The 137,295-nt window shown below is 35.9% G+C and overlaps 2 long non-coding RNA genes across 2 annotated transcripts; both read left to right on the forward strand.

Moving 5' to 3' along the window:
• The first annotated feature begins 5,271 nt into the window (after positions 1-5,271).
• LOC116623169 lies at positions 5,272-6,458 on the forward strand. The gene is made up of 3 exons (XR_004297683.1): positions 5,272-5,503; positions 5,593-5,703; positions 6,374-6,458. It is a non-coding gene; the product is annotated as an uncharacterized LOC116623169 (long non-coding RNA).
• Positions 6,459-40,845: 34,387 nt separating this feature from the next.
• Positions 40,846-113,734, forward strand: LOC116623170. Its single transcript, XR_004297684.1, has 3 exons — positions 40,846-41,025; positions 43,811-43,918; positions 113,685-113,734. It is a non-coding gene; the product is annotated as an uncharacterized LOC116623170 (long non-coding RNA).
• Positions 113,735-137,295: the final 23,561 nt, after the last annotated feature.

Below are 137,295 nucleotides of genomic sequence, written 5' to 3' on the forward strand. Positions count from 1 at the left end.
TTTTTTTTTTTTTCAGTTTGTTTTTTTTTTTTCTCTCTTGTGTTTCTGATTATTCTTTTTTTTTTTTAAATTTTTTTTATTGTTATGTTAATCCCCATACATTACATCATTAGTTTTAGATATAGTGTTCCATGATTCATTGTTTGTGCATAACACCCAGTGCTCCATGCAGAACGTGCCCCATTGAGGTTTTGATTTGTATTTCTCTGACACCAAGTGATGTTGAACACTTTTTCATGTGTCTGTTGGCCATTTGGATGTCTTTGCAGAAATGTCTGTTCATGTCTTCTGCCCATTTCTTGATTGGATAATTTGTTCTCTGGGTGTTGAGTTTGATGAGTTCTTTATGGATTTTGGATACTAGCTAGCCCTTTATCTGATATGTCATTTGCAAATATCTTCTCCCATTCTGTCGGTTGTCTCTTGGTTTTGTTGACTGTTTGCTTCACTGTGCAAAAGCTTTTTCTCTTGGTGAAGTCCCAATAGTTCATTTTTGCCCTTTCTTCCCTTGCCTTTGGCAATGTGTATAGGAAGAAGTTGCTGCGACTGAGGTCAAAGAGGTTGCTGCCTGTGTTCTCCTCAAGGATTTTGATGGAGGGTGTTCTCCATTTTTTGAATCATTTTTCTTTTATTGTCTATGGCAGAAGATATTTCATTTTGTTCTATTTCAGGAGAAACTTTCCCAATTCATCTTTGGCATTCTAAATTTCTGCCCTGGTTCCCAGTTTGTTGGTTGCGTCATAAAGGTTTTCCAAAGTTGGATCAGGCTGACAGTGGAATGTAATCACATAGATGTAGGTGAATATTCTCCACCCAAAATTCAAGTGCCCTTGAAATCAGCCTCTGAGGGTTTTAACTTTGTTACCATTACAATATTTTGGATATTTATTTAATTTTAAAAAAATTATTTATTTATTTGAGAGAGAGAGAGAGAGTGCGAGAGAGCACAGCTGGGTTGGGAGAGGGGCAGAGGGAGAAGGAGAAACAGGCTCCTGGCTAAGCAGGAAGGCTGACTGACCTGGGGCTGGATCCCAGGACCCCCCAGCTCATGATCTAAGCCCAGGCAGATGCTTAACTGACTGAGCCACCCAGGCACTCCAATATTTATTTAAATTTTTAAAGCAAATATCTTAGTGATCATAACATCAACAATCACTTTTTTCTCTGGGGATGTATATGCTATCGGAAGAAAATTTGTTGAGGAACACCAATATTCTTAGTATAGATGCCTCAATTTACTTATGGAAAAATAAATGCTTGGGGTTCCCACAGCTCTACTGATTCCCAATGTAACATTGTGGTTATTTTTGAAAACTTTCTTTGAGTTTACATAGTTACATTCTTTGAAAGCAAGAGAATGAATCTAAATATGTTCAAAATCAGCAGTAGCCTCAATAGACCCCCACCTTGTTTTTCTAACAAGAGTGTTTGTATAAGAGTCTCCTAGCTCTTGTGTCAATTATCCACAGGTTTTGGAGTTTTAAGAAGGCAATCCAGAATTTTAACAGTGCCAGTATCAAAATAATTCCCATTCCACCTGCAGAAACAAAAACTTATGAAGATTATCACATATACATTTGGCGAGATGAGATTTTGTTGTCTCTTCCTAAAAACAAAATAGGAAGAAAACCCACCAACTTTCACTCTGAGTTTGGTACTTAATCAACTAAATATTGTACATTTTTTGAAAAATCATATTTGATCTATACTTGCCACAATTTGAATCATTTTTATAGCACTTGACATTGTTTGTTATCAATATCAAAATTTCTTAAAAGTTTTCCCACAGTTTTTATAAGATATGTTAGTGTTATTGAACCAACATCAGTGATTCCTGAGTCTTGATCAGTGCCATTCTAAACTAAAAATATACAGCATCTGTAACATCACTAACAGACTTTGTAAATAATCTCTTGATACTGTCCATAACAATTCAATGTTAAGTTATAAGTGTAACTTCAAGAGCACTTCTCCCATCTATAGTTTACTCTTTGAGTTATACAATATACATTTATAAAGTGATAATAAATTGGAGATATTTGCTGTGTTTGTTATTATACCTTTGACACACACAAAAAAGGGTGGGATACAGCTGGGCCAAAATTATAGTAGTAACTACTTATTGGATGCCTATTGTATGACAGGTGCTTTTCTAATAAAAATTCATTTAATCCTCACAATGGCATGTAAAAAATATTATTATACTTGTTTTAAAGGTAATGAAATTGAGGTTTTTAGAGGTTGTGTAATTTTTCCAAGTTCTCATGGCTAATATACAGTAGAGCCAGAATTTAAACTCAGGTATATCTGGTTCCAAAGTCTGTTCTTTTTCATTAGATAAAATTTCTTCCTTAGATTACTTTAAATGAGAAAAGTCCTGAAGAACTCAAGACATGTGTCCTTCATATGTCTGCTTATTTTCTTTGAGAAAGCTAGCTGCTTTGGCCCTTGAAAACTGAACTTTCACTTATAATCAAAGTTAAAAGTACTGTTTATTTTTCATAAACTGGAAATTTTTTTCTGTGCCTCTTCCATTTTTGTGGCCCCTTGATTGTGAAATTGGGGGAAAGGAGAAGACTGTGGTATCACTTCTAGGAATTTTATCATATGTCATTAAGTTCATTTGAATGAAAAATTGTGTCTTTTTTGTTTCTATTTAAATTCTAGTTAATTAACATACAGTGTAATATTAGTTTCAGGTGTACAATACTGATTCAACACTTTCATACATCACCCAGTGCTCATCACAACAGGAGCACTCATTAATCCCTGTCACTTATTTCACCTATCTCCCCACCCACCTCCCTTCTGAGGTAACCCTCAGTTTGTTCTCTATAGTTAATAGTCTGTTTCTTGGTTTGCCTCTCTCTCACTCTCTCTCTCTTTTTCACTATGCTTGTTTGTTTGTTTTGTTTCTTAAATTCCACATATGAGTGAAATCATATGGTATTTGTCTTTCTCTGGCTTAAGTTGCTTAGTATAGTACTCTCTAGCTCCATCCATATTGTTGCAAATGCCTATATTTCATTTTTTTATGGCTGAATAATACTCCATTATATCACATTTTCTTTATCCATTCATCTATTGGTGGACACTTGGGCTGTTTCCATAGTTTGGCTACTGTAAATAATGCTTCAATAAACAGGGTGCATATATCTCTTCAAATTAGTGTTTCTGTATTCTTTGGGTAAATACCCAGTAGTGTGATTACTGGATCATAGGATAATTCTTTTTTTTTTAATTTTCTAAGGAACCTCCATACTGTCTTGCACAGCGGTTTCACCAGTTTGCGTTCCCACTAACAATACACAAGGGTTCCTTTTTCTCCACATCCTCATCAACAGTTGTTGCTTCTTGTGTTTTTTATTTTAGCCATTCTGACAGGTGTGAGGTAATATCTCACTGTGGTTTTGATTTGTATTTCCCTGACGTTGAGTGATGTTGAGTGACTTCATGTGTCTGTTGGCCATCTGTATGTCTTCTTTGGAGAAATGTCTGTTCATGTCTTCTGCCAATTTTTTAATTGGATTGTTTGTTTTTTTGGTGTTGAGTTGTATAAGTTCTTTATATAATTTGGGATACTAACACTTTATTGGATTTGTCATCTGCAGGCAGGAAAGCGTCATTCATTCTATGAGGTCAGCATTACCCTGATACCAAAACCAGTTAAAGACACCACAAAAAAGAGAACTACAGGCCAATATCTCTGATGAAAATAGATGCAAAAATCCTCAACAAAGTATTGGCAAACTGAATCCAACAACACATTTAAAAATCATTCACCATGACCAAGTGAAATTTATTCCCAGGATGCAAGGTAGTTCAATATTTACAAATCAATCAACATGATTCATCACATCAATACAAGAAAGGATAACAATCATATGATTATTACAGTAGATGCAGAAAAAGCATTTGATGAAGTACAAATTAATTCAAGATAAAAACCCTCAACAAAGTAGGCTTAGAGGGAATATACCTCAACATAACAAAGGCCATATATGAAAAACCCACAGCTAACATCATCCTAAATGGGGAAAAACTGAGAGTTTTTCTCCTAAGATCAGGAACAAGACAAGGATGTCCACTCTCACCACTTTTATTCAACATAGACCCATGCCATTTTCATTTGATTGTGAAATAGATAAAATTTCAGTCTTGTAAATTTATTGCATCTTAGTACTCTACTGAGAAAGGCAAACGAGTACCTATAGCCATGTTGTCCTTGCTTAAATTATTTATTTCAGATACATCATTACCTGTTAAATACAGTATTGTGCTTGCCAAAGTGAAGATTCATCTTGTGAGAGATTATGTAAGAATTGGTGATTTTTTCATGCATAATTTGCTTTCGTCCATCACCAAGCAAAATTTTGTTTCTTGTTCCTTATAGATGTTTTGCCAAACATGAAAAAACAAACAAACAAACAAACAAACAAGTAAATCATTTCATGTTTTGAAGGCCAACTCCTTCCTCTCTTGGGTCTTTCCATCTAACTCAACCCTGGTTCTCAGTTTAGCCAGAAGCATGGTGCCTCACTGTCCTGTCTCTACTTCCTTACCATTTCTTACTGTGGGCAGTACTCACTAAAGGAAACTGCATGCCAGATGTGTTTTATAAGGATTAAAAACTCCTCTGCCTAAGTCACTCCCTTTGTCAAGATTTGATGATTATTTTTTTCTTTAGCAATTCTTTTGGGTTGAACGTTAAGAAGTTTTTCAAATGCAAATGTTATATGGGAAGGATAAGTTATTACAAGACATTAACTTTCTTCTTTTATCAATTAATGCAATGTTAGAACACCTACTATATGATAAAGTACATGGCTTATTGCTGAGAGGGTGAAAGACACATTAACAAAAAAGATAAGATAGAGTGTCAATCCTCAAGGAACTTAATTGAGAAATTAAGAAAACTCCAGACATCTGACTATAATCCTGAGCAATAGCATGGACAAGACTGGATGGACTGCTTTGGAGAAGGCTGAGGGTAGGCAATGGAGGGACAGTATGATGGTATTGGGTAACTGTGTGTATATGTGTGTGTGTGTTACATCCTAAGGAGGAGAGAATGAAGCCCCCAACACAATCTCACAATTTCTAAGCACTTGTTCTTGTTGTAAGTGCTGTTGCGCATAATCACATACTCCATGTTAATTCTTCCATTCCAGGGAGTGGAATGACTTCTGCCTTACTAGTAAACTTTATAGAAGACCAGGTGGTCATTGGAGTGAAAAATATGATGTATGTACTGATGTTAATGAGAAAGAAGCAAGGAAATAACATTTTCAATATGATTTGCCTTGTCTTTGATTTTTTCCCAACTATTCTACATGCCTGGGACATTCTGCTAACCTCTAACGAACTCTAGACTTCTACTTGAAAACAGGACTTAAAAACATGTTTCCCGTGGAAATGTAAAATGGTGTACCATCTGCAAAAACAACATGGTGGCTCCTCAAAAAATTCGGACTACCAAAAGATCCAGCAATTCTACTTCTGGGTATGTACATGAATAAAAAATCAGAGACTTGAACAGATATTTATATACCAATGTTCATAATGGCATCATTTACAATTTATAATTTACAGATGGTGATCAACAGATGAATGGATAAAGGAAATTTGGTGTATATAGGCACATCTTGGAGATACTGCAGGCTCAATTCCACACCACCATAATAAAGCAAATATCATAATAAAGTGAGTCAAATAAACTTTTTGGTTTACCAGTGCAAATAAAATTATGTTCACACTATACTGTAGTCTATGAAGTGTGCAATAATATTATGTCTAAAAAAACCCCAACATATATATCTTAATTAAAGAATACTTTAGTACTAAAAATGCTAACCATCATCTAAGCTTTCATCTACTTTAAGTTTTGCTGATTAAGGGTCTTGCCTTGATACTGATGATTGCTGACTGACCAGGGTGGTGGTTGCTGAAGGTTGAGGTGGCTGTGACAATTTCTTGAAATAAGACAATGGTGAAGTTTGCTGCATCAGTTGACTCTTCCTTTCATGAACAATTTCTCTATAGCATGCAGTGCTGTTTGATAGCATTTTACCCACACTAGAATTTCTTTCAAAATTAGAGTCAATCCTCTCAAACCCTGCCACCACTTTATCAAATAAGTTTATGTCATTTTCTACATCCTTTGCTGTTATTTCAACAATTTTTATAGCATCTTCACCAGGAGTAGATTTTATCACAAGAAGCCACTTTCTTTGCTCATCCATAAGAAACAAGTCTTCATCTGTTAAAGTTTTATCATGAGATTGTAGCAATTTAGTCACATCTTCTGGCTACACCTCTAATTCTCATTCTCTTGCTGTTTCCACTACATCTGCATTTACTTCTTCCACTGAAGTCTTGAAACCCTCAAAAGTCATCCATGAGGACTGGAATCAACTTCTTCCAAACTCCTGTTAATGCTGATATTTTGATCTCTTTCCATGAATCATGAATGTTCTTAATGGCATCTAGAATGGTAAGTCCTTTCCAGGAAGTTTTCAATTTACTTTGCCCAGATCTATCAGAGGAATCGTGATCTATTATGATACTATAGAATTACAAAATGTATTTCTTAAATAATAAGACTTGAAAGTTGAAATGACTCCTTGATCCATGGGCTGCAGAATGGATGTTGTGTTAGCGGGCATGAAAACAATGTTAATCTCATTGTATATCTCCATCAGAGTTCTTGGGTGACCAGGTGCATTGTCACTTTTTGCAATCATGTTTTGAAAGGAATTTTTATTCTGAGCAGTAGGTCTCAACAGTGGGCCTCAAATATTCAGTAAACCATGTTATAAACAGATGTGCTATCATCCAGGTGTTGTTCCAATGATAGAGCACAGACAGAGCAGATTTAGCATAATTTTGAGGGCCCTAGGATTTTAAAAATAGTAAATGAACATTGGCTTCAACTTAAAGTTACCGGCTGTACTCGTTCCTAACAAGAGAGTCAGCCCGAGCTTTGAAGCTTTGAAGCCAGGCATTGATTTCTCCTTTCTAGCTATGAAAGTCCTAGATGGCATCTTCTTCCAATAGAAGGCTGTTTCACCTACATTAAAAATCTGTTGTTTGTGTAGCCACTTTTATTAATTACCTTACCTAGATCTTCTGGGTAACTTGCTATAGCTTCTACATCAGCACTTGTTGCTTTACCTTGTACTTTTATGTTATGGAGATGGCTTTTTTCCTTAAACCTCATGAATCAACCTCAGCTATCTTCAAGCTTTTCTTTTGCAGCTTCCTCACCTCTCTCAGTCTTCATAGAATTGAATAAAGTTAGGGCCTTGCTCTGAATTAGGCTTTGGCTTAAGGGAATATTGTGATAGTTTTGATCTGTCTAGACCATTAAAATTTTCTCTATTTCAGAGATAAAGCTGTTTCATCTTCTTATCATGCATACATTCACTGGAGTAGCACTTTTTATTTTATTTATTTTATTATTTTTTAAAGATTTTACTTATTTGAGGGGGGAGGGGCAGAGGGAGAGGGAGAAGCAGACTTCCCGCTGAGCAGGGAGCCTGACATGGGGCTCAATCCCAGGGTCCTGGGATCATGACCTGAGCCAAAGGCAGACACCTAACCAACTGAGCCACCCAGGCACCCCTGAAGTAGCACTTTAAAAGAAAATATTTATTTATTTATTTTAAAAAGAGAGAGGAGAGAACGCATGTGAGTGCAGTGGGAAGGGATAGAGGGAGAGAGAGAATCTCAAGCAGACTCCCCACTGAGCACAGAGCCCAATTCAGGGCTTGATCCCAGGACCCTGAGATCATAACCTGAGCTGAAATCAAGAGTTGGATGCTTAAACAACTGAGCCACCCAGGAACCCTTGGAGTAGTACTTTTAGTTACCTTCAAGAGCTTTTTCTTTGCATTGACAACTTGGATAACTGTTGGTGCAAGAGGCCTAGCTGTTAGCCTGTCTTGGCTTTTGACATGCCTTTCTCACTAAGCTTAATCATTTCTAGCTTTTGATTTAGAGTGAGAGGCATTTGACTCTTCCTTTATCTTGAAGCCTTAGAGGCCATTCTAGGGTTATTAATTGGCCTAATTTCAATATTATTGTGTCTCAGGGAATATGCAGGACTGAGCAGATGGAGAGAGATGAGGAAACAGCCAGTTGGTGGAGCAGTCAGAATACATACAACATTTATTGATTAGGTATACTATCTTATATGGGCACAGTTCGTGGTGCCCCCATACAATTACAATAGTAATATCAAATATTATGGATCACAGTTCACCATAAAAAATACAGCAATAATGAAAAAAGTTTGTAATACTGTGAGGATTACCAAAATATGTCACAGAGACACAAAGTGAACAAATGGTATTGGGAAAATGGTTCCAATAGACTTGCTCAAAGCACGGTTGCCACAAACCTTCAATTTGTAAAAAATTCAATGTCTGAAGTACAATAAAACAAAGTGCAATAAATTGGGATATCACTGTACATACAATCGAATATTATTCAGCATTAAAAATATAAAATTTTACACATGCTACTATATGGGTCAATCTTGAAGACATGTTAAGTAAAATAAGCTAAACAAGAGGACACATGTTGTATGGTTCTGCTTATATGACGTATGCAGAGCAGTCAAACTCATAAATGCAGTAAGTATAATGGCATTTACCAATGGTTAGGGAAAGGAAGAATGTGGAGTTATTATTTAATGACCATGAAGTTTCAGTTTGAATTGATGAAACAGTTCTAAAGATGGATGGTGGTGATGGTTTCACAATAATGTGAATGTACTTAATGCCACAGAACTGTGCACTCAAAAATGGTTAAAATGTCAAAGTTTATGTTATATATTTTTTACCACAATAAGAATTTTTGTAATTTAAAAAATGTTTCTCCAAGCCTTCTCTAAGTAAACAGAAAATTCCACAGCACATTGGCATTATAAATTTTATATAGAAACCAAAATTGGTATATTAGAAATCATTTCCTTGAAAGCAAAGCTTATGTCATTTTCTTCACAATTACATTTCAAATTTCTCTTTGATGCTATGGAAGTATACAGAAGGTATATAGTTCTTGCCTACAGAGAACTCATAAATTTGTTGGGTAGACAACAATAACACAGAGAATGAAGAAAGAAAACTTAGGATCATGTGTGCCAAACATCACATATTACAATGTTAAATCCTATAGGCCATAACTACTGTGTAGTTCAAAGGAAACTGAGATTAGTGAAAGTTGAATTACAGGTGATAATTTTATGGAAGAAATGATGGTTGAGTTGGACTTAAAGAATCAATAATATTTAGAGAGCTGGAAGTATGACATTTTGAGACATAGAAGATAACAAAAGTAAAAGCACATAGGTAGGAATGAATTTAGCTTACCTGTAGGACAGTGAGAATAAATATCTGACTAGAAAGCAGAGGAAATACCAGCAAATAAAGTTAGGCCAGTTGGTGGCAGATTATGAAGTAGTTTAAAATATAGACCATTTATTATTATTAAATTGTATCTGACTAATTTTACCAGATATAGCCTCTCCCAACTTTCCAATAAAATCTTTTGACACACAGAAACAAACAAAACTTCACAGCACCACTGAAACCTGGCACCAATAATTAATCAGTTGCCAAAAATATGGGAAAATATCCACTAATATACTGTTGGAATTGAATCTATAAGCATAAATGTTGGCCAATATATGCTAAGTTGCACAAATTTGCTAGTCTGCAAGAAAATGGAAGAACGATTTTTTTTTTTTGCCTTTTCTCCATCTATTCTTTTGTTCAGAATTTCAAATTCTGTATTAACCATAAAATTGGGTGCAAATCTTTCTATTGCATGGGTACTGATTTTTTATTCTTCTCCCCACCATATTCATTCAGTCTCTATTAGTACCTCATTTCTAAATCCTGTTAGAAACTGCAATCCTCATGATCATTCAATCATGATGTGGTGAGAGTGTTATAGCAATATATTAATTCTGGAGTATGTAGTTCCCTGAAATAAAACAGTATTGGCCAGCATGGCAGACAACTAGCTGTCTTCTGAAAACCCATGCTCTTTTTATAGTATAGAGTTGTATTTGGAAGCAACTGTCCATCTAGAAATTATATTCCTGTCTTCCTCATATCTGGATATAGCCTTGTTCCTTGCCGAAAGAAGGTGAATGAAAGTAATATGTATTACTTTCAAGCAGAAGTGGTTAAGAAGTAGGCATCCTATCCTCTCCACTGTGATTTTTTTCTATCTTCTACCTGAAGCTGAAGGATTCTAAGGCCCTAGGGAATGACAGAGCCATCAGATGAGAGGAGACTGAGTTTCTAAATCTCCACATGGAAGTTAAGCCACTGAATATCCATTGAACAGTTGTTCCAGCAAGACATAAACTAGGATGAGCCACTGAAATTTTAGTTTATTTGTTATAAAAGCTAGCATTACCATAAGCAACATAGCATGGGTGGACAGAGCAGAATTTTTTTTAACAATGTATATTGGTCTAAAAAACATATTTCATATAATAAGAATCTTAGAGTATGAAGTTGTGGGGACAATAGAAGATCTCCTCTCAGTCTAGTAGAACAGAAATTTTAAAAAATTGGACTCTTGGAATTGGGCTAGGAATTATGCACAGCAAACTATGTTCACTCTATAATAGTATATGCATCTCATGTATCCTGCTATATATGTCACCTCACTTTATCTTCATACTCCTATAGGTTAAGTAATAGCATCCTAGTTTGACAGATGAGGAAATTGAAATGACTTCCCAAGGAAGTGGTGGAGCCAGGGTATGAACCCCAGTGTTTCTTATTTCAAAGTCACTTTTAACTACTGCTTTCTAACACTTCCTGTAAAGGAGTTGAGTAGATATTTCTCCAACTGACAAATGGATAGAGAACAAAGTCAAGGAAATCCACATACACCATCTGTTACAAGTTTTTAGATCTAGATAGATTTCTTTTTATTCGGGAATGAGTAACATGCAAAATAGTCAACTTGGAGATAATTACCATGTAACTGATGCATATATCATACGCAACTTGGGTATAATCAGAAAGCAGCTTTATTTTAATTTCCTATGACCTCTTCAAATTTATTCTGTGAAATGAATTCTTCTCTTGCCCCTGAATACAAATCAAGGAGATTTCTATAACTTTTCCAGTTACTTTTAAGTAATAATAGTCTAATTTCAGTAATGAATATATCTTCAGCAGTGTAATAATAAAACTGTAAACTTTATTTAAAGCCTCACTCATTTCCAAACTCAGGCTTGCTGCCAGGGTCACCAACTTGAACAGGAAAGGGGACATGTTTTCTCTACCATGCATTTTCCTTCTCTTCCTCTATTTTGTAAACTTTTTGACTTCTTGGTAAGAGAAAAAAGAATTAGAAGATAAAAAGGCCAGGAAAGGAGTTAATTTTCTATACTGCCATGAGAAGGAACACATTCCCTGGGTTTGATAGATGTTTAAGCTTGATCTTTTCTTTCATGGAATACTTTATTACCTTCTTCAGAGACCACCTCATCACTGGAAATAACTCACAGTTCTTCTGATGCTTGTGAATGTATCTCCTCTGGGTTTTTCTTTATGGTTCCTTATTCATTATGTAAGAATCTGACAATTCACCTCATATTTAAACATCTTTCACATGGCTTTTCTTGGCCAGGCTCTAAGGAACCCCACACTGGTTCTTTCTTGTGTGTGGCCTACATATGCTTTATAGGATACACTCATGTATCCTTTGTCACAACAAATTCTGGGAGTGCAGGCATCACTCAAATGCAACAACTTCTTTTTTGTTCTGCTCTAGGAGCAACTAGCCAACAAGTCTTGCCCTTTAGATTGTATAGGTATTATAAGCCATACATCAATACACTACAGGAAACATATTTTAAACTCTCCATATGATTCTGATGAGGACTCTTTTCTTCAGCTTATGATGAGGGGTGAGCATTTCTCATTATTCACACTTTGAGAAGGTAGTACTCATAGTACACCAACAATTCTTCCCAAAAATCTCCTCCTAAACTCCTAATCTTTTATCAAACTCTCCAACCTCTTTTATAAGCTGAAAATAGAGAGGAGTTAAGATGGCAGAGGATTAGGGGGACCCTAAAATTATCTTGTCCCTCAAACACAACTAGATAGTTATCAAATCTTTTCAAACATCCAAGAAATCAATCAGAGGTTTGAGAGAACAAAAACTGCAAGTCTACAAGTAGAAAAGTGACCACCTTTTGGAAGATAGGAGGTGCAGAGAGTTGATTTGGGGGTGATATAGCTGTGGATACCATGGCAAGTATAGAGTCTGCTTACAGAGGCTACCACAAACTATTATAAGCAGTGGAACACAAAATATGAACCTTTATAAGTCTGCCACTGAGGGGGACAGGCCTGGCTTTAAGAAGGTCAGGTGGCGAAGTGAGGCAGAATCCCAGGAGTCACAGCGTGGTCTGAGGATCCCCTGGGTCACAAGAGGAATGGGTGGTTCCAACCTGCTGTGCTGTTCCCAGGCATAGTACTGGGGAAGCTGGCTGAGAGCAGTGGGTCTTGGTGCTGGCTATTTGCTCTGTTTTGCCATAACTGCAAACCACTGTGCAATTGTGTGACTGCTATCCTGGGACTGGCTGGCAAATGGCAAAAACATGGTGGGACCCTCCCCCAGAGGAACAGCACAGGTCCATGCTGCAGGAGTCCTTAAAATTAGTTTTGAAACTCAGGCATGTTCCTGAGATAATAAAGCTCAGACATAGACAAGGTGAATGTAGGGTTCAGATGGAAATTGGGGACACAAGTGGGGTGATTGATTGTTCTTCTGTGAGGGCTCACTGAAGAGTGGGGGTCACGAACTTTCAGCTCCAGGGCTAGAGAGCTGGGCACCGCCATATTCATCCCACCCATCAGTGCTGAAAGCCTTCAGGGAACAAAACAATGCCACCTTGTGGAGGCTGGAGCTGCTTACACCAGGTCCTGCCCCCTGCGACCTGGAGGCACATTTCTACTGAAACAAGTCCAACTGAGAATCAATGCCGCAGGTCCTTTCCCCAGAAAACCAGCACAAACAACTCCCTCACACCAAGTCTACTGATCATATAGTGCTGCAAATCTTCAGCTCTGAAGGAAATAGGACATAGCTTCCTTTTTACTTTTATTCTTTCTTTATTATTATTATTTTTTTAAATTTATTTTCTTATTTTTTCAAACCCTTTTATTTTTTATAGTTAATTTTTAAGTTTATATATATATATATAATATTTTTATTTTCTGATTTTTTCTGTTCTTTTTTTTTTAAATTTTGGGATCTAGATTCTTTTAACAAGCAGACCAAAACACACTCAAGATGTAGTTTTTCTTGTTTTTGTTTGTTTGTTTGTTTTCTTTTTTTTTTTCCTTTCTTCATTTCTTTCCTGGACAAAATGATGAGATGGAGAAATTCACCCCAATAGAAAGAACAGGAAGCAGAACTCATGGCCAGGGATTTAATCAAAACAGATTAAGTAAGATGTCTGAACTAGAATTTAAAACAACAATTATAAGCATACTAGCTGGGCTTGAAAAAAGCAGAGAAAACACTCAAAAATCCCTTATTGCAGAGAAAAAAGAATTAAAATCTAGTCAGGCCAAAATTAAAAATGCTATAACTAAGATGAAAACCCAAATGGAGGCCAAAAACAAGGATGGATGAACCCAGGAGTGAATCAGTGATATAGAAGATAAAATAATGGAAAATAATGAAGCTGAAAAAAGAGGGAAAGAAAGGTAATGGACCATGAAGGTAGACTTAGGGAACTCAGCAACTTATTAAAATGTAATAACATTTGTATCATAGGAGTCCCAGAAGATGAAGAGAGAGAAAAAGAGGCAGAAGGTTTATTCAAACAAATTATAGCTGGAAACTTCCCTAACCTGGAAAAGGACACAGACATCAAAATCCAAGAAACACAGAGAACTGCCATTAAATTAAACAAAGGCCTACTATTGTCAAGGTATATCATAGTCAAATTCACAAAACATACAGACAAGGAAAGAATCCTGAAAGCAGCAAGGGAAAAAAGTGCTTAACCTACAAGTAAGACAGATCAGGTTCACTGACAGATCTGTCCAAAGCAACATGGCAGGCCAGAAAGAAGTGGCAGGAAATAGTCAACGTGCTGAATCAGAAAAATATGCAGCCAAGAATTCTTTATCCAGCAAGACTGTCATTCAGAATAGGAGAGATGAAGAGTTTCCCAGACAAACAAAAACTAAAGTAGTCCCGCAAGATATTTTAAGGGGGGCTCTTTGAATGGGGGTAAAATGACCAAAAGCAACAAAGACTAGAAAGGACCAGAGAACATCACCAGAAACACCAACTCAACAGGTAAAGCAATGGCACTAAATTCATATCTTTCAATAATCACTCTGAATGCAAATGGAATAAATGCTCCAATCAAAAGACATAGGGATTCAGAATGGATAAAAAACAAGACCCATCTGTATGTTGCCTCCAAGAGACTCATTTTAGACCTAAAGACACCTGCAGATTGAAAGTGAGGGGATGAAGAACCATCTAATGGATGGTTCAAATCATACTAGACTCATGTTAATGGATGTCAAAAGAAAGCTGGAGTAACCATACTTATATCAGACAAACTACATTTTAAAACAAAGACTATAACAAGAGATGAAGAAGGAAATTACATCATAATTAAGGAGTCTATCGATCAGGAAGACCTAACAATTGCCAATATTTATGCCCCCAACTTGGGAACACTCTAATAAACATAAAGAAACTCATTGATAATAATGCAATAATAGTAGGGGAATTTAACACCCCACTTACAGCAATGAACAGAACATCTAAGCAGAAAATCAACAAGGAACCAATGGCTTTGAATGAGACACTGGGCCAGATGGACTTCACAGATATATTCAGAACATTTCATCCTAAAGCAGCAGAATACACATTCTTTTTGAGTCCACATGGAACATTCTCCAGAAGAGATCACATTCCGGGTCACAAATCAGCCCTCAACAAGTACAAAACATTCAAGATCATACCATTCATATTTTCAAACCACAATGCTATGAAACTTGAAGTCAACCCCAAGAAAATATTAAGAAAGACCTCAAATACATGGAGGTTAAAGAACATCTTACTAGAGCATGAAAGGGTCAACCAGGAAATTAAGAAGAAATATATATATATATATCCAATAAAGATATATCCAAAAAATATATATGTTATAAAGATATATCTAAAAATATATGTATTATATTATATATAAAGAATATCCAATTATATTTATATATATATATATATATATATATATATGAAAATGAAAACACAATAGTCCAAAACCTGTGGGATGCAGCAAAGGTGGTCCTAAGAGGGAAGTATATAGCAATACAGGCCTACCTCAAGAAGCAAGAAAGGTCTCAATTACACAAACTAACCTTACACCTAAAGGCTCTAGTAAAGGAATGGGAAATAAAGCCTAAAGCCAGCAGAAGAAGGGAAATAATAAAGATTGGAGTAGAAATAAATGATATAGAAACAAACAAAAAAACCCAGAATGAATTAACAAAACTAAGAGCTGGTTCTTTGAAATAATTAATAAAATTGATAAAGCCCTAGCCAGACTTATCAAAAATAGAAGAGAAAGAACCCAAATAGATAAAATCATGAATGAAAGAGGGGAGATCACAAGCCACACTGCAGAAATACAAACAATTACAAGAGAATACTATGAAAAATTGTATGCCAACAAACTGGGCAACCTGGAAGAAATGGACAAATTCCTAGAAACCTGCACACTACTGAAACTGAAACAGGAAGAAATAGAAAATTTGAGCAGACCCATAACCAGCAAAGAAATTGAATCAGTAATCAAAAATCCCCCAACAAACAAAAGTCCTGGGCCAGATAGATTCCCAGGGGAATTCTACCAGACATTTAAAGAAGAGTTAATACTTATTCTTCTCAAACTGTTACAAAAAATGGAAATGGAAGGAAAACTTCCAAACTCATTCTATGAAGCCAACATTACCTTGATTCCAAAACCAGGCAAAGACCCTACTAAAAATGAGAATTACAGGCCAATATCCCTGATGAACATTGATGCAAAAATTCTCAATAAAATAATAGCAAATCAAATTCAACAGTACATTAAAAGAATTATTCACAATGATCAACTGGGATTTATTCCTGAGCTGTAAGGGGGGTTCAATATTTGCAAACAATCAATGTGATAAACATTAATAAAAGAAAGGATAAGAGCCATATGATCTTGTCAATAGATGCAGAAAAATCATTTGACCAAATACTCCATCCTTTCTTTATAAAAACCCTCAACAAAGTAAGGATAGATGGAACATATCTCAACATCATAAAGGCTATATATGAAAGAGCCACAGTTAATATCATCCTAAATCGGGAAAAATTGAGAGCCTTTCCCTTACAATCAGGAATAAGACAAGGATGTCCGTTCTCACTATTTAACATAGTACTAGAATTCTTAACCTCAGCAATCAGACAATAAAATGAAATAAAAAGCATCCAAATTGGCAAGGAAGAAGTCCAATTTCACTATTTACAGATGACATGATACTCTATGTAGAAAATCTGAAAGACTCCACCAGAAAATTGCTAGAACTAATACATGGATTCAGTAAAGTCACAGGATACAAAATCAATGTGCAGAAATCTATTGCATTTCTATACACCAATAATGAAGCAGCAGGAAAAGAAATGAAGGAATCAATCCCATTTGCAATTGTACCAAAAACCATAAGATACATAAGATTAAACCTAACTAAAGAGGTAAAATATCTGTACTCAGAAAACTACAGAACACTTATGAAAGATATTGAAGAGGACACAAAGAAATGGAAAGATATTCCATGCTCATGGATTGGAAAAACAAATATTGTTAAAACATCTAAACTACCCAAAGCAATCTACACATTTAATGCAATCCCTATCAAAATACCAATAGCATTTGTCACAGAGCTAAAACAAACAATCTTAAAATTTGTATGGAACCACGAAAGACCCAAAATAGCCAAAGTAATCTTGAAAGTAAAAAGCAAGGCTGGAGACATAACAATTCTGGACTTGAAGCTATATTACAAAGCTGTAGTGATCAAGACAATGTGATACTGGCACAAAACAGACACACAGATCAATGGAACAGAATAGAAAACCCAGAAATAGATGCACAACTATATGGTCAAGTAATCTTTGACACAGCAGGAAAGAATATCCAATAGAAAAAAGACAGTCTCTTCAACAAATGGTATTGGGAAAACTGGGCAGCAACATGCAGAGGAATGAAACTGGATCACTTTCTTACACCATGCACAAAAATAAATTCAAAATGGATTAAAGATATAAATGTGAGACAGAAAACTATCAAAATCCTAGAGGAGAACACAGGCAGCGACCTCTTTGACCTTGGCTGTAGCAACTTCTTACTAGACACATTGCAGGAAGCAAGAGAAACAAAAGCAAAAATGAACTATTGAAAACCTCTGTACAGCAAAGGAAACAATCAGCAAAACTAAAAGGCAGACTACAGAATGGGAGAAGATATTTGTAAACAACCTATCCGATAAACGGTTAGTACCCAAAAGTTAAAGAACTTATCAAACTCAACACCCAAAAATCAAATAATCCAATTAAGAAATGGGCAGAAGACATGAATAAAAATTTTTCCAAAGAAGACATCCAGATGGCTAACAGACACATGAAAAATGCTCAACATCACTCATCATCAGGGAGATACAAATCAAAACCATGATGAGATACCACCTCAAACCTGTCAGAATGGCTAAAATTAACAACACAAGAAAGAACAGATGTTGGTGAGGATGCAAAGAAAAGGGACCCCTCTTTCACTGTTGGTGAGAATGCAAAATGGTGCAGCCATTCTTTTTTTTTTTTTTAATTTATTTATTTGACAGAGAGATAGCACAAGTAGGCAGAGCGGCAGGCAGAGGGAGAGGGAGAAGTAGGCTCTCCGCTAAGCAGGGAGCCCGATGCGGGGCTCGATCCCAGGAGCCTGGGATCATGACCTGAGCCGAAGGCAGACGCTTAACCGACTGAGCCACCCAGGCGCCCCTGGTGCAGCCATTCTTGAGCCACTTTTGAGAACAGTATGGAGGTTCCTAAGAGAGTTAAAAATAGAAGTACCCCATTATCCAGCAATTGCACTACTAGGTATTTACCCAAAGGACATAAAAGTACAGATTCCAAGGGGTACATGCACCCTGATGTTTATAGCAGTATTATCAATAATAGCCAACCTATGGAGAGAACCCAAATGTCCATTGACTAATGAATGGATACAGCAATGATTATATATATAACTCAAATATATTCAAATGTACATACATATATACATATACATTTGAATATTACTGAGCTATCAAAAAAATGAATTCTCTCCATTTGCAATGATGTGGATAGAGCTAGAGTGTATTATGCTAAGTGAAGTAAGTGAGTCAGAGAAAGACAAATACCATATGATCTCACTCATATTTGGAATTTAAGGAAGAAAACAGATGAACATATGGGAATGGGGAAAAGAAAAAAAAGGAGGGAGGGAAACAAACCATAAGAGTCTCTTAATGATAGAGAACAAACTAAGGGTTGATGGAGGGAGTGGGTGGGGGATGGGCTAGATGGGTGATGGGTATTAAACAGGGCACTTGTTGTGATGAACACTGGGTGTTGTATGTATGTGATGAATCACTGAATTCTACTCCAGATAACAATATTGCACTGTATGTTAACTAACTAAAATTTAGATTTAAAAAAGCTGAAAATAGAGTATTCAGTTAAGATGTTGAAACCAGTATTCAGCCACCTTTGTAAATCCCACCTGGTGGACTTCCACCTATTATATGTGGTACCAAATATTTTAGAGCTTCAGGCCAAATTCAGACTTAAGTATTTCCATTTAACATCATATTAAAAAAGCTAAACTAAACTAAACTAAATAACAAAAACAACAACTGAACAAGGGAAAGAAGATATTGAGTAATATACAGGAAGATCTCAATTCTAAAATAATCTGATTTAAAAAATCAGAAGAAGTATTTTTATAAAACATCATGGCATCATAAAGTAGTTACAAAAAGAGATTGCTTCTGAATGGAGCTCTAATTTTCATTCCAACTTTATCCAACAATGGGATATCAAAAGAGCCAATCAAAGGGAATTGTTTGAATATATATCTCTTGCCTTCTGGGAGAAATGCTGGAACAGATTTTGAGGACTAAAAGTTACATTCCTCAAAACATTAGGATTTACAATTCTGAGAAAATAGGAAGAAAAATACCATCCCCAATATCTATGAGTGCTATTCAGAAACACAGAATCATTTGTGAAGGGCTTATGAATGTAAGGAGAGGCTTTTTTTGCATTTGACAATAAGAGGTCCATTTAAATAATCTTTAATTTAGCTCTATTTAAGAGCACAGAACTCATAAAAATAAGCTACTTTGGGGTGCCCAATTGCACTTACTGGTTGGAAAGACGACTTTTCCTAACTTCAAGGTCTGCTGAAAGAGTGAACAATGAGATTAGTGACACTGAAAATGGAGACCATGTAGCCAGCGATTGGAGCTGTGTCTTTGATGTGATGAAGATTCCATCAACAGTAGTATTGTTCACATTCTGTCAGCTATCTTGGCAATGGCAGACAATGTAGCCTCAGAAAAGGTCACCTAATAGAGAAATAGTGTGGAAAAATAATTATAAGGATGTTGAAAAGCATCAGAAAATCTTTAGCAGTCACTGAAGCAGTATCATGACTGAGTACAGGAAGATGATTTGAAGGATTTAGATAGGATGAGCATATCACTTATTCTTTAAAGTGGGGGTACTTTTTAAGAGTAAAAGGGGCATATTAATAATTATGCCAGTACAACAGACATAAACTAAGACTTCCTGGGCTAAGTGAGGCATATTATAGTCCTGGATTAGAGGACAAATAACTTCTCTGGATTGAGGCACAGAATCAACAAACAATATAATCATTACCCAGGTTTTGGGTGGCTTAAGATGTGTGTGGCTAAGGCATACACAAGTAATGTCACCTTAACTATTTTTAGGATAGCACTTAGGAATCACTAAAGACCAGTCCCTATTCCTACTTCCTCTTATTCAATTGTTTTCCAGGACATCTATTTTTAGCCATGAATTATCTACATGTTCATAGTCCACATAAATTTGGAATAATTTATAATCTAGGTTTTGAATTAAAGCATATGAAGAATTTTGCTTATCTTAACTTGCTGCCTTTGAAAAGCCTTAAGCTTTTCAATGATTTTTAGAGAGTTGATTGAGTTGATTTAGGGAGTATGAAGGGAGAAGTAGGTGACTGAGTAATTGGAAGAATAACAGCAAAGGCTAAGGAGCTTAATTTTCATGTGGAGGATTATGAAAAGCCCTTACAGAGTTTGCAGAACTGCAGCAGCATTCAATTGAATTTACTAATATTTAACACCTATTCTGTGCTACATATTATCTGTCCTTGATGAATTTATAATCTGAAGGGACAAGAAATCTGCACATGAAACAATTAGTGCACAAAACAGATAATCAAATGTCAAAGTATGAATTCCAAATAATGAATACTACAATATGGCATGGGCTAGAAGGTGGTGAGGGGGAAATTTTTTTTGGCCATAATATCCTACCAAACAGACATTTCATCACTTTGTAAACATGGTGAAAGACACTGTGACAGAAATGGCTGACCATTCACCAAAAATCTATGCTCTTCCATTTCCATAGTTTGGAGTTACCACCTAAAGATAGCTGTCCAGCTAAATACAACATCTCCCTACCATGAACTTTGCATTCTTTTGTGACCATGTGACTAGTTTGCACTAATGAAACACTGGGAGAAATATGTAAGTCACTTTGGGAATAGCTTATGTTGATAAAGTTGGTGTGCTTTTGCTGCACTCAGTTCCTCCATCTGCCAGCTGAATACAAAGAATTCCAAGGACCTAGAAAGGTACCTAGGTCCCTGTATCACCATGTGGAAGAAAGCTATACACTTATCAGGAACAACTGCATTTTACTTTTTCATTAATGAAAGATAAACTTTTATTTTGTGAAGCCATTGGAACTTTTACATTTTTTTTTTACTATTATTATAGAAATTAAGATTACCCTAAATAATATGAGCACTAAGTTTTACAAGAGTCTTCACAAACAAACCATCTAACGGTAACCTGGGATTTAATTGTTTACTGATTCCTATACTCCATTATTCAATATAATTAGGAAATGCATTAGTTCCCCCCACTTGTGTTTACCTAATAAGTGAATCTAAAAGAAGAGGAAGAAATAATGATGATCCACCTAACCCTTCAGTCTCCTCACTTATTTTAAATTATTTTGAAGTTGGCTTGGGGCGCCTGGGTGGCTCAGTTGGTTAAGCATCCAATTCTTGATTTCAGCTCAGGTCATGATCTCAGGGTTGTGAGATCAAGCCCCATGTTCAGCTCAGTGCTTAGCGGGGAATCTGCTTCTCTCTCTCTCTCTCTCTCCCTCTCCCTCTGCTCCTACCCCCCCACACAGTCTCTCTCTAAAATAAATAAATAAAATCTTTAAAATAAATAAATAAATAAAGTATTTTGAAGCTGGCCAAATTCAATTGTTGACCTTTTTACTTGCAGGATAAAACTGAAACAGATTAGAGAAAACTCCAAGACTGGAATCTAAAAATATTCTGAATAATTTGGAAGGGTAGTCCTTTTTACCTGAACAAATTTATTTATCTTGTGAGATAAATTGTATATTAAATCAGAATTTAATATATCTATCCCCCCCACCTAGCTCTAAATTCCAAAATTTAAGAATTCTATGCCATTGGGTATATTGACTATCAATAGCATTAGGTTTCTCTCAATTGTGAGATTTTAACTAAGGACTAGAGCATGGGCTAAGGAGTTTTTATCTTATTTGTTTAGCAGTGAGATAATGAGATAGCATCAAAAGTGTTCAAGTAGAAGAATTTCATGTTGGGGACCCTGCTTTCGGCAGATTGATCTGTGAAGGCTGTCATATCAGACTGGAATTGGTAGGAGAGTTACAAGAGATTGTTGCAATAGTCCAGGCAAGAGATAATATGCAAACTTTACTAAAGTACATATAAGCAGATTTTAATAGAGAAAAATCTCATGTTCTTGCCTTGGATGACTGAAAATATAATTCTCTCAAAATTAATCTTTAAATAACACAAACCCAGGAAATTTGCAGTAGAATTTTTTACTTTATATCTTAATAAAATGATTCTGAACTTTATCTTAAAAAAATGCTCTTGCAAGATGGGCATTTAAAATGAGTAATGAAAGGTGGAACTTATACTACTGCATATTAAAATATATAGTTATAATAATTAGAAGTGTGCTACTAGTGCTTGAATAGGCAAGTTAGTCACTGTGAGAAAATCAATCAAATAATAGAAATTGGTCTAATTATATGTTAGTTTACGATAAGGGAATATTTAAAAAACAGCATCAAAATTAATATTTTTGGAGCAAATTTCTATTTAGAAAAATTAAAATAAATTAATTCATATTTGTGAGGTAGAACAGTATTTCTCAAGGTGGGGTTCATGGTCATCACCATCAGTATCACCTGGGAATTTGTTAGCAATGCAAATTCTCAGGCCCTATCCTAAAAACTCAGAATCAGAAATTCTGAGGGTGGTGCCCTGCAATCTGTGTTTTAACAAATTATCAAAGCAATTATGGTGCTTGTTAAAGTTTGGGAACCACTAAGCTATATTTTACTGTAGTCACAAATCAAACCTGAGATTTCAGTGGCTTAAAAAAACTAAGGCTTGAGGTGCCTGGGTGACTCAGTTGGTTAAGTGGCTGACTCTTGATATCAGCTTAGGTCATGATCTCAGGGTTGTGAGACTGAGCCCCACACTGGGCTCTACATGGAGTCTGCTTAAGATTCTCTCTCTCCCTCTCCCTCTGCCCCTCACCCAACTTATGTTCCACTCTGTTCCTCTCTCTCTTTCTCACTCAAACAAACAAATAAACAAATAAATAAATAAAATCTTAAAAAAAAACTAAGGTTTATTTCCTACTTAAAGTACATGTCAATTGGTGATTGACAGTGGGCCTCTGTTGACAGAGGTACCAATATCTTATAGTTGCATTTCCTGGAGCATGTGACCTCCTTAGACATGGAAGAAGGGAAAGAGACAGCTGTAGTGTTATGAGTTGAGTCTTTTATTCTTTTCCACAACCCACCAGAACTAGTCATATGATCCTTCCTAACAGTTTGGAAAATGAGGGAAAATAGCTGAAGTGTTTGGTGATCACTATTATCTCTGCCACAGATCTTTATATCATACTTTATCCAAATATTACAGATGGAAGAAATATTTAAAGGCAAAAATTAAAATCATACTATAGGAAAATATAGGTCAATGTTTGCAAAAAATCTGTCATGGGGAATGACTTTCTATGAATGTTAAAAAAAACAGAATTCATAATGAAAAAGAATGACAGATTTGACTATAGTAATTAAAAATGTGTCAAAATAAAATAAACCAAATTTAAGAAAGAAGTAAGAAGCTACTTTTGCATATATGATAATGATATTAATATGTAAGGAATTCTTAAATCAAAAAGAAAAAGAAAAATATCCCAATAGAAGGATGAAAAAATGGCATATTAAAAATATTTGATCTCAATAATTATCAAGGGAATGAAAATTAAAACAAGATGTCAGACCCCATCTCCAGAAAGTCATAAGAAAAAAAATATAATACACAGTGTTGACAAGAACATGAGAGACTTCCATTAATTACCCCTGGTGGTATAATTGGTACCACAATTCTGAGAGGAATGGTGGTAATATATATCAAAATCCTTAACATTGTGTGCACATTTCAAAATAAAAATTTCATTTCTAGAAATATTATCCCAGGAAAATTCTGATAGGTGTAAAATATGCACATGTGCTATTCAAGAAGACTGAGGTGTGGTTTACAAGTGGCCACAGTTTCCCAAGGTACAACAAAATGGATGTACCTAGAGGGTATTATGCTAAGAGAAATATCAAAGTAAGACAAATACCATATAATTTCACACAGGTGGAGTTTAAGAAATAAAACAAATATGCAAAAGGGAAACAAAAGAGAGAAGCACAAACCAAGAAGCAGACTCTTAACTATAGAGAACAAACTGATGCTTACCAGAGGGGAGATGGGTGGGGGAAAACGGTGAAATAGATGATAGGGATTAAAGAGTACACCTATCATGATGAACAATGAGTAATGCATAGAATTGTTGAACAATATTATACACCTGAAAGTAATATAACACTGTATGTTAACTATACTGAAATTAAAATAAAAATTTTAGATGGGGGAAAACCTATATCTCTATCAGTGGGTGATATAAATAATGTTGATGTACATTTACTGGCATTCACCATATGGTAAATGAAGAAAAACAGGTTACAGTAAAACATACTTAGCTTAAGTCCATCTCCCATGTTCTTTTTCCCCCTCACCTCAAGCTCTTTTGTTGGGAGCCACTTTCACTTTTTTTTCCCCCAAATGGCTCCTTCTGATACTTTAGCTCTCAGTTTAAATTTCACTTCCTCAGATGTGATAACCACATCTGTATAAAGTACCCCCTGTCATTCCTCATCACAGCATGCTATTTATTTTATCTCTTTTAGCACTAATCACAATCTGTAATTATGTTTTGTTGCCTATTTCTTCCTCAAGAAGTAAGTATGATGAAAGTAAATTTGTTATTCATAGGTATATCCCTAGTAATTTTGTGCCTGATACATAATAAAAGTTTCATAAAAAGTTAAGAGGTAGAAGAAAGGAAGGGAAAGAAGGAAAGTAAAAAGAAAGAGAGAAGAACATAAGAGGGAGGAAGGAAAATTTATATGGAAAAAGTCTGGAAGGGTTTACATCAAAATACTTGACAATGGTGATTTCTTAAAAGTGAGATAGCAGACGATTTTAATTTTTTTTCACTAGACTTCTCTGCTTTTTCTGAAAATTTTTTGATGTAATGAGTTTGTGTTACTTTTATAAGCAAAAAAAAGAAGCACAAAATATTTATATTTTGACAGGCTATAAAAATAATGAGAAGCTGAATTAAGGTAGTGACAGTAGGGATGGAAAGGAAATGGTAAATGTTAGAGACATTCTGGAGTTAGAATGAGCAGGAGTTGGAGGAGCATGAGGGGAAAGAGGACTCAATGATGACACTCATACTCTAAGAGTTGTAGTACAATTGGAGAGTGCTTCACAGTTTTCTTTACCCCTAATAGGTTCTTCTCATAACCCTTCTTTTCATCTCATTTTGGAGGGCATGATATAACACATTTTGTGTTAGAAATGCACTTCTGATGTCAATGGTGAAGTTTAAAAACTGTTATCATGGAGAGGGACATGGACGGTCTGGTCTAGATTAGTGACTGAGGAGATAAGAAGGGGAAGGTTTGGAGAGAGGTATGGAAGATAGAATTATCATAGTGAGTCGTGTGTGTGTGTGTGTTTGTGTGTGTTGAATAGGGGCCAGAGGCAGGGAGAAGAATAAATCTTTGAGTACCATCAAGTTTCTTGCTTGTGCTGTTGGGAAAATAGTGGTGATGTTTCCTGGAGCAAAATATGGGCTTAGAAGCAGAAATTTTTCTGATAGCTTTGGTTTAGAGGAGGAGCTTGTATTACCTCATTTTGGGAAATGAGGAGTTAAGGGCAATGATGTCAGGCTTCAGGCTTGAGCAGGGGATGCTTTTGACTTGCAATAAGGAACACGTGATGAGGATCAAAATTGGGAATTTTTGTACCTTCTGAGACATTGAAGTAGAAATGTTTACTATTTAGTTAGATCTATATATCTGCAGCTCAGTGAAAACTTCGGGATGACATCATGGGTCATCAGGTTACAGGTGTTAAATGAAATAGAGATGTTCAGAAACCACAACATTTTAGCCTGACCTGTCTCAAAAAACTTTAAATCTCTCCCTCTCCCACTTAATAATTTAGGGGCCTGCAATTGTCAAACTACTCCACTGTTGAAAGTACCTAGCCTGCAACTGACTGCTGTCTGTGTTCTGTTGAAGTAATTTTTGTGATTCCTGACATTTGTTTCTTGTTTCTTCCTTCTGCTTCGATGATTTCTTTTAATTGTCTAACACATGCAATTGGGAAAGAGCCAGAGTGATGTTGGACAATTATATTTCAATTGTTTTTTGAGTTCTGAAATCATTCTGCAAAATTGAAATAAAATGAATAAGTCATCGGGGTGCCTGGGTGGCTCAGTTGTTAAGCGTCTGCCTTTGGTTCAGTTCATGATCCCAGGGTCCTGGGATCGAGCCCTGCATCGGGCTCCCTGCTCTGCAGGGAAGCCTGCTTCTCCCTCTCCTTCTCCCCCTGCTTATGTTCCCTCTCTCGCTGTCTCTCTCTCTGTTAAATAAATAAATAAAATATTTTAAAAAATGAATAAGTCATCAGAGTAACTTAGAAAATAGTTCCTTGTCCACATGCATGTGGTTAATAATATATGATTTAAGTACACATATAGTAAGAAAGGTTGATTTTTACTTTTTCATTACTGGTAAAAAGTTTGCTTAATGCTTCCAACCATATACTATAGGTTATATCACACACATCCCACCTCCCCAGATTAGGACTCCAATAGTGAAGATAAAAATCTCCAGGAAATAAAATAAATACTAAAGAATTAACAAGGAGTGAGGTTTTAGCAATGAAAAGTCTGGCAAGAAGTACAGATGATGCTTTCCCTTCATGCAGCTTCCTGCTCCTTATCCAACCTAATGTTTATTAGGATAAAATTATTCCATTCATTTCCTGATGAGGAATAATCTAGTTTAATAACATTTTCTCTTATTCATTGATTGTCAGAAATGTATTAGAAGCAAATAGTTTTTACATTTCTTTAGTTCCAGAATATTTGTCTTTTTTATATTAATTGTCTTTGCTCAATTCAAGTACAACCCTAAAGGTCAAAACATTGCATTTAACAAATGCAACCCTTCCCTCCCTACCTCCTCCTATACCTCAGATCCTACCAGAGTGATTGGGAAGAAGCACTTAGTCCCACATGTGAGAGAAGTTACATGGCCCATTCTCTGTGAGGCCTTTGCAAGACTAACAGCTTAGTCTATATTTCCTGAAGACATAATGGTTTGAACCATTATATCGCAATGAGTTGCTTTATATTGAATATATAAATTGGTTAAAAATAACTAGGAATTTCTAAGGTAATATATTTCCTTGCTTAATGTCCCCCTCTTCCAGGATTATTTTTGTTTTTCTCCTCAGAATGTTATTCCTGGATTTAGGAATCTTATTACAGTAAAAATTTGTTATCTGGGAAATTGGATACACCATTGTTAGACAAACATTCCATTGGCTCAAGAGATAATTCATGTTGTACCTCTCTGTTTCCCCTTATAATTCTCCTTGTTCATTTTGCTAGGACTTATTAAGTAAATGAAACAGTGACCACAATTTGTTCTCTCTCCACCTTCAAGTCCCCAACCAGTTGAACCAATTTTGAGTTAGATTAAAATATTTTGAGCCAACTTTTATTTAGATTAAAATCTTTCTAATAGTGAAATGATAGACTCTAAACACTAGTTCATTATTTTATTGTATTTGAAAATTGTCAGGCTTAACAAATTATAGGATAAAGTGCAGTGAGGAAGCTCTCTCTTGCAATTAAGCACATTATATTTAGTTTTTTTAAAAACCTCACTTTCTCTTACTTTTTAAAATTAAAGAAATTATTTAAGCCCCTCTTTCCCAGAATGAAAAAGTTGTGCTATTAAACAGACTTTAGGGATACTTACTTCCCATTTTAGTATAGCTCTTAGATCTTCCATGCTAGACCTTATCATGAGATTTCTGATCAAGTCTGAGCTACATCACAATCAGATAGATACACAGAATCAATATGAACAACATATGTCTTTATTTGGAAGATACTAAATGTCTTAACATGCATAGTAGTGGGTCCTTCATTTAATTGTTAATATTCTTTGTGCTTTCTAAAAAGGTGACCCTTCTCATCAGATCATTATCTGTGACCAGATTATACATCATAGAGTTTATTCTACCTTCTTTAAAAGGTTCAAGCTAAATGTCTTGCTCATTCAAGGGGCTCAGAATAGCTACAACAAATAGATTCATCCCTCTGGTCATTAATGCATATTTAAGTGTTACAACATGAAGTGAAAAATCCAAGAAAAGTGTAATAAAAGTCAGATTCCTATTGTTAACGAAGCGTATTGTCTATTGAAGACACTAATTTCACTATAGGGTGCACTCTTAGAGACTTTTAGTCTAATTAGAATTCATTTCCATATTCTTCATCAATTTCTTCTTCAGCTGAAATCTTCTCAAATGACCTTTTTTTTTTTTCACTTATGACTCACACAAGGCTTTATCTTTCCCCAAACAATCATTCAAATATAAGGACATTTTTTTTTTTTAAAGATTTTATTTATTTATTTGAGACAGAGAGAATGAGAGAGAGAGAGCACATGAGACGGGGGAGGGTCAGAGGGAGAAGCAGGCTCCCCGCCGAGCAGGGAGCCCGATGCGGGACTCGATCCAGGGACTCCAGGATCATGACCTGAGCCGAAGGCAGTCGCTTAACCAACTGAGCCACCCAGGCGCCCCTAAGGACATTTTTCTAGTAAACACAATTTAAGAATAAATGACCTTGCTGGTGAACAACTAATAAATGGGAGGAAGACATTGACTGTACTAAGCTTGCTTTCAGTGTTAACAAACACTTTTTACATATCTCTGGGGTGGGTAATACCAAGTGGGAGGCATGTTTCTGGGGCCTCTGAAGGTAAGAAAATTGAATGTAACTATATGTGCAGTTATCTAGTATATATGTGAATTAGGTTGAAACATTTAATTCCATGTCTGAAAAAGAAATAAAAGGGAAGCCGGGTTGTCATGTGCTGTATATAGAGTTCCAGCAAGGAAAACTGCCTACACTCACGATTTGTTCTTTGAGATCATCAAAGCAATTTAAGTATGCACTGTTCCTGAAGCATAGCTCAGTCTGACTGACACAGTGGTCCGCCTGTTCTTATTCTGGGTCATTCAGATGAATTCCAAAACTGTCTCTGGAAAGCCTTATCAATGTTTAATAGTATATGTTAATTACAGACAAAATTTCTTATTCAATCCTATTCTCTGACCTCAAGTGAGAGGCTGGTTTGTTGTCAACTGTCAGAGGGAATTTTCTGGTGGGTTTACAGGGTCCTGTAGGTAGTCTGGATGAAATAGCAAATAAGGGAACAGATACCTCACCCTCTCCTGGAATGGTTGCAGGGGGAGCATTTGATCCTTTGCACAGTTTGTACAGGGATAATATGTACCCTGTAAAAATGAAAGGAGAGAATCAAGATGACTAATATTTTTAAAAGATTGTATTTATTTGTGCGCGGGCGAGAGAGAGAGCACAAGCAGGGGGAAGGGTAGTGGGAGAAGGAGAAGCAGACTCCCCACTGAGCAGGAAGCCTGACACAGGGCTCCATCCCAGGACCCTGGGATCATGACCCGAGCCGACGGCAGATGCTTAACTGACTGAGCCACCCAGGCACCCCTCAAGATGACTGATATTAAAAAAAGAAAAAAAAAACTGGTACATTGGAAGTTCTCAATCATTTTTCAGTTAGATTATAAAATTTGACAAATCAGAAATTATATGTGAGATGAATCTGAAAGCTTTATGAGTTTCTACTTACCAAATTAGAACCAAACTTATAGTGGGAAGGAAATAAAGAATACAGATAACCTATCTTTCTAAAATTGTGAGGGCTTTTCTTTGTGTATCATTGTGGTTAGAAATGCTATGACATTTACCTTCATGTTGCCAGAAGTGACACATATTGCTCTTTTTCAAGATCCTGTTACTAGTGGTAAAATGTATATAACTCATCTTGAAGTTCTACATAGTGTCTTTTTCTTTTTTTTCTTATTGAGTGGTTTAATGCTTCAACAATTATTGGGGAAATTGCAGTGCAGATTATTACTCTGACATGAATTAATCACTGAGGGGTTGTTGTTCAGTGCTGGCTCCACTTCTCATATCCTAAACAAAGTGATATTTTTGATTTCAGTTTAAAGACATTAAGTAGATGGATTTGATGTTATTTAAACAAAAGTTAGGTGGTTAATTGTGAAAACTGAAATTTGAGTTAAAGATTTGTTCAGACTCAAACATCATCTTTATGAGTTATGATATGCACAAGCTAATAAAAATCTTATTTGACAAAAATTGTATCAATGATTCTCCATAGTGAATGTGATGTCAAAAATGCTATTCCAGAGAAACTGTCAAGAGCTTTAAATTCTTTTTGTAGATGTGCAGTTTGTAATTATAGTTCAGCATCTTTCACAGGTTAAAATTTGTATTTTTGAAACTGTTATTGTTATCCTTTCATTCTAAGTTCCCTTTTCAAATTAATTGACCTAGTTATGAAGCAAAAACTATTTAGTTTTTTTATAATGCTTTTGGGTTGCTATGGACATGTCCTATTACATGCTATAGAGCATGTCCTATTACAAAAAATTCCATGAACACCCACAATTGTTGTGTCCTTGAAATCTGAAGTTTAATATGAGAAATTTAAGTAAGAGAAGTTAAAGGGAAATTGCTCATTTATGACAGAATATGAACTGAAAGAGATCATGTAGAACATCTCAACAATCATCTTCCCTATTGCCGTGTAAACAGTACAGCTTTTGTTATGGAGAATACTTCTGAGATTTGTATAAAAGGAAAAAAGTCTATAGAAGTTTCAAGGAAATCTGTCACAACCAATTCAATTCAACTATCAAACATCCATAATACAAAACTAAATAAGCCACAACTCTTGTTCCTGAGAAACTAAAAACCCAACAGAAGAATTATTAAAAAAAATAATTTCTATGAAAAGTGCAGCCTTACACCAGTATGTTTTAGCTCTTTACCTGGATTTACTTTTTGTAGTATTTATGACAGACATTCTTATATTCCACGTAATTTATTTTAAGATTTTATCCATTTATTTGACAGAGAGAGACACAGCGAGAGAGGGAACACAAGCAGGGGGAGTGGGAGAAGGAGAAGCAGGCTTCCTGCGAAGCAGGGAGCCCGATGTGGGGCTTAATCCCAGGACCCTGGGATCATGACCTGAGCCGAAGGCAGACACTTAACGACTGAGCCACCCAGGCGCCCCTATATTCCACATAATTTACACTTTTTGCCTCTCCACACTAAAATTAAAGCTCCAGGAAGATAGGAAGCTTTTGTCATTTTTGTTTGTGCTTAGTGCTTAGTAGAAAATAAAAACTGTTGAATCAGTGAATGGATGAATGATTACTACAAAGATTGTATTGTGTTACAAACAGAGGTAGAAATAAAGTGATTTTGAAGTATGTAGAAAGATGAGAGATAGGCCAGCTCTGTGACCCTGTTCAAATGTTAGCTAACGTGTGAAGCCATCTCCAGATCAACTAAGCAGGTTTCCTTATGCTGTCTTTGTTCATTCATACTTCTCTTATAACGCTTACTATGTTGTATTTTAATGATCTATTTATCTCTTTTTTATTAGACTATGAAATCTTTCAAAATAAGGACTCATTTTTCCATTTTTTCCCTAATTGTCCATTCTATTGTTCAGTACCTAAGTGGTTATTGAATGAATGGGTGAAAGTTTAGTAAGCCTGGGACTCAGAGGCTAGGGTTGGGATGTGGGGAAGAAGTGTGAACAAGTCAAACAAAGGGCATCATCAAATTTTCTTAATATCTGTAGGGTCAGATGAGTGATAGATAAGATTAGAAATGTAGAATAAGGGATGACTATAGAAGGCTTCACCTATCAGTTTTATGGGCTTGACTTTGTTTTTGTGAATAGCGAGAGGTCACAAAAGTGTTTGGGTAGGGAAATGATACAATTATATCTGTGATTTAGGAGAGTAAAGTGATGGATTAAGTCAGGAAGACACTAGCTAGGAAGTTATAATAAAGAAAACTTGTGAGAATGTGTTTGAGATAAGATAGTGGATAGTAGACACTTTGCTTGGAAAGAGAGTAATATATGACCAAAAAAAAAAAAAAAAAAGATATTGTCACAGGGTATAATGCATGCTTAAATATAAGGGATGACTAGGAATATGGAAGGGTAAATATTGATGCTGATTTTAATTTTAAGTGCCTGGAAAAATAAATGTCCTTAGAAAATACAGAAGGAATGGAAAAGTTGGAAGTCTGATGAGGTGATGTGCTTTATATATGTTATGTTTGAGATGCTTCTGGGTCATTAATAAATGCTAATCAGACAGATATACATTTTGTACTGCACTTCAGAAGAGAATTAAGGTTTGAGCAATGTATTGTTGAAGTTATGGGAGTAGATACAATTAAAAATAGAATTAATAGCATGAAAATACGATTAAGAACAGAACATTGAGGTATACCTTAGTTAAGAAATGCACAGAAGAGGACTCCACAAGAAAGACAGAAGAATATTCAAAGAGAAAATGAGAGAAGAAAAAAGGATGAGAAGAACATCACAAGAATTATTGAAAAATGGAATGTAGGAATGAAGGGGTGTCAAAGATACTGAATTATACAGATAAATCGATTAGGATGAGAATTAGGAAGGTCATGGTAACTGGTGTTTTGTAATGACTTTATAGTATTTATAGCATGCCAGATGTTGAACTCAGAATGAAAGGAGTTGGGAAAAAACAAAGGGCAAATATGCAGCAAATGTAGACTACTTATTGGAGAAATTTTATAATAACTGAAGGTTTACAGGGATTGAGGAGAACAGAAGAGTCTTTATATAGTTGCTGCAGTGGATTCAGTAAAGATAATTATTTAGAAATGGAAAGAAAGAATTGAAATTGGGGGTGCACTTGAAATTTTGTATTATGGATATTTAGTGTATCTAATCATAATATTGATGAATCTTTCTTGAAGCAACATGCTCAAATCAGGAGAGATTTTTTTTTAATTTTTTTATTGTTATGTTAATCCCCATACATTACATCATTAGTTTTAGATATAGTGTTCCATGATTCATTGTTTGTGCATAACACCCAGTGCTCCATGCAGAACGTGCCCTCCTCAATACCCATCACCAGGCTAACCCATCCTCCCACACCCCTCCCTTCTAGAACCCTCAGTTTGTTTTTCAGAGTCCATCGTCTCATCAGGAGAGATTTTTTAAATGGTTTCTTGGATTAATTTAAGATTGGGGTTCAGCATGGTAGATATAATGCAAAGTCAAAGAACTTAGAAAGTTCAGGGAATTGGTGAGAATGTAATTGAAACATTTGGCATAGGATTCTAGATGGGTAGCAAGACCAATAAGACGCTGAGCAAGTTATTAAAATGTGATAATATAGCAATCAGAGAATGAGGAGAAGCACAATTAGGGCAACAAGGAAATTCCATGCAATGACAAGGTTTAAGATGACATGTGAGGTGGAATAGAGATAGAAGTTATTTAGCTAAAAGCATTATTATAATACCATTATAAGGAAGAAGTTTTGTTATATGAAAGCTTTCAAGAAATTAAATTAGTAGAGCATTATGAAGTAGCCTCTAAAATTTATATTTTATTATTTTTAAACAACAAACATTTACTTCTCACAATTCTGGAGACTGGAAAGTCCAAGATCAAGGTATGGATAGTCTAGTGAGAGCAGGCTTCCTGGCTTATAGATGGCCACCTTCTCACTGTGTCTTCACATGGCCAAAAGCATATTTTATTAATTTTGTATCTTATAATATCAAATCTTCTTTGTGATCATGTGATGGTTTCTGAATGAAATTTTAAAGCCTAACTTAAAACTTTCCAAAGGAATGGGTAAAAGTAGTAAGATACATTGAATATACCACTAAAATACTATAAGACTGATTAATCTGAAAATCAGTAACTTGTGTGATTCTCTTTTGATTAAAAATCTTAAGCATCTAGAGGGCTTCTGGGTAAGATGGCAGAGTAGGAGGAGCCTAAACGCACCTCATCTCACAGATACAACTAGATAACACTCACATCAGTGTAAATAACTCAGAAAATGACACAAAGATTAGCAGAACAAACTCCACAACTAAATGTGGAGAAGAGGCCACATTGAAGATGGTAGGGAATGTGGAGACCTGGATGGGAGCCAAACAGACCAACAGGACTGTCCACAAGAGGGAGGGATGCCATGGGCCAGGAGAGGGGAGAGAAACAGACCCTCATACCAGAGATCCCACATGGGAAAGATCCCCATAAACTTTGGCTTTGAAAACAAGAGGGACTGAATTTTGTGGATTTTTACAAGCAGCAGGATTTAAAACCTAGAACTTTAAAAATCAGCAAGCTCAGCTCTAGGAGAGCTGGTGGGATGAAAGGAAACCAAATCCCCCATCCTTAAAGAGATAGCACAATAAACAGCCAGAAGAGATACAGTATAGAAGCAGCAGTTTGAAAAATGCCTGGGGAATATGGGAGGGAGATTTGTGTACTAATCTCAGAGGTGTGCTGGAAGGGCAAAGATCCTTGGGATACTTCTCCAGGAACAAAGAAACTGGCAGGTACTATTTCCACCCCTTGCCCCCTAGCATAAACACATGGCCACCTGTAGGAACCAGCACATGTGGACACTCACTACCTAACTTGCTAACACTGCACATCCTGTACCCCCCCACACACTTCAACAGATACACCTCCTTCACTATGCTCTTGGCCGCAGCCCATCCAAAGTGAGACCACAGGCCTGGCAGTGTGCAAGCAGCCAGAACAGTGGCCAGCACCACTCCAAAGGACTCTTGCCCCCAGGGGAAAGGGAAAGATAACTACACACACCAAGAGACTGAAGTCCCAGCAGTGGGCTGGGGGAAAATAGCTGGTTTGATTGCAGGCCCCACCCATCAATGAAAGCTTCACAGGGAAAGTCCCCTACGGTTTTGTGCTACTGCATCTCTGGCAAATGCTTGGTCTGGCTCAACTTAAGCCCAAGGCAGCCCCAGACTGGCCGAATAACTCCACAGGTACAAAGTACTGCCCACAACAGGCAATGGGAGCCACTGCAGGTGACTGGACTGAAGGAAAAAGTGGCTTAACCCCAACAGCAGAGCACATGCAAAACACAGGAGATACCCCTGAAGCACCAAGTTCTGGTGAACAGGGGGCATTGTACTGCAGGGCACTACAAGACCTCTGCTTCATACGGCCACTAGTTTCAAGAGAGCAGACGACATGGCTGACTTTCCTAACATTCAGTAATGCAAAGAGTAGACAAAATGAGGAGACAGAGGAATATATCCCAAATGAAAGAACAAGACAGAATCACAACAAGAGACCTAAGTGAAACAGAGTTAAGTAATATGCCTGAGAGAGAATTTAAAGTAATAATCACAAAGATACTCACTGGACTTGAGAAAAGAGTGGAGGACATCGGTGAGATCCACAGCAAAGAGATAGACAACATAAAAAAGAACCAAAGATCTGCACTCTGAAAATTATAGAACACTTATGAAAGAAATGAAAGAGGACACAAAGAAATGGAATGACATTTCATGCTCATGGATCGGAAGAATACTGTTAAAATGTCTATACTACCCAAAGCAATCTGCACATTTAATGTAATCCCAATCAAAATATCACCAGCATTTTTCACAGAGCTGGAACAAACAATCCTAAAATTTGTATGGACGTGCAAGAGACCCTGAATACCCAAAGCAACTTTGAAAAAGAATGCAAAGCTGGAGGTATCACAATTCCATACTTCAAGTTATATTACAAAGCTGTAGTGATCAAGACACTATGGTACTGGCACAAAAACAGACACAGACTCCAGAAATAGACCCACAACTATATGGTCAACTAATCTTTGACAAAGCAGGAAAGAATGTCCAATGAAAAAAAGACAGTCTCTTCAACAAATGGTGTTGGGAAAACTGGACAGCAACACACAGAAGAATGAAACTGGACCACTTTCTTACACCATACACAAAAATAAATTCAAAATGGATGAAAGACCTAAATGTGAGACAGGAAACCATCAAAATCCTAGAGTAGAACACAGGCAGTGACCTTTTTGACCTTGGCAGTAACAACTTCTTACTGCACACATAGCTGGAAGCAAGGTAAACAAAAACAGAAGTAAACTATTGGGATCTCATCAAAATAGAAAACTTCTGCATACTGAAGAAAACAATCAACAAAACTAACAGGCAACCTACTGAATGCGAGAGGATATTTGCAAATTATATATCTGATGAAGGGTTAGTATCCAAAATATATAAAGAACTTATCAAACTCAACACCCAAAAAATGAATAATCCAATTAATAATGGGCAAAAGACATGAATAGACATTTCTCCAAAGGAGACAAACAGGTGGTCAATAGACATATGAAAAGGTACTCAACATCACTCGTCATCAGGGAAATGCAAATCAAAACCACAATAAGATATCACTTCACATCTGTCAGAATGGTAAAAACAAAACATAAGGAAAAGCAAATGTTGGGGAGGATGTGGAGAAAAAGGAACCTTCTTGTACTGTTGATGGGAATGCAAACTGGTACAGCCACTGTGGCTAACAGTATGGAGGTTCTTCAAAAAATTAAAGTACAATTACCATATGATCCAGTAATTCCATTACTGTGTATTTACCCAAAGAAAATGAAAACCTTAGTTCAAAAAGATACACACGCCTCTGTTTATTGCAGCATTAGTTATAATAGCCACACTATGGCAGCAGCTCAGTGTCCATTGATAGATGAACTGATAAAGAAGAGGTGGCATATATATACAATGGAATATTATTCAGCTATAATAATGAAATCTTGCCATTTGCAACAACACGATGTATCTAGAGAGTATAATGGTTAGCAAAATAAGTCAGCCAGAAAAAGACAAACACTATATGATTTCACTCATATCTGGAATTTAAGAAACAAATCAAATAAATTAAAAAGAGAGAGAGACCAAAGAACAGACTCTTAACTATAGAGAACAAACATGGTTACCAGAGGGGAGGTGGGGAAGGATGGGTGACCTAGGTGAAGGGGCTTGAGGGTACACTTGTCTTGATGAACACTGAGTAATATATAGAATTGTTGAATCACTGTATTGTACACTTGAAAATAATATAACACTGCATGTTAACTATACTTGTATTAAAAATAAGAAAATGAAAACACCAGAAAGTATAAAATAGTTTTTAACCTAAATAAATAAATAAAGTAATTAAATTAAAACAAACAAACAAGGAAATCTTAAGCATCTATTCTGTTCTAGGTGTTGAGGATACCATGATGAGTATCTTTTCCTCAAGTTACTGGTTCTTATTAAAGCAATGTATCAGCTCCTAAATTAAAAAATATATACATATAAAAAATACATGTTCTTCTTTTGATTTAAAAAGGTAGAAAATGCAAACAAGCATAAACAAGATAATAAAATATTGCTTATAAGACTCTAAGCTGCTATGGCCCTTTGGAGCTCTCTGACCCAGACTTTCCACCATGCTGCTGAGTGACATTACCTAGACGCCTAAGCCCTCCCCTGATCCCTTTCTACCCCAGGGAGTTCCTTCCTTCCCTTCCTCTTCTGAATAAATAACCCTTTGCCTTAGCCTCTGGCTAAGACTGCTTGTGAGGGACTTCTCAGGAAACCCTGTCCAAAGGCCACCCAGTATGCTGTTTTGTGTTACTGTCTCTTGTGGTCATATCTTTTCCTTTATCAGCCTCAAATTTCTCAAACTCCTCACAGAACATAAAAACATGCATTCAAAGACACACAGAGACAATTAAACTTGTAAAACTTGAACTGCAAATTTAATTACATATATTATATATGAAGATGTGTATGAATTAAAAGTATGTGCAAAAAGTGAAGAGTATGACAAAGCTTTATGAATATATATTTGTAGAAATATCTGTGTAATTTGTAATGAAAGATATTATTTTCTCCGTGTTTTGAGGTTTTGAGGTAATGGTTAAAGGCAAAATTTAAAAATATTTTCTGGTCTCCGCAGACCTATCTCTATAGCCATCACTTATTTGGGGAAAAAGGAGAACAAAGTAAAAATAGGCTTTCTCAAAAATGAACTTTTGGGACTTCATCAAGCTAAAAAGCTTCTGCACAGCAAAGGAAATAGTGAACAAAACAAAGAGGCAACCCACAGAATGGGAGAAGATATTTGCAAATGACACTACAGATAAAGGGCTGGTATCCAAAATCTATAAAGAACTTCTCAAACTCAACAGCCAAAAAACAAATAATCAAGTCAAAAAGTGGGCAGAAAAGATGAACAGACACTTCCCTGAAGAAGACATACAAATGGCTACCAGACACATGAAAAATGTTCATCATCATTAGCCATCAGGGAAATTCAAATCAAAACCACATTGAGATACCACCTTAAACCAGTTAGAATGGCAAAAATGGACATGGAAAGAAACAACAAATGTTGGAGAGGTTGTGGAGAAAGGGGAACCCTCTTACACTGTTGGTGGGAATGCAAGTTGGTACAGCCACTTTGGAAAACAGTGTGGAGGTGCCTCAAAAATTTAAAAATAGAGCTACCCTATGACCTAGCAATTGCACTACTGGGTATTTACCCCAGACACAGATGTAGTGAAAAGAAGGGCCATATGCACCCCAATGTTCATAGCAGCAATGTCCGCAATAGCCAAACTGTGGAAAGAGCCAAGATGCCCTTCAACAGATGAATGGATAAAGAAGATGTGGTCCATATATACAATGGAATATTACTCAGCCATCAGAAAGGATGAATACCCAACTTTTACATCAACATGGATGGGACTGGAGGAGATTATGCTAAGTGAAATAAGTCAATCAAAGAAAGTCAATTATATGGTTTCACTTATTTGTGGAACATAAGGAATAGCATGGAGGACATTAGGAGAAGGAAGGGAAAAATGAGGCGGGGAATTGGAGGGAGAGATGAACCATGAGAGACTATGGACTCTGAGAAACAAACAGCATTTTAGAGGGGAGGGGGGAGGGGGAATTGGTTAGCCCCGTGATGGGTATTAAGGAGGGCACGTAGTGCATGGAGCACTGGGTGTTATATGAAAACAATGGATTGTGGATCACCACATCAAAAACTAATGATGTATTGTATGGTGACTAACATAACATAATAAAATTTAAAAAAAAACAGGCTTTCTCCTCTCACATCCAGATTAGCATTGACTAGTTCCATGTTTCACATAATCGGAATAATATTGTGTTTATATTTCCAAAAAAATAACTTAAATAATTTCATAAAATTCTTGCCACCTTGATTTTGAGGAATAAGCATATGATTAGTTTTACTATTCCAAATGTATAGGATAAAAAAGGGAGACAACAAACAGCCAAAGATGTCTCACAGATTTACAATTCTATTTACTGTTCAAGATCAGTAATAAAATGATGATTGGCCAAACAGACACACACAGACAGACACACACACACACAATATTTTCTGTTCTCTTAGTATCTTTGTTTGGCACTCCTTTTATTGCTCTTTTAAAACTTGTTTATCTGTAGGATATAAAAATGAAAAGCATATAAATAAATTTTTGACAGAAGTTTAGTTATGAACAATAACTTTTTATAATTTAAGATAATACTTGTACTTTGTATGCATAGCTTATGATAAATTAAATGTCCAAGTTTGTTGAATAGAGATCCTGAATTTTACTGATCTAAGTAAATGCTTTATTTCTTTTGTAAGATTTATTTATTTATTTGAGAGAGAGAGAGACCTGGGGGAGAGATAATTCTCAAGCAGGAGCCCCGCTGAGTTCAGAGCCTAATGTGGGGCTCCATCTCAGGACCCTGAGATCATGACCTGAGCTGAAATCAAGAGCTGGCCACTTAACTGACCGAGCCACCTAGGCGCCCCTGAAAATGCTTTATTTCTGATGGTAGACATACTTTATGGACTTTTTTCTTTCTTTCATTCACTTATTCATTCAATAACCAGTGTTATGCTGAAGATAACATGTGTTTGGAATTAGACTTGTGCTCAAATTATAGCTCTGCGTTTACTAATTGTGAAAATTTGGACAAGTCAGTTAACATCATTGAACCTCACTTGCCTTAACCTCCCATTGTTTAATTAGTTGATCAGTCTTATGTGCACTTAGATACTCAAACATCTGTTGAGCACTCAATATGTGCATATGTTATTAGCAAAACATAACTTCCTGGTTTAAGCAGCTCCAAAGCCTACCAAATGAGTTGTTTGGAAAGTGCTTATTAACTAGTAACAGAGTAATGAGATAACAATTATTCTGGTTCTTTTGGGGCACAGTATCCCCAATTTATATAGCTCCTGGCATATATTTGGCAGTTGTCTGCTTTGTTGCCTTCTTTCAAAGGGAGAACTATCAAAACACTAATTTAGGCTGTCACAATGCAAAGGTTTGACAGTCACATGAAGAATAGTCATTAAGGAAAAGGATCAAGACAAGTAAGAAAAGGAATTTAAATGACTGGCTAAACATAGTGAACTTTCTGAGGAATGTAAGATAAAGCCATGACAATTATAATTGTAAGAATTTCTGCTTTTTGCTTGTTTCTGCTTTGGCTTACTCACTCTATTATTACTCTCAAGAAAGAAGAAAGAAAATGATTTAATACATATGCTCATTGTCACAAAGTAGTTTTTGCCAAAAAGGAAAGAGTTTTTTTTTTTCTTCTTGCCTCAGAAATAAGCTAAGCTTTTAAACAAGGATTATTTTTTGGTGATATTTGCCTTTGCTATGGAAACATAAGCTATCTTCTCCTTCTACAGGCAGAATGTTGGGCGGTCAAAACTCTGTACCCCAAAACTCTGGGAACAATTTAAAGGCAGGTTCCTGACCATTTTGAAATTATACCATTTGATATATAGCAAATGCCCCTGCTTACTCTACTGATGATTATTCTCAAGGATTCCCTGAAGTGGACCCTGTTAATTCTTCAAGCCAGGAGTCCAAATTTGTAGGTGAGTATATGTGAATTTGCTCTCTGATGGCTCATTGAGTTTATATGAAGTCAGTGTAAGCTCAGTTCATACAGAAGTACACTATTGCAAACTGACCTCACAACTGGTTATAATTGGTCTCTTTGTTTTTTATAAAGACCTTGGGTTGACTAGATGTAGATATGGAGCTATATACTTCCTGTTAAAGTAAAACCTTCAAGGTAAGGGTGGATGATGATCTATTGGATATAAACTATACACTTATGATTTTTCATGATTGGTATTGAGTTGTTTTGGCTTCTCATCATACTTTAAAAAAAGACTCCTATTACTTAAAATAACCTACAAAGCCTTAGATGATCTAACCTCTGCATGCCTCTTCAACCTCATCCCCATTTTACCCTTTGCTTGCTAAGGCTTAGCTAAATGGACCTTTCTGCCCCTCAGACATACCAAACTCATTCTCTCTTAAGGGCCCTTTCATTTTCATTCTTCCTACTTGGAATACTACATCCTCTGATCTTGAATAGTGTGCTTCTTTTCATCTCAGTCACAGCTCAAGTATTGTTGCCATAGAGAGGCCCCTCCTTGACTACCCAATCTAATGGCATGTTTATTTAATCCCACCCACCACTGACAGTCACTCTATTACATATCTCTTCATGTTAGGTATTTCTTCTATCAAGAATTACTTTTTTACTGTCTGTCTCCTTTTACTAAAATATAAGCCCAGTGAAAGTGAAGTTTTGCTGTCTTATTCACAGATGTATCTTTAACACCTAGAACAGTGTCTGTGTTGTAAGAGACACCCATAAATTTATTGAATGGATAAATAAATTTTGAGAATGACTTACACTGCACCCCCTCAATTTATAAGTTCAAAAGAAGATTAATGTATGTTGGGATCAAGGGTTGGGCCCCAAGAACAAGGACCCTTAAGTCTAATATAGAAAAGGGAGCTTCAGACGTATTCCAATCTCAGACTACAAGAATCATAGCAAAGGAAAGGGTATCAAAAACAACTCTTAATGTAGCTTCCATAATTCTAAACTCCATTAAAATCCTCTACTTTCCTTTCCCCCAATAATGGAAAATTCAAATATAATGGTCCTGAACATGGTTGTTAAAAATAGGTCTTCTTTGAGTCTCTACCACATCATTTTCTTTTCCAATCCATCTTCACATTAGACAGAATGATCTTTTTTTAAAAAAAATGTAAATGCTGTAACATTAACAATAAGTTCCCTTCAGCAGATAACATCCAGAATCATTACCTTAGTTTTAGAATCGGCACAATCTGGCTTTCTACCCTCCACCCACTTTGAACTTCTTTCTGTTTCTGGAATGTGCCGTGGCCTTTCTCTTAGTTTAGGGCTTCACATATGCTATTCCATCAGCTTGAAACAGTTTTTCCTCAGCCTCTTCCCCCTTCTTAACTTATCCTTCAAGTCTCAGATAAAATGTCCCTTTCTCAAATAGGCTTCCCTTACCCTTCAGATGAGTTGAAATCTCTAGTATGAACTCTCACAAGCCCCTGTGCACTCCATCATTATGCTTAACACATTTTATTTTGGATTATAGGATGGAAAGCAGGGAATACATGTGTTTTATTTACTGTTGCATAGTGCCTGGCATAGAACAGGTGCTCAATAATTATTTAAATGAAATTATTTAATGATGTATTTAGAGTTTAATCACTCAGCTCTATGTATACAGTTAGGTTTAATTCAATAACAAGAATTAACTTTAGAAAAGTGATACAGACCTTTTTAAATTTCTTGTACTGCATTCCATATTATTTCCTCTTTTCTCTTATGAAAAAAGCCCTTTTTTCCAAAAACAGGCCTTTGATCAAATTATCTCAGATCTTTGAAACTGCTTCCATTTTAAAATTTTCCTAATCATATCACATCTCTCCCTATCATTCAATTACTTTTCCAGAAAGACCATCTTCCCAGAAAACAATTAAATAGCCAAACAATAATATTTGCTGTGATTCTTCCTATTTCTTTTTTAAAAATCAGAATATAAGTTTCATAAGGGCAGGGAACTTCTCTGTTTTATTCTTTTTTTTTTTTTTACAGTGTTAGAACAGTGCCTGGCACATCATCAGTGCTCACCAAATATTTGTTTAGGGGAAATGCTTCTATCTACCATCCTCGGCCTGGAGTAGAGAAAATCCACAGATTCTTGTTAATACTTGGCCTTCTTCTGGATTTTATAGTTTTAGATTTCTAGAGCCAGACTGTAGCACTTCAGAATCAGTGTAAAAGAACACTAAATTTGGAGGACTCAAAATCCTCTGGGCTGATATCAAAGTTGTTTTAGCCTCATGGTCACCATGTGTTACTTTTTTTTTTTTAGATGCAGAAAAAGCATTTGACAAAGTACACCATGTGTTACTTACATCAAACAAGAGTTGTCTCTACTTTGGATTGTGGAATAAATAGTGGAACTAAAGCATCAGTGCTGGTTTAGATCTTTACAATAGCTGAACATATCAGTTCTGTTGCATGTTGGTGTATTTTGTTAATCTTATTTTCATCAAAGATAAGCTCCATTGCAAATTGATCGATGTACCTATTAGAACTTCCCTTATGTGGTGTGCCACAACTTTTATGTATTCAGCTAGTACTTTTTCATCAAGATTAACTCATATTTTATACTGTGAGTACACATTTTTTCAAAAAGGAAATATCAGTGGTCTAAGTTCATAGGATATTTGGTGCTTTAAAATATAGTACATTCATTTATGTGACTTTCAGCAATCTTGTATAATCTAGTGAAACAATATTTGCTTTCACAGTCAATTCTCTCTCATCTGCTGCCCCCGAATGAAAAGATCAACACAGCTAAATCCTGGAAATATTGCTTATCTCTACTATGAAAGGATCTTCCACCATACTGAAAAACAGTGAGCAGATAAATATACATGCTTTATTTTATTTAAATAGGAAGATAGATGGATCTTAGGATGTACCTACATTGTATTGAAATAGTTCCTTGTACATGATATTGTCTAGAGGCTGTGTTGAAACTATTGTAGACCTGACAAGGTTTTAAACTTTTCAGTTGTGTCTAAATGCATTTTTTAAAAAGATTTATTTATTTATTTAAGAGAGAGAGAGATGGGGAGAGAGAGAGGCATGGGGGGAGGGGCAGAGGGAGGGAGAGAGAGAGAATCCAAGCAGACTCCCAGCTGAGCATGGAGTCCAATGTAGGGCTGCATCTCGTAACCCCAAGATCACCACCTGAACCAAACTCAAGAGTTGGACGCTCAACTGAGTCACCCAGGCACCCCTAAAAGTAATTTTTAAAGTAAACTATGATAAACTTGTTTTTTTAAATTAATTTATTATTATTTTATTATTAACATATTTTATTATTAACATATAATGTATTATTTGTTTCAGGGGTACAGGTCTGTGATTCATCAGTCTTACACAATACATAATGCTCACCCAACACATACCCTCCCTAGTGTCCATCACCCAGCCACCCCATCCCCCCACCCCCCTCCCCTCCAGCAACCCTCAATTTGTTTGCTGAGATTAAGAGTCTCTTATGCTTTGTCTCCCTCTCTGGTCTCATCTTGTTTCATTTTTTTCCTCTCTTCCCCTATGATCCTCTGCCTTGTTTCTTAAATTCCACATATCAGTGAGATCATATGATAATTGTCTTTCTCTGATTGACTTATTTCACTTAGCATAATACCCTCTAGTTCCATCCATGTCATTGCAAATGGTAAGATTTCATTTTTTTGATGGCTGTGTAATATTCCATTATATATATATATATATATATATATATATATATATATATATGCCACTCTTCTTTATCCATTCATCTGTTGATGGACATCTAGGCTCTTTCCATAGTTTGCTTATTGTGGACATTACTGCTATAAACATCGGGGTGCACGTGCTCCTTCGGATCACTACATTTGTATCTTTGGGGTAAATACCCAGTAGTGCAATTGCTGGGTCATATAGTAGCTCTATTTTCAACTTTTTTGAGGAACCTCCATATGGTTTTCCAGAGTGGCCGCACCAGCTTACATTCCTACCAACAGTGCAGGATAGTTCTCCTTCCTCCACATCCTCACCAACATCTGTCTTTTCCTGACTTGTTAATTTTAGCCTTCTGACTGGTGTGAAGTGGTATCTCATTGTGGTTTTGATTTGGAGTTCCTTGATGCCGAGTGATGTTGAGCACTTTTTCATGTGTCTGTTGGCCATTTAGATGTCTTCTTTGCAGAAATGTCTGTTCATGTCTTCTGCCCATTTCTTGATTGGATTATTTGTTCTTTGGGTGTTGAGTTTGAGAAGTTCTTTATAGAGTTTGGATACTAGCCCTTTATCTGATATGTCATTTGCAAATATCTTCTCCCATTCTGTAGGTTGCTTTTTAGTTTTGTAGACTGTTTTGTTTGCTGTGCAAAAGGTTTTTATCTTGATGAAGTCCCAATGGTTCATTTTTGCTTTGGTTTCCCTTGCCTTTGACGATGTGTCTACTAAGAAGTTGCTGCAGCTGAAACTTCGTTTTTAATATAAAACTTTTTCAAAACATAGTCTAAAATTTTGTGCATTCATAATATTGTGTGTTATGTTGTTAAGGGATAATTTGATTCAAAATATATAAGTATATGTAAAATATTATCTTAAAGGGCAAGGAGTTAGTATTAGAAAGGGAAAATTACCCTTTTTTTGGATGAAAGGCTGTCACAGCAGCAAACACATTTATTTATAACCTTTCCTTTCCATTTCATTTTTCAATGGTAGAGGAAAATTGTGGGAATTCATAATAATGACTGGGATGCTAGAAAAACAGCATATCTTCTCTTTGATAGGATTTGGAAATACTCTGGTCTCTTGTTAGAAAGCCATAATTTCGAGATTTTTTTTTCCCAGACAGGCCCAAAAGTTTGTAATGATGCAGTGGACTTTATTTTTTTTTCCATCCTAAATTAAAAATTCTCATTCTCAATCCTGAGAGTAAGAACAAAGAGAACATAAGTTAAAAATTAGCCTATTGGTCCAGGATTACTAACAATGAATGGAATCTTAGATAAAATTTTATATTTATTTAAATCTTATTTTATGTGTGTGTCACCATTTTAAAATTTTTTTAAAAAAAGAAGTCACCATTTAAAAAAAAAAGTGCACGTTAGTGGTTAAGCCTATGTATTTTAAGAAGATGTCCATCATTTGCAATAATATTAAAGTTAGAAATTATGCCATCCCTTACATTTTCTGTCTATGAGAACCTTGGCTATGGTAAGCATTGCTCTTTGGCAATGACAGTACAATTAACACATCCAACTAACTGGTGATAATTTATCTAAATTTCCAGCAAAGTGCCTTATTGGTAATAGCCTGTTGAAATCAAGTTTAATAAAGACAGTACTCAAGTATTTTCCCCTCCCAAGAGCAGTAGTTATTAGAATAAATAATTTCCAAGCCATTTTTACTTCATAGGGTTTCCTTCTTCATGTGAATCCAACTTGTGAAAGTACTTGGCTCATTCGTTTCAAATTACCTGGACTACTTTTCCCTACCATTGTCATTCTTTTACATCACTTTCGTCAAAATCGCATTTAATAGTCTAGGAAAAGACTAATAAAACTAGACAAAATTCTTACCCTCTTTCTCGCCTTTTGTCTTTATATACATATACATAGGTATATACCTATATATACATATACATAAACAAATGAGGGTTTATGAGAATTTAAAAAAATATATATGTTAAAATTTGAATTTCTGGATAAAATGGGCAGTTTTCTAGAAGAAAATACAAATTGCTAAAGTGTTTCCAGAATAAAAACACAAAATAGACCAATAACTATAAAGGAAGTTGGGAAAAGAAAAGTTTAAAGGAATTGCCTGAAAGATAACTCAGGTCCAAACGATTTTATGGCTAATTTGTCTTAAACCCTTAAGAAACTGGAAATTCCTGCACTTTTAAAATTTATATTACCAGAAAATAAACTCTTCAAGGCCACAAAGTTCATTTTCACACCTAGCGTAACAGCATAACTCTGATGCATTACTTTGACAAAGATAACTCTTATCACAAACAAATTACAGTCTAATCTCATTTATGAATATACGTGTATGGGCATGTGTGTGTTTATAAACATATGTATGCCTACTAAACAATGAAATAATATAGGTGAGTATTATATAGTCGTGGAGCTCTAGAAGGATATTGTAAACATGACTTCTAAAGAAAAAACTATATAAGAAAAATTAAATAATTGATTGCATACAACTTAAAAACAAATTCAATGAATATCATTAAAAGAAAAAATAACAAACTTGAAAAATAATTGAAAAATAAATAACAGATGAAGGGTTAATATTTTCAATATATGAATATCACATGCATACCAATTAGAAGACATGAAGCATTTTAGGAGAAAACTGAACAAGGGACATAAAGATAAAATTTATAAATACTATCAATCTATGAAAACATGTTTAACCTCCAAATAAATCAAAATCCAAATTAAATAATGAAATCATTTTTTTCTGGCAAGCTAGGAAAAGATTTTTAATATACAGCTAGTTCTGGTGAGAATATTATAAAATTGGCACTCATGTACACTGACAATGAAGTGTAAATCAGTGCAAATTATCTTGAGGGAAACTTGGCAATATGTATGAAGAGTCTTAAACAGCTTTACTCCTATGACCTAGTAAATCCACAGATTGGAAATTAAAGAAATAATCAGACACATGTAGAATGACATATTAAAAGGATGTTTACTACAACATTATTTTAGTAGTAAACATTTGGAATCACCTAAAAAACAGAGCACAGAGGATCATAGGAGAAGGGAGGGAAAACTGGGAAGTAATCAGAGAAGGAGACAAACCACGAGAAACTCTTAACTATAGGAAACAACCTGACGGTTGCTGGAGGGGAGGTGGTTGGGGGGATGGGGTAATTTGGTGATGGGCATTAAGGAGGGCACCTGATGTGATGAGCACTTGGGATTATATGCAACTGGTGAATTATTGAACTCTACATCTGAAACTAATGATGTACTATATGTTGGCTAATTGAATTTAAATAAATAAGAAAAAGACAGGATTCACCCACAAGCAGGCAAAAAAAAAAAAAAAATGAAATCATCTTAAATATCTAAAAATTGGGAATTATTTAAATAAACTATGATGCATCCAAATGATGGAATATCAATGCCATTAAAAAAGCAGGTTTTAAAATCATATTTAGTGACATGGGAAATTTACATGATTTAATTTTATGTGAATAAGGCAGAATACAAAGCAGAAATTGAAAGATTTTATGGCATTTATATATACATCAATATATAGAGAATGCTAAGTATATACAGTTTTTAACAGTGTTTATGTCTATGGTGGGATTTTGAGTAATTTTTATTTTTCTTAGGTTTTCTCTATTGTCTAAATTTTCTACAATGGATATGTTCTACTTTCTATTATTTAAAAAATAATGACTCAGAATGTTTATATTGAATTCTTGAAACTAATTCCTCTATGATAATCTCATTAAAGAAACATTTTATTAATCCATTCATAGCCTACCTTCAACCAGTGAGATACTCAAAATTTGTTAAAACTCAGTAGACATAAGGAGAATAATACTTTAAAAATCTGAAAGCCCTCAAAGCAGCAAAGGGTCAGCTTGAATAAATATTATTTATAATATATTGGTGAAGACCAAGTACAGGTAAGAAAAAGATAAATTCAACAAATAAGCACATTAATTATATCCATCATCATAAAGGAATTAGTGCAGTTTTTTAGATGGCTATTTGAGAGATCACATTTTACTAGTTCCTGGGCCTTTTGTTTTTCATTTAGCTTTCTCCTTTTTTATGATGCATTAAATTTTTTCAACAGATACACTGTTGTAAGGATTTTATCACTTAGCACTGTATTTTCAGGAGTAAGCCCACTAGACCATGCATTCAAGGTAATTTTATTTATATCTGTGAAGTATAATTGAAGAATTGCATTTTCAAAGTTGGAAGATCCTAGCATGAACCTTGGTCAACTGGGATGCAATCCTATTTAATAGTGCCATTGATAGCATTCATTTAAAACTCCAATGCCAAATTCTGGGGGGGAAGAGACCTTGAATGAAATTAGTTTCTAAAGGAACAAGGAAGATAACACGTGGGGATTCTTTCTCTCAGAACTGATGACAAACTTAAAATGTCAGATCTTCCTGCATTTAAATAGCACATCCATTGAAAAAAAAATGAGCTATTCTTGTATAGCATAACACACACACACACACACACACACACACACACACACACACACACGGTGTTAGTCATAGAGCTTCCAGAGGACAAGTACCTATTTTTATCTTTTTTTTATATTACCACAAAATAGGCTGAAATGTACCCTACAAAATGGCTTTTACAACATTGGCACAGAGAGGAAAAATGGCCAAAGTGATTTGATTAAAGTTCCAAAATTATGAGATTATAATATAATTTATTTATCAGTATTTTTTTTTTAAGATTTTATTTATTTATTTGACAGAGAGATAGCGAGAGCAGGAACACAAGCAGGGGGAATGGGAGAGGGAGAAGCAGGCTTCTTGCCGAGCAGGGAGCCCAATGTGGGACTCGATCCCAGGACCCTGGGATCATGACCTGAGCCGAAGGCAGACACTTAACGACTGAGCCACCCAGGCACCCTATTTATCAGTATTTTAACTTTAGCCCTTTAAAATAAAAAGTGCAAAGCTATAGGGCATAATGAAGTCACTTATTCCCATTACAAAGACTGAGTCACACCTATTTACTATACAAATTAATTGGTACAACATAGAATTTAAAAGTATTTACCTGTCCTGAGAAAGATAATTTTTTAAAAGATTTTATTTATTTATTTGAGAGAAAGAGTTTGAGCGCACAAGCAGGGGGAGGGGCAGAGGGAGGGGGAGAAGCAGACTCCCCTCTGAGCAAGGAGTCTGATGCCAGGGCTTGATCCCAGGACCCTGAGATCACTACCCAAGCTGAAGGCAAACGCTCAACTGACTAAGCCACCCAGGCACCCCACAAAGATAATTTTGTAGGTGGCTACAATTTGAAGCATGCATTATGTTTTTCCTTCACAGAACAAGAGCAAAGTGAAAAACATGATTAGCACTGAAGTGAAATGATCAAGAAGCGTATTTTAAGATCAACATAGTTTATCTTTTCTCATTATGCTAATAATAAAAAGCTGGTGTAGACAAATACAGGAGCCACATTATCTTCTTGCATGGACAAATTTTTGTGGAATATGAAAGTGTGTGTGTGTGTGTGTGTGTGTGTGTGTGTGTAGAGGACAGGAAAATAGAGGAGGAGAGGAAGGACATTTGAAAGAGAGAATCAGCAGGGAGCAAGGAATGCAGGGGAGGGTAGAAGGATTAAATGATAAGGATCCACTCAGGCTATTGTTTTCTTAAATCAACTAAACAGCTGTATCTAGAATAATCATCAAATCATCAGGTCAGGCCAAGGATTTGTGTTTTAGTCACTGTAATATATAGTGAAAACTTCATATCTTCCTTGGTTCTTACTGCATCTAATGCTACTAGGTAAAATATCTTTCAATGGCTACCTTAGCCATTGTTGTTTTATAGTTTCCAAAAGTCAATCGGCAAAGTACCATTCCAAGAGCCCACAGGTATGATAGTGTGAAAGTAAGTAGTTTGGAACCTAAAAAGGTAGGTGGATGGATTGAAACTGAGTTTTGAGGACAATGGAAGTGAAGTGTAAATGCCAAATTGATTCTAATATTGATTCAATTTCATCCAATGGATTGGGTACATGCACCACTCTTGACATCTCAGGTGTGTTGAGCGCTTATGTGAGACTCATTTGGATCAGAATTTAGGAAGATGTCCAATTTCTCCCTCTCTCTCTCTCTCTCTCTCTCACACACACACACACACACACACACACACACACATTTTCTTCAACTCAGCTGTGTGAGAGAAGACATGCTTCCAGAATATATTATAGTAGGGAGATAATATGGAGAGAAGGCAAGCAGAACAAATAGAAAAAGTTCTACAAATAGTTTTGGTCAACCTCTTTATGTATCTGAGTTATACATTCTTTCCTTTCAACCTCTCTTCTCCCCATGCTAACCATTCAATGGGATGTGTTCTCTTATCCTTGTGATATAGAGACCAGTAGCAGAAAGTAGGGATAGATTAGAAAAAAAAAAAAGGTCACAGCACTGATAATTTGGAAAAGGGACATTTTTTACTTTGGTATAATCAGAAAGTTCAGTTCAACAAGTATTTTTGTGTGTGTATGTCTATTATATTTCAAGGCAGTGTTGGGAACTAAGGGTGCCAATGTTGCTCATTTATATCTTGATAATCTAGCACATTGTCTTACACATAGTAAATTCTCAATAAATGTTAAATAAATAAACAGAAGTGTATGATAGGCATTATGGGATCAGAGAAGAGGGCAAATCACAGCTGGTGATTTGGGGTGAGCTTTTTGGAAGGGATGATGGCTAAACTGAATCTTATTAACAATTTAGCCCAGTTTAAAAAAAAATGGTAGGCTCTAGTTAAAAAGAATAGCATAATAGTAGGTAAAAATGCATGAAATAAAATGTTGGATATTAAAAAAATATAAGAATTTTGGTAATACCAGATATATTTCAACAACACTGGGGGAAGGAGGAAGATGGCAGTAGAGTAGGAGGACCTTAGGCTCATCTTGTCCCACAAATACAAGATAACTATCAAATCATCCTAAATACCCCAGAAATTGATCTGAACACTGACAGAACAAACTCCACAACTAAAGGGAGAGAAGAGGCCACATTGAAGAAGGTAGGAAATGCAGAGACATGGTTTAGGGAAGACATGGATCATGGGTGCTCCAGAGAGGAGGGAGCCATAGTCACAGAGAAGGGGAGAGAGAGGAGCACACAGGGGGATGCAAAAAGAGATTTCCCCAAAGCCACTGGTTTGGAAAATGAGAGGCGCTGAACTTTGTAAATTCTTGCAACCAGTGGGACTTAAAGCCTGGACTTTTAAAGGACAGGGGGCTTGTCTGAGATAGAATCTGGAGCGCACTGCCCTGCTCCTGGATAGAAGGCAGGCAAACAACCTGGGGGAACACAACATGGAAACTTCACATCACTATGTGCAGAATGCCTGGGGGACAGAGGGGGCTTATACACTTTTCTCCAAGTGGATCCCTAAGAGGCAGTGTTCATGGAGAAAACTCTCTGGAGAAGAAAAGGAGCTGGCTAGTGCTATTTCCCTCCCCTGTCCCTCAGTATAAACACAGAACAACCTGTAGGAGGCAGTGCAGTGCTGACACTGGCTGCCTAACTTGCTTACACCCCCTTCTCTCTAGCAGGACTGCCTTCCTCAGTCAACCTTGCCTTAGTCACTGCACTGCAGGCACCCCTCCCCCTGAGAAGACCAGCCCAAACCCCAGCCCACACCTTGTCTCTCAACCAGAGTTCTGCAGGGCCTTAGTTCTGGTGGAGTTGGTGTCAGGTCTCATTTAATAAGCAGTCCAGAGCATGCCTACTTAAAACTCACCACTTTCAGCCCAGTGACCAAACACTGCCCACAGTATACTGGCTCTCCTTAGAGCCTCTGCAGAAGACTGGCCTGAAGGATAGAGCACCCAGAACACAACAGCAGAGCACAAAAAATACATACCAGAAACACTCCCTGAAGTGCCAGGCCCTGGGCATTACATGACCTCTTCTTCATAAGGTCATTACTTTTAGTAGCAGGTGATATAATTGTTTTTGTTTTTTTTTAACACAGAGAAGAAGGCAGAGACTCAAACAAAATGCCAACATGAAGGAATTTTTCCAAATGGAAGAACAAGATAAGACCACAGCCAGAGATTGAAACCAAAGAGATATAAGTAACATGCCTGATGGAGAATTTAAAGCAATGATCATAAGGGTATTCACTGGGCTTGAGAAAAGAATGGAAGACATCAGTGAGACCTTTACCACAAAGACAAAATAGTTAAAAAAGAATCAATCAGGGGTGCCTGGGTGACTCAGTTGGTTAAGTGTCCAACTCTTGGTATTGGCTCAGGTCATGATCTCAGAGTTGTGGGACTGAGCCCTGTGTTGGGATCTGTGCTCAGTGTGGTGCTTGTTCCTCTCCTTATGCTCCTCCTTCTGCTCTCTTTCTTTCTCTCTCTAAAATAATAAATAAATAAACTCTTATAAAAGAAACAAAGATGAAGAGTGCAATAAGTAAGATTGGAAACAGACTTAATGGAATGAACAACAGGCTGGAAGAAGGACAGGAACAAATAAGTGACCTAGAAGACAAAGTAATGGAAAGAAATGAAACCAAACAAAGGAGAGAAAAAAGGGAATTATGCAACACAAAAACAGACTTAGGGGAACTCAGTGACTCCATCAAACATATTAAAATTTGTATTGTAGCAGTCCCAGAAGAAGAGAGAGGAAAGAGGGCAGAAAATTTATTTGAAGAAATAATAGCTGAAAACTTCCCTAATCTGGAGAAGGAAAGAGACATTCATATCCAGAAGGCACAGAGAACTCCCATCAAAATCAACAAAAGCAGGCCAACAACAAGATATATTGTAATTAAATTTTCAAAATAGAGTGATAAAGAAAAAAATCTAAAAAGCAGCAAGACAAAAGAAGTCCCATAGGGCTAGCTAGAGATTTCTCAATAGAAACACGTCAAGACAGAAGGGAGTAGCATGTTATATTCAAAGTGCTGAATGGGAAAAACCTGCAGCCAAGAATATTCTTCCACCAAGGCTATCATTCAGCATAGAAGGATAGATAAACAGTTTCTGAAACAAAAACTAAAGGAGTTCGTGACCACTAAACCAGCCCTGCAAGAAATATCAAAGTGGGGGCACCTGGGTGGCTTAATCAGTTAAGCAAATGCCCTGGGCTTGGGTCATGATCTCATGGTCCTGGAATTGAGCACCACATTGGGCTCCCTGCTCAGCGGGGAGTCTGCTTCTCCCTCTGCCTCTCTCTCTCCTCCCCCGCTCATGCTCTCTCTCTCTCTCGTGCTCTCTCAAATGAATAAATAACATTTTTAAGAAATGAAATATTAAAGGGGACTCTTTGAGTGCAAGGGAGAGACCAAAAGTGACAAAGACAACAAAGTATCAGAGAAATTCTCCAGAAACAACAACAAAACAAGTCATAAAATGGCAATAAAGACATATCGATCAATAATTCTTCCAATGTAAGTACGCTAAACACACCAAACAAACATAGGGTGTCAGAAGGGATTAAAAAAAAAAGGAAGACCCATCACTATGCTGCCTACAAAAGACCCATTTTAGACCTAAATACACCTGCAGATTGAAAGTGAGGGGATGGAGAAATATTTATCATGTAAATAGTTGTCAAAAGAAAGCTGGAGTAACAATACTTATATCAGACAAAGTGGACTCAAAACTAAGACTCTGACAAGAGACAAAGAAGGACGTTATATAATCATAAAGGGGACAATCCAACAAGAAGACAGAACAATGGTAAATATTTATACCCCCAACATGGAGCACCCAGATATATTAAAAAATTACTAACAAACATAAAGGAACTAATTGATAATAATGTAATAATAGAAGGGGACTTAAACACCCCACTTACATCAGTGGACAGATCATCTAAACAGAAAATCAATAAGAAATGATGGCTTTGAATGACACACCAGACCACATGGACTTAGCAGATATATTCAGAACATTCTATCCTAAATAAAAACAAAACCAAAAGTGAAACAAAACAAAACAAATAACAGAATACATATCCTTTTCAAGTGTACATGGAACACTCTCCATAATAGATCATATATTACATCACAAACACAGACCTCAACAAACACAGAAAGGCTGAGATCATACCTTACATCTTTTCTGACCATTACTCTGTGAAACTAGAAGTCAATCACAAGAAAAAAAATCAGAAAGGGCACAAATACATGGATGTTAAGCAACATGCTACTAAACAATGAATGGGTCCACCAGGAAATCAAAGAAGTTAAAAAAAAAACCATGAAAACACAATGGTCTAAAACCTTGGTGATGCAAGAAGAGTGGTCCTCAGAGAGAAGTATATAACAATACAGGCCTACCTTAAGAACCAAGAAAAATCTCAAATAAACAACTTAACCTTACACCTAAAGGAGCTAGAAAAAGAACAAAACAAAAGGGTAAACACAGCAGAAGGAAGGGAAAAATAAAGATTAAAGCAGAATAAATGATATCGAAATTAAAATAAAAAAAGAACAGACCAATTAACCTAAGACCTGGATGTTTGCAAACATTAATAGAACTTACAAACCCTTAGCCACACTTAATCAAAAAGAAAATGGAAAGGATCCAAATAAATAAAATCACAAATAAGAGAGGAATAATAAGAGCCAACACCACAGAAATACAAACAATTGCAAGAGAATATTTTGAAAACCTATATGCCAAAAATTGGACAACCTGGAAGAGATGAATAAATTCCTACAAACATATAAAATGCTAAAACTGAAACAGGAAGAAAATAGAAAACTTGAACAAATAATCAGCAAAGAAATTAAATCAGTAATAAAAAAAAAAAAAAAAAGTCCAGGGCCATATGGCTTTGTGGGTGAATTCTACCAAACATTTATTTTTTTAAAGATATATTTACTTATTTTTAGAGAGAGAGAACAGAGGGACAGGCAGAGGGAGAGAATCCCAAGCAGGCTCCATGATCAGTGCAGAGCCCTATGCGGGGCTCAGTCTCAGGACCCTGGGATCATGACCTGAGCCAAAATCAAGAGCTGGACACTTAATCGACTGCACCACTCAGGCACCCCTCTACCAAACATTTTAAAAAGACTTGATACCTATTCTTCTTACATTATTCCAAAGAATAGAAACAGAAGGAAACTTCCAAATTCTATGAAGCCAGAATTAACCTGATATCAAAACTAGATAAAGACTCCATTATAAAAGAAAAGTACAGGCCAATATTCCTGGTGAACACAGATGCAAAAATTCTCAATAAAATACTAGCAAACCAAATCCAACAATCCATGAAAAATCATTCACCATGCTCAAAAAGGATTTATTCCTGGATTGCAAGAGTGCTCCAATATTCCCAAATCAATCAATGTGATACATCACATCAATAAGACAAAGGATAACAATCATATGATCATTTCGACAGATACAGAAAAAGCATTTGTAAAAGTATAACATCCACTCATGATAAAAACCCTCAATAGCATAGGTTTAGAGGGAATATACCTCAACATCATAAAGGTCATTTATGAAAAAACCATAGCTAATATCGTCTTAACTGGGGAAAAACTGAGAGCTTTTGCTCTATGGTCAGGAAAAAGACAGGGATGTTCACTCTAACCACTTTTATTCAACATAGTACTGGAAATCCTAACACAGTAATCAGACAAGAAAAAGGAATAAAAAACATCCAATTTGGCAAGGAACAATTCAAACTTTCACTGTTTTTAAAAGATTTTATTTATTTTTTGACAGAGAGAGAGACAGCGAGAGAGGGAACACAAGCAGAGGGAGTGGGAGAGGGAGAAGCAGACTTCCCGCCAAGCAGGGAGCCCGATGCGGGGCTCGATCCCAGGACCCTGGGATCATGACCTGAGCCAAAGGCACACACTTAACGACTGAGCCACCCAGGCGCCCCAGGTGGCTTCATTTGTTTAAATTATACTTTAGTGTTTCTAGTAATAGGCATACTTAATTAGTGTTTAATCTACACTGGAGTGGGGAAGGGGAGAAGTCAATGTTATATGGTGGAAAAAGCACTGAACTAGAATTGGGAAGACCTAGGTTCTAGTTCCAGATATTTGTACAAACTAGCACTGTGAGCTTAGAGTAATTATTTAACCTCCCTAGATCTCACTTTCCAAACTGCAAACCAAGGGATTTGACCTAGACAGTGTCTGTGATGGCTAATTTTATTATCAACTTGACTGGGCCATGAGGTACCCAGATATTAGGTCAAACTTTATTCTGTGATGGTGTTTTTGGATGAGATTAACATTTGAATCAGTAGACTGAGTAAAGCTAATTGCTCTCCCTAATGTAGATGGGCTTCATCCAATTAGTTTAAGGCCTGAATAAAACAAAAATATGGCCCCTCCCACAAGATAGGATTCTTTTTGCCTGTCTTTGAGCTGGAATATCGGGGTTTTTTCCTGACTTTAGACTCAGACTGGAACTAAAGCATCAGCTTCCCTAGGTTTCCTGCTTAACAATCGCATGCAGATCTTCGAGCTTATCAACCTCCATAACCATGTGAGCCAATTCCTTACACTCTTTCTCTCTCCCCCTCCCCCCTTCTTCTTTCTCTCATTATATATATTGAGGTGGAAAAGGGGATAAATACACATGTGCGCACCCATGCATGCACACACACACACATACACACACACACACACACACACACACATCCTATTGGTTCTATTTCTATCAAAAACTGGGACTACTACAGTATCTAAAGACCTTCCCATCATTTAAAAAGTTCTCCCTGTATACATATTCTTAGAGAAATAACCACTGATATCTCTGTTCACTGATATCCTCTTCCCTCTCCATCCAAAGTGAACTTTGAGGGTGCCTGGGTGGCTCAGTTGGTTAAGCGACTGCCTTCGGCTCAGGTGATGATTCTGGAGTCCCTGGATCGAGTCCCGCATCGGGCTCCCTGCTCGGCAGGGAGTCTGCTTCTCCCTCTGACCCTCCCCCCTCTCATGTGCTCTCTCTCTCATTCTCTCTCTCTCAAATAAATAAATACAAAATCTTTAAAAAAAAAAGTGAACTTTGAGATCCAAGAAAAGACATATTTAAAAACCATCTTTCTCAAGAATCAGTGTAGCAAGCAATTCATTTTTTAAAAACTGAGACACTGAGGTCAAAGAGAAAGCTGAGTAAAAATTCTGAATTGAGTCCACACGAGAAGCTCTGCAAGTATAGATAGTAAAATGCTTTTGGTATTTTTGTATGTATCCGTGTCTTCTGCAATTGTTATATATCTTCTTTCCTTTTAAATTGCAAGTTTCTCAATGCCAAGCAGTACATCCTTTATTTCTTAGGTATGCCTTCTCCTTCCTTTAGTGTAACTGCTTAGTTCAAGGCCTTGTCTTCATTGGGTGCTTAGTCAGTGCTGACACAGAAAGGATTCAGAGTCATTATAAGAAGCTAGAATGTATTATGCTAAGTGAAATAAGTCAGTCAGAGGAAGACAAATACCATATGATTTCACTCATATGTGGAACTTAAGAAACAAAACAGATATATATGGGGAAATAAAAAAGAGACAGGCAAACCATAAAACAAACTTAATGATAGAGAACAAACTGAGGGTTGATGGAGGGAGGTGGATGGGGTTGGGGGGTGGGCTAAATGGGTGATGGGCATTGAGGGCACTTGTTATGTGAACACTGGGTGTTATATGTAAGTGATGAATCACTGAATTCTACTCCTGAAACCAATATTACACTATATATTAACTAACTAGAATTTAAATAAAAACTTGAAACAAAAAATAAATAAATAAAAATTAATAAAAAATTTTAAAAAAAGTAAAGGAATGCAACTAATTAGGAAATCCACAGAGTCTAAAGGTAGGAGATTTGAGGTTTGGAATAAGACATAAACCCATTATAGTCAATGAATACCAGAAGAAATATTGATGAAGTGTTTTCTTTCAACACATCTCTGTTGCTGATTCTTTGTCTTTTTAAGCATTCCCCGAATGTGTTGGTAAACAATGTTTGGTTGCAGGTGCCAGGATTCCTACTTGAAAAGGCTTGAGAAAGAAGAATTTATTGGCTCATTTAACTAGGAAATCTAAAAATGTAATTCTCATCTAATACAACTGCATCAGGGACTCAAACAACATTAGGACTCTTTTGAGCTCTACTTTCTGCTTCTTGCTGCATGCCAGAGTAACTGGCCATTTTCACAGACCAGCTCTTCCAAATAGTAGGGGATATGGACAGCAGTAATTCAGGGCTCCCGTACTCACAGTTACAGTCTGAGAGGTAAAGAAGCCATGACACCAGCACAATTGATAAAAATCTCTGGGAAAGACACTGATTGACTCAGTTGGAATAATTTTCATCCCTTGTCTAGTTATTGTGGCCAATAACCAGGAGAATTGGGTACTATTACTGGTGCAGCCTAGGCTATATAAGGAAATGGTCTTGTTTCTCTAGGACTGACTCAGCTTTCTCACTTGTCAAATAAGAGAGTAGAATTTGACAAAGGGAATTCTGCCAGTTGCATCATCATCAAATGAAGGCCACTTTATCTCAGAATGTGGCACACTTGAAAATTTTAGCAACAAAAAAAGTCATACAAAGTAGTTTTATTTTCTAATTATATAATCAACTCCATTGAACCCATTATCTGGCCTGGGATCCAGAACATTGACAATAACTAACATCTGCCTTTGTGCTTCTCTGCTAGCCCATCACCTACCTACTCCCCTCTACCTAAGATAAACACTATCCTGATTTTTACATTATCATTCCCTTACATTTTAAAATCTCATACTTATGTCTGCCAAAGATATATATTGTTTAATTTTAGTTGTATTTGTGCTTTATAAAAGTGCACCATCCTATGTAATCTTCTGGGTTTTGTTCTTTGCACTGAACATGTTATCTATTCTCCTGATGATGGGTTTTTAGTTGTTTCTAGGCTTTTGTTTTTCTTATTGTGACTGTTTTGTTTTACTTTCTTTTTTTGCGCCACTCCCCTTACTATTACAAATAATGCTATTATCAATAATTCTGTGATTGTACAAGAAATATTGGAGGTTATATGCTTGGGAGTGTTACTGCTGAGTCATGGGGTACATGAATATTCAATTTTACAAGATAATACCAAACTGTTTTCCAAAGTGATCATATCAGCTTATACTCTCACCAGCAACGTTATCAAGATCCTATAGGGCCATATCGTCTGGTATTGTAAAAATCCTTAACATTTTTTCCATTCAAATGAGTATAATATCTCTTTGAGGTCATTATATTGTCATTATTATACTTTATCATATATTATTATGTTATTAATGAGGTAAAGCCTTTTGGTATATATTTACCAGCCATATACATTTTTTCTTATCCTTTATGAAATGACTTAATATCTTTTAACCTATTTTCCTGTTTATATTCTTTGTCCTTTCCCTCTTGATTTATAAGATTTTTGGTATCAGCACTTTGACAATTATATGTGTTGCAAATGCCTTCTATCCATTTGTGTGTTGTCTTTTTTTTTTATTAAGATTTTTATTTATTTGACTGAGAGAAACACAGTGAGAGAGGGAACACAAGCAGGAGGAGTGGGAGAGGGAGAAGCAGGAGAAGCAGGCTTCCCGCGGAGCAGGGAGCCTGATGCAGGGCTCGATCCCAGGACCCTGGGATCATGACCTGAACCCCTGTGTGTTGTCTTTTTACTACATTTCCCTATGTTTATTTTAAAGAAAGTAAGTTGTTAATTTAGTCAAAATGATTAATGTTTTATTTTATGGGTAACAGTTATTACATTTTGATTAAGAAAATTTTCACTTCTCTTAAGGTGAGTCCCTTAAAGTTAAAAAAATAGTGCTAAAGATTTCTTTATACATCAAAGCACTTAATTCACCTGGAGTTTTTGTTTTGTATATAATTTGAGGTAGGGATTCAATTTTATTTTTATCTATAGAAAACCATTTTTTCTAGCTCTATTTATTGGATAGTTCATCCTTTCATCACAGATCAACCCTGATATTACTAACAAATATCAAAGTTTCCATTATGCCTGGTATAATGAGTATTTAACCACCTGCCATTAGACAATTTGAAAACATTGTTTCAAACATATAAAACCTGGATTCACTTTCTATAGATTAGTCATTTCCAAAAGAAGGGAACATTTCAGCAGTTCATTTATGTGAAAAAGTAAAGATTCTCTACATAATTTCCACCTTATCATTTATCAGGCAGATAAGGTAACATGTGAAAGAAGTGATTGAGACTGAATTTTTTTTTTTTATGTTTGTGCTAACCATAGACAGTTTATGAGATATTTGGAAGAAGCCAAAGAGGAAAAGATATTTAAGTTTCTTGGATGTTGTTAGATGGCTAGGTCATGAAATTTGCTAAAGAAATTCACGAGCATGGATTTTTTTGGAATGAGAGGCCTCTGAGGGGCTAAGCTTTTTGGACTCCTATGGTTCAGAATATTGTACTTTCTTACTGATATGACAAGTTATCTGACCACAGTGAACTTGAAACTTCAGGAGAAAAGCAAAAGCACTGTTGATACATTCAAAGGTGTGTAGGTATTTAAACTTAAAAATGACTATGACTTTAGCAGATATTATCTGAAGACTGCATGCATTTCATATTGTTGAATGATACTGAACTCATTTTTTTAATGCAGAACTATTTGTGGGTAGAAAGTTGTAATTTCTGAAGAAAGGAGTTTTAATGAGTGCAAATGAATGCTTCAAATTTCTTGCAGCTAAAAAAAAATTAAGAGACAGCAGAAAGGTATATATAGTATGTATTTGCAATACATGATGTATAATGTGTTCTTATTTCAATATACTAAGGTTACCTCTAAATCAACAAGAAAAAGATAAAAACATCAATAGAAACCCGCACAAAGGACATGAAAGGGCAATTTACAAAGAAGAAATACAAATGGTAAACATAATCGTCAAAATATGTTTAATCTAACTAGTAAGAAATTAAAAATTTTGAACATAAAGTGCCATTTTCCTCAATCATAATAGCTAAAATTTAAAAGGCTGACAAAATCTAGTGTGGCTGAAAGTATGGAGAAATATCACTTTTGAATCATTGGTAGGGGTGAAAATTAGTATAAAATTTAAATAAGGCAGTTTGGGAAATATTTACAATGCACATGCACTCTGACTAAATAATCCTTTTGGGAAGCAATTATCCAATCCTTGGGTCTTTTGCATTACTACACATCTTGATAGTGAGACACTGACTGTCATTTATCCTGGACTATCTTTCTAAGAATGTTTATATAGTGGAAAACATAAATAATGTCTCCCTCCAATGCAGAGACAGGTTTTTTTTGTTTGTTTGTTTGTTTTACAATTTTTACAACCAGTTGTGTGTAAAGGTGTTATCAGGCCCCCTTTTGAGTCACTCTGTGAAAACTGGGGCTTGGGGTATTGGCCAGAAAAAAATGTTGATACTCTGGCTACTGTTAATGTTGTGAATATTAAACTGTCCTCTATTTCTAACCCAGGAGTCTCATGTTTTCTACCAACATCCATGAAACTGTAGCATGCTAATATGTTTGCCTTGCAAATATAGTAAAATCTCAGACCCTTCACCCTTATTAATGGGCATTATTTTGAGGATTTTATCCTAGTATGATACTAGCACAAGAACAGAAAGACATTTACACAAATGGGTTCATGGTAGTCATATTTACACAGCTGAAAAAAAAATTAAAACAATCTAAATATTCATGGAAAGAAAACTCATTAAATCATTACATACTATGAGTGGAATGTTATGAAGCCAGAAAAAAAATGAATACATAGCCCTGTATTTAATGAGTGTGAAAGATATCCATAACGTATGTATAAAAGCAGGTTATTGAACACTACTATAGTTCCATTTTTATTATTAAACACTTTTCTCTCTCTGTCTCTTTCATTATCTCTCTTTTACATACACACATATATTTTTTTAATTTTATTATGTTATGTTAATCACCATACATTACATTATTAGTTTTTGTTGTAGTGTTCCATGATTGTTTGCGTATAACACCCAGTGCTCATACATTTTATATAGATATACATCAGTATGTCAGCAATGGTTAACTCTGAATAATGGGATTTGAAATAATTTAAATTTTTCCCACTTATCTATATGTTCTTGCTCTTCTAAAATGATCATGTGTTAACTGGGTATTTAAAAAAATAAATGGGGCGCCTGGGTGGCTCAGTCGTTAAGCATCTGCCTTTGGCTCAGGTCATGATCCCAGGGTCCTGGGATCGAGCCCCGCATCGGGCTCCCTGCTCAGCGGGAAGCCTGCTTTTCCCTCTCCCTCTCCCCTTGCTTGTGTTCCCTCTCTCGCTGTGTCTCTCTCTGTCAAGTAAATAAATAAAATCTTTAAAAAAAATAAAATAAAATAAAAATAAAAAAATAAATGATTCATGTTAAAAAAATTCTGCAGCTGTCTTCAGAATTCATATCTCAGGGAGTATCTAAATTATCATGCATCTGACACATTAATGAAGTTCATTTCAAACAGGATCTGATTGAGCTAAAGCAAACTATACCCACTATATAGACATAATATCTTTCAAACTTTGGAGAGAAAATAGTTGCACAAATAATTCTAAAATTTCTGGCTATGTGGCCGAACTTGGCTATGTTTGGGTCCATCTGGCTCTATGAAAGCATATTCTCTCTTATCTAAGTTCTGATATCACTACTAACACTATTAGAGACTGCATAACTTATAAACTTGTTGAATCACTATGTTGTATAACTGAAATTAATAAAATGCATCTCAACTACACTCAAAAACATTTTAAAAAGACTACCAGAGAAAAATTTTAAAAATTAAAAAAAGACTATCAGAAATGGAAAGCTGGGGTTACTACTAAAAGTAAATTCACCTTTGGTTCCAGAATAAGTCCTCTGTTAATAGCACTATTCTCATTGATTTGTAACTGTGCACTCTGTAGGAACATAGTTTTTTAAAAAAACATAATTTTGAACAGATTTTTTAAAAAATTTTTTATTGTTATCTTAATCACCATACATTACATCATTAGTTTTTGATGTAGTGTTCCATGATTCATTGTTTGTGTATAACACCCAGTGCTCCATGCAGAACGTGCCCTCTTTAATACCCATCACCAGGCTGACCCATCCTCCCACCCCCTCCCCTCTAGAACCCTCAGTTTGTTTTTCAGAATCCATCGTCTCTCATGGTTTGTCTCCCCCTCCGATTTCTCCCCCTTCATTTTCCCCCTCCTGCTATCTTCTTCTTTTTTTTCTTTTAACATATAATGTATTATTTGCTTCAGAGGTACAGATCTGTGATTCAACAGTCTTGCACAATTCACAGCGCTCACCATAGCACATACCCTCCCCAATGTCTATCACCCAGCCACCCCATCCCACCCACCCCCCACCACTCCAGCAACCCTCAGTTTGTTTCCTGAGATTAAGAATTCCTCATATCAGTGAGGTCATATGATACATGTCTTTCTCTGATTGACTTATTTTGCTCAGCATAACACTCTCCAGTTCCATCCACGTCTGAACAGATTTTTTTATCATTTATGCTAAAATTCAGATTTTAAAGTATAGAACTGCTAAAATTTATACTTTAAAATATAGAAGGCTATACTTCACCATGAACAATACATATAGATTAGATGAATGTCTTCCTTTTTTCCTGAATTAAAATTCCTGAACTTAACAAATTAATAGATTATATAAATATGATATTCTGGTATTTCCAAAATTCTTTTTTAAGTTCTTATTTGAATTACAGTGAGTTAACATACAGTATAATATTAGTTTCAGGTGTACAGTATAGTGATTCAACACTTCCATACATCATCCAGTGCTCATCACAAGGGCACTCCTTAATCCCCACCACTTATTTCACCAATTCCCCTACCAGCCGCCTCCCTTCTGGTAACCATCAGTTTGTTCTCTATACTTAAGAGTCTGTTTCTTGGTTTGCTCTCTCTCTCTCTCTGGCCCTTTGCTGGTTTGTTTTGTTTCTTAAATTCCACATGTGAGTGAAATCATATGGCATTTGTTTTTCTCTGACATATATTGCTTAGCATAATACTCTCTAGCTCCATCCACGTCATTGCAAATGGCAAGATTTCATTTTTTAAGGGCTGAGCAATATTCCATTGTATATATGCACCACATCTTCTTTATCCATTCATTCGTTGATAGACACTTGGGGTCCTTCCATAATTTGGCTAATGTAGATAATGGTGTTGGTTGTTATTTTTCCTCTCTCATTTGTGATTTTGTTTATTTGGGTTCTTTTCCTTTCCTTCATAAGTCTAGCTAGAGGTTTATAAATTTTATTAATTTTTTCAAAGCACCAGCTTCTGGTCTCATTGATGTAGTCTATTTTCTTTTTTTTTAGTTTTTTCATTTATTTCTGCTTTAATCTTTATTATTATCCTTCTTTCTGCTGACTTTAGGCTTCATTTATGTTCTTATTCTAGCTCTTTTAGGTATAAGGTTAGGTTGTTTATTTGAGATTTTCCTTTCTTCTTGAGATAGGCCTGTATTGCTATATACTTCCCTTTTAGGACCATATTTACTGCATCCCAAAGGTTTTGGACCATTGTGTTTACATTTTCATTTGTTTACATGTGTTTTTTAATTCCTTCTTTGATTTCCTGGTTGGCCCATTCATTGTTTAGTAGCATGTTGTTTAACCTCTATGTATTTGTGGTCCTTCCAAATTTTTCCTTGTGAATGACTTCTAGTGTCATAGAGTTATGGTCAGAAAAGATGCATGGTATGACCTTAATCTTTTGTATTTGTTGAGGCCTATTTGTGCGACCTAATATGTGATATATTTTGGAGAAGGTTCCATGTGCACTTGAATGTGTATTCTGTTTGTTTTTGTTTTTGTTTAGGATGGAATGCTCTGAATGTATCTGCTAAGTCCATGTGGTCCAGTGTCATTCAAAGCCATCATTTCCTTTTTGATTTTTTGTTTAGATGATCTGTCCACTGAAGTAAGTGGAGTGTTTAAGTCCCCTTCTATTATTGCATTATTATCAATTAGTTCCTTTATGTTTGTTAGTAATATTTTTAATATATCTGGGTGTTCCCATGTTGGGGGCATAAATATTTACCATTGTTATCTCTTCTTGTTGGATTGTCCTCTTTATGATTCTATAACACCCTTCTTTGTCTTTTTTAAATTTAATTTAACTTTATTTATTATGTTATGTTAGTCACCATACAATACATCGTTAGTTTTTGATGTAGTGATCCACAATTCATTGTTTTCGTATAACACCCAGTGCTCCATGAAGTACGTGCCCTCCTTAATACCCATCACTGGGCTAATCCATTCCCCCACCCCCGTCCCCTCTAAAACCTTCATTTTGTTTCTCAGAGTCCATAGTCTCTCATAGTTCGTCTCTCCCTCCGATTTCCCCCCCTTCATTTTTCCCTTCCTTCTCCTAATGTCCACCATGCTATTCCTTATGTTCCATGAATAAGTGAAACCATATGATAATTAACTTTCTCTGCTTGACTTATTTCACTTAGCATAATCTCCTCCAGTCCCATCCATGTTGATGTAAAAGTTGGATATTCATCCTATCTGATGGCTAAGTCATATTCCATTGTATATATGGTCCACATCTTCCAGATCCATTCATCTGTTGAAGGGCATCTCTCAGCTCTTTCCACAGTTTGGCTATTGCAGACATTGCTGCTATGAACATTGGTGTGCATATAGCCCTTCTTTTCACTACATCTGTGTCTTTGGGGTAAATAGCCAGTAGTGCAATTGCTGGGTCATAGGGTAGCTCTATTTTTAATTTTTTGAGGCACCTCCACACTGTTTTCCAAAGTGGCCGTACCAACTTGCATTCCCACCAACAGTGTAATAAGGTTCCCCTTTCTCCACAACCTCCCCAACATTTGTTGTTTTTTGCCTTGTCAATTTTTGCATTCTAACTGGTGTAAGGTGGTATCTCAATGTGGTTTTGATTTGAATTTCCCTGATGGCTAATGATGTTGAACATTTTTTCATGTGTCTGTAAGCCATTTTTATGTCTTCTCTGGAGATGTGTCTGTTCATGTCTTCTGCTCATTTTTTGACTTGATTATTTGTTTTCTGAGTGCTGAATTTGAGAAGTTCTTTACAGAACTTGGAAATCAGTGCTTTGTCTGTAGTGTCATTTGCAAATATCTTCTCCCATTCTGTGGGTTGCCTCTTTGTTAGGTTGACTGTTTCCTTTACTGTGCAGAAGTTTTCTATCTTGATGAAGTCCTAAAAACTCATTTTTGCTTTTGTTTCACTAGCCTTTGGAGATGTATCTTGAAAGAAGTTGCTGTGGAAACTTCATATGTCAAAAAGGTTACTGCCTATGTTCTCCTCTAGGATTTTGATGGATTCCTGTCTCACATTGAGGTCTTTCATGCATTTTGAGTTTATCTTTGTGTATGGTGTTAGAGAATGTTCGAGTTTCCTTCTTCTGTATACAGCTGTCCAATTTCCCAGCACCACTTATTGGAGAGACTGTCTTTTGTCAATTGTATGTTTATCCCTACTTTGTTGAAGATTATTTGACCATAGAGTTGAGGTCCATATCTGGGATCTCTATTCTGTTCCATTGGTCTATATGTCTATATTTGTGCCAGTACCATGCTGTCTTGGTGATCACTGCTTTGTAATATAACTTGAAATCAAGCAACGTGATGCCTGAGCTTTGTTTTTCTTTTTCAACATTTCCTTGGTGATTCGGGGTCTTTCCTGACTCCATAAAAATTTTAGAATTGTTTGTTCCAACACTTTGAAAACTGTCATTGGACTTTTGATCGGGATGGCATTAAAGGTATAGATTGCCCTGGGTAGCATAGACATTTTACCAATGTTTAGTCTTCCGATCCATGAGCATGGAATGTTCTTCCATCTTTTTGTGTCTTCTTCAATTTCTTTCGTGAGTGTTCTGTAGTTCCTAGAGTATAGATATTGTACCTCTTTGGTTAAGTTTATTCTGAGGTATCTTATGGTTTTTGGTACTATTGTTAATGGAATCTTTTCTCTAATTTCTCTTTCTACAGTTGTATTGTTAGTATATAAGAAAGCAACTGATTTCTGTGCATTGATTTTGTATCCTGCCACATTACTGAATTGCTGTATAAGTTCTAGTAATTTGGGGGTGGAATCTTTTGGATTTCCCACATAAAGTATCATGTCATCTGCAAAGATAGAGAGTTTGACTTCTTCTTTGCCAATTTGAATACCTTTTATTTCTTTTTGTTGTCTGATTGCTGTTGCTAGGACTTCTAGTATTATGTTAAACAACAGAGGCAAGAGTGGGCATCCTTGACGTGTTCCTGATCTTAAGGGAAAGGCTCTCAGCTTTTCCCCATTGAGGATGATATTGGTTGTGGGTTTTTCATAGATGTATTTTATGAACTTGAGGAATGTTCCCTCTATCCCTATACTCTGAAGAGTTTTAATCAGGAAAGGATGCTGGATTTTGTCAAATGCTTTTTCTGTATCAATTGAGAGGACCACATGGTTCTTCTCCTCTTATTAATGTGTTCTATCACATTGATTGATTTTCAAATGTTGAACCACCCTTGCATCCTGGGGATAAATCCCACTTGGTCGTGGTGGATGATCCTTTTAATGTATTGTTAGATCCTATTAGCTAGGATTTTGTTGAGGATTTTGGAATCCATATTCATCAGGGATATCGGTCTGAAATTCTCCTTTTTGATGGGGTCTTTGCCTGGTTTGGGGATTAAGGTAATGTTGGCCTCATAGAAACAGTCTGGAAGCTTTCCTTCTGTTTCTCTTTCTTGAAACAGCTTCAGGAGAATAGGTATTATTTCTTCTTTGAATGTTTGATAGAATTCCCCAGGGAATCCATCAGACCCTAGCCTCTTGTTTTTTGGGAGGTTTTTGATCACTCCCTCAATCTCGTTACTGGTTATTGGCCTATTCAAGTTGTCAATATCTTCCTGTTTCAATCTTGGGAGTTTATAGATTTCCAAGAAGGCATCCATTTCTTCCACGTTGTTCAAAAAATTGGCATATATTTGTTGATAATAATTTCTAATAATTGTTTCTATTTCCCTGGTGTTAGTTGTGATCGCTCCCCTTTCATTCATAATTTTATTAATTTGGGTCCTTTCTCTTTTCTTTTGGATAAGTCTGGCCAGTGGTTTATTGATCTTATGAATTCTTTCAAAGAACCAGCTTCTAGTTTCATTGATCTGATCTACTGTGTTTCTGGTTTCTAATTCATTGATTTCTGCTCTAATTTTAATTATTTCTCTACTAATGCGTGGCTTAGGCATTGTTTGTTGCTTTTTCTCTAGTTCTTTAAGGTGTAAAATTTGTTGGTGAATTCAGGATTTTTCTATTTTTTTTTGAGTGAGGCTTGAATGGCTATGTATTTCCCCTTTAGGACCACCTTTGCAGTATCCCATAGGTTTTGGATTGAGGTGTTTTTGCTCTCATTGGTTTCCATGAATTGTTTAAGTTCCTCTTTGATTTCCTGGTTGACCCAAACATTCTTGAGCAGACTGGTCTTTAGCTTCCAAGTGTTTGAATTTCTGCCAAATTTTTTCTTGTGATTGAGTTCCAGTTTCAAAGCATTATGGTCTGAGAATATGCAGGGAATAATCTCAGTCTTTTGGTATCAGTTGAGACCTGATTTGTGACCCAGTATGTGGTCTATTCTGGAGAAAGTTCCATGTGCGCTTGAGAAAAATGAGTGTTCTGTTGTTTTATGGTGGAATGTTCTGTATATATCTATGAGGTCCATGTGGTCCAGTGTGTCATTCAAAGCTCTTGTTTCTTTGTTGATTTTCTGCTTAGATGATCTTTCTATTGCTGAGAGTGGAGTATTGAGGTCTTCTACAATTAACGTATTGTTATCAATATGACTCTTTATTTTGGTTAACAGTTGGCTTATGTAGATGGCTGCTCCCATGTTGGGGGCATAGATATTTACAACTGTTAGATCTTCTTGTTGGATAGACCCTTTAAGAATGATATAGTGTCCTTCTGTGTCTCTTATTACAGACTTTAGTTTAAAATCTAATTTGTCTGATATAAGAATTGCTACCCCAGCTTTCTTTTGAGGTCCGCTGGCATGGAAGATGGATCTCCATCCCTTCACTTTCAGTCTGGATGTATCTTTAGGTTCAAAATGAATCTCTTGTAGACAGCATATGGATGGGTCCTGTCTTTTTATGCAATCTGCAACCCTGTGCCTTTTTATGAAAGCATTTAGGCCGTTCATGTTGAGAGTGATTATTGAAAGATATGAATTTATTGTCATCATGTTGCCTGTGAAGACCTTGTTTTTATAGATTGTCTCTGTAAACTTCTGTTCTATATCACTCCTGGGGTCTTTCTCCTTTTATAGAACCCCCCTTAATATTTCTTGCAGGGCCGGCTTAGTAGTCACATATTCTTCAGTTTCTGCCGGTCTTGGAAGCTCTGCATCTCTCCATCCATTCTAAATGACAGCCTTGCCAGATAAAATATTCTTGGCTGCATTTTCTTCTCATTTAGTACCCTGAATATGTCTTGCCAGGCCTTTCTGGCTTGCCAGGTCTCTGTGGATAGGTCTGACGTTATTCTGATGTTCCTCCCTCTGTACGTAAGGAATCTCTTCCCCCTAACTGCCCTTAAGATGGTTTCCTTGGTTCTAAGATTTGTGAGTTTTACTATTACATGCCAGGGCATTGGCCTGTTTTCTTTGATCTTGGGAGGGGTCTTCTCTTCCTCTAGGACACGAATGTTTGTTTCATTCCCCAGATTAGGGAATTTCTCAGCTACGATTTGCTCAAATATATCTTCTAGTCCTCTCTCTCTCTCCACCCTCTCAGCGATCCCAATAATTCTGACATTGGAACTCTTCGTGGTGTCACTTATGTCTCTGATTCTAATTTTCATGGATTCTGAGTTATTTTTCCCTGGCCTCCTCTTTTCCCTTTTTATCTATTAAATTGTCTTCCAGGTCGCTTATTCATTCTTCTGCCTCACTTATCCTAGCTGTTAGATTATCTAGATTAGATTGGATTTCATTGATAAGATTCTTAAGTTCTTCCAGTTCAGCTTTCATTTCTGTCCTTAAAGACTCTATGTTGCTATTAATCGATTTCTCCATTCTAGCTCTTGTCTTCACAATTGCTACCCTGAATTCCATTTCCAACATCTTGGTTATATCTGTATCCATTTGTAAATCTGTGGCAGAAGTCACAGTCTCGGAGTCTTTCTTATTTTGGGGGTTCCTCCTCCTAGTCATTCTGTTGAGGGGTGGTTGAGGGAATGCACAGAGTCCAAATTATTGACCAGAACCCAAGCAAGATGCACCTGTTTTCTAGGGACCTTAGGGTTGCTGGCCTCTTGTTCTCCCAGCCTGTCTTCTGGGGGAGGGGTGTGCCATATTGCTACTCAAGCAACCCTGTTTGGGCAGAGCTGCCCTGCCCCCTGTGGCGGGGGATGGGCTCAGTGAAAACTGGTTTTGGGGGGCTTTTGTCCTCTGGCAGCTTTCCCTGGTGGCTTTCCACATCTCTTCTGAGAGTCAGAGTAGAAGAGATCATTTCCAACCCTCTGCCTCAGAGCAGAGAGACCGCAGTCTGTTCTTCAGTGAGCTCTCCAGACCACACTATCTCCGTTTCTGTCTGTGCTGCTATAAACTGCAGTGTCCTGGGTTGTGTACCCTTCAGCAGTGCTCCCAGTCTTCACCTCCAGGTCGGGGCATGTCTCTTCCATTTGTACTTCTAAAACCACCAGCTTCGGTTCGCAGACGCGGGCCCACCACTCTGGGTTTCAGTCTGGAGGGCCTGCCCTAAAGTCCTTTCCCCATCGCTACCAGTCTGCGAGTCTCTGCCCTGTCCCCAGCATGGGAGGTTATCGCTCACCAGTGGTGTAGGATTGTCATGGCTCCCTCCCCCTTCTGTTTATCCTCTGATAGCTGCCCACGGAATCACGGCTCCCCCCTTCGTACCTCAAAACCAACCTCCTGGGATATTCTGTTTTTAGAGATCCAGATCTATCTTCTTACATCTCATGCTGATTTCCTGGGTGTTCAGAGTGGTCTGGTAGATATCCAGCTCAATTCTGAGGACCAGTTGGAATAGGGTTCCCTACTCCTCTGCCATCTATTCAGGGCTATCTCCCCCTTCTTTGTCTCTTGTCAGTGTCTTAGTTTTGTTTTGTTTGTTTGTTTGTTTGTTTTTTGTGTTTTTTTTTCCCTTGATCCCAACTGGCAAATTTTATTTATTTTATTTTATTTAAATTCAATTAATTAACATATAGTGTATTCTTAGTTTGAGAGGTAGAGTCAGTGATTCACCATTTGTATATAACACCCAGTGTTCATCATCAGGAACCACCTTAATCATAAAACACCCAGTGTTCATCATCAAGAGACCTCCATAATGCCCATCATCCTGTTAACCTGTCCACCCACCCTTCTCTCGTCCAGCAACCCTCAGTATGTTTCCTATGATTAAGAGTCTCTTATAGTTTGCCTCTATTTATGATTATGGCATGTTTTATTTTTTCCTCCCTTCCTCTATGCTCCTCTGTCTTATTTCTTAAATTCCACATATAAGTGAAATCATGTTAACTGTCTTTCTCTGGTTGTCTTTTTTCACTTAGCATTATACCCTCTAGTTCCATCGATATTGTTGAAAATGGCAAGATTTCATTATTTTTGATGGCTAATATTATATATCACTCTTCTTTATCCATTCATCTGTGGATGGACATCTGGGCTCTTTCCATAGTTTGGCTATTGTGTACATTGCTGCTGTAAACATTGGGGCACAGGTGCCTCTTTGGATCATTACATTTGTATCTTTTTGGTATTTACCTAATAGTGCAATTGCTGGGTCATAGTGTAACTCTATTTTTAACTTTTTGAGGAACCTCCATATGGTTTTCCAGAGTGGCTGAAGCAGCTTGCTTTCCCACCAACACTGTAAGAGGGTTCCTCTTTCTCTGCATCGTCACCAACATTTGTTGTTTCCTGACTTGTTAATTTTAGCCCTTCTGACTCGTGTGAAGCAGCATCTCATTGTGTTTCTGATTTGTATTTCTCTGATGCCAAGTGATGTGGAGCATTTTTTCATGTGTCTTTTGGCCATTTGTATGCCTTCTTTGGAAAAATGTCTGTTCATGTCTTCTGCCCATTTTTTTTTTTTAGACTTTAATTATATACCCTTTATTGCATGTAAATTATATCTCAATATCACTGTTGAAACAGTTTAAATTACAAAAACAAAAACTTTCATACTCTGAAATTCAATAAGTGTTTTTTATATTTTCCAAAAAGTTCAACCATATGTTTTTGCAAGCTTAAAGTAGGCAATGAATTATTTCTTTGGAAATGAAAATCAATTTATCTATCTTTATCTTTCTATATGTAACTCTTGAAGAAAGACAACCTTAAGAGAACATAAAGGGAAGCCACAGTATAGAAGTATGTTTTTCTCCTACAAAGAACTTTTCTCTAGTATTAGATATCATATAGTCTGATAAGATAATCAACACAATAAAATAATTGGTCAAAAGATTTAAATAGAAACTTCACAAAAGAAGATATATGAATGGTTCATTAGCACATGAAAAGATGCACAACTAATTTGTCATGAGGGAAAGAAGTCAGTACTACAATGAGATATCATTGCATATCTATTGGTATGGCTAAAGTCAGAAAGTCTGAAATCTCACATAAAACACCTGGAAGTCTCATATAGCTGTGGGAATGAAAAACCACTTTGAAAAGCTAACTTCCAGTTACTTATAAGATTAAACAAATACAAATCCTATGGATAGTCAATCCATTCCTAGGTATTTTTTTTTATTTTATTTTTTTTATTATTATGTTATGTTAATCACCATACATTACATCATTAGTTTTTGATGTAGTGTTCCACGATTCATTGTTTGCGTATAACACCCAGTGCTCCATTCAGTACACGCCCTCTTTAATACCCATCACCGAGCTAACCCATTCCCCCACCCCCCGCCCCTCTAGAACCCTCAGTTTGTTTCTCAGAGTCCATAGTCTCTCATGGTTCATCTCCCCCTCCGATTCCCCCCCCTTCATTTTTCCCTTCTTGCTATCTTCTTTTTTTTTTTTTTTAACATATAATGTATTATTTGTTTCAGAGGTACAGGTCTGTGACTCAGCAGTCTTACACAATTCACAGCACTCACCATAGCACATACCCTCCCCAATGTCTATCACCCAGCCACCCCCCCCCCCCCCACCCCCCACCACTCCAGCAACCCTCAGTTTGTTTCCTGAGATTAAGAATTCCTCATATCAGTGAGATCATATGATACATGTCTTTCTCTGATTGATTTATTTTGCTCAGCATAATAGCCTCCAGTTCCATCCACGTCATTGCAAATGGCAAGATTTCATTCCTTTTGATGGCTGCATAATATTCCATTGTGTATATATACCACATCTTCTTTATCCATTCTTCTGCCCATTTCTTGACTGGATTATTTGTTCTTTGGGTGTTGAATCTGAGAAGTTTTTTATAGATCTTGGGTACCAGCCCTTTATCTGATGGACATTTGCAAATATCTTCCCCCATTCTGATGGTTGTCTTTTGGTTTTGTCAACTGTTTCCTTTGCTGTGCAGAAGCTTTTTATCTTGATGAAATCCCAATAGTTCATTTTTGCCTTTCTTTCCCTTGCCTTTGGAGACATGTCTAGCAAGAAGTTGCTGTGGCTGAGGTCAATGTGGTTGCTGCCTGTGTTCTCTAGGATTTTGATGGATTCCTGTCTCACATTGAGGTCTTTCATCCATTTTGAGTTTATCTTTGTGTACGGTGTAAGAGAATGGTCCAGTCTCATTCTTCTGCATGTGGCTGTCCTATTTTCCCAGCACCATTTATTGAAGAGACTGTTTTTTTTTCCATCAGATGTTCTTTCCTGCTTTGTCAAAGATTAGTTGACCATAGACTTGAGGGTCCATTTCTGGGCTCTTTATTTCTGTTCCATTGATCTATGTGTCTGTTTTTGTGCCAGTACCATACTGTCTTGATGATTACAGCTTTGTAATAGAGCTTGAAATCCGGAATTGTGATGCCACCAGCCTTGGTTTTCTTTTTCAACTTTCCTTAGGCAATTTGGACTCTTTTCTGATTCCATACAAATTATAGGATTATTTGTTCCAGCTCTGCGAAAAAATGTTGATGGTATTTTGACAGGGATTGCATTGAATATATAAGTTGCTCTTGGAAGCATAGACATTTATCAATATTTGTTCTTCCATCCATGAACATGAAACATTTTTCCATTTCTTTGTTTCTTCTTCAATTTCTTTCATGAGTGTTCTATAGTTTTCTGAGTACAGATCCTTTTACTCTTTGGTTAGGTTTATTCCTATGTATCTTATGGTTTTTAGGTGCAATTGTAAATGGGATTGATTCCTTAATTTCTCTTTCTTCAGTCACATTGTTAGTATATAGAAATACAACTGATTTCTTTGCATTGATTTTATATCCTGTCACTTTGTTGAATTCTTGTATGAGTTCTAACAATTTGGGGTGAAGTCTTTTAAGTTTTCCACATAAAGTATCATGTCATCTGTGAAGAGTGAGAGTTGGACTTCCCAGAGTCTTAGTTTTAAGTCCACTTTGTCTGATATAAGTATTATTACTCTGGCTTTCTTTTGAAATCCTTTTTTCATGATAAATGTTTCTCCTCCCCCTCACTTTCAATCTGCAGGTGCCTTTAGGTCTAAAATGAGTCTTTTGTAAGCAACCTAGAGATGGGTCTTGCTTTTTTTTTTTTTTTTTTAAATCACCTCTGACACCCTGTATCTTTTGCTTGGTGTATTTAGTCTACTTACATTGGAAGAACTTATTGATCAATATGTCTTTATTGCCATTTTATGACTTTTTTGTTGTTGTTTCTGGAGATTCTCTCTGATACTTTGTTGTATTTGTCACTTTTGGTCTCTCCTTTGCACTCAGAATCCCCTTTAATATTTCTTGCAGGGATAGTTTAATGGTCACAAACTCTTTTAGCTTTTGTTTGAGAAACTGTTTATCTCTCCTTCTATGCTGAATGATAGCCTTGGTGGAAGAATATTCTTGGTTGCAGATTTTTCCCATTCAGCACTTTGAATATAACATGTTACTCCCTTTTGTCTTGACATATTTCTGTTGAAAAATCTCTAGCTAGGCTTATGGATCTTTCCTTGTGAGTTAAGGACTTCTTTTGTCTTGCTGATTTTTGGATTTTTTTCTTTATCACTTTATTTTGAAAATTTAATTACAATATGTCTTCATGTTGGCCTGCTTTTGTTGATTTTGATGGGAGTTTTCTGTGCCTCTTGGATATGAATGTCTGTTTCCTTCCCCAGATTAAGGAAGTTTTCAGCTATTATTTCTTCAAATAAATTTTCTGCCCCCTTTCCTCTCTCTTCTTCTGGGACTCCTATAATACAAATTTTATTATGTTTGATGGAGTCACTGAGTTTCCCTAAGTCTATTTTTGTGTTGCATAATTCCTTTTTTCTCTCCTTTGTTTGGTTTCATTTCTTTCCATTACTTTGTCTTCTAGGTTACTTATTTGTTCCTGTCCTTCTTCCAGCCTATTGTTCATTCCATCACGTTTGTTTCCAATCTCATTTATTGCACTCTTCATCTTTGATTGGTTCTTTTTAAAATATTTTATCTTGTGGTAAGGGTCTCACTGTTGTCTTCCACTATTTTCTCAAGCCCTGTGAGTATCTTTATGATAATTGCTTTAAATTCATCACAGATGCTACTTGTACCTGTTTCACTTCAATCTCTGGCTGTGGCCTTATCTTGGTCTTTCATTTGGGATAAATTCCTCCATCTTGGCAATTTGTCTAACTCTTTGCCTCTTCTCTGTGTTAGAAAATCCAGCTATGTTTCCTGCTTCTGAATGTAATAGCCTTATGAAGAAGAGGTCCTGCCGTGCTTAAGGCCTGCTCTTCAGGGAGTGTCTCTGGTGTTTGCTATGTGCCCTCTGCTGTTGTGTTCTGGGTGCTCTATCTTTCAGGCAGTCTTCTGCAGAGGTTCCCCTTGCTTGCTGTGAGCATTGGTTCCTGGGCCTGAATGTGGTTAGTTTTAACTAGGTGTGCTCTGGTCTGCTTGTGAAATGAGACCTGTCACCACTTCCATTGGAAATGAGGCCCTGCACAACTCTCTGATTGGGACATGCCATGTGGGCAGGGGTTTCTGTTGGTGTACTAGGGGTGGGTTCTGCTGTGCTGGGACTGAGGCAAGCTTGTCTGAGAAGAGCAGTGTCCCCAGAGCACATGATTGTGGGGCTTGGTATAAGCACATTAGGCAACCAGTGTCAGTCCTATGCTGCTTCCCACTGTTCACTATGTTTATGCTGAGGGTTTGGGGAGGGAAATTTCACCAGCCAGTTCCTTTGTTCCTGGAGAGACATCTCTGTGAATGCTGCCTGTCAGGGACACACTCCAAGAATAGCAAAAAATCAACCCCCTCCCTGTGTGCCTCAGGCATCCCCCAAGATCTCCATTTCCACAGTGTCTACCCCTGCATTGTTTGCCTTCCCTCTCTCCAGGAGCAATGCAGTGCTGTCAGGGCCCTATCCAGCCAAACCAGCTGACCTTTAAAACTCCAGTCTTCAAGCCCTGCTGGTTGCAAAAACTCACCATAATCAGTCCCTCTCATTTTCCAGCCCATGGCTGTAGGGAAACATTCTCCTTGTGTATTCCCCCGTGTGATCCTCTCTCTCTCTCACCTGTCTCTGCAACCATTGCTCCCTCCTTTTTACAGCATCCATTTCTCTACTAAACCACATCTCTCCACTTCTTATCTTCTTTGATGTGGCTTCTTCTCCCTGTTTAGCTGTGGAATTTGTTCTGTCAGTCTTCTGGTCAATTTCTGGAGTACTTTGGATGATTTAATAGTTATCTAGTTGTGTTCATGGGATGAGTCGAGCCTAGGGTCCCTCTACTCCATTAACATCTTCCTCTAATTCTCAAAAAATGGAGGCTTTTAAGATAAGAGTACACCTACATGATGGCAAACGTTTAAGAAATCCATCTCACTAAGGAATGAGGAGGATGTCACAACAGAAAATAAAGGTCTGCATTTTGACAAAATAGTACCACTTTACAACTTTTGATATTTCTGCTCAAAACCTATTCTTTGATTGGTTCTTTCAGATATAATCACTATGCTCCAAATGTAGTTATTGAACTCAGATTAGTTATATTTCAAAGAACAGGTTGTCATTTGAGAATTAAAAAGGAAAAAAATCAGGGAATTCCATATACACATATTTTCTGATCCTTGAGAAAGGAATGAGATATAGTGAAAGTGAAAGCAAAGTGGGATACAGAGAGAATTAGCTAATAGAAAGGATAGTTAATAAGGTTAAGACTTCTAAAATACTGATATTTTATTAATATTTAATACTGTTCATCCTTTTAATTCAGAATATATTACAAACATTAGTTTAAAGTCCAGTGAAATCTCACCTTAAACAGGGAATATCTAATAACACATTTTCTCCAAAATGCCCATGGGCAATGTAGGTTGAATCAATGGGTAGGTAGGGTCACAGTTTGTGGGTCTTTGTCTTGTTTGAAATTTCAGCCTGTAATTGTTAATTATTCATTTTGCTGTGTTTAAGACAATTAATGTGAAATTTATTTACTGTTCTTGATAATTAGATATAGTGATTAGAACGTGTTTTATATTATGCAGGGGTTTTCTTTTTATTTATGTAAAAAAAATTAAAATATTTTATTTATTTAGTTGAGAGAGAGAGCCAGAGAACACAGGCCAGTGGAGGGGTAGAGGGAGAGTGAGAAGCAGACTCTCCACTGAGCAGGGAGCCCAATGTGAAGCTCCATCCCAGGACTCTGGATCATGACCTGAGCCAAAGGCAGACACTTAACTGACTGAGCCACCCAAGTAGTCCTAGGAGTTTTTAAGTAACTCATGAACAAACAGCAGCTGGATTTGATGATATGGTAGCATTGTTATGTTTTAAGGGAGGTAATAGAGAGGTACTTTTTTTTTTTTTTACTACATTTAAAGGTTTTCATTGTAATATACTTTGGAAACCTAACATTGTTTATGGAATTGAATAGTAAGTAAGTACCAAATAGTTGTTATTTGCTGTGCACAATGATGACAGCTATTTGTCAGCTTAAGTGCTTGACTTTCTCCACTAGTCCATGTTAATAATCAACTACTAGGGACATGTCTGGTTTGTGTTTGGTTTTGGATCTCCAAATATGTGATGCAAACAAATGTGTGACATTCAGTGCCTGGCTTATCAAATCAGAGACAACAGATTATGATATGTAATAGAATAGACTACAGAACAAACTAAAAATGAAATAATTCTATATGCTGAAGCAGATTTAAGAGTTCTTTCTCAGATTAGAAATCTGTATGGCATGGTTGATATTCACAGGTGAAAAGACTGGTTTGCATAACTAAGGAGGCAGATTTGGATTATTCAGATAAAAAATATCTTCTCTCCCTTCCCCTTACACACACACACACACACACACAAACACACATACACATACACACTAAGTATGGGTTGTTTTTATTTTAATTATTGACTAAATGCTTTACTTCATATCTTGGTGATAGTCATAAGTATTAAATAAACTTGGATATAAAACCCTGAATATTTTATAGAAACCCCTATACAACGGGCTTATGAAGTGAAAAGTGAAACTTATCAGAATGTGTGATTTAGCAAGACACATACTTTGTTTTTAGTCTGGAGAAGAAAAAAATTATTAACAAAAATGTAACTTCTAGTAAAATGAAGAAGCAAATACAGCAAGATTAATTGACTACTTTAGATTAGATATTAGGTACTGATAGTAACTAAAACAATACCAGCACCTAATTATTTTATACTATGCTAAGCATTTTAGCAGGTACATGATTCAGAATCACACCACAGTTTCTCAAGAAATCTTCATACAACACTGTGAGGTAGTTATGACCATTACCTTGCGTGTGAAGCAAATAAAAGAATGGCATTAGCCTTTTTTTTTCCTTCATGGCACACTTTAGTATCCATTAAAAGATTTTTAGTCTCCAGCCTGTTATGGCAAGCCTAATAGAACACTGCTTGGAAGTATCATATTTGATAGCTACTTATGTCTTCAACTAAGAGAAAGTCTCTTCTTTTGCATGACATCTCTCCTCTTCAAGCTCCTTGAGTATGAGCCGCTGCAATAATACTATACTGTTAACCCAAGTATAGAATATGTCAATATCAGAAGAGAGCACATATAAAGGTGGGGAGAAAAATGGGGCAAGAGGAAAAGATAAATTCAGGAGCAAAAGACCAGAATGACTACATTTTCTAAGAAAATAACTTTATATGCTCCATGTTCCTAGTGCAGGATGTTGTTACATGCTAATAAATGTTAAGTATGTTCTAAGTGAACTTAAGGCAAGCCTCCATATTCTTCATGGGAAAAAATATTTTTCTTTTGCAAAAATCAAACTATTTTCTCAAGATGAAAAGTTGAGGAATACAAGAGAAATACATATGATGTGTTTTGACAGAAGTGAGTGATCAAAAGCAGAACGTACTTTTAAGAAGATATATGATCAGTATGGCATATTATTATAAAGCAAGATTTTAGAGACAAAAGGCTATGAAATACACAATTTAGATGGAAGGGACATTATATAAAGTACGCTGTTGAAAAGAGAAAGTTGAAAGACCAGTGGTCCTGAAAACTCACCTGTAATGGCAGTAAAATAAAAGTGGATCATTATCTGTTGGTATTAAGTTTAGGAAATTCATAAACTCATGTAGGGCTCCAAAAATAAATGAACACAAAGCACCAATTTTCTCTGTGTATGGAAATTGAAGAGCTGAGTGCAATGGGGTAAATAATAAATTAAAAAGTTGCTGACTTAGGAATGAGATCCCATATTCCTATCAAGGAAAAGGAAATGGGTGGCTGAAGGGAGGGTGGTAAAATTTATAAGATAACTCTGGGAATATAAAATTGAGGAACTTTATATGAATGGAGGTGACAAACTGCTAGGTACAGGAATTAAATTATAACAGCAGCCAAAACTTAAGGCTATTTTTAGTCATATGTAGCAAAAATTACAGAGCACCTGTACTATTTTGGGGAGAAAATATTTGCACAAAACAAACCCATGTGTGCAAATGCATAGTTGATAATCAGTGCAGCATATTATCATCTTACATTAGCAATTGTATGTTGTTTAGGGGACAGGCAAGTATTTTCAAAAGTCCTTTGAAACCTTAGCTCTGTATTCTCCATGGAGCAAAACTAACATTCTTAAACTGTCTCAATGCTTTAGTCTGCAGCTTCCCCCCTCCCACATTAAGGATTTGGATTTCATGCTCAGAAAGAGCCAAGGCAGATGGGAATTATTCAGAATTTGGAAAAACAAGGAAGCTTCAATTAATGGGATGCTGGCAGGCAACTTCTACAGTGCACATTTTACTCCCACATACATTTTGTTTGTGCATACACACTCATGTTTATGATTTCTTTTACCTTTTAAAAAAAGGATCACACTTTAGTAATTAAAGAATGTTTCTGAATAGAATTCAATATATGTTATGTCCTAGCAGTTTAATTTAGAGGTAACAAAGGGGGAAGTATGCAAATCCAATTTCAAACAAAGATGAACTACTGACATATTTGGTAAAGGCAAATCCAATTTGAAAACCAGTCTTTCCGTCAATGTGTGGCAGACCTTTAATTAAACTTAAGCTTAATATTATGGAGGACAGGAAAAGAGCTATCTGTGCTTAATATATGTGTGTAGGGGAGGAGTGTGATGGAGAATGGATTTGGATTCTCACTTGGGGACAGCTGAGGAAGGAACTTGATAGGTTATATCAAAGGGAGTTGAAACTTTTGTTCCATTTCTTCTCAATGGTAGAATGATATTAGTTCTTGGTTCTTAGATTTCAGGGCAACTGCTGGATGTAGAATTATAGAATACATAATTAATAACAATGTTAGAATTCAAACAAATCTTTCCTATGGAATTTTTTATTGTTTCATTTTCTTATAGGAGCATAATGTGAAGGAGACATAAATTTCCGGAAAATAGATTTAAGAAAAATATTTTTGATTAGATAATATATTTTATTATGAGAAAATTAAACAAATGGTATAGTTTTATAACTAGTTGTGTCTTTAAAGACAATTAGGAAGGTTTGAGAAATAATAAGTTTGAGAAGTGAAAAAAGACCACCTATTCAGTGCTACTTTGTTATGCATAGTGAAGGTGTGTCATCTATTACTCTGCTAAGCATGTCAATTCTAGATTGCAGCCATCTCTACATAGACAAACTCTGTCCTAACTTCCAAGCTATGCATAAAGTAATATTTCAAATGAGAAGAATATAGAAATTACTAAGTGCATAGATATATGAAATTGATACTCCAGAATGTGCCAGGTGAAAATATGTAGGTCATAGCCTTCAAGATAAGTTACTCTTAAAATAATACTTCCTTTAATTTGAATCCTGAAGGCCGCTATATCTTTCAAAGAGGAAAGTGTTAACAAATGTTGAACAAACAACTAGAGAAGATGGCAGAGGCAAAGGGCTGCCCTAGAAGGAACCAAAGTGATAAGCAGGAGGATAGCTCTAAGAAAAATCTATATTAAAAGCATGGAGGACATTAGGCGAAGGAAGGGAAAAATGAAAGGGGGGAAATCAGAGGGAGAGATGAACCATGAGAGACTATGGACTCTGAGAAACAAACAGGGTTTTAGATGGGAGGGGGGTGGGGGGATAGGTTAGCCCAGTGATGGGTATTAAGGAGGGCACGTACTGCATGGAGCACTGGGTGTTATATGAAAACAATGAATCATGGATCACCACATCAAAAACTAATGATGTATTGTATGGTGACTAACATAACATAATAAAATAAAATAAAATTTAAAAAAAGAATAGAAAAATATTAAGCTAGTGCATCAAGGATCAATGGAAACAATAAGCTTTTTGTTTTGTTTTTAATATCTGAGCTTTTATTACAAATGAAAAAAGTAAATACACTAAGAACTGTACATCAGATGAAGAAAGAGATGTGACTTGGAGAAACGGAAACTTCCAAATCAATTAGCAGCATATCAGGGCAAATTGACCCTATTTTTGAAGAATATGAAACTTTTTGAAATTGGCAAGTCATGGCTTGGTGGTCATATTCACTGAACAATATTTATTATTCATTTCTCAGCTTCTGACACTTCTTTTTAAGATGCTTCCATACTGAAGTGGCATCTCTGCACATTGATCTTCTATTTTACATTAGTTTTTCTGGCCTTTTTGTTGTTTCAGTCTTTGAAATCACACAGCTTTTTGTGAGATAGGGAATGATCCAAAAGGCAACTTGCAGGATGATTGCTGTATAAAAGGGCTAAGCTTGAAATAATGCCTATTAATGCCACTGATTTAGCAGGAATGTCTCTACTTTGTTCAGTACGCATTTGCTTTTTGAATTCATTCCACTGAGAATTTTGTCTCTGGCTTTGAAGTTATAATCCTCTATTCTCTGCTATTCTGTTATCAGTTTGACAATAAATGTTGCTAACATTCATAGAAAAGTCTGAAATTCAGAGCAAAGCCTGACTTTTTGGCTGCCTTAAAGGGAGCCTTGGTCTGTCAGTTAATGGGAAGAATGATTACATTGGGATAATGGATGAATATTTTAACTGGTTAAATATAATTGTTCAAAAAATGAGATTTTACATTAATCAGAATAGTCTAAATTTGATTGTTATTCTTGTTTTAATTTCAGGAAGAACAGTCACTATATGTTCCTCTATTTTTGGATTTATTATAAATTCATTCTCTCACTATCAGGAGCAAGAAAACAGATACTTGCAGAAGTGGTTTTGATAATTTATCAACATTTTACATACAAAAACAATTCACCAAATAAATTTCTACAGTCAGGTATAGAAAACAGGCAATTGACTTTTCCAGTGATTAGCTACTGAGCAACAATAAACATATTATGCAGAAACAACTTTTTTCTTTCTCTCACTATTGTTAAAGAGATCTACTTAATAGCAATTATTCAATGGCAGTAAGAGTGAAATGCAAAAGCTTTAATGAGAAGTTCCTGTGCAGGATCTCCATTGCTTTATATACCATTACACAAAAGCCCTGCCATGTTTCTTCAGGACCAATATCTTGGAATGCCTCTAGTCATGATTAACTACATCAAAAGTCCATCTGCCATCTATGTTCATATCACAATCATGCCGAATCTAGGAAGAGTATAGAGATGGGAGAAGATAAGCAGATGCTCATAAATAAGGTTTCTGGGAAAAGCTATAATACAAGGCCATTTGCATTTTAGAAAAAGTCTTCAATTGAATGTTTTGCAAACACTGTAAAGCATCACTTAATACTCTGCATGAGTATCTAAATTCATTTAACTAACAGATTGCTTTTATCCATTAAAATAGAAAATACTTTAATATGTCAATTGAAATTACAGCAGTGGTGTTTATTTACTAATGATAGAAAAACCATTTCCACTTCCCTTTTTAACCTCAGTCTCAACAATAGAATAAAATATTCTTACATATTTGACAATTTTTAATTATTATTAATGTTTTTCTGAAATTTAAGGAGTTTTTAAGGGAACACACACAAAAAAAATTCCCATGGCACTTTTAGGTGCAGGAAGTTGTGAAAATTTTAGGAGAATGATCTTGAAAGTATTCCAGCTTACTTTTGAGAGTCATGAAAGAGCTCTTTAGTTTGGAGATGTTTTATATTCTTAGTGAACACCCATTCTCCAGACTCCCAGACTAAATGGCACCAACTTGACTCTTCAGAGTTCTTTTTACCCATAGTCTTTCATGATCAGTGAGTTTGAATCAAGACAATTTAATATTATGAATTTATGCATGTGCAAATGTCAATATATTCCATTCCTAAGCCAAGCCAAAAACTATTGCCAATAATGATTTTCTCACTTTCTGGACAGATCATATATTCTAATTGCTTATTGATTTAAATTATTTTAAACTTTTTCTTTAAAGTTAAATTCTAAAATCACTTAAGCAGGGAATTTTAAAGAATTTTAGACTTCTTAAATGTATGTTGGAAGTAGAGAATGTTAGGAATTAAGTAATCCATGTACATTCTTGGAAACTAGCTCACTGGGGCCTGCTCTAGTCTTTACACATTATTCCAAAAAGACCCTCAAGAATATAAGTATTTTCCCAGGGTGTCAGAGTATAAGCCAGTGGGTAATAGCTGGGTAACAAGGATGGTGGCTCTCAGAGGAAACCTTGAGTGGAGTTATTTTCCTTGTAACCCATCAGATGTGTGTTCTCATATATTTTACAATTTTAGTCGATTGCTAACATTAATTCTAGTAGACTCTAACATTCTGTGGGAATTCTCATTTTCTCTGATCAGTTTTCTCTGAAATTCTGTGCTGGCTGTCACATATGTCAGGCTCTTTTGAGGTAAAAGTAGAGTTTTAAGTACCAAAAACATCTAAATGTGCAAAGTAGTGCTTTAAAGATGCTTACATTAACTCTATGCTTTAATGGGAGACACTGATCAGTAGTCATTGAGATACGTTAAATGGTACTCTAGTGTCACAAACTACAGTTTTTTTTTTAAATATACTAGGTCTAGCATTATTATAATCTTTATCATCACTATCATCATAAACATATTTATTCAGCATACACCATGTGCCTGATATATACTAGGAGCTTGAAGAACATATGCAGTAATACTCAAAATATACATTTATTCATGCAAATTAAGGCTTTGTGTATATTAGGAACTGGATCAGAAACACATATACTAAGAACTATTGAAAGTGAAATATCAGTATAAAATGAGAGTAGAGAATGTTATGAATATATTAGTATAGTTTTGTATTTTCTCTCAAGACTTCACCTTTTTTGGGCAGAAGTTACTTGTAAATGTGCTGGGTCTGAGCAGGCAGATGAGGAAAAACAAAGAAATAAAAATAAGGAAGTAAACTATGGGAGGTGTAAAGGAAAGACACTTTAAGGGGAAGGTAGGAATTCTATGCAGTACGGGTTCCACCAGAACCTCTTTTCCTTTTCCTGATAATTTGTTTATCTCTAGTTAAGCACAGTCTCCCGGGTATTGCTTTTTTGACCACTGTCTTTGATACCCATGCAACCAGCAAATACTCTGGCATTAATAGGGAGAACTGGATGGAGGAATGTTTCCCTGGGAGCTTGTGCCCAGGTAAAAATTCTATTATTTGATATCAGATCTGGACCAGTCTTGAGAAGCATTTTTTTCTTAGATTTTGTAAACAATATTTGAGTGGTTTTGGGGGCAGCATAGTGTAGTAGAAAGAGAACAGGCTTTAGAGTCAGTCAAATCTTGGATCAAATTCAGGTTATGTAACCATGAGCAAATTAGTTAAACTTGCTTAGTATCAGTTTCTTTATCTGAAAAACATCAAGATATAACAAAAAATAAACCTAAGACAGTGATTATTAGGATTCATCATAATTACAATATACAATGTTAAATCTAGTGCAGAGAATATAGTGAAAATTAAGTAAATATTAGTTCTAGTACATGGATTTTAATTTAATAATCTTTAGGTAGTCTGTGAATTAATCACTAAAATGTTTATACATGAAATATGGTAACGTTGTCCACATTTTTATTTCTGCTGTGCATGAATATTTTACTTATAATATTTAAGAAGACTGAACATGAAGAGGATAATAGCTTTGTATTAATTCTGGTGATTTTTTTCCTGGGGGAAAACCAGAAAAGATGAGATCAGAAGATCATGAATATATTATATTACCAAAAGGGTCAGCCAACTGAAAAAAAAGGTCCAGGAGTACTATATCAAAAGATCACACACCAAAATAGACTTATAGATTTGCATTTTTATTCCTGGTCCTATATTCTAAGAATAAAGAAACTCTCTTCAAAATGGAATTACATCAAAATCAAATATTAATGGGATAGACAAAATGTACTCATCTCTACTAGGCCAATTATATGTTTATACTGTGGACATTGACATACTTAGTCTCAGGTACACATTGAATTGCAAACATGATCTGAAAACTGTCCAAATTTTTTATTGTTTTTAATTTGTTTTTTTATTAAACATCATTTAGAATGGTCTATTGGTTGGACTTGGAAATATATTTTCTTTTTTTTTTTTTTAAAGATTTTATTTATTTATTTGAGAGAGAGAATGAGAGACAGCATGAGAGGGAGGAGGGTCAGAGGGAGAAGCAGACTCCCTGCCGAGCAGGGAGCCCGATGCGGGACTCGATCCCAGGACTCCAGGATCATGACCTGAGCCGAAGGCAGTCGCTTAACCAACTGAGCCACCCAGGCGCCCGGAAATATATTTTCTTATGATAGCTTTTGTTGGTATTTATTTGTATTTATTGCAAATGTTTCAGGATTACTATTTATTTTTTTCTGATTCTACTATGTTTATTTGTTGAAATTATTATTATTTTTATAATTCATATAACATAAAATTCACCCTTTTTTGTTTCAAGTTTTTATTTAAATTCTAGTTAGTTAATGTATAATGTAATATAGGTTTCAGGAGTAGAATTTAGTGATTCTTATCACTAAATATCACTTACATATAATATCCACTGCTCGGGCACCTGGGTGGCTCAGTTGGTTAAGTGACTGCCTTCGGCTCAGGTCATGGTCCCGGAGTCCTGGGATCGAGTCCCACATCGGGCTCCCTGCTCAGCGGGGAGCCTGCTTCTCCCTCTGACCCTCCCCCCTCTCATGCTGTTTCTCTCTCTCTCTCTCTCAAATAAATAAATAAAATCTTTAAAAAAAAAAATAATATCCACTGCTCATCACAACAAGTGCCCTCTTTAATGCCCATCACCCATTTAGCCCATCCCCCACCCACCTCCTCTTCAGCAACCCTTAATTTGTTCTCTATAGTTAAGAGTCTCTAACGGTTTGCTTCCCTCTCTTTTTTCTCCCCTTCCCCTTTATTCATCTGTTTTGTTTCTTAAATTTGATGTATGAGTGAAATCATATGGTATTTGTCTTTCTCTGACTGACTCGTTTTGCTTAGCATAACACACTCTAGTTCAATCCACATTGTTGCAAAAGGCTTAGTAATATTCCATTATATATATGGAATATATATATACACACACCTCTACTTCATTACCCATTCATCAGTAAATGGACATTTGGGCTCTTTCCATAATTTGGCTATTGTTGATAATGCTGCTATAAACATTGGGGTGCATGTGCCCCTTTGAATCACTAAATTTGTATATTTTGTGTAAATACTTAGTAGCGCAATTGCTGGGTCATAGGGTGGTTCTATTCTTAACTTTCTGACGAACCTCCATAGTGTTTTCTAGAGTGGCTGCACCAGTTTGCATTCCCACCAACAGTGTAAGAGGGTTCCCCTTTCTCTGCATCCATGCCAACACCTATTGTTTCCTGACTTGTTAATTTTAGCCATTCTGACAGGTGTTATGTGATATCTTATTAAAGTTTTAATTTGTATTTCCCTGATGGTGATAATTACTATTTATTTTATATGAGGTTTGGGGCAAGTTGTTTCAACCTTCCTAGGCCTCCCAGTTTAATTTGAGAAATAAATAAAAAAGATGAAACACAAAGCTTGAATGTGCCTAGGACCAAATTTAAGTACCCTTTTGGGCATACCACTACTTACTCTCTACCAGGTATAGCAGGTTGTGGTAATAATGATAATAGCAGCAGCAGCAGCAGTAGTAGTAATACCTACTATTAATTGAACATCCACTGGGTATCAATTACTGCATGATATGTATGTATATATTTATATCGGTCTCTATATATACACATATGCCTTAAATTGTAAGGTAGGTATCATTGTCCTCAGCTTATTGATGGAAAGGATATAAGGGGATACAGGTAGATACCTTGCTTAAGTTTTAAAACTAGTCAACGTCAGATCTGAGATTCTATCCTCAGACCATTTTACTTCATTCAAGGTGTACTTTTAATCACTCTGTCTTGAGGCTACCAAATGTCTCCTTTCACTCTCCTTATTTCTTATTTTCCCCCTTCCCCTCCTACTCCTACAACTTTTGCTTGTTTTAGATTACTATTTTTTTAAACTACTGACAAAAAGCAAAGCTTGAAGCTAAAAACTCTACCAAGTGATTTTCTCTGGTCAAATGCTAGGTTATGTGAACATGGAATGGAGCAAATTCACAGATTATATTTTCTTATATATTTGTAATGTTTGCATGTTTCTCTTACTCTGGTACCCTCTGTCTCTCTCTTTTTTAAAAAAAAGTCTTAAATATGCTTAATATACCCAGAAAAAATGGGCAAGATATTACTTCAGTAGGCATAATTTAAAGAGAGTTATATTTAATTCCAAATATGAGCACATAGACACATTCACATTTTATTTGTCTTTTGCTTCTGGGAAGGCCTGATCCAGATTTGCTTATTGAAATTTTATGTTTCCTAGTGTATAAAATATTTACCAAAGGCATAATGGGCTTTTTATAGAGGCTATGTCAGTATAGTTGAGACATTGGTTCATGGCAGATAGCTACTGTCTCTCAGAACTGTGATAGTGGTCAGTGAGCTTTGTTTTCTCCCCAAAGTCTGAATTCAAATTTCAATTGAGAAAGTTAAATTAGAAATGAAAAATTTTTTTTATCATTCTGAAGTCGAAGTTGATCTTTAAGACCAATGCATGAGGGAAGATTAGGGATATTAATGGATTACTCAGAGTAAACTCAAACAATAAACATTTATTACAATTGTATATAAACTAATATTTTATAGAGAAATTAGAATATCCCTTGAATACTCTAAGAGCTGTTTATACTCATTAAGAGGAGGGGGGAAACTATAAGCTTTTTAGTTAAAAAGAAAGAGTATTATTTGGGATTTGGGATAGTGAAAATACTGACACACTGTCCTGGAAGTGTGAAAGTCCAAGTGGCTGTTTCATTCTTTGATGACTCTATGTGGGTCAAACTCAACTTGGCTTTTATCTTTGTTTCTTTTCCCCCCTTTTCTCATCTTTTTCCATTATTGATTTCCTTTTTCATTCTTCTCATCCATTCGCTTGACAACCTTTGCCTTAGCACAAACTGTGACTTGGCCACCAACTTGGTGTTAAAGATTCTGAAAGGAAAACAAGAAAAAGCCAAACAGAAAGTCTACCCTTAAGTATTTCTCTGCATCATGCCACTATCTGATTCATTCAATTACAAATATACTAATTATAAATGTCTCCACTTTGCTAAATAATTCTAAGTTTTTGTCTCAAACATCTGCTAACCTAAGAACTTTTTTTTTTTTTTTTTAAGATTTTATTTATTTATTTGAGAGAGAGAGAATGAGAGAGAGCGAGTACATGAGAGGGGGGAGGGTCAGAGGGAGAAGCAGACTCCCCGCTGAGCAGGGAGCCCGATGTGGGACTCGATCCAGGGACTCCAGGATCATGACCTGAGCCGAAGGCAGTCGCTTAACCAACTGAGCCACCCAGGCGCCCTAACCTAAGAACTTTTTAAAAATGTCATATTACACTGAGTCAAAAAAGCTGTTTTTTATAAAAAATGTCTTGCTGGAAATTGTACAAGTTGCCTTCTATAACCATCTCTCTCTTCCCTTCCCCAGTCCCTGGATCTCTGATGCTTTTTCCCTCCTTTTCCTTACCTTAATTCACTAAAAGGCTGAGTAGCATAGGAGGTCATTGTGATCATGGTAGAGAATATAATTGGTATTGAAAAAGTATATATTTGTGTGAGAATATATTTTATTTCCTTGTATTGCTTTCAGCCTTAACCATCGTTGTCTCTAATCTAAGGAGGGCAGCTGATATATTTTACTTGCTATTAAGTAACAAACTTGGTTTCATTTAGATGGAAAGCTTTGATTATAAGACTGTTTCTTTTCTAACATAGTGCTGACCACTATATTGGCTGTTAATGGGTAAGTATAGTTAAATCCCATTAATTTGAAACACAAGGGACTATAAAAGATGGACTCTGAATTAAGTAGAGTATCCATTATTTTATTTAAGAATAGGGCATGTGGTTAGCCAAGAAATTACAGTTATTCAACAGATACAATTGACTAAATTTAAGTAATATTTATGTTGTGATAAACTATGCTGAACACCTTACAGTTTTTAATGTAACTGTACCATAGTCATGCACTATTTCTACAGAAATGAATAACCCTGAAAATGAAGAAAGTTGAGGGAAATTTAAAAGAAATTCACTATAAAATTCATGAAAATATTTTATTCCAAAATACATTGAGGTAGTAATAAGAGTGTAATGTGCTGTGTTGAAAAAATTTGGGATCACTACACTAATCAGAATTCATTTAATGCAAATATGGGAACTATATTTAACATCTTAGAAATATTACTCAAGGTTGAGATCTTATGAAAAGATCTGTGGACAGAAAGCTGCATATCTAGAAATTATGCCATTGATTGCACAGTTCTCCAGATTCATTTAAGGGCTAGTCTTTCAAGGTCAAGAGAAATGATAAACATGATAGTTTCTTACGTGGCCACAGATGGTACAGCTGCAAGAGCTCAGAGGTATGAGCATGTTGTTCTTTCTCCATGGAAAACAGTGTTTAAAACAATTTTCAAAGGATAGCTTATTTCTTTCCTACTTAATTTGACCTGTGAATACCATTAACTGTTATTTATTAGGGTATTCGTTGTCTAGGGGAGTCAAACAAAAGCTGTTTATTGAAATTTGAAAAAAAATAACTTCAGCTTTTTTAATAGGCAAGACTCTTCTGTTTAACAGATGGCTCAGCAGTTGTAAGAAAATTATTCACAACCCAAAAGCAGCACAAATAATGACTTTAAAACACAGTTCTCAACCTATATATTTTAAAAAGAAAAAAAATGATTTTGTGCTGTCTCCTTTCATACTGTGCCTTTGAACAGACAATGAATTTCTGAAATTGGCAACAGATAAACCTTACCTCTTGAGGGACACTGGATCGATCCCACTTTTATTAGCTTTGTATGAATTATGAACACATCACCAAAAATAGTGACTTCTGAAACAACTTTACCTTTTGGTATTAAAACACGAAATATGAAGATGGAAATTAGTTTGGGGAGATACCTACTCTATTCCTGAGTTCTGTTGCTCATTTTACTTATCTCTAAACTGTGAAGGAAAGGGGAGGCAATAATTAGTTTTTCCAATTGGCCAGTGAATAAATAGACCTGTCAGTTCCATTAGCGACATAAGTGGCTGGGATTTCAAAGCCTTGCAGTGGTTATACCATTTTTAAAAAAATTGTTCCTTGTTTTGCATTAAAGGGGGGGAGAAAATTCTGCTTCCTTTATTTTCACTTTTTAAACCTAATGTCATTTGACAGTCTTGCTTTTCCTCATGTTAGTATAACATTTCTATGTGCGGTTACCTGTTTTGAGCAGTGTCTCAAGGCTATTTGTGACTTAGAAATCGATTTCCTTTGATTTCTTATAGTTTTGTGGCTTTTTCTTTAAGTGGTTCTTGTTCTGGAAGGAATTGTCAATGACGAGGAATAGAATTTTTGTGCATATGAAACACACTAACCAATATTGGAAAATATCCAATTATAATTACTCTATCCAAATAAAATATTCTTTTTAACTTTGAATTTTTCAAAAGCCATGGTTCTTATCACTTTGACTTGAGTAGGTAGACTCAATCATAAACCCAATGATAGTATATATTACATCAGGTAGAATGATAGACAGATTCATGAGGCTGGAGTATCTTGAAAGGAAATTTTGTCTAAAGCATTGCCTTCAACCAAGATCATGCTCACATTATCACAGATACAGAAATGGAATCCAGAATATTTTTCAACAAAGTATTCTAAGTTTCTAAACCCTCAAAGTTTCTTCTTATTGTTTTAAAAAACCAGAAAGACATAGCATTTGTCAACTTGGACAGATTCCATCTGATATCATTTTGTCTTTAGAGGAGGTATCCAAAAGAGCTTAGTAATTAATAAATCAGAAAGAAATCTATTTTCAGATGTTTGAAGGAGAAAATATAGATACTTGGTAGGAATCTTGTAGCCAAATGATGCCCTCTTTCTATTTAAATTTATGCTTTACCTTAAGTGTGGAGAGTTCCATTGAAACATCATTAATTCAGCTGACATCAAGGATTTGCTCCCTTCACAGTATAATTAGCTTTATTTTGTTTCCTGGCCATAGACTTGACCTGTAATTCCAATTAACTCTACTAAAATATGTATTATAATGTTTAGGGGGATCCAAGAGGCAATGTGGATGGATCACACACTGCCTCTCCGTTACTTGAAGAAACATCTGTAGTATTAATAGTTTCAGTTGTACACCTTCCTTATAAAGAACAACCCATGCAATTGCAGCAGTGGAAGATGTCTACTGTAACACAATATTTATTTGGTTTATATCTCTTGTATCTATATCTACATAATCTTTGATAAGAAAATCATAAATACCAAAAAGTCTTTCTTTTAGTTATCATATAGGGTCAGTAAAGTCACTTTTCATCCACTGATGTTCTCAAAACATCTCCAAAGATAGGTACTCATTCTAATTCCAATGATGACTTTGCAATTGCTATTTGTGTCAGCCATTTACCTAAGCTAGCCATATGCAGCAAAACAAAGGCATATTTTCCCACCAAGTCAATGACAACCATTGTGTTTTATATCTCCCCAAAACTGGTACTTTGGAAGAAGTTATAGTGGCTATCTACCACTAGCAGCAGCCACCAGATCATTCTGATATTTAAAACTGCCTTACCAATCACAGGCCTGTGAACACTGCTGTTTTTCAAAGTGTTTGCAGTTCAAATATTTCTTCACCTTTATTCCTAGTCTAAGATGCTACAGTAACCTATTGATTTTCCTAGAAGTCATGTTCTTCTGCCAGGCTATTTCCTGTGCTTTTATTAATTGGTGCATTGGTTGTCAATTATAACCACTCCACAAGTAAAGGAGTAGTGCTTTACCTATTCATGTAAGAACTTGAAGCTTACATAATTTCCCTCTGATACTATTAAAGAATAAAAAAAGCTCTATTATTTTGCCTGATTCCCTCATTTTTTAGTTTAAAATTGAAAGGCAGCATTGATATAGTAGAAAAAAGACTATTTATAAATTTTAAGGCTTAGATATTTGTCTTGCTTTGGTTGCTAAGTAGATGAATGACCTCAGGCAGAAGAGTCACATAACATTTCAAAACCTTAGTTTCCTCCTTTTCAGATAATAGCACAACCATTAAAGTTCTTTGAAACAGCAATGCATTATATTAAATAAAAGGCAAGATTTTTAAAAAGATTTTATTTATTTATTTGACACAGAGAGAGACAGCTAGAGAGGAAACACAAGCAGGGGGAGTGGGAGAGGAAGAAGCAGGCTCCTTGCTGAACATGGGGATCATGACCTGAACTAAAGGCAGACACTTAATGACTGAGCCACCCAGGTGCCCCAAAAGGCAGGATTTTTAACATTACTTTGAAAACCTGCATTATTAGTGCTTTCCCCCCCTAAAAGTTTAGTAAATTCTGCCATCATTTTCTCTTCTATTTCTCTTTCCCTATTATGAAGGAACTGATGATAATGTAATGTCTTGAATTATCTTAATTCTTCTTCCAAAAATTATAATTCCATAAACTTTGCAGTTTGAAGAGTGTTCATTATTATACTTAGATTTGAAACACAGATATTCTCTAAGCACTGCAAAGCTACTCCTGTATTAACAAATAAATCTTATGAAATAAAGCATAGGGACTATATTCTTTCTCTAGAATGAGATACAATTTTCTGAAAAGTAGAGACATTTTTATTCTGATGCTTCTCTTCCACTCAGACTGGCAAGTGCTTATGGGACATAGCATTTAATTTTAATTTTTATTTTTATTTATTTTTTAAAATATTTTATTTATTTATTTGAGAGAGAGGGAGATAGCAAGAAAGAGCACGAGTGGGGGTGGGGAATGAAGCAGGCTCCCCGCTGAGCAGAGATTCCCAACGTGGGGCTGGATCCCAGATTCCTGGGACCATGACCTGAGCCTAAGGCAGACGCTTAACCGACTGAGCCACCCAGGTGCCCCAGGACATGGCATTTTAAACTCTGCTTGTGCTCCATTGCTTGTCTTGCTCCATGGTCTGCTGATAATGCAGGAAACTTTTGTAATGTAAGTAATCATGTCATTCTTTTCAGTTTGGTGGAACTGGGGCTCCACCTTGTTCAAATCCTTTGCTTAATTGATATACTAAATATTTCAGATAGTTCTAATTGATGATATCAACCAAATTCCATTCAGAAGGTGAGAGAATTGTGAGATCTGTTGGTAAAGGAATTCTTAGACTGAAGAGTTTCCACTTTCTCATTCATTTTCCAGATTGAACTGGTTTAAAATAATGTACCTTGTAGCGTGTATATGGTTTTGCTTTCCTGTTTGCTCCATTCTGGGCACAAGTATCCTGACTACACTGTCAATTGGGATACAAGTAGTCTAGATATCATTTTTTAAGGAATCTTTTGGTTGTAAATAACAAACAGCTACTTATATCACTTCAGATATAAAGGATATTTGTTGAAAGAATAGTATAGGTAGTTTGATGAACATCCATCCTTCCAGCTCATCAGCCAGAAATAGTGGGATAATCTTTGATTTCTACCTCTTTCTCATGCCCTATATCTAATTTGTGAGTAAATAACATTGATTTACATCTAACCACTTCTTATCATGTCCAGTGCTGTAGTTCTAATCCAAGCCATGATCATTTTTCATTTGTATTTTTGCCACAGCCTCTAACTTGCCTCTATGCTTCACCCTTGGCCAACAGCTATTGTAACTTTTTAAATGTAAATTAGATCAAATTACTCTTTTTAAAATTTTTAAAAAGATTTTATTTATTTATTTGTCAGAGAGAGAGAGCACAAGCAGGGGAGCAGCAGGCAGCGGGAGAAGCAGGCTCCCTGCTAAGCAAGGAGCTTGATGTGGGACTCCATCCCAGAACCTTGAGATCATGACCTGAGCCAAAGGCAGATGCTTAACTGACTGAGCCACCCAGGCATCCCACTCTTTTAATTTTTAAAATTGTGTTTCACTTTATTGCACTTTGTGGATACCGAATTTTTAAAATTTAATTAATTTTTAAAATTGAGTATAGTTGACACACAATGTTACATTAGTTTCATGTATACAACATAGTGATTTAATAATTATACATTATGCTATACTCACCACAAGTGTAGTTACCATCTGTCTTTTGATCAACACTCTCCAATAGTTCTGCATCTTAAGGTTTAAGCTAAAATCCTATCAATGATCTACAAGGCCCTACATAATCTACCACCTTTGTGTCATGTCCTTAACTTCATCTCTTAATATTCTCTTTGATTTATGTCAGCTCATTTAACTCTGCCCACATTTGCATCTTTGCTATTATTACTTGAATATTTCAGGCACACTCCTGCATTAAGGTCTTTGTCTTGGCTCTTGCATATATATGAAAGCTTTTTCCTCCCCTCCCATCCTCCACATATCTATAGGGCCAAATCCTTTACTTCTTTCATGTCTTTATTTAAATGTCACCTTACTCACCAACCCATCTACTCCACCTATACACCACATTGTTATTCTTCTTTATACTTACTTTTTCTTATTTTTCAATAGTACTTATCACCTTTTGCCACTTGTGTAATTTACTTTTAATGTTTATTGTTTCTTGTCTATCACCTACCACTAGAATATAATCTCCATGAGAGCAAGGACATTTGTTTTACTCACCAATATATTACTGATGCTTAGAATAATGTTTGGTATATATTAGTCATTCAAGTAATATTTGTTAGGCAAAGGAAAAATCAATGGATAGAAAAATGAATAATTGCAAGGATAAAAAATAGAAGAGAACAGGGCTAAGTGGGAACTGACTCTGGAATGTAGGGAACTAAAGGAACTTTCTTATTTTTCACTGGATATTACCATCTTCTTTTCCCTTCTTCTCTCTATATATTAGTTCCATAATCCATTCAATGATAATTTTGTAGGGGCACCTGGGTGGCTCAGTTGTTAAGCATCTGCCTTCCGCTCGGGTCATGATCCCAGGGTGCTGGGATCGAGCCCGCATCGGGCTCCCTGCTCAGCGGGAAGCCTGCTTCTCCCTCTCCCACTCCCCCTGCTTGTGTTCCCTCTCTGGCTGTGTCTCTCTCTGTCAAATAAATAAATAAAATCTTTAAAAAAAAGATAATTTTGTAGCTTTCAGTTTACAGATCTTGTACTTCTTTTGCTAAAGTTTATTCCTAAATATTTTTATTATTTAGATCCTATTGTAAATGTAATTTTTGCTTAATTTTATTTTCATACTGTTTATTGTTATTGTATAGAAATACAAATTTTTATATTCATCTTGTATCCTGAAACATTGGTGAACTTGTTTACTAGCTCTAAATATTTTTTATGGAGTCCCTAGGATTTTCTATATATAAAATCATGTCATCTATAGAGAAAAGTTTACTTCTTTTTTAATTCCAATGCCTTTTATTTTATTTTATTGTCTAATTGCTCTGGCTAGAACTTATATTACAATGTTGAGTAGCAGCAGTAGAAGTGGACATTTTTATCTTGTTCTTGATCTTAGGGGGAAAGCTTTCAGTCTTTCATCATTAACTGTAATGTTAGGTGTGGGTTTTTCATAGATTTCCTTTATCAGATTGAAGAAGTTCCCCTCTATTCCTAGTTTACTGAATTTTTTTTTAATCATGAAAGGGTTTTGAATTATGTTAAATGCTTTTCTGCATCTAGTAAGATAAGCATGCAGTTTTTGCCTTTTATTCTATTAATATGGTGTATCACATTGATTTTTAATACTTATTTCAACCTTGCTTTTCTGGGATAAGTCTCACTTGATCATGTACAGTCTGGTATAATCCTTTTTATATGTTTCTGGATTTGGTTTGCTATTTTTATGCCTATATTAATAAGAGATATTGGTCTCTAGTTTTCTTTTCTTGTCATGTCTTTGTGTGGTTTTGGTATTGGGCTAATGCTGGCATCATAGAATTAGTTGGGAAATGTTTCCTCTTCTAGATTTGGTGCTAATTTTATAAATGTTTAGAAGAGTTACCAATGAACTCATCTGGGCCTAGGCTTTTTTGCTGGTACTTTATTTGATTACTAATTCAATCTCTTATTATAGGTCTGTATAGATGTTCTATTTCTTCTGGAGTCAATTTAAATAGCTTGCATATTTCTAAGAATTTGTTCATCAAAGTTAAATAGTTTATTGACATACAGTTGCTCATTGTATTCTTTTATAATGCTTTTCATTTTATAAGGTTGGCAGTAATGTCCTTACTTTCATTTCTGATTCTAGTAATTTAAGCTTTCTCCCCACCCCCTCTTGTTTTCTTGGTCAGTATAGCTAAAAATGTGTCAATTTGATAGATCTTTCCAAAATACAACTTTTATTTTCATTGATTTTATATATCATTTCTCTATTCTCTCCTTAATCCGTTTCCATTCTAATCTTTATTATTTCCTTCCTTGTGGGTTTTTTTTTCGGGGGGGGTTAGTTTGCTCTACATTTTTTAGGTTCTTAGGGTAGAAAACTAAGTTACTGATTTGAGAATTTTCTTGGGGATTTTTTGGTGTCTTATGATAAAAGGCTGTCACTTGAAAGAGAAGATGGTAAGATAGTAACTGGCATGTCTGTTTATTCCATCTACCAATATACCTGGAATGGCTTTTAACCCACTATTCTATAAAGTGAAAGAATAATTTGAAAAAGACTAAATCCACAATATAACATTAGAACATTATGTAATTTAGTGAATTAAATTTACACACGAAAGTTTACATGCATTCGCCATCATATATATGTAAAAATCTACAAATATTACAGAATGCTATTTTGGTATAAAATAATTCCTCCTCATTAGGGTTTGGAGCAATGTGAGATCAAAAGAAATGTTTATGTCCTGAACCAGGTTTAGAACTTTTATTTCATAATCCTTAAGTATTTTACATCAGTCTTTCTCAATTTATGTTCCTTTCTAGACTTCTTAGAGTGGCTTCTTATAACTAGGTATTTAATATGAATCATTGAGAATTCTGTCTGTCTTTAATTGTATAAGTGTTTTTCTTACATGTTGTGTTATTAGTTCTGTTTCTAAGGAGGTTGCTTTACTTCAGGCATACTAAACTTACAGATGTTTCTGCTTCATACCAGAACAATAGTTTTTCTTCTTCTTTGCTGTGATTTTATGGCTATCAAATAGTTACTTTTTTTAATGCTGCATATCTTTTTTTCTGTCCTATGTATATCTCAGCTGCCCTGTAGATACGGGAATAATTTTCTCTACTCTAACTTTTGTTGGAGAGAACAATTCCAGGATAAGCTTGACCTAAAACATCTCCCACATTTCACAGAAGTTATGGGCACTTTCTTACTTATGCTGTAAGACTATTTAATAGCTCCCTGGTGATAGCAGTGCAGAGCTTTACTTTTAGCCTTTTCACACACATTATGTGAGGCTACATCCACCATGCTTTAAAAGTGGAACTTTTATCTAGTCTAATGTTTATTTATTTGAGGGCAGTTGGGGAAGTGCTTTCTAATCTATGTATTTCTCTCATGTATTATTTTATTTTTACATTTAAATACTTAATAAACTATATCATATTAAAACATATGTACACACCCATTATTCATATATGTACAGTTTTTAAAATATTGATAAAGTAAAAATCACTCACTCAAAGAAAATTAAAAACTATTAAAGCCTGAGCACTGGGTGTAATATATAAGTGATGAATCACTAAATTCTACTCCTGAAACCAATATTACACTAAATGTTAACCAATTAGAATTTAAATAAAAACATGAAACAAACAAACGAAACTATTAAAGCCTCCTATGTATTATTCATGCCTAATCACATCTCTCTTTCAAATCCAAGGAAATCACTATCATGATTTTATGTTTATAGTTTCCTTCTTTTCTATATAGTTTTGTCACATTTGCATGTGTCCCTAAACAATATATTATGTAGTTTGCCTGCTTTTGAACTTTATATAAGTGGAAATGTGCAGTTTATATTATTTTATGTTTAGGATCTTTGGCTAAACTCTATTTATGCCCTTAGTGTTTCTTTTTCTTTGAAAAATCTGTTTATGTCTCTTTCTCCATTTATTATTTTGTTGTTTGTTCTTTTTATTGATTTGCAGGGTTACTATAGTGATACATATAAATCATATAATAAAATATATAAAAATACACATAAGTCCTGATTATGTATAATTCATATGTGATTATTAGATAAATTATATACATGTGATTCTAACATGTGATATATATAATTCTAATAATTATTAATCATATGATTAAAAATAAATTCTTCTAGTATGTAGCTATCTTATCCCTTCTTTTTTGTTATCTTCTGATGAAGGAAAGTCTTAATTTAAATTGAAATTATCAATTGTCTTCTTTTACAGCTTTTGTGGGGTTTTTTGTTCTTGTTTTAAAATTCTCCTATATAGGGGCGCCTGGGTGGGTCAGTTGGTTGAGCGACTGCCTTCGGCTCGGGTCATGATCCTGGAGTCCCGGGATCGAGTCCCGCATCGGGCTCCCTGCTCAGCGGGGAGTCTGCTTCTCCCTCTGACCCTCCTCCCTCTCATGCTCTCTGTCTCTCATTCTCTCTCAAATAAATAAATAAATAAATCTTTAAAAAAAAAAAAAAATTCTCCTATATATTATTCTTATAGTTCAATAGTTTTGCCTTTATATTTAAGTTCTTAATGTATCAAGAATTAATTTTGTACATGATGTGAAATACATATCTATGTTTATTTATATTTCTGATCTACATGATCACTTTCCCTGCATAACTTCTTTAAAATTCAGTGGTTTTCAAATTTTTTTGACCAAGGCTCACAGTGAGTAGTGCATTTTGTATTGTGATCCAGCATTGAACCACATTTATATGGAGGCACAAATTCATATATTTTCATTAAATATCACTTACTCATAATTATGTGTGATGAACTGTAGTATTTTTTCTTCTATTTTTTAAAAAAAAATTTTATTTTATTATGTTATGTTAATCACCATACATTACATCATTAGTTTTTGATGTAGTGTTCCATGATTCATTGTTTGCATATAACATCCAGTGCTCCATTCAGTACATGCCCTCTTTAATACCCATTACCAGGCTAACCCATCCTCCCAATCTTCTATTTTTTAATTGAAAATTTTCTTGAGATAATGGCAGGTTCACATGAAACAATCCAGAGATTTCATGTACACTTACTTCATTTCCTCCAATGTTAACCTTTTCCATATTTTTTATTTGTTTATGACTCCCAAAATTTATTTCATGTAATTGAGTTGAGGACTCAATCTTTTTTATTCCCTTGTAAACATTTTTATTCATTTTTTAGGAATCATGCAGCAATTCATAAATTATTGATTCCTGGGCACCTGGGTGGCTCAGATGGTTAAGCGTCTGCCTTCGGCTCAGGTCATGATCTCAGGGTCCTGGGATCGAGTCCCGCATCGGGCTCCCTGCTCCTTGGGAGCCTGCTTCTCCCTCTGCCTCTCTCTCTCTCTCTCTCTCTCTCTGTCTCTCATGAATAAATAAATAAAATCTTTAAAAAAACAAAACAAAACAAAACAAAAAAAAATTATTGATTCCTTGATGTGCCCACTGTAGTGTGCCCATGAGTGTATCTCAGGGAGTGAGAGGAGTACACAGATGGCACAAACAGTACACACACACACACACACACACACACTTATACACACCAGGTGTGTAGGTCTTAAAACAAAGTAATTAACCAGCATAAGTGATGATTCAATCTTAAAAAAAAAAAACACTCCTTCCACTAATCTGCAATGCCAGATTTCTCAGATAAAACTTCCATATATTCATGTATCCATATGTTTTTGAACACTGTACTTTTTCCAATTATGTATTGGACTGTCACTGCATCCTCTAAATTATTGTAGATTTATAAGGATATATAATAAGGATTTGTCACCCAACTTATTTCTTCATTAAAATTGATTTAGTTATCCTGGGTCTTAAGTTCTTCCACATAAATTTTAGAATCAATGTGAAGTTTCATGAATAAACCACATTGAATTCATGGATCAATTTTAGAAGAATACACATCTTTATTATATCTAGTTTTTGTATGTATAAATATGGTATTTGTCTTTATTAATATTTTAAATAACTTTTAATAAATATTAATTTCCACATGAATTTTTATATGATTTTATTACATTTATTTTGAAGTACCTTATTATTGTTACTATTTTATTAATTTTATTATTTCAATGATATCTTTAAAAATAACATTTCTAACCAATAACAGTTTGTAGAAATATAATTATTCTTATTTATACATCATAATTAATAATTTTATTAATTTTGATAATTTGTCTATAGATTTTCCTATTTTTTATATAAGCAATCCAATATTATCCAAGTAATGAAAATTTGGTTTCTTCCTTTCTAATTTGTACACTTTGGTGTTTTTCTTTGTTTCTTTGTTTCTTTGGTTTTTTTTTACTTTAAATTCAATTTTTTTTTTAAAGATTTTTTTTATTTATTAATTGAGAGAGATAGTGATAGAGAGAAAGCATGAGAGGGGGAGAGTCAGAGGGAGAAGCAGACTCCCCGCCGAGCAGGGAGCCCAATGCAGGACTCGATCCCGGGACTCCAGGATCATGACCTGAGCTGAAGGCAGTCGCTTGAACAACTGAGCCACCCAGGTGCCCTTAAATTCAATTTTTTAAATTATTTTTTATTGTTATGTTAATCTCCATACATTACATCATTAGTTTTAGATGTAGTGTTCCATGATTCATTGTTTGTTCATAACACCCAGTGCTCCATGCAGAATGTGCCCTTCTCAATACCCATCGCCAGGCTAACCCATCCTCCCACCCTATTTTTTTTTTTTTTTACATTTAGTGCACTGGCTAGGACTTGCAGTAAAATGCTCCATAGAACTGTTGATAGTAGGACTTCTTGCTTTCATCCTGATTTTAAGGAGAATAATTCTTCACCATTAGGTTTATTTTAGATTTGCTTGTTATAGATATTTTTATCAGTTAAAAGTGTCCCCTTCTATTCCTACCCTGCAATTATGAACAATTGTTGAATTTTATCAATATTTTCTTCATGTATTGGTATATTTATGTTATTTTCTTCTTTAATCTTATAATGAATAGAACATATTAATAAGACTGAATGTCTTGATTAATAGATTTTATAATATTAAACTAACTCTGCATTCTGTGAATAAATCTAACATGGTTATAATATATCATCTTTTATTACACTGTTGGGTTTTTGTTAATATTTAAAAATTTTCCCATCTACAGTAATGAGTGAAATGGGTTTTTCATACTGTTATTTCTTTGATATGAAGATTCTTCTAGATTACAAAATTGGTTGTGGAATATTCCTTGTTATTTCATTTTAGAAGATCTTATCTAATATTATAATTATGCACTGTTTTAATGTTTGATAGAACTTGCCCATGAAGACATCTGGCCCTGGAGTTTTTATTGTGGGAAGATCTTTAATTTCTATTTCTTTGTAACTGACAGCAAGGTTATTTTAGTTTTCTATTTATTTCCACAGGGAGGGATTTTTTGGCTATCCAATCTATTATATTATGGGAAAAACAAGTCACTTCTTTACCTAGGAAGTTGTGTTTCTTCTTCCCCATGGAGAATCATTCATCTAGTGCATGTCATTCATATCCTTATGAGTCCATCCTTACCTTATATTGAGGAAATTGAAACTTAAAAAAGTCTAAGTTAACTTGTGAATGGTCAAGTAAAAGGTACAAGAATAGAGCACATGTTTATTGACTTTCAATCTATTGTTCTATGTCCTAGTGATTATTTAATGTAGTGTTTCTTTGATGAAGAACATTTCTTTTTTTTTTTTTTAAAGATTTTATTTATTTATTTGACAGAGAGAATGAGAGAGAGAGCACATGAGAGGGGGGAGGGTCAGAGGGAGAAGCAGACTTCCTGCCGAGCAGGGAGTCCGATGCGGGACTCGATCCAGGGACTCCAGGATCATGACCTGAGCTGAAGGCAGTTGCTTAACCAACTGAGCCACCCAGGCGCCCGATGAAGAACATTTCTTATTAACTATCTTCTGTTACAGAATATAAAAGGTGCAGATTGGAAGGAAATTTTAGCCTAGATTGTAATTTTTCCTTTTATTCACTGTTGTTAGGTGGGGAAACTTTCTTTATCCTATTTAGTGTTTCCTGCCTAGTGAAGAAAACTACACTTATCTGTGGCTTCACTTATTCTTTATCAAGAGAGGAGAATAACTAGATCTTACTGTTGAGTTTGGAAAAACAGAGAGTATATATCCCCAACATTTGTTCTATTCTTTCCTTAGCAGTGAACATCCTTATAGAGAGCAGGTTTCCTAATCTGATCCTTTTTAAATTGTAAAGAAGGGCTGCTTCTATGAAAAAAATATATGGTAGTTTGACAGTGCTAAGAGTTGGTAGATAAACCTGTCTAATTTAGAGATTCAATAATAGAAAGTCAACTTGACCACAGATATAAGCCACATTTTCTAATATCAGCTATGAAAGTAATAACAGTGATGTTTTGAATGCTATCTGCTTTATAACCATTTCTCTTCTAACATATTTAGAAATTGGACAGAGAAATAGGGGATGGGGCTTCATCAAACCCTTGAGAAAATTTTGAAGTACAGAATTATAGGCCAAAACAACATATTTAGAGGATCTTTTGGGACTAAGGTACATAGCTTTGTCTTTGGATGTTAGTGTGTGTATTGGACATTTTATTTTGGCAGTTTGTACAGGCTTTTATTGGGCCATATGGATCCATATGGCTGGTTTTTGTAATTGTTCACTTGGCTTTTAAATGATGTGACCTGGATAGGCCACTTTAGGACCCAGATGCTAGCCAAGTGGAATTTTCCCCATGGTAAATGTGATAGGAAGCTTTCAAAGATGGCCCTCAATGATCCCCTCCTCCTAGTAGTCACACTTTTGTGTATTTCCTCCACCCTGGGTTTGAGCTGTAGCTAGCAACTTGCTTCTAACAAATAGAATATGAAATAAGTGATGGGATGACATTTCCATGATTGGGTAATAAAACAATGTTACTTTCATCTTGCCAGCATTCTCTATATTGCTTTTTGTCATTCATGCTTCAATGAAACAAGCTGCCAATGTTGGGGAGGTCCATATGACAAGAAAACTTAGGACAGTTTCCACCTAACAGGTAGTGAGAAACTGAAGCCCTCATTACAACAGTTGATGAAAAACTGAATGCTGCAATAAACCATGTCAGTGAGCTTGGAAGAGGATCCTTCTGCAGTTGAGCCTTCAGATGAGACCATAGCTTTAGCTAATACTTTGATTGCATCCTTGTAGGAGATCCTGAGCCAGAAGACCTAGTAAAGTCATGCCTACATTTCTGACAAGCAGAAACTGTAAAATAATAGATGTGACTAATTTATGACACTAATTTTTGGGTAATCTGTTATAAAATAATATATAGCTAATACAGTGAGTCACAACAGTTCAGATGGCTTTAACCAGAAGCAAATCATACTTTTATAAAAAGAGCTACATTGAGTAAAAATTGAATGAAGCTTGCCACCTTATGGAAAACTGAGCAGCTCAGCAACATGTGGGGTTGGCAGCAAAATGAGGCCAACCACAGGCCTCAGCAAAGAAGCAGACCAAGTGAGCCTTAGTCTTATATGATATACCCTAAGTGGTCTTGGTCAAATGATGGGGGCTTTACAGTTCAGGTTGTACCTGTTTGATTTTGTAAGTATATGAACATTGGCTGAAGCATATGTTTGGGGCTTCATGTGGACCTCAGCAGATGCATGAGCACTGCAGCAACCTTAGTAAGCAGAGGCAGCTGAATCAAGATTGAACTAATGGTTAAAAAAAAAATAAAAGACTTCCTAGATATCAGCCTTTTAGACAAAGATTTCTGGGTTCTGTTTTGTTATTTTGAATCTAAGTCTGTAAGAAAGTACATTAAATGCATATGTGCTTCAGAGCACTAGTGTGTCTTATTCTAACTTTAAAATATTAGTACTAAACTCATTAAGGCTAGAGTACCACATTCACTCTTACAAATTATTTTAAGTGTTTGGGTGGGAACTGAATTGATATGGTTAGTCCATAGACTCATTTGTTTTTTTCCCACCAAATAGTCATGAGATGAGTCCAGATTTACTAATTTTTAAAATATTGATTATGACTTTAAATTACAGAGGTCCAAATTGTGACTTTGCCTATAGAAATGTGGTAGATTTTATTAGAAAAATAATAAATTGATTATAAAAATAATATATCATCCTGGGTTGAGGTAGCAAAATAAATTAATGAAATGATTGAAAACACAAATGTAAGAAAACAATTTAAAAATACTATTCCTGTATTTTGTCCACAGGAGTTAGAGGTGTTTAGGGAATCAAGACGCATATAGAGTGATTTGAAAAGTATGTTTCAACTTTAATATCAGAATAGGATCAGTAGAAGAGTGAAAACAAGATAGTTACTTAGAAGAAAGGTAAAACTGTTAGGCATAGAACACCCTACTTTTATGAAAGGAAAAAATGAGATATCAAAGGCCAGAATATAATGATATAAAAAGAAAATGAAGATTGTTGCATATCTAACTTCCCTGAAAATGATATTATTAAAGTGAGAAATATCCAGATTTTCACTAGATTTTAGAGAGAGTGACTAGAACCCAATAAAATCAAACAGAGAAAGAGGTGAAAGTTAATAGACAACAACCAGATATGATTCTTTAGTAGGGGCCAGGATCCAGTATATTATTGAAAGATTGCAGATAAAGAATCCAGGGGTGGAAAGAGCAATTTGAGAACACAATTTATACTTAAGGACTACTATATTAGATAATTACAGAAAATCTGGACAGATTTGATGTGAAAAAAGTACAAAGAAGAGTATAAAATAGCATAAGAGAATTATTAAGTGAGTTTCAAGGCAGCACATTTATTTCAGAGGAATTTAGTTATAACCTGTGCCTTAAGGGAACAAGTCTGAGAAATTTAATGAATTAGGGCTCAAAAGAAATGTACATCAAGAATGAGACATGTTAAAGGGGAGTAAGACAGAACAATGATAGATAAGTTCAGACCTGGGTTAGGCAGTGTTCTAATGGGAGAATATCTCTTGGGTATTATTATCCAACTCTATAAGGTGAAGGTGAACATGATTTGTCTGAAGAGTAGATACTTTTGACAGGCCCAACTTTTATTGATTTCATATTTCTCACTATGTGTGACCCTAAAAAATGAAATATAGAAGAATATGTTAGCAAAACAAGTGTCTGGGTCAGAAATCAAATGAGAAACAAAAGAAAAGAAAGCATCCAAATCCAGTAAAGAATACTAACCCTACATATGTCAGAGATGAAAAGTTACCAACTTAAGAAGCAGGTTAAACTGAGTCTTCATGAAAAGCACAGAGAAACAACAGAGGAGAATAAAATGTTATAGGCATATTCCACTTTTGAAAAGAAAAAAAGGAAATAGCAGACATAAATGTTGATTGTACCTTGAAAGATTCAAAGCCAGAGGGAAGGCACTGATTTAAGGAGCACATGAGAGTGTTATTAGTCAATATTAGGTCACTTAGGGGATAAATTTCAGAAGTGTCAACATCAGCTCCACTTCAGAACTTCAGAAATCTGCAGAGACTGATACTCCAGCAGGCATAAATTTTGGAATAAGCACAAACCCTTCTTTATAAGAAATATTTCACAAGACCAGGCACTTCTTTAGCAGGAGAAAGTGAGAGAAGTTACTGTGGCATAAGACTGATAATTCTGGTTCTGAAAAGATAGTGAAGGCTATGTCACTAGGCTGAGACCACCCTGAGTGCAACATTGGGATACCATAAATGCAGGACCAAAGCAAAAACAGGAATTAAGAAGTCTGAAATCTACAAAAGGGAATAGAGATCTAAAATAAGACTTGGTAACTGGGGCTGTCACCATTTCAAATGAATAAACTTTGCCAGAGGTCATAAGTGTCTTGAATGACATTCAGAGCATAAATAATATACCAAGATGGATATTCTTCCCCAGATAAAGTCAATGCATGGTTCTAAAATTAATCTCCATGGGAAATTTCTCCTCCTTATTTTGAGATTCCCTGGTTATGAACTCTGATAAACTAGCATCTTGACATTCTGACTTGTTAGCATCCTGGGAAAACTTAAACCAAAATAATTTTTCTCAGTTATTTTATTCTTCCCTCATATTCTACAAAGTTTCAACTATGATAAATGTGTATTCTTATTAAAGGTATATAGAGTTGACAATACAAATTCTGAGGCCTTGAAGGGCCTACATTCATTCCATTTAGAGAATTCCAGAGGCCCATTCTGTTTTTACTTCATTGTGGAACAAATCTGCTTGCAAAGAACAAGCTTTCTTCTCTACTATTCCATGCCCTAAATGTAAAGAGGCTTACTCCTGTATGGAAAGAAAATTTATATAAGCCACATTCTGCAATATCAGCTTAATCAGTAATAAGGCCTATATTTTTATTTCCTTCTCCTTTACTCCTTGCCTATCTCTTAACTGAGTTTAAAATTTGGGCAGGGAAATGGTTGTTCTATTTAGGGACCCTTTTAAACCACAACAATAGGGAAATTTTGTTGGCATTCGATACTAAAAATATCAAATAGTTAACAACTCAAAGAGCATGAAACGTTCTTTCTTATTCCATTAATGCAAAAAGGACACACACATACTCTTTATATTATATTCATAACATTTCTGTAGAGATTTTGAGGTCCTAAACAATACTTTAAAATGCTTGCTTGAAATGGTACTGAATTAGAAGTCAAAGGGTTTGGATTTTATTTCCATAGCTGTCACTAACTGGCTTGGGTAAATCATTTAATTTCTACAGCTTTAAAATGACTGTTTTAGATTAAATTATTCCCATGATTTATCCATAGTAGATAATTCATAATAGCCTGAAACTGGAGCTTACACAAATGTCCATTAACAGTAGAATGGACAAATAAATATTGATACATGCCTTTGGTGAACATAAAAATCATTTGTGTTGGGTATATATCTTGGAGTGAAAATACTGAGTCATGTTGTATGCATATATCCATCTTGGTAGATATTGTCAAAACTTTTTTGAAAGTGTTTGACTATACCAATATATTCTCTTACCAGCAGTATTTTATCAGGGTATGAGTTATTCATATCCTTGAGAACATTTACTATTTTCTATCTTTTTCATTTTAGCCATTTAGGTGGCATGTAGTGGTATTTCATTGTGGTATTCACATGAATTTTCCTGATTACTGATAAAGTTGAACACTTTTTTATAAGTTTATTGGCCATAAAGCCTTTGTTTTTAAAACTTCATTTTTTGACTTTTAATTCTAGCATAGTAGACCCAGCTAATGGGAAACTTTCTCCAGCACAAATACCTAGATAGTCTCAATAGAGCAAAACAATTAAAAATATCCACTGAAATATGTTGCTGAGGCCAAAAGAAATTAAGAAAAATCATCAAGTACTAGAAGCAAAGAGAAAAATTAAAACCAGAATGGTAATCTCATAAACTTGCTATAGTGAAATGGGGATAGTCATTGATCTGAGTAAACTCAGAGGCTCTAACATTAAGGTCTTGGGTTTTGCATCATGCACAGATAGAAAATTAAACCTTAACTCTATGTGAGTTGAGATGTTGGATTGGAGACCACCGCATAGAACTGTTACACTCTCAGTGAAGAAGGACTAGAAAAATTATTCCCAATGGTCCAAGGAGAATGCAAAAAATACTCGCTTGCAAAAAAATACTTGCTTTCATAGCTTGAAAATTCAGAACACCAAAGACAATGATAAAGCAGCCAAGGAGGAAAGAAAGATTAGCTACAAAAGGACAATTAGATTGTCAGTTGACTTCTCAATAGCAGCAATGAAAACCAGAGTACAGTGAAACAATATTTAAAGAATCAAGGAAATAAGTAACTGTCAACTTAAAATTATGTACCTACAAAAACCAGTTTTGCAAAAATCACAGCAGAATAAAGATATATTTGAACAAACATAAACTGTGAAGTTTACTGCCAACAGTTTTTCACTAAAGGAATTTCTAAAGGTTGCTCTTCAGGAAGAAAGTAATCCCAGAAGAAAGATCAAGGATACAGGAAACAGTTGTAGAAGCTTATAAACATAGAAATAAAACTAAAACCAGTTTGACCATATAAAACAATAATAAGTAAGTGTACTCATGAGCATTTTCTGGGATTAAATACAACCCCAAAATCTCAGTGGCTTATAGCCCACACACACATACATATATTTTACATCTATGAGTTGTTCGCAGCTATGTTACATGTGTCTTCTCATTCTAGAACACCAGCTAAAAAAATAGACCCTATCTTGGACATGCTGGTTTCATGGTGGAGGGCAGGGGAAAGAGTGAAAAACAAGCAATGTGATAGCAGTTAAAAGATCTGGTGGCAACTGGCATACTGTCATTTCTGCTTAAATCCCATTGACCAAAGAAAGTTACATGGTCAAGCCTGAAATGGTACAAGCAAGAATATATATATTATTTAATGAACATTTCTGTATGATTTAATCAGTACATAATTTAAAAAAAAAATTTTTTTTATATATGGATTTTGCTTTGTTCTAAGATTGCCAGAATGGAGTCATGAAGTGAGTGCAAGAATGGAGGTCAGGAAGGCTAATTTATCATCTCAGCATTGCTGCTATATAATCTTAGTTAAGTGTTGTAATCTTTTTTGTACCTGAAACCAATTGCTCCTCTTGGTATCATTCAAGTTGGATGCTTGTCAACAAAGAAAAGTAGGGGAGTCTTCTCTGGTCTCCATATTTAACAAACAAATGAACAAAGAGTCCAAACAGTCAAAAAAATGAGTAAAAAAAAATATTGTCAGCCACTATAAATGTTAATTGACCAAATGCTCAGACTATAACCAGAAATATTTTCTAGACCAGACAATGAGGATTACTAGTAGAATACATAACATTCACACAATTTCGTAATAAAATTGTGCTTGTAAAATATTTTACACTTTGTTGACATGTTAACAGAGAATTTCAAACCTCATTGAAAAGTCATTAATACAATTATCAGGTCATTAGTGTACAAAGGTTCAGCTTTGAAACTCTATTATCTGAAGAATTCTTTTTGATAGACGGTTTAGCTCTTAGAATATGCTGAGTCAGGATGAAATCTGCTCAGTCTTTTCTACCCACCTAGCAGGTAGCCTTTGGATAGTGCTGAGGGAGTGTTTCTGGGACTTGTTCAGGAAATTCAAGGAAATTTATTTAACTACTGATGGCCTACAGGTTCATTCAAGTTTCCTGAAAGGAAATCCTCATAATCTGGTCTACTGGATTTCTGGTCAAATAGGCCTATTGGGTGACCATATATGTCTTTAAAATATCAATTATTGGGGCGCCTGGGTGGCTCAGGCGTTAAGCGTCTGCCTTCGGCTCAGGTCATGATCCCAGGGTCCTGGGATCGAGCCCCGCATTGGGCTCCCTGCTCAGCGGGAAGCCTGCTTCTCCCTCTCCCACTCCCCCTGCTTGTGTTCCCTCTCTCGCTGTGTCTCTCTGTCAAATAAATAAATGAAAAATCTTTAAAAAAAAAATAAATAAAATAAAATATCAATTATTAATATTATCGTAAGTGAATAAAATTATAAAAAAATTTATAATTAAATTGCCTGTGTAACTCATGTCAATATTTCTTAAAGCAATACAAGCACATTGTTGCAAAATTCTACCAGGTGTGTACATACAGTATTTTTTAACTTCTTACAAAACTACATATCATTTTACAGACTGTTTTGCACATTGAATAAGGTAAATATCTTGGAAATATCTTGGGGATTGTTCCATATCAGTATATGAATATATTTATATTTAACAGCCACTTATCATTGTGCTTTATGATTGAATAATACCATAATTTACTTAGTGATTCTACTGCTGATGAACCTTTGGGTCACTTCCATTCTTATAAACATTATGAACAATGCTGCAGTGAACATCCTTATACACGTGTATTTTGATGTAATTCTATGAGTACATCCATATATTCCCAATTTTTTATGTGTTCTCTGGGCCCAACAAATGGCAAGAAGTTTTGTAATGTGTATCAGGGAGTTATAAAAACACTTGGAGCAGTACATAAATAAGGTTCACGTTTTTCTATAGAGAAGGGAAAATGCACACATTCAAGCCACAAAGGGTTAAGATTTTCTGTGATATTTGTGTGTCATCTTTGTAAGATTTTTTCAGTGTTGGAGAGAAATAAAATTTTACCTGTTATGGCCTCTTTCTGCTGAAATACAAAACCTGCCCAACCAAAGCTATAGTACTTGCTAATCCATATGAGGGTTGAGTTTTGTATTTTCAAAAGATTATATCCACCAGTGGCGTAGTGAGAGTAATAGTGCCTGTGGGAAATAAAATACATTTCCATCACCTTTACCTTACTGAATGCTTCCTAAGTGTTAGAATTTCCAAAGACTAAACATGTCTTTATGGATTCTCACAGACATATATTGAGTGAACTATGTCTGTCTCTAGTCCCCTATTAATTCTGACTATAATTTCCAAAGATTACTACTTGGAAATTCAGGGAAAGAAATGAGACTAGGATTTATTGATGATAGAGACCTAGCCAGTAGTATACTTGAGACAGTATGCTCAGAAATAGTAGCCAGAACTTTTTGGTTGAATATTTCAAAAATCATCATTTGGATAATCTAAAGGGATATTATGAGTAGGTAGTCTGTTTTTGGAGGGATTATATTCTTTTAAATAAAGGCTTTTTGGGAAGAGGTGGTTCAGAAAAAAATTGTAAATACATATCACAAATTCTCTCAGTCTCCCAAGTACATCCTCAGGATCCAAAGTATCGATTTTTTATTTCTCAATTTAAAAGTAGGGTTACTTTAGGGGCGCCTGGGTGGCTCAGTTGGTTAAGCGACTGCCTTCGGCTCAGGTCATGATCCTGGAGTCCCTGGATCGAGTCCCGCATCGGGCTCCCTGCTCGGCAGGGAGCCTGCTTCTCCCTATGACCCTCACCCCTCTCATGTGCTGTCTCTCTCTCTGTCTCAAATAAATAAATAAAATCTTTAAAAAAAAAAAAAAATAAAAGTAGGGTTACTTTAGTAGTGAGAAAATAGTTTATAGAAAACTCTGCCAGGTACTAGGAAAATGAGGTTAGAAATGAGAAACTCTAAGAGTCCCCTGGTATTTTGGGGATCTACAACTTGTCTCAGTTTAATCTGTACCTGAATGGGAGCAGACCTCTGTTAGAAGAGATCATATTAGCTCTGACAGAAGGCTCCAGAACTCTTGATTTATGACACTCCCATCTAGCCACTCACTGAGCTGAACATGACCTTGCTTGTTGACCCAGCACACAGCCAGCCCTGTAACAACCTGGGTAGGTATAAGAAGCTGCCCATAATTTAGCTTCTAGTGGTTCATGAATAAACCTTCTGCTGTTAGGAAAAAATTTGTTCAATCTTGCAAAAAACAGAGGGAAGCCTGGAGATAGAGCACTCCTCAAAACCCTTGTGAGTAAAGGAAATTAATGTCCTTTTTTTTCTTCAAGACTGTAATACAATTCCTGATATTTTTTCTTCTGACATAGCTATAGGTGTATGTAAGTCTGTTGGAAGTCATCTAAATAGGCCATAACCACGAATGTGTATCTTATTACTTTCCTTATTATTGGTCTCTATTAAGAAATAATTCTGTCCCTTTTGCCTTTTCTACCAGCAGAGTTTCCAACTGATCTCTCTGGGTGATGACTCTGTGGCACTAATATATAGGTGAGTTTGTCGTACAACACTTGTTCCTGATAGTTCCTGGTAGGTATTGCCACCAACTTCCTTTAACATGAATCAGATCAGTGTCCCATGCTGCATTATTGGAAGGAACCAAAACTTCAGACCTCCTAGGTGTTTTATTTATTTTAAAGGCACATGAAACAAATTTTCTTTGATAATGAAAAACATGCCAAGAGACTATTACTGAAACGTGACTGGCTGACCATCTCTGACACTAGACACAGATTATCATTTTGTAAGATTATAACTTTAAATGACTTGAAGATGAGGCTGAATAAAGAAAAATTCTACTTTCTGTGAGAGTGCTATAACAAAAATAAGCTTTTTTTTTTCCAAGTGTCTGAAATGCTGAGCCAATTTCTACATAGGGACAAAGCAATAAATAGTCACTAACAGGGTTTCATCTGTACTAGAACATTTGGCTAGTAACAGAACTTAGTCACACTATGTGGAACTCAAGAATAGTATCTAAGTATTTAGATGAAATACTTAGAAATTATACAAAAGAAGAAAGAAAGACTTTTATTTTGGATAAATAACATGCTTATATGTTTTAACTTGAATTCCATGTTGATTTATTAATGTACTTACTTGATTTTTATAATTGTGCCCACATACCTATCTTAAGTATTTTTTGTATCTTAAAACTACAAATTTATTTTTATCACAGTTTCTGTAGGTAAGCTATCTTGGCATGGCACTATTAGATACCCTCGTCACAGTCTCACTGGGCTGAGATCAGGGTGTCAGCTGTCATTTTCATCTGGGGGTTGGAGCTCTTTTCTGAGCTCACTGGTCATTAGCAGAGCTTATTTTCTTGTGATATTAGGACTGAAGATTTGTTTTTTGGTTGGCTCTTGGCCAGGGGTTGCTCTCAGTTCCAAGGGGCTGTCCTCAGGTCTTTTTTGTGTGGCTCTTCCATATTCAAGTCAATGGTGGCACATTGACTCTCCCTCCTGGCAAATCTCCTTAAGTGATTTTTAACATCAATTAAGCAATTGTGCCTCAGGGTATAAAAGAGTTACCATAGTTAAACATAGCCAGCCCAATAAGAACTATATGCAATTTGTAAAAAATGTGTTATAATTCCATATGCAACCTATGTTGTCCTCAGCAGTGAGGTATGGGGAAAAAAAAAAAGATTGCACAAATCATGGTCCTTGAATAGACACTTTTTTCCAAAGAAGATATATAGGTACCTGAAGCAAGTACCTGAAAAGGTGTTCAATGTCACTAATTATCAGAGAAATGCAAAGCAAAACTACAATGAGATATCACCTCACATCTGTTAGAATGGCTATTATCAAGAAGACAAGATATAACAAGTGTTGGTGAGGATGTGGAGAAAAGGGAAGACTTGTGCACTCTTGGTGGGAGTGTAAATTGGTACAGCCTCTATGGCAAACACTGTGAAGGTTTATCAAAAAAATTAAAAATGGAATTACAATATGATCCAGCAATTCTACTTTTGGGTATTTATCTAAAGGAAAAGACATTTCTATCATGAATGATATCTGTATACCTTCTTATTCATTGCAGCATTGTTCACAATAGCCAAGACATGCAAACAATCTTAGTGTCCATTGATGGATGAATAAATAAAGAAAATGTGATATAAATGAAGGGAAATTCTGCCATTTGTGACAACATGGATGAACCTTGAGAGCACTATGCTAAGTGAAATAAGTCAGACATAGACAAATACTTTATGATCTCACTTCTATGTAGACTCTAAAGAAAACCCAAATTTATACATACAGAGAACAGATTGGTGGTTGCCAGAGGCAATGTTGGTTGATATTCCAAGGACCTTACTTTTTGCTAATAGCTGTTTATGTAAGAGGTTTAACTTCTGCTCAATTACCTAAATTTCTTTTATACATTTTCAAATCTAAATACTTAATAAGAAAATAAATTAAATTGTTTGCCAGTTTTTATTCATCATTTATTTCAAAGATGTCTTCATTTACTGGCAGAATTTTCTTTTTACGTATGTCCTTAGTTTTCATTGTTGTAGTAGTATTGCTCTTCAACATTTATTAAGGATCTATATTACACTCTGTACAATACAAACACATATAAAACCAAGTCCATGTTTTTGTGGAGATTTCTTCTTATGAAACAAAATGATGGGGACAGTAGAGGAAATTGCTGTTATGTAAGTTGCTTTTATTTTATCTTTTAAGATTTTTTTATTTATTTGAGAGAGTGAGCAAGGGAGTGAGCGAGAGAGAGAGAGAGAACAAGCAGGGGGAGAGGGAGAAGCAGACTCCCCAATGAGCAGGGAGCCCAAAGTGGGGCTCTATCCCAGGACCCTGGGACCATGACCTGAGCCAAAGGCAGACACTTAACCAACTAAGCCACCCAGGCACCACTGTAAGTTGCTTTTAGACTTAATTGTGGTGGATAACAGGGTTCATAAATAAACTTTCTAATAATTTTATACAATTCACTTTATTATACTTTTTTAGTTCCTTTGCTTGACTAGATTTACTTCTCTTTTCTTATTTGACTTTAATTAATACAATATACTTTTATCATTGTTCTTAATGTATGCTTAGAGGTGTGATAACAAAATATAAAGAGCATGAGCATTGGTACCAGACAAGCCTCAGTTCAAATTCTGGCTCCATTGCTCATAGACTGTATGGCTTACTTAATCTCCATAATTCCTTTTTTTAACCTGTAAAATGAGATTATAATATTATAATATTATATTTCTCTTCCAGGGCTCTTGTGGGGATATAATAGAATACTGTATATAGCATACTTAGCATTATGCCTAGAATAGACTAAGTTTTCAGTAATGTTAGATATTATAAACTTTCCATCCCAACTCATTTTTCTTGTTTTTTTAAGATTTAATTTTATTCAAGTGTAATTTACATACAATAAAATTAATTTTAAGTGTAAAGTTTCATGAAACTTTATTATACAATTATGTAACAAGTCATGTAGTATCATATTTCCATGATGTCAAAAGTCCTTTTGTGCTCCTTTGCTGTCAATATCTTCTCTCAAACCCCATGCCTTGCCAACTATAGACTTACTTTTGTTATATATATATATATTTAAGAGAATTTATATAGTATATAGGCTTTTATGTCTGACTTCTTTTGCATAACATATTGCTATCAGGATTAATCCATGTTGTTTCATGTGTTAGTAGTCAATCTTTTTTAATGGTTTAATAGTATATCATTGTAAAGATATACCATAATTTATTTATCCATTTATCAATTGATGGTCATTTTGGTTGTTTACAGTTTTTGCCTGCTGCAGCTAAAACTGTCATAAACAGTAGTCTACAAGTCTTTTTGAGGACATATGTTTTCATTTATCTTGGTTAGGTTTATTCCTAGGTGTCTTATGGTATTTGGTGCAATGGGATCAATTCCTTGATTTGTCTTTCTGCTGCTTCATTATTGGTGTACAGAAATGCAACAGATTTCTGTACTTTGATTTTGTATCCTATGACTTTACTGAATATGTGTATCAGTTCTACCAATTTTTTGGTGGGAGTGTTTCTGGTCTTCTATACAGAGTATCATGTCATCTGCAAATAGTTCTTCCTTGCTGATTTGGATGCCTTTTAATTTTTGTTTCTGATTGCTCTGGGTAGGACTTTCAGTACTATGTTAAATAACAGTGGTGTAAGTGAACATCTCTGTCTTGTTCCTGATCCTAGAGGAAATGGTCTCAGTTTTTCCCTCTTGAGAATGATATTAGCTGTGAATTTTTCACATATGGCCATTATTATGCTAAGTTATGATTCCTCTAGCCCTACTTTCTTGAGTTTTTTTTTTTTTTTTAATGAATGGATGTTGTACTTTGTCAAATGCTTTTTTTACATCTATTGAGAGGATCATATGGATCTTAAACTTTTCTTAAAATATGGTGTATCACAGTGATTGATTTGCAAATATTGAACCATCCTTGCAGCCCAGGAATAAACCCCACTTGATCGTGGTGAATGATTCTTTTAGAGTACTGTTGGATTTGATTTACTAGTATTTTAAGAATTTTCATATCCATGAAAATTCACTAAGGATATTGGCCTGTAGTTCTCTTTTTTAGTGGAATCTTTGTCTGGTTTTGGTATCAGGGTAATGCTGGTCTCACAGAATGAATTTGAAAGTTTTCCTAGCATTTTTCTTTTTTGGAACAGTTTGAAAAAAAATAGGTTTTAACTCTTCTTTACTTGTTTGGTAGAATTCATATGTGAAGCCATTTGGCCCTGGACTTTTGTTTGTTGGGAGTTTTTGATTACTGATTCAATTTCTTTGCTGCTTATCAGTCTTTTCAAGTTTTTTTTTCTTCCTGTTTCATTCTTCTATTTCTTCCACGTTATCCAATTTGTTGGCATATTGTCTTTCATAATATTCTCTTATAATTGTGTGTATTTCTGTGGTGTTTGTTGTTATTTTTCCTCTCTCATTTGTGGTTTTATTTATTTGGGTTTTTTCCCTTTTCTTTTTGATAAGTCTGGCTGGGGGTTTATCAATTTTATTAATTTTTTTTCAGAGAATCATCTCCTGGTTTCACTGACCTGTTCTACTGATTTCTTTTTTCTGTATGTACCATTTATTTCTGCTCTAATCTTTATTATTTCCTTCTTTTTCCTGGGTTTGGGTTTTTTTGTTTTTTCTTTTTATAGCTTCTTTAGGTGTAAGGTTAGGTTGTTTATTTGAGATTTTTCCTGCTTCTTGAGTTAGGACTGTATTGTTATATATTTCCCTTTTAGGGCCACTTTTGCTACATCTCAAAGGTTTTGGACTGTCATGTTTTCATTTTCATTTGTTTCCATGTATTTTCTTTATTTCTTCTTTGATTTCCTGGTTGAGCCATTCATTTTTTAGCAGCATGTTGTTTAACCTCCATATACCTCTGGTCTTTCTAAATTTTTCTTATGGTTGATTTCTAGTTTCATAACATTGTGGTCTGAAAATATGCATGGTATGATCTCAATCTTTTTGTACTTGTTGAGTTCTGGTTTGTGACTCAGTATGTGGTCTATTCTGGAGAATATCCCATGTACACTCAAAGAGAATGTGTATTCTGCTGCTTTAGGATGAAATGTTCTGAATATATCTGTTAAGTCCATATGGTCCAGTGTGTCATTGAAAGCCACTGTTTCCTTGTTGATTTTCTGCTGAGGTGCTCTGTCCATTGATGTAAATGGGGTCTTAAAGACCTCTTCTATTGTATTATCATCAATGAGTTCCTTTATGTTTGTTATTAATTGTTTTACATATTTAGGTGCTCCCAAGTTGGGGACCTAAATATTTACAATTGTTAGATCTTGTTGTTGGATCATTCCCATTATTATCATATAGTGCTTTTCTTTATCTCTTAAAGTCTTTGGTTTAAAATCTAGTTTGTATGATATAAGTGTTGTTATTCTGGATTTCTTTTGATATCCATTAGCCTGATAAATGTTTCTCCATCCCCTCACTTTCAATCTGTAGGTGTCTTTAGGTTTAAAATGAGTCTCTTCAGAGGATCATAGGGGAAGGGAGGGAAAAATGAAACAAGATGAAACCAGAGAGGGAAACAAACCATAGGAGACTCTTAATTTCAGGAAACAAACTGAGGGTTGCTGGAGTGTTTGGGGGTAGGAGGGATGGGGTGGCTGGGTGATGGACACTGGGGGAAGTATTTGCTATGGTGAGCACTGTGAATTGTGGAAGACTGATGAATAACGGACCTGTAGCCCTGAAACAAATAATACATTATATGTTAATTAAAAAAAATAATAAAATGAGTCTTTTGTAGGCAACAGAGAGATGGGTCTTGTTTTTTTGTACATTCTGACATCCAATATCTTTTGATTGGAGTGTTTAGTCCATTTACATTCAGAATAATTATTGATAGATATGTATTTATTGGAACTTTATTATTTGTTATGCTGCTGTTTCCAGAGATTTTCTCTTATTTTCTTTGTCACTTTTGGTCTTTCCTTTCTACTCGAGTCCTATGATATGAATGCTACTATGTTTGATGAAGTTACTGAGTTCTGTAAGTCTATTCTCTTGTCCCATAATTATTAATCTGTTTTGTTCAGCTTCATTTTTTTCCATTATTTTATTTTCTATATCACTTGTTTGTTCCTCTGCTTCTTCCATCTTTGTGGTTATTATATCCAATCTGTTTCTAATATGTTATAGCATTTTTCATTTCTGTTTTTCAACCTTTTTACCTCTGTGTTAAGGACCTCACTGATGTCTTCCATTCTTTTCTCAAGCCCAGTGAGTATCCTTATGATTGTTGCTTTAAATTCTCCATCAGGCATATTATTTATATCTATTTTGATTAGATCTCTGGTTGTGAACTTACTTGTTGTTTTATTTAGGGTGAATTCCTCTGTCTTGACATTTTGTCTAAGTCTCTGTCATCTTCTCTGTGTTAGAAAAGCTTGTTATGTTTCCTGCTCCTGAGAGTAATGGCTTTATGAAGAAAAGGTCATATAGTATCCAATTCCTGGGAGTGTGTCTTGTGTGTGCTGCATGAACTCTGCTGTTGTGTTTTTGCTGCCCTAACCTTCAGTCCAGTCATCTGCAGAGTCTCTCCTTGCCTGCAGTGGGCAGTGTTTGGATCTTGGCCAGAATGTGGCAAATTATAACTAGGTGTTCTCTGGTCAGCCTGTTAAATGAGACTTGATGCTACCTCCACTAGAACTGAAGACTTGCAGAACTCTCTGGTTGGGAGACATGGTGTGGGTGGGAGTTTCTGTTGGTCTTCTGGGGAAGGGCCCCTCTGAGGCACACTTGCCTGAGAAGGGCAGTACTGGCAGAGTGCATGGGCAGGGGCAAGACTTGGTGTGAGCAGGGTAGGCAGCCGGTGTAGGCACTGTACTGTTTACTGAAGGTTATGCTGAGTGGCAAATGAGGGAAATGGTGCCAGCCAGCTCCTTTGTCCCTGGAGAGGGGAGTCGGTGCTTCCTGCTCTAAGGAAGCACTCCAAGAAAAGTAAATAATCTCCCTGCTGTGTGTCCCAGTCATTTTTTCAGATTGTTATTTTCACACTGCCTGTCTCAGCATCCTTTGCCTGCCTTATCTCCAGGAGTAGCACAATGCACTCTGGGCTCTATCCCAGCCAAGTCTGCTGACTTTAAAACTCCAAACTTTAGTGACATGTTGTGGGCAGGGGCCTGCACTGGTTTTCTGGGGAGTAGTCTTGCTGTGTGGGACTGATGCAGATTTGACCAAGGAGGGCAGTTCACTGGGGCATGTGACTTGGAGCAAGAGAGGTAGGCAGCCAGTGTGTTGGAGTAAACCCCCCTCAGTAGGTGGCTCTGCACCTATGCTGAGGGGCATGGATGGGAAATGGTACCCGCTGGCCCTTTTGTGTCAGAGAGGCATCTCTGTGAATGCCACCTCTCAGAGATGTGCTCCAAGAAGAGGGAAAATTCTCTCCCCTGTGTACCTTAGGCATTCTTCAGGTTGTGCAGTAGGACCCTGGGTTGTTTGCCTGCCTTCTCTCCAGGAGCAGGGCAATGCCCTCAGGGTTCTAACCCAGTCAAGCTCTCTGACCTTTAAAACTCCAGTCCTCAAACACCACTGGTTGCAAAAACTCACACAAATCAGCCCCTCTCATTTTCCCAGTCAACAGGTTTAAAGAAGAGTTCTTGTGCATTCCCTTGTGTGCTTCTCTTTCACCTTTCTTCATGACCAGGGATCCCTCCCTTCCGCAGCACCTGCAATCTATTTCTCCCCCAAACCACGTCTCCTCCACACTTCCTACTTTCCTCAATGTGACCTCTTCTCTCCCTCTAGTTATGGAGTTTGTACTATCACTACTCAGGTCGATTTTGTGGATATTCAGAATGATTTGATAGTTATCTAGTTGTGTTTGAGGGAGATAAGCCTAGGGTCCTCCTACCAAGCTGCCATCTTAGCACTCCTCCAAAACTTATTTGCCTTTTAGTTTTGTTGATTGTGTCCTTCACTGTTCTGAAGCTTTTTATTTTGATGTAATCCTAACAATTTATTTTTACTTTTATTTCCCTTGCCTCAGGAGACATATCTAGAAAAATGGCCAATGTCAGAGAAATTACTACTGCCTGTGTTCTCTTCTAGGATTTTTATGGTTTCAGACCTCACATTTCAGGTCTCACATGATTCCTAATTCATTTTGAGTTTATTTTTGTGTATGGTGAAAGAAAGTGGCCTTTTGCATGTAGATGCCAGTTTTCCCCACACCATTTGTTGAAGGAACTCTCTTTTTTACATATTCTTTCCTCCTTTGTTAAAGATTAATTGACCATATAATTGTAGGTTTATTCCTGGGTTTTGTATTTTGTTCTATTGATCTATTTTTGTGATTTTTTATATGCATTTATTATAGGAATTAGCTCACATAATTATGGAGGCAAAGAAGTCCCACAATCTCCTGTCAGCAAGCTGAAGAACCAGGGAAGGTGGTAGTGTAATTCAGTCTGGGTATGAAGTCTTAAGAACCAGGGAGCCAATGGTGTGAATTCCATCCTGAGTCCAAAGGCCCAAGAATGACAGCCAATGCTATAAGTTGGTCTAAGTCCAACAGGCTGTAAACCAGGATTGCTGATGTCTGAGAGCAGTAGAAAATGGGTGTCCTGGCTCAAGAAAAAAATTGTCTTTCCTCTGTCTTTTTGTTCTGTTCAGGCTTTCAATGAATTAGATCATGCCCACCCACACTGGTGAAGGCGTTCTTCTTAACTCAGTATACTGATTGAAATGCTGATTTCTTCTAGAAACACCCTCACAGACATACCCAGAAATAATATTTTACCAGGTATCTGGGCATACTTTAGCCTAGTTATGTTGACACATAATATCAATCATTGCACTGGATCATATGATAATTATATGTGTGATTTTTGTTACCACAGTACTGTTTTTATAGTTACTGCATCATTTTACATTCCTACCAGCAACGCACAAGGGTTCCAATTTTTCTGCATCCTTGCTGACATGAGTAATTTTTTTTATAGTAGCCATTCCAATAAGTGTGGAATGGTGTCTCCTTGTAGTTTTGATTTTCATTTTTCTAATGATTAGTGATGTTGAGCATTTTTTCACATACTTAATGGCAATTTGTGTATCTTCTTTGGTGAGGTGTCTATTCATGTCTTTTTCCCATTTTTCAAAAAATTTTAAAAAAATAATCCAGTCAAAAAATTGGCAGAAGCCATGAACAGACACTTCTCCAAAGAAGACGTATAAATGGCTAACAGACACATGAAAAAATGTTCATCATCATTAGCCATCAGGGAAATTCAAATCAAAACCACATTGAGATACCGCTTGACACCAGTTAGAATGGCAAAAATTGACAAGGCAAGAAACAATAAATGCTGGAGAGGTTGTGGAGAAAGGGGAACCCTCTTACACTGTTGGTGGGAATGCAAGTTGGTACAGCCACTTTGGAAAACAGTGTGGAGGTGCCTCAAAAATTTAAAAATAGAGCTACCCTATGACCCAGCAATTACACTACTGGGTATTTACCCCGAAAACACAGATGTAGTGAAAAGAAGGGCCATATGCACCCCAATGTTCTTAGCAGCAATGTCCTCAATAGCCAAACTGTGGAAAGAGCCTAGATGCCCTTCAACAGATGAATGGATAAAGAAGAGGTGGTCCATATATACAATGGAATATTACTCAGCCATCAGAAAGGATGAATACACAACTTTTACATCAACATGGATGGGACTGGAGGAGATTATGCTAAGTGAAATAAGGCAAGCAGAGAAAGTCAATTATTGTATGGTTTCACTTGGAACATAAGGAATAACATGGAGGACATTAGGAGAAGGAAGGGAAAAAGGAGGGGGGGGAATCGGAGGGAGAGACGAACTATGAGAGACTATGGACTCTGAGAAATAAACAGCGTTTTAGAGGGGAGGGAGGTGGGGGGATGGGTTAGCTCAGTGATGGGTATTAAGGAGGGCACATGCGGCATGGAACATTGGGTGTTATATGAAAACAATGAATTGTGGATCACTACATCAAAAACTAATGATGTATTGTATGGTGACAACATAACATTAAAATAAATTAAATTAGGGGCGCCTGGGTGGCTCAGTCGTTAAGCGTCTGCCTTCGGCTCAGGTCATGATCCCAGGGTCCTGGGATCAAGCCCCTCATCGGGCTCCCTGCTCCGTGGGAAGCCTGTTTCTCCCTCTCCCATTCCCCGTGCTTGTGTTCCCTCTCTCGCTGTGTCTCTCTCTGTCAAATAAATAAATAAAATTTAAAAATAAATAAATAAATTAATTAATTAAATTAAATAAATTAAATTAAAGATAAAATAAAATAAATTTAAAGTTTCTATTTATTTATTTGACAGAAAGAGCGAGAGAGCACAAGCAGGGGGAACAGTAGAGGGAGAAGGAGAAGCAGGCTCCCTGCTGAGCAGGAAGCCTGATGTGGGGCTCGATCCCAGAACCCTGGGATCATGACCTGAGCCAAAGGCAGATGCTTAACCATCTGAGCCACTCAGGCACCCCTCCCATTTTTGAATTGGGTTGTTTATGTTTTGTTGTTGTTTTAGGAATTCTTTACATATTATGGATATAAATCCATTATTACTTATATGATTTGCAAATATTTTCTTCCATTCCAAGGGTTGCCTTTTACTTTATTGTTGATATCCTTTAATGTAAAAGTTTCTAATTTTGATTAAGTCCAATGTGTCTATTTATACTTTTGTTGTCTATGCTTTTGATGATATACCCCCAAAATTATCACCAAATCCAATGTCATGAAGCTTTTCCTCTATGTTTTCTTCCAAGAGTTAATACTTTCAGCTTTTAAGATTAGGTCTTTGATGCATGCTTAGTTAATTTTGGAATATGGTGTAATATAAGGGTCCAAATTCATTGTTTTACGTGTAGGCATCCAGTTTTCCTAGCACCATTTGTTGGAAAGATTGTCTTTTCTCCAGTAAATAGTCTTGGTATTGTTGAAAATCATTTGACCATATATTCAAGGGATTTTTTTTTTCTGGTCTCTTCATCCTGTTCTATTAATCTATATGACTGCCTTCATGCTACTACCACACTCTTTTGATAACTGTGTTGTGTAGTAAATTTTGAAATCAGGAAAAGTGAGTCTTCCAACTTTGTTTTTCTTCTTCTATATTGTGTTTGAGTTTCCATATGAATTTTAGCATGGATTTTTCTTTTTTTCCAAATAAATATCATTGGGATTTTGGTAGGAATTTTATTGAATCTGCATATTCTTTTCAGTAGTAGTAACATCTTTCCAATATTAAATCTAATCTGTGAACATGAGATATCTTTCCAGTAACTTTTGTCTTCTTTAATTTCTTTCAGTAATGTTTCATAGTTTTCAGTGTACAAGTCTTTCTCTTCCTTGGTTAAGTATATTTCTGAGTATTTTATTCTTTTTGTTGCCAGTGTAAATGGAATTGTCTTCTTTACTTCACTTTTGGATGGGCCATCGTTAATTTACAGAGAATTAACTAACTTTTGTGTGCTGATTTTTTATTTTGCAACTCTGCTCAATTTATTAGTTCTAAAAATTTTAATGGAATCTTTAGCGTTTTTCATATATAAGATCATGTCTTCTGTAATCAGAGAAAAATTTTTTAGCTTCCTTTCTAATTTGGATGTCATTTATTTCCTTTGCTTGCCTAATTACTCTGGTTAAAATTCCAATAGTGTACTCAATAGAAGTGGCAAAAGTAGGCATCCATGTCTTGTTCCTGATCTTAGAGGAAAATTTTTCAATCTTTCACCATCCATTATTATTATGTTAGCTGGGAAAATTTCATATATGCTGTTTATTATGTTGAGGTAGTTTCTTTTAATTCCTGGTATGTGAGTGTTTTTATCATCAAAGTGTTTGGGAAAAAAAGTGTTTGGATTTTGTCAAATACTTTTTTTTGCATATTTGAGATGATTATGTGTCTTTTATTTTTCCTTGACTCTTTTAATGTGGTATATAACATAAACTAATTTTTGTATGTTGAACCACACTGTCTATACCAGGATAAATTCCACATGGTCATGTTATGTAATTCTTTTAATCTTTTTAGTATGTTGTCAAATTTGATTTGCTAATATTTTGCTGAAGATTTTTACATCAGTATTCATAAAAGATACTGGTCTGTAGTTTTGTTTTCTGTTGATGTCTTTGCCTGGTTGCATTAGTTTGCTAGGGCTGCCATAGCATAGTACTGTAGATTGGGTGGCTTAAAAAGGAGAAATTTATTTTCTCACAGTTCTGAAGATTAGAAGTCTGAGATCGAGGTGTCAACAGGGCTTTTTTTTTTTTTTTTTTTTTTTTTTTTTTCCTGAGGTCTCATCTTTTCTTGTACCTGGCTGTCTTCTTCCTCTGTCTTATTATGGTCTTTCCTCTGTTCATATACATGACTTGTGTGTTTTTGTGTGCCCTAATCTTTTTATAAAGATACATGTCAGATTGTTTTAGGGCCCACCCTGTGACTCCATTTTAACTGAATTGCCTATTTAATGGCCTTATATCCAAATACAGTCACATTCTGAGGTACTGGGGATTAGGACTTCAATATGTGAATTGGAAGGGGGGACACAATTCATTCCATAATTCTCCACCTTCTGGACACTCAAAATTTGTGTCTTTCTCACATTCAAAATGCATTCACCTCCATCTCAACAGCTCCCCAGATCTTAACCCATTCCAAAATCAACTCCAAGTCCCAAATCTCATCTAGCAATATCATATAAATCAATTATGGGTGAGAATTGAAGTATGATTTATCCTGAGGCCAAATTTTTCTTCCTCTGTTAATTTGTAAAACCAGGTGAGGTTTTTGTTTCCAAAATACATTGATGAGGCAGGCATAGGATAGACATTTCCATTCTAAAAGGCAGAAATCAGAAAGACACTTGGGGTCATTTTTCCCAAGTAAGTCCAAGTTAGCAGGGCAAATTCCATTAGATTTTAAGACTCTAGAATTATCTTCTTTGTTTCAATACTCTGTCCTCTGAACCCATCTGGGTGGTAATCTTGTCTTACATGCCCACTGAGGTGGCAGCCCAACTCTTGTGGTTCTGTGTGGTGGCACTGCCTCTGAGGCTCTCAGCAGTGGCTTCACCCCTGATGGCTTAGGCAGTGGCAGCCTGGCCTGCTGCATCTGAGGAGGTAACAGTCTTGTCCTCATTTTCAACCTATGCCCTCTGGGCCTGCCTGTGGTGGGAGTGACAGCCCTACTGATCTCTGAATCATTTTTGGAGTCATTCTTTCCTTTTTTTTTTTAAAGGGTAATGCATGTTAGCAGCTGAATAGTTATATTGTCCTGCCCTATAGAATCCCAGACATCCAACAGTCTTCTTTAATTTTGTTCTAGCTGTGTCTCCTTTAGTCCAAGCTAGCATTGTTTATGCTGGAATAACCCCATCTCTATTCCTGCCTTCTGATGAGATAGATGTTTGATTAGATCCATGAGTCACACTCATAATTTCTTTATTGAATGATTATTTAGCCAAACCTTCACTATTCTCTCCAGAATATACTCTCTCTCTCTCTTGTGATGTGGATAGGCTGATAATTATTTAAATATTGAAGTTATGGTTCCCTTTTGCTTCAATTTCTCCTTCAATTTTTCTCTTACCTTTTGTATTTTACTATAAGCAACAAGGAGAAACCAGATTGCATCTTCAAGGCTTTGCTTAGAAATATCCTCAGCTAAATATTCAAGTTCACAGGGCGCCTGGGTGGCTCAGTTGGTTGGGCGACTGCCTTCGGCTCAGGTCATGATCCTGGAGTCCCTGGATCGAGTCCCGCATCGGGCTCCCTGCTCGGCAGGGAGCCTGCTTCTCCCTCTGACCCTCCCCCCTCTCATGTGCTCTCTCTCTCATTCTCTCTGTCTCAAATAAATAAATAAAATCTTTAAAAAAATAAAAAAAATAAAAATAAAAATAAATATTCAAGTTCACAGCTTGCAAGTTCTATCTTTCATGAAACTCTACAACACAATTAAGCCAAGTTTCTTGACACTTTATAACAAAGATCACCTTTCCCCCAATTTCCAATAATAGGTTCCTCATTTCCATTTGAGACTCCACTAGGATGGCCTTTAAAATCCATATTTCTACCAATAATTTCTTCAGGGTAATCTAGGCTTTTTTTTTTTTTTTTTTAAATATCAGCCTTAAAACTCTTCTGGCTTCGGGGTGCCTAGGTGGCTCAGCTGTTAAGCGTCTGCCTTCGGCTCAGGGTCCTGGGATGGAGCCCCGCATTGGGCTCCCTGTTCTGCAGGAAGCCTGCTTCTCCCTCTGCTCATTCCCCCAGGTTGTGTTCCCTCTCTGGCTGTCTTTCTGTCAAATAAATAAAATCTTTAAAAAAAAACCTCTTCTGGCTTTTATCCATTACTCAGTTTCAAAATCAATTCCACATTATTAGTTATTTCTTATGTTAGCACTCTACTTCATGGTACTAAAATCTGTATTAGTCAGGGTACTCCTTAGAAACAGAGTAATGAGGATATATATTCAGAATATGCCAGCAGACTGGAAGAGCCAATGGAAGAGTTGTAGTCTGATTCTATAACACTGACTGTAGTATCAGTATCAGGGTATACAAGTCTCATAGGATGAGTTTGGAAGTGTTCTTTCCCTTTATATTTTTTAAGAGTTTGAGAAGGATTGGTGTTAATTCTTCTTTAAAATTTTTCAGCTTTATTGAAATATAATTGACATATACCATTGTGTATGTTTAAGGTGTACAATGTGTTAATTTATATACTAATTAGCATGCATTGCTATAGGATAGCTACCATAAGAGAAGCTAATACTTCTATCACCTTACATAATTATCACTTCTTTTTTGTGGTGAGAACATTTAAGATCAACTCTTTATCAACTTTCAAGTACATAATACAGTATGATTAACTATAATCACCATGTTGTACATTAGTTCCCCAGAACCTATTTATCTAAAAACTGAAAGTTTGTGCTCTGCCAATATCTCCCCATTCTCCACCACTCAGTCTCTGGTAACCAGAACTCTGCTTTCTGTTTCTATGAGTTCAGCTTTCTCAGTTTCTACATAAAAGTAATATCATACAGTATTTATCTTTCTCGGTCTGATTTATTTAACATAGTATAATTCCCTTAAGTTCCATCCGTGTTGTTACAAATGGCAGTTTTCTTTCTTTTTCATGGCTGAATAATATACCATTGGAGGGAATATCAATCTATATATTATCTATCTTCTATCTATTTATCTATCTATCATCTATCATCTATCTATATCTATCTATCTATCATCTATCTATCTATCTATCATCTATCTATCTATAATTATCTATCTATCTCACCTCTTATTTATCCATTTATCCATTGATGGACACTTTGGTTGTTTCCATATCTTGGGTAGAATGAATAATGCTCCAATGAACATGGGAGTGCAGATAACTGAACAAGATCCTGTTTTCATTTTCATTGGATATATACTCAGTAGTGAGATTAGTGGCTCATATGGTAGCTTTATTTTTACTTTTTTGAAGAACCTCTATGCTGTTATCCACAGCGGTGGTACCAATTTATATTCTCACCAACAGTACACAAGGGTGCCCTTTTATCCACATCCTCATCAACATTTGTTATTTCATGTCTTTTTTTATCTTACCAGTTTTTTAAAATTTTTTATTGTTATGTTAATCACCATACATTACATTATTAGTTTTTGATGTAGTGTTCCATGATTCAGTGTTTGTGCAAAACACCCAGTGCTCCATGCAGAACATGCCCTCTTTAATACCCATCACCAGGCTAACCCATCCTCCCAGCCCCCTCCCCTCTAGAACCCTCAGTTTGTTTTTCAGAGTCCATCATCTCTCATGGTTCGTCTCCCCCTCCGATTTCCCCCCTTCATTCTTCCCCTCCTGCTATCTTCTTCTTTTTTTTTTCTTAACATATATTGCATTATTTGTTTCAGAGGTACAGATCTGTGATTCAACAGTCTTGCACAATTCACAGCACTCACCATAGCACATACCCTCCCCAATGTATATCACCCAGCCACCCCATCCCTCCCAGCCCCCCTGCTCCAGCAACCCTCAGTTTGTTTCCTGAGATTAAGAATTCCTCATATCAGTGAGGTCATATGATACATGTCTTTCTCTGATTGACTTATTTCGCTCAGCATAACACCCTCCAGTTCCATCCACGTCATTGCAAATGGCAAGATCTCATTCCTTTTGATGGCTGCATAATATTCCATTGTATATATATACCACTTCTTTATCCATTCATCTGTTGATGGACAACTTGGCTCTTTCCACAGTTTGGCTATTGTGGACATTGCTGCTATAAACATTGGGGTGCATGTACCCCTTCAGATCCCTACATTTGTATGTTGGGGGTAAATACCCAGTAGTGCAATTGCTGGATCATATGGTAGCTCTATTTGCAACTTTTTGAGGAACCTCCATACTGTTTTCCAGAGTGGCTGCACCAGCTTGCATTCCCACCAACAGTGTAGGAGGGTTCCCCTTTCTCCGCATCCTCACGAACATCTGTCATTACCTGACTTGTTAATTTTAGCCATTCTGACTGGTGTGAGGTGCTATCTCATTGAGGTTTTGATTTGGATTTCCCTCATGCCGAGCAATCTTGAGCACTTTTTCATGTGTCTGTTGGCCATTTGGATGTCTTCTTTGGAAAAATGTCTGTTCATGTCTTCTGCCCATTTTTTGGCTGGATTATTTGTTCTTTGGGTGTTGAGTTTGATAAGTTCTTTATAGATTTTGGATACTAGCCCTTTATCTGATATGTCATTTACAAATATCTTCTCCCATTCTGTCGGTTGTCTTTTGGTTTTGTTGACTGTTTATTTTGCTGTGCAAAAGCTTTTTATCTTGATGAAGTCCCAATATTTCATTTTTGCCCTTGCTTCCCTTGCCTTTGGCGATGTTTCTAGGAAGAAGTTGCTGCAGCTGAGGTCGAAGTGGTTGCTGCCTGTGTTCTCCTTTAGGATTTTGATGGACTCCTGTCTCACATTTAGGTCTTTCAACCATTTTGAGTCTATTTTTGTGTGAAGTGTAAGGAAATGGTCCAGTTTCATTCTTCTGCATGTGGCTGTCCAATTTTCCTAACACCATTTGTTGAAGAGACTGTCTTTTTTCCATTAGACATTCTTTCCTGCTTTGTCAAAGATTAGTTGACCATAGAGTTGAGGGTCCATTTCTGGGCTCTCTATTCTGTTCCATTGATCTATGTGTCTGTTTTTGTGCCAGTACCATACTGTTTTGATGATGACAGCTTTGTAATAGAGCTTAAAGTCCGGAATTGTGATGCTGCCAGCTTTTGCTTTTCTTTTTCAACACTCCTCTGGCTATTCGGGGTCTTTCCTGGTTCCATACAAATTTTAGGATTATTTGTTCAATTTCTTTGAAAAAAGTGGATGGTATTGTGATGGGGATTGCATTGAATGTGTAGATTGCTCTAGGTAGCATTGACATCTTCACAATATTTGTTCTTCCAATCCATAAGCATGGAACGTTTTTCCATTTCTTTGTGTCTTCCTCAATTTCTTTCATGAGTATTTTATAGTTTTCTGAGTACAGATCCTTTGCCTCTTTGGTTAGATTTATTCCTAGGTATCTTATGGTTTTGGGTGCAATTGTAAATGGGATCGACTCCTTAATTTCTCTTTCTTCTGTCTTGTTGTTGGTGTAGAGGAATGTCACTGATTTCTGTGCATTGATTTTATATCCTGCCACTTGACTGAATTCCTGTATGAGTTCTAGCAGTTTTGGGGTGGAGTCTTTTGGGTTTTCCACATAAAATATCATATCATCTGCAAAGAGTGAGTTTGACTTCTTCTTTGCTGATTTGGATGCGTGTTATTTCTTTTTGTTGTCTGATTGCTGTGGCTAGGACTTCTAATACTATGTTGAATAGCAGTGGTGATAGTGGACATCCCTGCCGTGTTCCTGACCTTAGGGGGAAAGCTCTCAGTTTTTCCCCATTGAGAATGATATTTGCTGTGGGTATTTCATAGATGGCTTTTATGATATTGAGGTATGTACCCTCTATCCCTATACTCTGAAGAGTTTTGATCAAGAAAGGATGCTGTACTTTGTCAAATGTTTTTTCTGCATCTGTTGAGAGGATCATATGATTCTTGTTCTTTCTTTTGTTAATGTATTGTATCACATTGATTGATTTGCGGATGTTGAACCAAACTTGCAGCCTAGGGATAAACCCCACTTGGTCGTGGTGAATAATCCTTTTAATGTACTGTTGGATCCTATTGGCTAGTACTTTGGTGAGAACTTTTGCATCCATGTTCATCAAGGACATTGGTCTGTAATTCTCCTTTTTGATGGGGCTTTGTCTGGTTTGGGGATCAAGGTAATGGTGGCTTCATAAAAAGTTTTAAAAAAGTTTCCCTTCCATTTCTATTTTTTGGAACACTTTCAGAAGAATAGGTATTAATTCTTCTTGAAATATTTGGTAGAATTCCCCTGGGAGGGCATCTGGCCCTGGGGTTTTTTTTGTTGGGAGATTTTTGATTAATGCTTCAATTTCCTTAGTGGTTATAGGTCTGTTCGGGTTTTCTATTTCTTCCTGGTTCAGTTTTGGTAGTTGATACATCTCTAGGAATGCATCCATTTTTCCCAGGTTATCTAATTTGCTGCCATATAGTTGCTCACAATATGTTCTTATAATTGTTTGTATTTCTTTGGTGTTGGTTCTGATCTCCCCTCTTTCATTCATGATTTTGTTGATTTTGGTAATTTCTGTTTTCTTTTTGATAAGTCTGGCCAGGGGTTTATCAATCTTGTTAATTCTTTCAATGAACCAGCTCCTAGTTTTGTTGATCTGTTCTACTGTTCTTTGGTTTCTATTTCATTGATTTCTGCTCTGATCTTTATTATTTATCTTCTCCTGCTGGGTTTAGGCTTTATTTGCTGTTTTTTCTCTAGCTCCTTTAGGTGTAGGGTTAGGTTGTGTACTTGAGACCTTTCTTGTTTCTTGAGAAAGGCTTGTGTTGCTATATACTTTCCTCTTAGGACTGCCTTTGCTGCATCCCAAAGATTTTGAACAGTTGTGTTTTCATTTTCATTGGTTTCCATTAATGTTTTTAATTCTTCTTTAATTTCCTGGTTGACCCATTCATTCTTTAGTAGGATGCTCTTTAGCCTCCATGTATTTGAGTTCTTTTTTTTTTTTTTTAAGATTTATTTATTTGACACAGAGAGAGAGAGAGATCACAAGTAGGCAGACAGGCAGGCAGAGGGAGAGGGAGAAGCAGGCTCCCTGCTGAGCACAGAGCCCGATGTGGGGCTCGATCCCAGGACCCTGGGATCATGACCTGAGCTGAAGGCAGATGCTTAACCATCTGAGCCACCCAGGCGTCCCATGTATTTGAGTTCTTTTCAACTTTCCTCTTGTGATTGAGTTCTAGTTTCAAAGCACTGTGGTCTGAAAATATGCAGGGAATGATCCTAATCTTTTGGTACCGGGTGAGACCTGATTTGTGACCTAGGATGTGATCTATTCTGGAGAATGTTCCATGGGCACTAGAGAAGAATGTACATTCCATTGCTTTGGGATGGAATGTTCTGAATATGTCTGTGAAGTCCATTTTGTCCAGTGTGTCATTTAAAGTCTTTATTTCCTTGTTCATCTTTTGCTTAGATGATCTGTCCATTTGAGTGAGGGGGTGTTAAAGTCCCCACTATTATTGTATTGTTGTCAATGTGTTTCTTTGCTTTTGTTACTAATTGCCTTATATAATTGGCTGCTCCCATGTTAGGGGCATAGATATTTACAATTGTTAGATCTTCTTGTTGGATAGACCTTTTAAATAGGATATAGTGTCCTTCCTCATCTCTTAATATAGTCTTTGGTTTAAAATCTAATTTGTCTGGTATAAGGATTGCCACTCCAGCTTTCTTTTGGTGTCCATTAGCATGGTAAATCATTTTCCAGCCCCTCACTTTCAATCTGCAGGTGTCTTTGGGTCTAAAATGAGTCTCTTGCAGACAGCATATCTATGGGTCTTGTTTTTTAATCCAACCTGATACCCTGTGTCTTTTGATTGGGGCATTTAGCCCATTTACGTTCAGGGTAACTATTGAAAGGTATGAATTTAGTGCCATTGTATTGCCTGTAAGGTGACTGTTACTGTATATTGTCTGTGTTCCTTTCTGGTCTATGTTGCTTTTAGGCTCTCTCTTTGCTTAGAGGACCCCTTTCAATATTTCTTGTAGGGCTGGTTTCGTGTTTGCAAATTCTTTTAGTTTTTGTTTGTCCTGGAAGATTTTTATCTCTCTTATTTTCAGTGACAGCCTAGCTGGATATAGTATTCTTGGCTGCATATTTTTCTCATTTAGTGCTCTAAATATATCATGCCAGTCTTTTCTGGCCTGCCAGGTCTCCATGGATAGGTCTGTTGCCAATCTAATATTTCTACCATTGTAGGTTACATATCTCTTCTCCCAAGCTGCTTTCAGGATTTTCTCTTTGTCTCCGAGACTCATATGTTTTACAATTAGATGTCGGGGTGTTGACTTATTTTTATTGATTTTGAGCGGGGTTCTCTGTGCCTCCTGGATTTTGATGCCTGTTTCTTTCCCCAAATTAGGGAAATTCTCTGCTATAATTTGCTCCAATATACCTTCTGCCCCCCTCTCTCTTTCTTCTTCTTCTGGGATCCCAATTATTCTAATGTTGTTTCGTCTTATGGTGTTGCTTATCTCTCGAATTCTGCCCTCGTGATCCAGTAGTTGTTTATCTCTCTTTTTCTCAGCTTCTTTATTTTCCATCATTTGGTCTTCTATCTCACTGATTCTCTCTTCTGCCTCATTTATCCTAGCAGCTAGTGCCCCCATTTTTATTACAGCTCATTAATAGCCTTTTTGATTTTGACTTCTTTAGATTTTAGTTCTTTTATTTCTCCAGAAAGGGTTTCTCTGATAACTTCCATGCTTTTTTCAAGCCCAGCTAGTATCTTTAAAATCATCATTCTGAACTCTAGTTCTGACATCGTACTAATGTCCGTATTGAGTAGGTCCCTGACAGTCGGTATTACCTCTTGTTCTTTTTGTTGAGGTGATTTTTAATGTCTTGCCATTTTGTCTAGAGGAGACTAGATGAATGAGAGAACAAAATGCTAAGAAGGTAACAAAATCCCCAGAAAATATACTTTAAACAAATCAGAAAAGACCTGAAACTGGGGGAAAAGAAAGGGAAAGAAACAAAAAAAAAAAGAAAGAAAGAAAAAAAGATAAAGAAAAAGATAAAAACAAACAAAAACAGAACAAAACAAAAGGAGAAAACAGAATATGATCAAATATGATCATGGTGGTGCATAGATCAGTACCACACACTAGATTTTGGGTGTATTTTGGTCTTTTATAAGAAAGTGCCTCCCAAAATTTTAAAGAAAGAAAAAGTTATATATGTACAAAAATAAGGGTTGATATGATGAAGGGATGGAATATGACTGTAAAGATGAAAATTATAAGAAATTTTATAAAAGGAATTGATAAAAAGTTGGTTGAAAAAAGAAAGAAGAGGATTTAAAAAAAAAAGGGAGAGAATGTGATCAGGCAGGAGACTAGAATAAAGCCATGCACTAGAGATTTAGGGTATATTTTGGTCTGTTAGAAGCAACTGTATCCCAAAATTTTAAAGAGAGAACAACTTATACATATATACCAAAAATAAGGTTAACTACTATGAAGGGATAGAATATGACTGTAAAAATGAAAAATAAAAATGTTTTTTTAAAAAGGGATTGATAAGATGTTGGTTGAAAAAGGGAAAAAGAAAAATTCAAAAAAAAAAAAAGAAAAAGAAAGTTAAAAAAAAAATTAACTTTGAAAGACTAAAGAATCATGGTAAAAAAGCCGGGAATTCTATGTGCTGTATTCCCCTAGTGCTGGAGTTCTGCCATCCTCATTGATCGGTAAACTTGGTCTTGTTCTGGCTGTTCTTGCTGATCTTCTGGGGGAGGGGCCTATTGCTGTGGTTCCCAAATGTCTTTGCGGGAGGCGGAATTGCCCCGCCCTTGCCGGTCGGGTTAAGTAATCTGCTCAGGTTTGCTCTCGGGAGCTTTTGTTCCCGGCAAGCTTTCAGTACAGCTTTGGAGGACGAGAGTGAAAATAATCTCTGCCCTGGAGGAGCCAAGAACTCAGGGCCCCACTCCCCAGTGAGCCCCCAGAGAAAAGCAGTCAATCACTCCTGTCTCCCTGGTCTCCGGCCACACTCCGTGCCCACCCGGCCTGCGACAGAGGGTTTCTATTTCTGGCACCCAACTCGGTGTGGTCTCCAAACCCAGCAGATCCCTGTGGTGCGCTACCGCGCCGCTCCTCCTGCGGGAGGAAGGGGAGTCTCCCCGGATCTGCTGCTTGTTGGGTCCCTGCTGGAGGAGCAGTGACCCGACTGTGCCGTGGATCATGGTTTATGGCATCCCCGAGCTGAGAGCCCGCACCTCATCTCTGTCTCTGCAGCCGACTTCCCCGCTCCCATACCTGGGAGCTCAGCCTCACTCAGGCATCCCCGGTCTTTCTGTGACCCCGAGGGTCCTGAGAACACACTGTCCCGCGAGGGTCCCACTCCCTGCTTAGCCACTGGAGCGACGTCCCTCAGCGGAGCCGACTTCTAAAAGTTCCGATTTTGTGCTCCACTGCTCTATCACTTGCCGGTAGCGGCTGACGGAGGCCCCCTCCCCCGCCGTCTATCCTCCCGAATATCGCCTTGGATTCACTTCTCTGCACATCCTACCTTCCAGAAAGTGGTCGCTTTTCTGTTCAGAGAGTTGTTGCTATTCTTTTCTTCAATCTCCTGTTGAGTTCGTAGGTGTTCAGAATCCCTATCCAGATGAATTCCTGAGACCAGACAAAATCCGGGTCTCCTACTCCTCCGCCATCTTGCTCTCTCTACCTCCTTTCATGTCTTTTTGATAATACTTATCATAAAACATGTGAGGTGATATTCTCATTGTGGTTTTAACATGCATTTCCCTGGTGATTGGTGATATTGAATACCTTTTCATGTAGCTCTTAGACATTTATTTGTATGCCTTCATTGGAAAAATGTTCATTCAGTTCCTCTGCCCATTTTTAACCAGAATGTTTAGTTTTTGCTATTGAGTTGAATGAGTTATTTATGTATTGGGGATATTAACTCTTTATCAGATATGTTTTACAAATATTTTATCCCATTCTGTAGATTGCCTTTTCATTTTTTTGATTAATTCTTTTGCTGTGCAGAAGGTTTTTAGTTTGATATAGTCCCACTAGTTAATTTCTCCTTTCATTACTTGCACTGTTGATATCATATCAAAAAAAAACATGACAAAGACCAATATCAAGCAGATTTTCCATATGTTTACTTCTAGGGGTTTCCCATTCCAGGACTTACATTTATGCCCCTAAATGATTTTGAATTAATTTTTTGAGCAGTGTAAAACAACAGGGTCCAATTTCATTTTTCTGCAGGTGGTTATGAAATAGTCCCAGAACCATTTATTGAAAAGGCAATCTTTTCTTTCTTCTTTCTTTCTTTCTTTCTTTCTTTCTTTCTTTCTTTCTTTCTTTCT

This window comes from Phoca vitulina, unplaced genomic scaffold (assembly GCF_004348235.1).
Source record: "Phoca vitulina isolate PV1807 unplaced genomic scaffold, GSC_HSeal_1.0 scaffold57, whole genome shotgun sequence".
NCBI lineage: Eukaryota > Metazoa > Chordata > Mammalia > Carnivora > Phocidae > Phoca > Phoca vitulina.